At 39.8% G+C, this 144,179-nt stretch overlaps 6 protein-coding genes and 2 long non-coding RNA genes across 15 annotated transcripts; 2 read left to right on the forward strand and 6 right to left on the reverse strand.

The window, feature by feature from the left end:
- Positions 1-12,001: 12,001 nt before the first annotated feature.
- Positions 12,002-15,143, forward strand: LOC104117496 (zinc finger BED domain-containing protein DAYSLEEPER-like). Its single transcript, XM_070201026.1, has 5 exons — positions 12,002-12,353; positions 13,306-13,432; positions 13,999-14,107; positions 14,214-14,499; positions 14,635-15,143. Exons 1-5 carry the CDS (start codon positions 12,002-12,004, stop codon positions 15,141-15,143), a joined length of 1,383 nt encoding a protein of 460 aa, XP_070057127.1.
- Positions 15,144-18,228: 3,085 nt separating this feature from the next.
- Positions 18,229-18,556, reverse strand: LOC138910637 (uncharacterized). Its single transcript, XR_011415774.1, has 2 exons — positions 18,526-18,556; positions 18,229-18,410 (listed from the first exon to the last, which is right to left on the reverse strand). It is a non-coding gene; the product is annotated as an uncharacterized lncRNA (long non-coding RNA).
- Positions 18,557-21,362: 2,806 nt separating this feature from the next.
- LOC138909810 (spindle pole body component 110-like) lies at positions 21,363-44,864 on the reverse strand. Its single transcript, XM_070201027.1, has 3 exons — positions 44,712-44,864; positions 44,002-44,628; positions 21,363-21,479 (listed from the first exon to the last, which is right to left on the reverse strand). Exons 1-3 carry the CDS (start codon positions 44,862-44,864, stop codon positions 21,363-21,365), a joined length of 897 nt encoding a protein of 298 aa, XP_070057128.1.
- A 9,721-nt stretch (positions 44,865-54,585) lies between these two features.
- On the reverse strand, positions 54,586-55,020 carry LOC138909811 (uncharacterized). The gene has a single exon (XM_070201028.1). The coding sequence runs from the start codon at positions 55,018-55,020 to the stop codon at positions 54,586-54,588; it is 435 nt and encodes a 144-aa protein (XP_070057129.1).
- A 5,929-nt stretch (positions 55,021-60,949) lies between these two features.
- Positions 60,950-61,883, forward strand: LOC138909812 (probable kinetochore protein nuf2). Its single transcript, XM_070201029.1, has 2 exons — positions 60,950-61,006; positions 61,311-61,883. The coding sequence occupies exons 1-2, from the start codon at positions 60,950-60,952 to the stop codon at positions 61,881-61,883; spliced, it is 630 nt and encodes a 209-aa protein (XP_070057130.1).
- Positions 61,884-70,109: 8,226 nt separating this feature from the next.
- On the reverse strand, positions 70,110-81,422 carry LOC104117497 (mitochondrial pyruvate carrier 4-like). The gene is made up of 5 exons (XM_009628559.4): positions 81,243-81,422; positions 79,870-79,968; positions 79,676-79,728; positions 70,585-70,658; positions 70,110-70,377 (listed from the first exon to the last, which is right to left on the reverse strand). The coding sequence occupies exons 1-5, from the start codon at positions 81,295-81,297 to the stop codon at positions 70,332-70,334; spliced, it is 327 nt and encodes a 108-aa protein (XP_009626854.1). The 5' UTR covers positions 81,298-81,422; the 3' UTR covers positions 70,110-70,331.
- A 7,836-nt stretch (positions 81,423-89,258) lies between these two features.
- Positions 89,259-90,239, reverse strand: LOC138909813 (uncharacterized). Its single transcript, XM_070201030.1, has 3 exons — positions 89,997-90,239; positions 89,699-89,915; positions 89,259-89,542 (listed from the first exon to the last, which is right to left on the reverse strand). Exons 1-3 carry the CDS (start codon positions 90,237-90,239, stop codon positions 89,259-89,261), a joined length of 744 nt encoding a protein of 247 aa, XP_070057131.1.
- Positions 90,240-100,677: 10,438 nt separating this feature from the next.
- Positions 100,678-107,665, reverse strand: LOC108948740 (uncharacterized). Of its 8 annotated transcripts, none has more exons than XR_011415428.1 (4): positions 105,441-107,660; positions 103,279-103,317; positions 102,222-102,488; positions 100,678-101,030 (listed from the first exon to the last, which is right to left on the reverse strand). It is a non-coding gene; the product is annotated as an uncharacterized lncRNA (long non-coding RNA). The 8 variants fall into 8 exon arrangements; XR_001973484.3 differs by lacking the exon at positions 100,678-101,030 and having other exon boundaries at positions 101,222-102,488; positions 105,441-106,796; positions 107,371-107,665; XR_001973485.3 differs by lacking the exon at positions 100,678-101,030 and having other exon boundaries at positions 101,222-102,488; positions 105,441-106,796; positions 107,504-107,663.
- Positions 107,666-144,179: the final 36,514 nt, after the last annotated feature.

Below are 144,179 nucleotides of genomic sequence, written 5' to 3' on the forward strand. Positions count from 1 at the left end.
AACACCGAGGTACCTGGATCTGCACAAAAAGATGTGTAGAAGTGTAACATGAATACACCATAACGGTACCCAGTAAGTATCAAGCCTAACCTCGGTAGAGTAGTGACGATGCCAAGTCAAGACACCTACCAGACATATAAACCTGTACAATATGTTACATAAAGCTAACAAGGAAAGAATATAAATATAAGGCCAATAATAAAAGAATTTCCAATTCAATTCAACAATGAAAACAATGATAACACGGATGGCATCGAGCAAACAATCAAGCAATCAAGCAACAACACAGTCAGAGTACAACTATAATATAAACACGACACGGCATCACCCAACGTGCTCTTACTCTCGTCCTTACTATGAAATGATGAATAATTTGAATACAATTAAATACAATTCCAATTTGAACATAGTAAAGTGTCTAATGAGTTATTAAGCCAATTTAGGATTTAAATAAGGTAAAATAGTGGATAGGTTGTACAAATAGGATATCAATTGAACTTAGTTTAAAAATATATGATATCCAATAAAATATTATATTTATACAAATAAGACATTCAATCAAATCTTAACGAGATAAATATGGGATTTATTAAAGTAATATGAAATAAAAAATTTCATGTAAATTACTCGACAATAAGATAATGAGTGAATTAGATATCAATTTGAGTAAAAATATAACCACCATTTAAATTAGTAAATCTCCGAATAAGATATGAGTTCTATTTTCTGTTTTAAAAAAGACATACAAGTAGAACAGCGTGAAAATTCTTTTCATTTAAATCTACTAAGTTTTCAGCAACTTATCATATCACATATGATGCATGATTCACCCAAGAAGTCCATATTATTTCATTTTGAATATATTGACGGTTAATTAATTATGTTCAAAATATAATGAAGTGATTTAAGAAACCACAATAACATCCTAACATGGTATGCATCATGAGAATCATAATCGGAATTAACCTTAATAACATAATAATTTCATATTTGCATATCCATTGCGACGTGCAACCTGATCCTCCAATATATTCATATTAAATTCTACTGTGGCGTGCAACCCGATCCTCCAATATATTTATTTTTATTTAATTTCGTTGCGGCGTGTAACCCGATCCTCCAAAATATTCATTTTCATTTAATTCTGTTGCGGCGTGCAACCCGATCCTCCAATTTATTCATTTTTATTTAATTATGTTGCGGCGTGCAACCTGATCCTCCAATATATTTATTTTTATTTAATTTCGTTGCGGCCTGCAACCTGGTCCTCCAATATATTCATTTTTATTTAATTCCGTTGCGGCGTGCAACCTGCTCCTCCAACAATACAAATTAAACAACCAATTTATAACCAACTACGGTGTACCACAAAATCAAAAGGAAGAACGAGTCTACACAAAGAAGTCACAATTAATAAAAAAGCTACACGATAGCTCATGAAGTTAAATAGCAAGGTAATAACAATCCACAATCAAGGCACAGTTTATGAGCATCAATTAATAATTAAGGCATGTAACAGACAAAGCAGTAATTCAACAAGTGACTACAATCAACAATTAGCATATAAGGGTGAACTTGACAACAAGGATGGAATATGTGCTAACAATTTCAAGTAAAGTACGTACAAACAATTCTAACAACAAAAGATATAATCATGACACGATATTTACAAACAAGTGTATAAAAGGAGCCTAACGGTCCAAACCGATCAAATACGACATATAGGTCGTGTACTCACTCGTCACCTCGCGTACACGACCTTCATATAATACAAATGACACAATCATCTCAAATCCTAAGGGGTAGTTCCCCCCCTCCCCAATTTCCCCCCCACAAAGTTAGACAAGACACTTACCTTAACGGAGTTAGGCCGATATTCCAACATAGCATTCTCACGTGAATTGACCTCCGGACGGCTCTAATCTTTCTTGAGCTTTCCTTACATTACTACAATATTTCGGAAATCCTAACAACTTCAATCTATTTAGAAACATAATAAAAGTGAACCATAATTAGGAAGATATGCATGGTTTCATCTCATTTGAGCATTTTATCAAATACTAGGTGTGCAAATTTGGTTACAAGGTTTTTCTACAAAATTTCCTTGACTCCACAACCCAATCCTTACTTATTTGAGCTCAACAATCTTCTCACAAACCTTATTGGTACAAGCATATATGCATAATACTCTTACACCTAAGATCATACTCTCAATTACCCATCTTTTGCCCCAAACTCGAAATTGAAGACTAGGGGTTTGAATCTTACCTCTTAGATGAAGATCTTATGATTGGCTTCCTTGATTCTTGAAGATTGGTGCAAGATTGGATGATTAGAATGTTAGGTTACCTCATTTTCTCTCTAAAATGCTCTTATTTATCTCTAAAACCCTTGAAAAAATACCCCAAAATAAGTCCCAAAGGCTATTTATCAAAATAGGGTCGGGTTATGAAAATAGAAAAATTAACCCTCCGAACTCAGGTCTGCGGTCGCATAATAGACCGCACAATTGATATGCGGGTCGCACAATGCACCGCAAAACTGATGCCCAGAAATGGGCTTCACTGGACAGGTCTGCGACCATTTTGCGATTGCATAACCACTTCTGCGGCCCGCAGAATGATTCTGCGGTCGCAGAATTGGCCGCAAAATTTTATTTTGCGAGCCTTTAGTAATTTGGTCATAACTTCTTGTAGGAGTGTCCAAATGATGAACGATTTGAAGCGTTAGAAACTAGACTCAAAGAGACTTTAATTTTATAGGACATCCATCACATAAATCCTTATATGTATGTAGATACAATTATCTAAAGTTTGATCTTGTGCGTACCCACTTGAACCTTTAGTCTATCATGAAATTTCCAACTTGACTTAGGCTTAGGCCTCTCCTTAAACCCCACATCACTTATAATATGCCTCGTACACTTATTATCATATCCAATTGATATCCATCATATTAATAGTCCTCGTCTGCACATAGAATAATATAATTAGCACACATCAACTTTCTAATTTTGCCAAAATGCGCTGAATTATTCTACGGACTACCAACTCCAATTCCGGACGTACGCCTAAGTCCGAAATTACCATACGAAGCTATTGGAACCATCAAAGTTCCAGTCCGAGGTCGTTTGCACAAAAGTCAAACTCCGGTCAACTCATTTAAGCTTCCAAAACAAGAATATATTGTTCTTTCAATTAAATCTCGAATCATCCGAAAATCAAACTCGACCGCGCGCGCAAGTCATAATACACATTACGAAACTGCTCGAGATCTTAAGCCGCTGAACGGAATGCTAATTCTTAAAACGACAAATCGGGTCATTACATTTTAGTCGTTCAACATTTAGCCTACAATATTCGTGCTTTTATAATAAATTAGTTTCTATGTACGTGCGTTGCACATAGATTTTTAATCGATTATATATGAAAAATAATAAATTAAATTTATTAAAAATTATATATAAGAAAAAATGGACTTTTTAAAGCAGTTGATGTGAAAAAATAACTGCAACCATTGAAATATTAAAAAATTTGTTGTTACATAACATTACACTTGAATTCGAAATAATTGAATATCATTTGAAGTTGTAAAACTGATCAATTTAGTAAAGATAGATATAATTTGTGTTTATAATGCTGATGTTTGCAATGTGGTCGTATATCACGTAATACTTCTATCTTCTTTGTAAACGGCGCGTTCGGTGTTTAGTCCCCTCTATCACTTCACATATATCTCTTAATAATCATTATAAAGATATATAAGAAAAAACATATTTTCTTCCTCCAACTTTAGATTAAACATCATTTTTTTCTAACTCTAAACAATAGGCATTTTTTCATGTTATTTCTCAAAATATGTCAATTAACCAACTATTAAAAAAAAAACCTTAATGTCAATTAATTGTTGATTTTTAATTATTAAGGCAACATCACTTTACCCTTTCGACATCTATATATCATGTGCAAATTTTTGTTACTAAAAGGAGTTGATTTCATGCTGCTAATGAATATATCAAAGACGATACTCTGCTAACTAACTTTACTTCTTAGTTATTTATATGAACAAAATGGGTGAAGAAAACTTCTATGACCGTATGAAAATATTTGGTAAAATCGATCATAAGAACTTGCTTCATGTTGTGACTTTTTCTATTGCAAACTATTTTCTCTTTTTTCTTCTTCTTCTTCTTCTTTTTCATCTATATTTTTTTTCTTTTCTCCCGCTTATGATATTAAGATTTTATTTTTATTAAGTTGGTCTCTATTAATATCACGAATAATTAAATTATTTTTTAAATATTAGTTCTCACTTCTCCAGGAACAGTGACCTTGTGATGGAATTTCACAAGATATCCATTGAAGGTATCAAAAGTGACTTTCGGAATCGTTTGGCACAAGAAACGAGGCAGAACAATTCGGCAGAAACATATAATATCGAGAGTTTGTTCATTTGGTCATATTTGAGTTGGGGAGCTTAGATTTGGGCGATTTTGGAGGCGATTTTCACCACATGGATTGGGGTAAGTGTTCTACTCAGTTTTGGTTATATTTCATGAATCCATCTTCGTTTTTGGCATTTGATTGATGATTTCAAGAGAGAAATTGGAGGATTTTGTCTAAAATTTCATAAAGTGATTTTTTGAGTTTTGAACATCGATTCGGAGTCGGATTTGAATGAAACTAGCATGGTTGGACTCGTAATTGAATGAGTTATCGGATTTTGTGAATTTTGTCAGGTTTCGAGGTGCGGGCCCGGGTTTGACTTTTTGGTTGACTTTGGGCTTTTGATTAAAGATTCAACCTTTATCGATTGTGATTGTTTCCTTTGGCATTATTTGATGTATTTGAGTTGTTTTTGGTTGGTTTCGAGCCGTTCGAAGGTTGATGCGCGCGGGATGGCATTTTTGGAGCATCGTTTGGCTTGCTCGGTATTGGATTTGGCTTGTTCGAGGTAAGTAACATTTCTAAACTTGGTGCCGAAGGTATGAACCCCTGAGTATACGTGATATATGTTTGGTGTTGAGGTGACGCACATGTTGGGTGACGGGTGTGTGAGCGTGCACCGTGTAAATTATGAATCGATTGATTATGGTACTGTGTAGTGACGTAATGTTGTTTCTATTCATGAAATTTCTATGTGTGCGTTGCACGTAAATTTTCAGTCAATTATTTATGTGACAGAACAAGAAACTAAATTTATTACAAAATTATATACAAGAAGAAAGAATCCTTGTAAAACAATTGATATGGATGCAACGCAAAAATGTAAATCAGTTGTCTATTGGTTAGAGGTGTGTATTTTTATTCATGTATAATTGGTATGGCGTTGTAAATTCAGCAATAAGGACACTTGATTGGTATTATAATTTCATATAAATTAGGAAGAAGTTTTTGATTTTATAATATTATCCAACCAAATAATTTATCTTTATTGAAACATGAGATAATCGGTTCTTTTTAATTATAAAATTTAATAATTGTGAATTCGCATGTAAGATATTTATTACTTGTGCACGAGATGCCATCGTTCATACTTGAAATTGGAAAGGCTTGGAATTCTCTCATAGATGTAATCAAATCTAAAGTTACTTGATTTATATTTGATTCATACCAAAATTAGAAGCGAACGACTTTGTAGGAGTTTACGGTCGGCCGTTTGCTGCATGTTTGACTCATATTATAATTAGAACAAAAGCTATAGTTTAAATTGAAAATGAATTTTGGGTAGTATTACAATTATATTCATTGTTAACTAGCTTCATTAAGCAAATATTTAGTTGTTTAAGGGCATAAAGTCTATCAATATATTGAAAAATATTTTTGTCTATCAACATTTAACATAGAATATTCGTGCTTTTAAAATATTATAGACAGATAAATATAGATAGAGATATAGATTGTATAAATATTATAAACTCATTTCAATTGGATATGTACAAAGTTCAATAATCTGTTTCTTAAAATAAAAAATAAAAAAGTATAATATATAGTCCAAACCAACTTATTAGTAAAGTTTTGACATAATCAGAGGATAAACTTGAGCTAAATATTCTAGAATTACATAATTTGCGATTAAAGTTGTAAAATCACGTTGAAAATGTAGCAATACATAGGGTTTTTGTGATAAAAATTATTTATTTTAATTAGGCCAAAATGATTCAGGCATATAAAATTACATTTCTTTAGATTAATATTTATTATAACGGTGAAAACAAATGAAAAGTTGTCATCATCCCCCTTCCATGGACTTTTGTTTTTTGTTAAAAATTATCATGTCATTATCATAAAATTTTATATCTAAGAACTATAAATTTTTAACCACACATTTATCATTTTATACTACCTAATTTTTTTTAAGGTGGTTCAATTTTTGGGTTAAAGGATCTAGAGCTTACAATCATGTAAATTGAACTTTTAGGATCAAAGTAATGAATTGGTGTTTTTGAAATGATTTTAGTACGATGGGATACATAACAAAACTAAAAAAATAAGTGTCCTTAATTCATCTTTAGAGAGAAAACCTCTCGCAACAACACAGACAGTACTGAAGCCAATGTTACAAATACAAACACTAATGAAGTTGTATTCTCCTTCACAACTTCATCCTGATAAAAATGTTGGCTTTTCATAACCCAGAGTGTTGCATTGCTTTTCTAACCATAGGTGAACGTAGATTTGACAATAAAACGAGCAAAAGTTTTCACCAAAATTATTTCTTTAAAGAGATAATTCGACGTTAACAAAAATTATCGTAATAATAGTTTTCCTAATAATTAGGACGTTAAAGTCAAAGTTGATTTAGCAAAGACGCATCTAAACCAACTCAAATAGTCATTGATAAACTTCTAGCTTCTATGAACAACTTCAACTGTTATATTCCCAATAGCCATACTACTGATAAATTTACCCCCTCTTTCACGTAATAAACCAATTAATACACCAATACGAATATATAAGCAATCAGTTATATTAAATACAATTAAATCATCTACTCCTACTTTCTTTCCCTTAAAATTACAATTAGTCATTAACTACAACTTTGATTAAATATAATTAACTACGGTACATTTTCTCTCAAGATAAGTTCGGTAGATGGAACATATTACTTTGTATATAATTTTAGAAAATATTTTGAAAATACTTTTTCTTTTAAGGCAAACGCCGTCGTTCCGGATTATGATATGTTACGAAAGGTTCTCCACACGCGAACGTATTTCTCTGAGAACTTCGTCCCGTTGATGTCGATCTTCCATGGTGTCTCTGACAACGTGGCTACTTGCTGTTGCGACTGTGTGACAAGAAGGTGCCACCAAAACTAAAAGGTAAGTTCTACAGAGTGGTGGTCAGACCGACTATGTTGTATGGGGCTGAGTGTTGGCCTGTCAAGATCGTCCATGTCCAGAAGATGAAGGAAGAAGAGATGAGGATGTTGATATAGATGTGCGGGCACACCAGGTTAGATAGGATTACGAATGAGGTTATTCGCGACAAGGTGGGTTTGGCCCCCATTTAGGACAAGATGCAGGAAGCGAGGCTTAGGTGGATTGGACATGTGATGAGGAGGAGCACACATGCCCCGGTGAGGAGGTGTGAGAGGTTTACATTGGAGGGCCTACAGAGAGGTAGAGGTAGGCCGAAGAAGAAGTGGGGAGAGGTGATTAGGCAAGACATGGCTCAGCTTCAGCTGACCGAGGACATGACCCTTGATAGGAAGGTGTGAAGGTCGAGGATTACGGTAGTAGGGTAGGTGGTAGATTATTCATACCAGTAGTATTAGTACACACTCTCGCATTCTGTTAGTAGTAGGTTTCTATGACTACCCGTCATTTTCGTTCATTTTCATCATCTTATTATCGTGTTATTTTAATGTTGCTTTTACATGGCTTTTTGGTGTTGTCTCTCCTTGTCTATCTTTTAATTAATGTGGTACTTATATTTTTCTGAGGCGAGGGTCTATTGAAAATAGCCTCTCTAACTTCACAAGGTAGGGGTAAGGTCTGTGTAAATACTACCCTCCCCAGACCCCACGATGTGGGATAATACTGGGTATGTTGTTGTTGTATTAGTTAAGTTAAGGATTTGGAGTTTGACCACAGTCAATATCAGGCCAAGATGACCTCTTTTGGGTGTTTTGAGTGCGCGAGCAGGTACGTAGAGTATTTTATGATTGAAACGCATATATGATTTGTGTCCGGGAGGTTCCGAATGAGTTCTGGGTGCTAAAACGAAGACTTTCCGATTGCTGATTTTTCTGGTGTAAACAATTCCGAAAATGCCGATTATGTCCCTAAAATTTCAAACTTCCTTTAAGACTTCAAAACATCATATCTCACTCATTTTAAGGCCAAATTATGTGATTCAAAAAAGCTATCTTAGGTGTAATCTCGCAAGGATCATGTTGGAATTATCAAATGTGAGTTTAGAGATCATCTAAGATTTGATTCGAGGTGGGACAGCTGCTGTATTTTTACTTGTTTTGGAATTTAGTTAGTTTTCCTCACAAGGTTTTAGAGCTCGGGAAGGGGCAATTTTTGAGGCATATTTTATCTACTTCATTGGGATAAGTAAGTCTAACTCAAATTTATTATTGTAACATGAATATATCATTGATTTTAGCTCTAAATCGAGAAATATTAAAGAAAACAATAGGGTTTTGGCTTGAAGGATAAGAAAGTGCATTTTGGGGGTTTCGGCAAAAATTCTCTAAAGTGAAAAATGAAAATTTGAACCACGATTTGGAATCCTTTTTGGATGAGACTTGTATATATGGACTCATATTTGAATGGGTGTTCGAGATTTGTGGGTTTTTCAGGTTCCGAGGTGCGGGCCCGATTGACTTTTTGGTTAACTTTGAGTATTTGATTAAAGATTCGACCTTTGTCATTTGGGTTTGATTCCTATGGAATTATTTGATATTATTGAGTTATTTTTAGCTAGATTCTAGCCATTCGGAGGTCGATTCGCGTGGGAAGGCATTTTTAGAGTATTGATTTGGCTTATTTGAGGTAAGTATCTTATCTAAACTTGGTTAAGACACTAGTTGTCTGAGTTATTAGTGATAGCTACGTGCTCTAGGTGGCACACATGTGTGGAGTTGAGCCCATGTGCATGCACCAGGGTATTATCCATGCTCGGGGTAGTGCTTAGACTATGATATGCTTTGAATTGATTACTAAGATTTATGCTATTATGTTTTTTTTTGTTTGTACCCCTTTGTAAGATAATTGGATCATGTTAGAGGTTACATATAGGTTAATCCCCTGATTGAACATGATAACTGCTATTTTGTGATGAAATTGCCTAATTTGAGATATGGTAGTACACTTCGCATAGCCATACACCTTAGCATGTCATTTATATCAGTCCATGAGTATGTAATTTGATATTCATTTTTTATGTATATGTATTCTTGTATATATGCTTTCTAGGTGATATGGACTGGACTGATAGCACGTGAGTGGTCCGTGTTGGTTCGAGTTACTATTGGCACGTGAGTTGTCCATGAAGTTATTACTATTGGCACGTGAGTTATCTGTGCGGTTGTTATGGTTGGCACGTGAGTTATCCGTATAGTATGTGGATAAAGATCCATCCCCCTAGGGTCACCCTCTCATGTTTCTCTCTTGATGATGTACACGCAGGTTGTAGAAAATCAAAGGGTTTCTGGTTGATGTGGCAATTCTTGGAACGTCGCAGTACTTATTAAAGTGTGGTATAGTAACAGTCATTTCTTGAATGACATAACAATAGTTAACTATAATTATGTTGTAATTTCATGAATATATTGATATTTTTTACCAAAAAATGAGTTAAGATACCAAAAAACTGACAAAAAAGATAAATACCATTGCTAGCATACGAGAGATGCCAAATTATCTTTTCTTGTCCCTCCTTTATATATATATATATATATTATTCTTGTTTTTAACTTGCTTTTATGTTGTAATGGTATATCAAACTTAGATCTATAGATATATGGCTTCTTTTATATATCTTTCTTAAATCTTATACTTTTTTAAGAAGATTTCTTAAGGTTGGCACTGTGATCCCTCTGGATCTACACTGTAAGCAGTTTTTCTGAGAAAAGTGGAAATGATAATTCTCAGTTGGCTTATAGATGGTTATTTATAACTTTTGGGTCATCCTAAAGAATAACTTCTTAAGAAGTTATTAGGTTTAATTATTACATATAAGAGAAGACATGTATCCATATATTTGATTTTTAGATCTAACTTTTCTACATAATATTGAGTTAAGAACTTGAATATTATCCTTATGGAACCTAATGGTCTCTTGAACTAAGAACAGGAAGCATTAAAGTTATCATCATTAATTTTGTTGTAATTACTTGCAGATCTAAGCCATATCTTTCTTCCACCCTCTCCCCTCCCCTTCAAAAAATTCCTTCTCTTCTCCAACTTCTTCATCTTCCTCCTCATCATCCTCCTCCAATCCCAAACTCAAAGAAGAAATTAGCTTTTCTGATTTGCAGCAATCAATTGATGACTGAAAGATCCCTAAACATCCACAGTCTATAATTTACAAGTCTTCATGATGGCCCTTAACCAGTGATTACTATATTTCTACAATTGAGCAAACCATTCCTCTTGAATCAGATCATGAGGAAATCATACTTTTAAACTCCAAGTCTATAGAAAAATATAGGCGAAAATATAATTATATCCATTTTGATTTAGTACAGATTGCAGCTAGACCTATGTCCAGATAAGGTCTAGACATGACTCTACTCCTCTGTATTAGAGATTCTAGATTTTTAGACTTCAATAAATCCCTCTTAGGAATGGTAGAAACCAGCCTCTGTAGTGGGCCAATTTACTTTGATTGTTTTCCTAATTTTACAATTTCTCTTAGAAATAAAAATATCTTAGATTCTTTAACTCTTAATGTTAAAATAGCTAATTATAAAACCAAAACTGGATCCTTACCGGTAGCAATTATTTATAGAATACAGTATAAAGCCATGAGTTCAGCCTTTAATACTGGAGCCATGAAAACCCTCCATAAAGGAGAAACTATTCTTTTCAAAACAGATCGACAAAAATCTCATCTGTCAATACCAAAACCCATTTCTTGGAGCCAAATTTCTCTACCACAAAACTGGTTACTTCAAGATGCTACTCAGGCTAAGAAACCAGAAAATACTATGGTCGCTCAGATCCAACAATACTCTAGCGGATCTATAGCTATCTCCTTCCAAGGGTCCCTTAGCCAAAGAGTCTTTGTCTCTTCCTCTTCGGAACAGTCTGAGATTTAGTCTAGAAGACATTCAATATCTTCCTTTCCTTCTAGGATCGAAACTATTAATTTTGACTCTAGAATCCCACAAGCCAAATATTCTGTAGAAACAACCCCTCCGACAGAAGTTAATTATGAACAACCTTAATCTCCCACTTACTCAACTTTAGGTGCTGAATTAGGTGTTTTGGAAAAAGATTTTCAAATTTATAAAGAAAAACTTCAAGCAAATTTTTATTCACAAGAAAATATTTTCAAAAGAACTTGATTTTTCCAGAATTTTCAAGGAGACGAAAGGAAAAATCTCCAAAGTATTTACTGTAAGTCTTTAAACTTCATAAAAGAGCAAATTAATTTCTTTGAATGGTTTGAAGCTTATATTGAATATCATCAATTAGATTTTCCTTTTTCTAAATCACTTAACGTTTCAAAATTTTGGAAAACCTCCTCTGGAGAGGAAGTCATCTCACAACTTCCTCCAGCACAAGGATTTTCAACAAGTTATGCAAATACTTCAGTAGTAGATAATCCTTTCAAATTAAAAAAATGAAAATGAATCTATTACAGGCAAAGATATTAAAAATATTTTTGAACAAATTAATTATACAAAAAAATATTTAGAATCTCTTGGTGAATATTTAATTAAAAAACCACCTTCAGCATCTACTAGTTCTAAGCCAGCAGAAACATCCATTTGTTCAATCCCTTTATTAAAACCTTATGAGATCCCTAGAACTTTCGCTATGGAACTTCGGATCCACCAAGCTAAAGACTATCCTCAGTTCTCTGACCTTCAGCGTAGGATCCTAGAAATTGAGAAAACCCTGATAGCTCAGGATACCCCAACTAATGATTCTTCTATACAGGTTCTCCGAGAAGTCGATTTTGACCAAGGAACCAATTCACAGACAGAACAACTCCATGACAATCCTCCCCTAGAAATTTTCCCTGTTAGAACAGGATCCTTCAACTGGCGTCAACCCCAAACACTTAACTATTCTAGAGTTACCCATCCTGATGTAGCCTTAGAAGAAAAATCCAATGTTATGCAAAACAATTATAATACCAATAATATCTATGAATGGAACATAGATGGTTGTTCTGAATACAATATTTTGGCCAAATTACAGTAAATGACTATGGTAGCCAATGCATACCAAACTTCTCATAACTGTTCTGACCAGCTTACTACCCATGTCTTAGTAGCAGGTTTCACTAGGGGTGTTCAAAACCGAACCGAAACCGAAAACCGAAAACCGAACCGCAAAAGTGGATTAATAGCTTATTGGTATTGGGTTAACGGTTTAACAGACGGGGAACGTATTGAAATTTTTTAATTAACGGCTTATCGGTTTGGAGGCGGATTATTTAATTTTCTTAACAGATAATCCGTTAACCCGTTAAATATATATATATATACGTTAACCCGTTAAGAATATATATATATATATATATATATAAAATTTATTTTTATCCATATTACTACTATATTTATTTTTTATCTTTTTAGTTTGAGTGGGACACCTAGCTTTCCCTTAAGCTTTATTTCCTCCCGTTCTCCTAATCCCTTCCCCACTGGATTAACATTTAACATTTACAATAGTCCCCTTTAGAAACCCTAGCTTCTAATCCCAGCGGCCAGCCCTCTGGCCCCTTTCGCCTCTCCCTCTAGCAAGAAATTCTCAAACAACAACCATGCACAGTCACACACACGCATAGCCAGCAGATCAAGGAAGAAGTAAAGAGGAAGTCAAAAAATGTATGGCCATGCTTTGCAAGTTAAAGATTCATAATCAATTCTAATCATTCTTTTCTTCACTTCAATTGAAAATCAGGTTGATATTCAGTTAAAGAATGTTATAACACAAGCCTGAATAATATTTGAGTTGATAAATATTTGGTTGATATTCAGTTAAAGAATGAAGTTTTTCTATATGAGTTGATAAATAGGGATAGCTTTTCCATTACTTATTAGCAGTATCTTTAACTGAATTTCCTCAAACTAACTATTGTTTCTGTCTTAATTTGATCCTGTGTCTTTCTGCAGATAGTTCCTTAATTTGTAGCATGGCTGAAAATATACAAAGTCATAAGGTGATGGGTGAAAGTGGGGCTTCTAATTCAAAAGCAATAAGTCAAGCTGAAACAACGGAGTCAAATATAACCAAAAAAAGGTCTGTTGTGTGGGATCATTTTACAGAAATTATTACTTCCGAAGGGAGTACAAAAGCAAAATGTGACTATTGCATTATTGGGTATTGTTTTAAGACCAAAGATGGTACGTCGACACTTCTTTCTCATATGTTTAAGTGTCCTATACGCCCTGCTATTGTTGATAAAAAATAATCAAATTTAGGTTTTAAATCTGTTCCGGGGGTGACGTAGTTATTGTTACTTGAAAATTTGATTAAGAAGAGTGTAGGAAGGTGTTATGTCGTATAGTAATAGTTGATGAACTTATCTTTGTTGAGAAAGAAGGTTTTAGAGACTTTATGAAAGTAGCGCAACCTTATTTTCGGATCCCTTCCCGTAGTACTGTAACTAGGGATTGTTTTGATCTTTTTAATGAAGAAAAGCAAAAGTTGAAGAGGTCTTTTATAGAAACGAAATAAAGAGTATGTATTACCACTGATACTTGGACTTCTATACAAAGAATCAATTATATGTGTATCACTTTCCATTGGATTGATAGTGAATGGAATATGCATAAGAGAATAATTAATTTTTATCCTATTGTTAGTCATAAAGACGAAGCTATGGCAAATGGTATTGGTAGGTGCTTACGTGAGTGGGGGATAAATAAGATCTTCATTGTCACAGTTAATAATGCAAGCTCAAATTATGTGCCAGTAAAAAAAATTGTCTAAGAAATTAACAAAAATGGGAACTAATTTGATGAACGGTAATCACCTTCACGTGAGATGTATGGCTTACATCATGAATCTTGTGGTCCAGGATGATTTAAAAGAATCTCCAGTGTCTATTGAACGTGTTAGGCATGCAGTGAGATATGTTAGACAATCTCTTGCGAGGTTGAAGAGGTTTCAAGAATATTTTAAGGATGAACAACTAAATTGTAAAAAACCTTTATGCTTGGATGTTCCAACTAGGTGGAATTCCACCTACTTGATATTGTGTAGGACAGTTGAATTTGAAAGTGCATTTTCACATTATGCTTCTAGTGAAATTGGCCTGAGACATTATCTTTATCATTCTTATATTGAAGTTGGAATTCCTACAGGTGAACTTTTGAGTAGTGATTAGGAGAATGTAAAATGAATTACAAAATTTCTTGAAATCTTTTATCTTCTTACTTTGAAAATATCTGGATCACGTTATGTTATATCGAATATTCATTTTCTGGAAATTTGTGCAGTTGTTGTTTATTTGAAGCAATTGATAGCAAATGAAGATACAGTTTTAAGTGAAATGGCAAAGAAGATGAAAGAAAAGTTTGATAAGTATTGGGGTGATCCAGGGAAAATGAACAAGATAATTTTTCTCTCATGTATTTTGGATCCACGTTACAAGCTCGAATCAGTTGGCTATGCACTTGTAAAAATGTTTAGTCAAGATCCGAGGGCAACTATACAAGCAGAAGTGAAGAAGTACATGACTTCATTATTTAGTGAGTATGTAAAGTCCGGCTCAAAAGATGTCGTGCTTGCTTCATCTTCAGATTGTTCTTCATTGGACACTTCTACTTCCGGGCTTTCTGGCAGTCAAGTAAGCACCCAAAATACAGGACTTTTAGAATCACTCATACAAGATATAAAAAAATATAAAAATGGGAGTGGAGGTGTGGATACTAGAACAGAGTTAGATAAATATTTTGGTGAAGAAACTGAGGATGACACTAAAGAATTTGATGTTCTTCTCTGGTAAAAATTGAACTCAGTTAGATTTCTTGTTCTTGCGAAGATGGCTCGTGATATATTAGATGTTACGGTTTCAAGTGTGGCATTTGAATGTGTGTTTAGTATGGGAGGACGTCTTCTTGATTTATTTAGGAGTTCATTAACTCCTAAATTGGTGCAAGCTCTAGTGTGTCTTCAAGATTGGCTTCGAAATAAAAAATTAAAACAACCTGTTAGTGTTGAGAAAGATCTTGATAAAATCGAGCAGCTTGAACAAGGTAATAATATTGTTACTATATTTTTTGTATATAATAGTTGTGGATATGCTTATATTTATCACACGACTCATTATTTTAATTTTTTTCTTCAGATTTAGCTAGCGATGGAAAAGACCCTTCCGTAATTGATGTGTAATGTTAATATATCTGGTAAGAATTCGAATTATGGATGTGCATCAGTCATATTCCTTCCCTATGATTTATAGCTCTGTGAAACATATGTAATGGCTAATATCATGATAAGTGCGGGTTTATAGCTTTGTGAAGCATATGTAATAGCCATGTCTATCATGATAAGTGCAGGTTTATAGTATCACCAGACACTCATGTTAACACTCATGTTATCTGATTCTAAAGTATTCTAAACTATCCTATCTATGAGTTTGCTGAGAATATATTCTAAAGTTCATACAATATACTACAGATATCTGATTTGCTTGTTATTTACAATTTGTTTCTTGGTCAGTTTTTTATGGCACTGGGGTAGAACTCATTATGATGTAAATACTTACAATTGAACTAGTTCTGTTTGGTTTAAGTCATTGAAGTATTATATTGGTAGTTGATGCCAGTGTATAACAGTTCAATTTTGGTCCTTGGATATGTTTGTGCGGGTGGTGTGACAATGTGGTCAGCTGTCTTTTCTTTTCTTTCAGTATTGTGAGTAATACTTGTTTTTAGGGTCTAAAACATCAACTTTCTTTGTTAATTGTAGGCCTGGATTATGCAGATCCAAAGAAGAAGAGCAATTTTGTTGGTAAAATTCTTATGGTTGATGTGCTAACAGCACTATGCATTCTTATGCTCAAGCAGTCCCCATCTTATAATACCCCAAGCAGTTCTCATTCTTATGTATCAGACGATAACCATCCACTTAAATGTAGTTGATATATATGTATGAGAAATGTTGCATGTATAAGAAATGTTGACTGTGTTGAAGTATGTTAAGTTTCAATCAACCGAAACTAAACCGATAACCATCCGATAATAGCTAAACCGATACCAATCCGCCCGATATCTTATCGGGTGGCTAGCAGATTAATACATTTAAAAGCCGATAACCGATAAGCTAAACCATTAAGAGTAAATAACCGCCTGATCCGCCCGATAAGCAGCCCTAGGTTTCATAGGTCAACTTAAGGGATGGTGGGATACCCATCTTAGCGAAGAAGATAAGAACCAAATTCTCCTAAGTGTCCGAGTTGAGTCAACGGGAGAACCAATTCTTAAGGATGGCCTTACCATTCCTGATTCAACCAACACCCTGATTTATACCATTATCAGAACATTCATAGGTAGTCCAGGTATCTTTAGGGAAAGATCTTCTGATATACTTAACAACCTTAAGTGTAAAACCCTTTCTGATTTCAGATGGTATAAAGATTCCTTTCTTACCCGAATCTACAAAAAATCATATGGAAATCTCCCATATTGGAAATAAAAATTCCTAAATTGCCTACCTAAGTCTCTTAGGGATTTAGTTAAAGAGAAACTCCAAAAGCAGCATTCTGGTGATGTTATTCCTTACAAGCAAATCACCTATGGCCAACTTACCAGTCTTATTCAACATGTCAGTCTCAAAATTTGTCGACATAATAAGATATTGAGATAATTAGCCAAAGATAGAACACAGACCCACCGAGATCTAGATAGTTTATGTGAACAATTTGGTTTACCACCTTGTAGTAAAATGCCTCATAAGAGACGAACAACCAAGGTTATGGAGATTACGAAATGTAGGTCTTCTGCACCCAAGTTTAGGAAGACCAAATTATTTCCTTCTAAATTCAAAACCTTTCCCAGTAAATATAAACCAACAAACTTCCAAACTCCCAATTCTGACAAATGTTTCAAATGCAACAAACCAGGTCATATAGCAAAATACTACAAGTTGTCTAACAAAGTTTGAAATCTTGATTTAGATGAGTCTGTTCTTAACCAGATCGAACAACTTTTATTAGAGGATAGTGACACTTCTGATGTTGTTGATGATGAACTTGAACAGCAATTTAACCAAGTCGAAGATGATGACACAAAATCATCTTCATCCCAGTCTAGTCAAGAGGAACCTACGATTAATATTCTCTCCAAAGAACAAGATCTTCTTCTTGAAATAATAAGCAATCTCCAAGACTCTGAGCAAAAGAAGTATTATATCGAGCAATTCAAACGAACAATAGATAAGCCTTCTACATCTTCCTCTAGTATCTTTTCCAATCATCCTCAAGTTGCTAATACCTACAATATTACTGATATCCTAAGTGGATTCCCTTCCCAAAAATCTAAGGTAGTAAATACCCAAGATCTCCAAAATGAAATAGCATTCCTTAAGGAAGAAATTCGAGAAATTAAGGCTAGACAAGAATTAGACCGTCTTGTTTTCCAACGGCTCTCTACCAAACCTGAAGTGCCCAAACTAACTGAAACTAAACCAGTTGAACAAGAAGTTTTTATCAACCACCTCTCCAGAATTTTTATAAGAAAATGGCATATGAGAGTCATCCTAATTGTCAATAAGTCCTTTACCTTGGATATCATTACCTTATTTGATACAGGTGTAGATTTCAACTGCATACAAGAAGGCCTCATTCCAACCAAATTCTTTGAAAAACCCAAAGAAGGTCATAGAACTGTAACTGCAGAAAACTAGGAATTAGCTTCAAACTCTCCAATGTTGAAGTTAGAACCTCTCTAGAAAAACCTTACTAATCATATTAGTAAAAACCTTACTAATCCAGTTATATTAGGTACTCCCTTCATCGAGGAGCTCATACATTTTATGGTAAAAAAATAAGGAATTCTAATCGAACGTATAGGAAGTAGAACCCTTCTTCCTTTTGATAGATCTCTGATGGCAAAGTTCTTGTCTACCATAAAAACTAAAGAAGCACAGATCAATTTTCTCAAAGAAGAAGTAGCGTTCCAAAGGTTACAACAGCAACTTCGAGATTCTTCTCTCCAATCCAAGATAAATACTTTAGAAACCAAAATCCAAAGAGAACTTTGTGTTGATTTACCTACAACCTTTTGGAATCGCAAGAAACACATTGTTAGGCTCCCTTACGAACATGACTTTGATGAAAAATCCATCCCCACAAAAGCTCATCCTATCCAGATGAATCACGAGCTAACCATTCATTGTCAAAAAGAAATCGATGATCTTGAAAAACGCATAATCTCTCCAAGCAAATCCCCTTGGATTTGTGCTGCCTTTCATGTTAATAAAAACTCTGAAATTGAACGAGGTGTACCTCGATTAGTCATCAATTATAAACCTTTGAACAAAGCACTTCGCTGGATTAGATACCCTATGCCAAACAAAAAGGATTTACTTCAACGGCTTTATGCTGCAACTATGTTTTCAAAATTTAATTTAAAATCAGAATTTTGGCAAATTCAAATAGATCCCAAGAAAAGATATAAAACTGCTTTTATGGTACCATTTGGACAATACGAATGGAATGTAATGCAATTTGGTTTAAAATGCTTCTTTCGAATTTCAAAGGATAATGAATGATATTTTTAATCCTTTTTTAAAATTTATTATTATTTATATTGATGATGTTTTAGTATTTTCTATTAGCATAGATCAACATTTTAAACATCTAAAGGTTTTTTTTTAATGTTATCAAAGAAAATAGATTAATTTTATCAAAGACTAAATATAGTCTTTTTCAAATCAACATTTGATTTCTTGGGCACAATATCCAGCAGGGAACCATTGTCCCTATTCAAAGATCCATACAATTTGCTAACAAATTTCCTGACCAAATTTTAGATAAAACCCAGCTTTAAAGATTTTTAGGATGTGTTAATTATGTATCATATTTCATTTCAAGCCTTAGCAATTTGCTAAAATCTCTCCACGATAGGTTGAAAAAACCTCCACCTCCGTGGACTTTAGTCCGCACCAACGTTATCAAATTGAAAGTCAAAGACCTTCCTTTCTTATCTCTCCCTGATCCTTCTGCATTCAAAATAGTTGAGACTGATATATCAAACATTGGTTATAGTGGCATTTTAAAGCTGAAAAAAGATGACGAGCAAATTATTGTATTTGCATCAAAACATTGGAATAATTCCCAACAAAATTATCTTACAATTAAAAAAAATTAGCAATTGTTTTGTGTATTTCTAAATTTCAAGATGATTAATTAAATCAAAAAATTTTGTTAAGAATTGATTGTAAAGCTGCGAAATCCGTTTTATAAAAGGATGTACAAAATCTTGCTTCTAAACATATATTTGCTAGATGGCAAACTATTTTATCTATTTTTGATTTTGGTATAGAATATATCAAAGGGAGCTCAAACTGTATTCCAAATTTTCTTACCCGAGAATTCTTGTAGGGGAGATAAAATACCAAGAAAAAAGAAAGCAGAAATTTCAGATCCTCCAATACCTGCTCTTCCTCCGCCGGAGGAAAATATTACTGAAACAGTACCCAAACAGTCTGCTACAGATGTTGTTTCCAAACAACATACCATTTTAGTTGCCTCCAAGAAACTCTCAAAAGGCACAGCTGGACCAAGCCATCCCAAATACAAAAAGCCATCAGACTACGCCATGAGCGGAGTCCCCAAAATTCATATGATAGAAAATTCAGAACCCATTCCAATTTTCAGTCCAAAAAGATGGGCAAACCTAGTTCAGGAAGAAGAATCTTAACAAGCTCAAACTCAACTAGCACAGACCATGACTACTCCTTGGACAGAAGAAGAATTCATGCAATGGCGCCAACTCATGGGAATTAAAGATCAAATGACCATGCCTGGCCTATTTAAAAAATAACTGAGAGATCAGTACCAATTATATAAAAATTATCGTTCCAATATGGCGGTATAAAGCCACGCATCTTCTTCCAACTCCGTGGCGGCCCAAAATCACATGGCCTCTTCACTTCCTGTGGTTGCTAAAAGCACCACATAAAAAATATTGGAGGCTATAAGCCCCATTGCAGGTACAGGATGTCTATCCAACATCCCAAAAACCACAACCAATCAGGCACTTTCTTCACCAGTGCCACAACTTATTTCTTCAAACAAAGGCTCCTCCTCCGAGGAACCTGCTTATATTAAGAATGAAAGTGTCTACCCACTCATTCAGGTTGAACCAGAATTCTGGCATTCTAACCCCCAAGAGGTATCTAAGAAAATACTTAGCCCTTCAGCCAATTTCATTCAAAACACCCACAAAAATACCCAAAAATACTATGAGTTCATTCTTACATATACCAGATCCTGCTTGTTTAAGTCCCACAAAAAAAAATAGAACCAATCAAATGTCACACATACTACGGTGCGGATTAACAAAATAATCTCACCAAAAAAATTGGGAACCCATCCAGCCAAATACAAAAGACTTTCTCAACCTTTTAATCCATAATTTTACAATTATTACGACTACCAGGCAGCATGGATGAATGCTTTCACCTTCCAAAACCAACTTGGAAAGCATTCATGGTTCATCCTCTAGAGTAAACAATTAACCTCTGAATTCCCTCAGTGATTTATACATCAATGGTGGCCTGCATATGGTCATAGAGCTGAAATCCTCCCAGCACCAGTAAAAGAAGGATATAATTATTTCTGCCACAGGTTTTTTAGTGAGCAGCAAAGACCCATACTCCTCTAATTTTCCCACAGATTTCATATCCCATGGATATGCTCCCATAAATTTTCTTTCCACAAGCCAGAAGGACATAAAGGACTACTATGGTTAGCCCTCCAAGGCCACTGCAAATGGTACAAAATGTGGGATTCATCCGAAGCCTATGTGCCAGCAGTAGACAAGTGGATTCTATCTCATCCGTTGTATCTAGCTATAATAGATGCTGCCGAAATATTATTTTTACAACAAAAGTCCATTGCAAATGCACAACTAGCCGGTTCCAGCAGCAGGCTTGATTTTATTCAACAAATGAAAAAAATTCTTAATTCCCTCAAGACACAAATTCTAGGTCAACAAAATCAAGCATCTTCGTTTGAAAAATCATCATCATCATCATCATCATCATCATCATCATCAGAAGAAGAAGAAGAAGAAGAAGAAGAAGAAGAAGAAGAAGAAGACTCTAATTTAATGTTCTAAGAAATTAATCAGAAATTACATCAGCGTGACAGCACAATGACATCACAATTGACATCATCCACGACATCAGCTAGCACTTACTCCTAATGACATCATGGATGATATTAGAAAACACTATATAATTTTTAGTTTTTGGCTATAAATAACCCCCCTATATCACTTGTAAAACACACACCTTACACTACCAATTGCGAAAGAATTCTCACCCTCTCTCTAGAATTTGTTAGAGCTCTCTCTCTCTAAGTATATTATTATAAGTTTTTAACTTGTATTATCATTTTTTTAGTTTCAATAACAATCAAGTTTATATTTACTTTACTCTTGCTCAAGTTTATATTTATATTACTCTGTATTATGGTTGATTAAACCACCTAATTTACTTTATCGCATTTTATTTAAATGGTCGGCTCTGCCCCATAAATTTATTTGTCTGCACTCTAATTTACTTTATTTTGCATGTTTAATTATATTATTGTTGCTTGCACTACTAGAAATTCGGCAAAAATCGACTACGGTCAACCGATCAATTTTGGTCGGTCAAAAGACCGGCCAAAAAGAGATCAAAGTTGGTTTTTTAAAATATTTTATTTTTTAATTTATTTTTACGAAACCGACGAACTTTGGTTGGTTTTCTTTGGCGCAAAAATGCGGGAAACTATTTTTGAGTCCCGTAAAATTTATTTTTCAAGAAACCGATCAATTTTGGTCGGTTTTTCATTTAAAATAAATTAAAATTAATATTAAAAAAACCAACTGAAATAGGTCGGTTAATTCAGCAGGTCATTTTAAAAAACCGACAGAATTCGGTCGGTAATTTTATTTTTTAATAAAATCGACCAACTTTGATCAGTCATTTTCGTGCGAAAATACAATTAAAGAGTATAAATGAAATAAATGACAGTCTTAAAATAAAATGCACAAATTGTCTAGTGGTAGAATAGTATCCTGCCATAGTACAGACCCCGGTTCGATTCCCAAATGGTGTATTTTTTAATTACATAATTAAAATAACGACAACCTTTGGTCGGTTTTTTAGCAATTTTTTTTTTTTAAAAATTTAATTGACCGACCAAAGTTGGTCGGTAATTTCCGATCAACTTTGGTCGGTATGTCCTTCCGACCTTTAAAATACCGCCCACACATTAATGGTCGAGTTTTGGACGATTATTGGCTGTTACCGACCAACTTTGATCGGTTTTTTTGGACGGTTTTTCTCGAATTTCTAGTAGTGAATTGCTTCCTGTCTTTACATTTATTTATTTTTTCCCTAATCTTTTAGGGCCTCGCTTCCGGTCCCCTTGTATATATATATATATATATATATATATATATATATATATATTGATTGATTAATTGATTGAGGGAAGCTGAAAGTAAACTGGAAGTATATGAAAATGGATAGAAGCATTGTGCAACATTGATTGGTTGTAAAAAAGATAGAGATGGAACTGATCTCTAGATTGGACGCTGTGCTTGAGAAATAGAAGGAGAAGGTGAAAAAATTGAGGAGCAAATTGGTTAGGTCCAATGCTAGAGAAAATGTGCTTTGGTGTATTATCTTATGTAGTTTTATTATAGGTGTAACATCTAGCATGCAACTTGACTGTTTGAATCAAGGTGTACGGCAGTTGTCATAGGTGTTTAATGTGTTATCGTAGAACCTTTTGTTTATGTAATTGTAGAACCTTCTACTTGGATAACCTTTGGTTTATTTAATTGTAGTACATGTTGACGTATAATGTAAATTTTGTTATGAAATTATGCATAGTTTGATTAATATTTAAAATTTGGTTGTGTTGTTTGCTAAGTTTGGCTGTGGTTGGCATTTACGTGCAACCATTAAATGAAGTGTGGTGCTTCATGAAATTCTGGGTTTTTCTTTTGTCAAAAATATAGTGCTGATTGGCAGCTTATACATCTTCTTCTTCTTCACATTTATTCAACTTTGTTCTTCCGGACGTTAGATATGAACAAGACTTAAATACTATTTTCATGAATTTGAAATTTCTGCCTTAGCTTTAGGATGCATATGTGAGTCCTTCAAATGCGAGCAAGAAGCAACGGATGCTTTTGCAAAATAGACAAACACGGGTTAATATTAAGCTTAATATTTCACTAATTGAGATAAACGTACTTAAACATAGCTACAAGTCCCGAACATAATCAAAACCTAAAAGCACTTAAAACATAACTAACATAGATTGAAGGGATGTAGCTCTTTCTTCATGTAATTTTATCGGACAAGTTTAGGTGACAAACTGTAACGACCCGGCCAGTCGTTTTGAGAGTAATAGCCCCGATCCCCTATTTATTATTTTCCTCGTACCTTTTTCTGCTTATGTGACTTGCCGGAAGGTTTTGTTTTTGGTTTCGGAGTGTTTTGGGATACTTAGTCCCTAAAACGGGAGTTTAAGTCTTAGGATTTTTTACCGTAATCGGAACTCTGTGAAGATGACTCCGAAATGGAGTTTTGTCGGTTCCGTTAGCTCCGTTGGGTGATTTTGGACTTAGGAGCGTGTCCGGATTGTGTTTTGGAGGTTCGTAGCCCATTTAGGCTTGAAATGGCGAAAGTCGAATTTTTGGAGATTTGGGCCGGTAGTGAAAATTTTGATATCGGGGTCGGATTCCAATTCCGAAAGTTGAAGTAGGTCCGTAATGTTGAGTATGACTTGTGTGCAAAATTCGGGATCAATCGGATGTGGTTTGGTTGGTTTCGGCATCGATCGTCGAATTTGGAAGTTTCAAGTTCTTCAAGTTTGAATCGGAGGATGATTTATGATTTTAGCGTTGTTTGATATGGTTTGAGGGCTCGACTAAATTTGTATGGTATTTTAGGATTGGTTGGTATGTTTGGTCGAGGTCCCGGGGGACTCGGGTGAGTTTCGGGTGCTTAACGGATTGAGTTTGGGACTTATGCAATTGCTGGAACTGTTGCACCTGGTGTAATCCCACCTGCGCACTTTGGGCCGCAGGTGCGGTGCCGCAGAAGCGTCCATGGAGCCGCAGAAGCTATTTTGACCGTGTCCAGCTGGGACTGCAGGTGCGGCCATAGATCCACATAAGCGGAAAAGGAGCGCAGATGCGGGCTTGCAGAAGCGGCCTTTGTTCGCAGATGCGGACTCAGCCCCACTTAAGTGATTTTCGCACCTGCGATGGGATTTCTGCAGGTACGGTTGAAGGCTCGTAGAAGCGAGATTTCTAGGCAGAAAAGAGGAAAAATTGAGGGTTTGATTCATTTCTTCATTTTTGGATTTGGGAGCTCGGGAATTGGCGATTTTTCGAGGGATTTTCAGAGAGAGCTTTGGGGTAATGATTCCTAACTCATTTTTGGTTGTATTTCATTAATCTATAGTTGTTTCCTCCATTTAGTTTCGAATTTTGATTGAAAAGTTGGGAAAATGGGGGAAAATTTTCCTAACCGAATTTCCAAGTTTTGATTGGGATTTAAACATCGGATTTGGTTAATTTTGGTACGAGTGAACTCGTGAGTGAATGGTTGTTCGTATTTTGTGACCTTTACCCGATTCCGAGACGTGGGCCCGGATAGACTCTTTAGAACAAATTTCAGAATTTTTGTTAAAATATGGATTTCATTAATTAGATGAGTCTATCGTGGTTGTATTCATGATATGCAAATGTGTTTGGCTAGATTTGGGCCATTCGGAGTCGGATAATCGAGGAAAGGGCATTCTAACAGATTGATTGAGCTTGACTCGAGATAAGTGGCTTGCCTAACTTTGTGGGGGGAAATCCCCTTAGGATTTGGAACTATTGTGATATATGAGCGTCGTGTACATGAGGTGACGAGTACGTACACGGGCTAGTTGTTGTAAAACCCGATTTATTTTACTGAGCAGCAACCTGTTCTCCTTTTATTTTGAGTTATACCATTTTAATGAGTATTAATCTGTTTTCATTCTTAATTGAGTTATTCCAATATGTGTAGCTATCCTGTTTAGTCTAATATCACATGTCTACGTACTTTAACTGCTTACTTGAACTCTGTGAAGCATGCCTAGTTGATTTCCTACTTTTTCCTTGTTCTTTATCAGTATAGTCGAAGAAATCTTACTGTTAACTGTTGTATTTATCGTTTGATCTGTGTATTTACTTTGGGACTATGGAACGGTATACCGGGAGATTCCCGTATCTTGCATATTTACTTTGGGACTACAGAACGGTATTCGGAGATCCCCATGTCTTGCATATTTACTTTGGGACTACGGCACCGTATTCCGGGAGATCCCCCTGTCTTGCATATTTACTTTGGGACTACGGAACTGTATTCCGGGAGATCCCCCTGCACATTTACGTTTGGGACTACGAGACGGTATCTCGGGAGATCCCCTGTTGTTATCTCTGTGTATTGAGCTGTTACCTTCTATGAATTCTTTCTTGTTAAATTTCAGTCTTTATTCTACTATGATATTTCATTCCTGCCTTGCTTTATTATTATATATACCAGTAAGGTCCTGAATTAACCTCGTCACTACTCGACCGAGGTTAGGCTTCGCACTTACTGGGTACCGATATTGGTGTACTCATGCTACTCTCTGCACATGTTTTTCGTATTCAGATCCAGGTGCTCCTTATCAGCTGCACTGTCACTGAGCCGAGATAGCTTTGGAGACTTCACGGTATATCTGCCGCAGACCTCAGAGTCCCCTTCTACTCTTCCTCATGTCCATTATCTTCTGTATCTTCTTTTGATAGACTCTGATGTATAGAGACACTAGATTTTCCTTCTATAGTTTGTGATTCACGATGTTCCGGGTTTTGGGAATGCTGTGTAGTATATTGAGGAGTTGGTTATTGTACATGCCAAGCGGCATGATATTCAGTTATGGTATTATTGCTACAGTTAGTTGTTAAATTTATATTTTTATTTTATTTTTCCGCAAATATTAGGCTTACCTAGTCATAGAGACTAGGTGCCGTCACGATGTCATACGGAGGGAAAATTGGGTCGTGACAAGTTGGTCTCAAAGCTCTAGGTTCATACGTGTCATGAGTCACAAGCCGGTTTATTAGAGTCTCGCGGATCGGTACGGAGACGTCTGTACTTATCATCGGGAGGCTATGGAACTATTAGAAAATTTTCACTACTTTGATTCCTTGTCGTGCAAAAATTGTTGACTTCAAAAATTCTAAACTTTTATATTTTATTCTCTCGCAGATGGTGAGGACACGTACAAGCGGATCTGATGACCTGGCACCCGCGCCCCCTGATAGAGCCGCGAGAGGCCGGGGCCGAGGACGTCCACGTGGTGTAGCCAGAGCACCCGCACGAGCTGCTACAGAGGAACCCCCTGTAGCTCCAGCTGGAGGGCAGACACCTGAGGTACCTGTTTCTGCACCAGCTCTCTAGGAGACTCTAGCCTAGTTTCTGAGCATATTCAGCACCTTAGCTCAGGCTGGATTGATTCCACTTGCCCCTACCACATCTTAGGCTGGGGGAGGAGCACAGATTCCCATCGCCAGTTCTCTAGAGCAGCGAGTTCAGGTCGACCAGGTTCCAGAGATTGCACCAATGCATTCGGTAGCTCCAGCTCAGCCCGAGGTTAGGGCAGCAGCTTCTGAGGTGGAGCAGCTCAGACTTGAGAGGTACAAGAAGTACCACCCACCTACCTTCAGCATATTAGCTACAGATGACTCTCAGGGTTTTCTGGAGGAGTGTCATCATATTCTCTGTACTATGGGCGTAGCGGAGACGAGCGGGGTTTCTTTTACCACATTCTAGCTTAGAGGAGCAGCCTATCAGTGGTGGCGTGCTTATGAGTTGAGTAGGCCGGCTGAGACAACTTCACTTACATGGAATCAATTCTTGCACATGTTTTTGAGAGAGTATGTCCCTCAGAGCCTCAGGGACTCATGGCGTGCAGAGTTTGAGCAGCTGCGCCAAGGTGCTATGACTGTGTCAGAGTATGCAGTTCGCTTCAGTGATTTGGCCCGACATGCTCCGGCCTTGGTTGCCACAGTTCGAGGAAGGGTTCAACGGTTTATTTAGGGACTCCACCCCAGCATCCGGATTAGTATGGCCAGGGAGTTGGAGATATATATTTTTTATCAGCAGGTGGTGAGTATTGCCAGGAGACTGGAGGGCATGCTTGCCCGGGATAGAGAGGAGAGGGAGGCCAAGAGGTCTCGAGAGATTGGTTATAATTCTGGAGCTCGTGTCCCAGCAGCTCGCCATGGTAGGGGTTATGTGAGCTGCCCCGTTCATTCAGCTCTTCCAGCCACCAGTGGTGTTCCAGCCCTTTCTAGGCCCCAGGAGCCTTATTATGCACCGCCAGTATCTAGTGTGCCTCCTGCACGGGGTGTTTCTAGCGGCCAGTCTAGCAGACCTGACCCGAGCCAGTCACAACAGCCACGCCCTCCCAGAGCTTGTTTTGAGTGTGGCGACACTCGCCATATGGTGAGGGGTTGCCCCAGATTTAGGAAGGGTGCACCTCCACAGACTTCTCAGCCACAACGTGCTCTATCGGGTCCTCAGGCTATGATTACAGCACCAGCTACCACCCCACCTGCTTAGCCAGCCCGAGGTGGAGGTCGGGGAGGTAGAGCTCGCCCTAGAGGGGGAAGTCAGGCCAGATATTATGCCCTTCCTGCTCGTACAGAGGCAGTCGCTTCTGATTCTGTCATTACAGGTATTGTCACGGTCTGTCATAGAGATGTGTCGGTATTATTTTACCCAGGCTCTACATATTCCTATGTGTCCTCTTATTTTGCCCCGCATTTGGGCATATCGGGGACTCTTTGAGTTCCCCCATTTATGTGTCTACTTCATTGGGAGATTCTCTTGTTGTGGACCGCGTGTATCGGTCGTGTTTGATTGCTCTTAGTGGTTTTGAGACCAGAGCCGATTTATTATTGCTCATCATGGTGGACTTTGATATTATTTTGGGCATGTACTGGTTGTGCCAGGTTTACCGCGATTAGAGTGGAGAGGTACCTTAGAGTATACTCCCAGCAAAGTTATTTCATTTCTTAAATCTCAACGAATAGTTGAGAAGGGGTGTGACGCGTATCTAGCTTATATGAGAGATGTCAGTATTGATACCTCTACAGTTGAGTCAGTTCCAGTAGTGAGGGATTTTCCAGATGTGTTCCTAGCTGACCTTCCGGGCATGCCGCCAGACAGAGATATTGATTTTGGCATTGATTTATTGCCGGGCACTCAGCCCATCTCTATTCCTCTGTACCGCATGGCTCCTCCTGAGTTGAAGGAGTTGAAGAAGCGGTTGCAGGAGTTGCTTGATAAGGGTTTCATTCGGCCCAGTATGTCACTTTGGGGTGCTCCTGTCTTATTTGTGAAGAAGAAGAATGGTTCTATGCGGATGTGTATTGATTATATCCAGTTGAACAAAGTCACAGTGAAGAACAGGTATCCATTCCCTCGTATTGATGACCTATTTGATCAGTTACAGGGTGCCAGAGTATTTTCCAAGATTGACTTGCATTCAGGTTATCATCAGTTGAAGATTCGGGAGCCAGATATCTCGAAGACTGCTTTCAGGACCAAATATGGTCACTATGAGTTTCTTGTTATGTCTTTTGGGCTGACCAATGCCCCAGTAGCTTTTATGCACTTGATGCACAGCGTGTTCCGGCCTTATCTTGACTCATTCGTCATTGTGTTTATTGACGACATTTTGGTGTAATCTCCGACTCGAGAGGATCATGAGCAGCACCTGAGGACTGCGCTTCAAACCTTGAGAGAAAAGAAGTTATATGCAAAACTTTCAAAGTGTGAGTTTTGGCTAGACTCAGTGGCATTCTTGGGTCATATAGTGTCAAGTGAGAGGATCCAAGTGGATCCAAAGAAGATTGAAGCAGCGTAGAGTCGGCCCAGACCGTCCTCAGCTATAGAGATCCGGAGTTTTCTTGATTTGGCGGGGTATTACCGTCGATTTGTAGAAGATTTCTGATCTATTGCAGCACTTATGACCACGCTGACTCAGAAGGGTGCTCCGTTCAGGTGGACAGAGGAATGTGAGGAGAGCTTTCAGAAGCTCAAGACAGCTTTGACTACAGCCCCAGTATTGGTATTGTCTACAGGTTCGGGGTCTTATACTATATATTGTGATGCATCGTGGATTAGTCTCGGCACGGTGTTGATGCAGGATGGTAGGGTGATTGCCTACTCATCCAGACAGCTGAAGGTGCATGAAAAGAACTATCATGTCCACGACCTTGAGTTAGCAGCTATTGTTCATGCCTTGAAGATTTGGCGGCATTATTTGTACGGTGTTCCTTGTGAGATTTACATCGATCACCGGAGTTTGCAGCATCTGTTCAAGCAGAAGGATCTTAATTTGCGTCAGAGGAGGTGGTTGAAGCTGCGTACGGATTATGATATCACCATTTTGTACCACTCTGGAAGGATAATGTGGTGGTCGATGCTTTGAGTCACCGAGCAGAGAGTTTGGGGAGCTTAGCATATCTACCAGCAGCAGAGAGGCCCATGGCGTTGGATGTTCGGGCCTTAGCCAGCCAGTTTGTGAGATTGGATATTTCTGAGCCGAGTCGAGTATTGGCTTGTGTGGTATCTTGGTCTTCTCTTTATGATCGTATCAGGGAGCGTCAGTATGATGACCCCCATCTGCTTGTATTTAAGGACACGGTCCAGCACGGTGATGCTAAGGAGGTCACTATTGGAGATGATGGTGCATTGAGGATGTAGGGCAGGCTATGTGTGCCTAATATAGATGGTTTGCATGAGTTGATTCTCCAGGAGGCTCACAGTTCGTGGAACTCTATTCATCCGGGTGCCGCAAAGATGTATCAGGACTTGAGGCAGCATTACTGGTGGAGGAGGATGAAGAAGGACATAGTAGAGTATGTGGCCCGATGTCTAAATTTCCAGCAGGTGAAGTATGAGCATCAGTGGCTAGGTGGGTTGCTTCAGAAGTTGGAGATTCCGGAATAAAAATGGGAGCGAATCACTATGGATTTCGTTGTTGGGCTCCCATGGACTCCGCGGAGGTTTGATGCAGTTTGGGTGATTGTGGATAAGCTGACCAAGTCGGCTCATTTCATTCCTATGATGACTACCTATTCTTCTGAGCAGCTAGCTCGAATCTACATTCGTGAGATCGTCAGGTTTCATGGTGTACCAGTATCTATTATCTCTGACCGGGGTATGCAGTTTACATCACGATTCTGTAGAGCCGTACAGCAGGAGTTGGGTACTAGAGTGGAGCTGAGCGCAGCATTTCACCCTCAGATGGACGGACAGTACGAGCGCACTATTCAGATACTGGAGGATATGCTCCGCGCTTGTGTGATAGATTTTAGGGGTGCTTGGGACTAGTTCTTGCCACTTGAGGAGTTTGCTTACAACAACAGTTATCAGTCCAACATTCAGATGACACCGTATGAGGCTCTGTATGGTAGGCGGTGTCGGTCCCCAGTGGGTTGGTTAAAGCCGGGCGAGGCCAGATTATTGGGTACGGATTTGGTTCAGGATGCCTTGCAAAAGGTTAAGGTGATTCAAGATAGACTTCGCACAGCCCAGTCCAGACAGAAGAGTTACGCGGACCGAAAGGTTTGCGATGTTGCATTCATGGTTAGAGAGCAGGTCTTGCTCCGGGTTTCGCCTATGAAGGGCGTTATGAGATTCGGAAAGAAGGGCAAGTTGAGCCAAGGTTCATTGGTCCTTTTGAGATGTTGCGGCATGTTGAGAGGTTGCTTATGAGCTTGCCTTACCTCCCAGCCTAGCAGGAGTTCATCCGGTATTTCATGTTTCAATGCTCCAAAAGTATCACGGTGATCCGGCTCATGTATTGGATTTCAGCTCAGTCCAGTTGGACAAGGATCTATCTTATGTTGAGGAGCCAATGGCTATTTTAGACAGGCAGGTCAGAAAGCTAAGGTCAAAGAACATTGCTTCTGTGAAGGTTCAGTGGAGGGGACAGCCAGTCGAGGAGGCGACTTGGGAGATCGAGCAGGATATGCGCAGCCGTTATCCTCATCTTTTCACCACTTTAGGTATGTCTCTATACTCGTTCGAGGATGAATGATTGTTTTCAGAAAGGGAGGATGTAACGACCCGGCCGGTCGTTTTGAGAGTAATAGCCCCGATCCCCTATTTAGTGTTTCTCCCGTACCTTTTTCTACTTATGTGACTTGCCGGGAGGTTCTGTTTTTGGTTTCAGAGTGTTTTGGGATACTTAGTCCCTAAAACGGGAGCTTTAGTCTTAGGATTTTTTACCATAGTCGGAACTGTGTGAAGACGACTCCGGAATGGAGTTTTGTCGGTTCTGTTAGCTCCGTTGGGTGATTTTGGACTTAGGAGCGTGTCCGGATTGTGTTTTGGAGGTCCGTAGCCCATTTAAGCTTGAAATAGCGAAAGTCGAATTTTTGGAGATTTGGGCCGATAGTGGAAATTTTGATATCGGGGTCGGATTCCGATTTCGGAAGTTGGAGTAGGTCCGTAATGTTGAATACGACTTGTGTACAAAATTCGGGATCAATCGGACGTGGTTTGGTTAGTTTCGGTATCGAACATCGAATTTGGAAGTTGCAAGTTCTTCAAGTTTGAATCGGAGGATGATTTGTGATTTTAGCGTTGTTTGATGTGTTTTGAGGGCTCGACTAAGTTCGTATGGTATTTTAGGATAGATTTGTATGTTTGGTCGAGGTCCCGGCCTCGGGTGAGTTTCGAGTGCGTAACGGATTGAGTTTGGGATTTATGCAATTGCTGGAGCTGATGCACCTGGTGTAATCGCACCTGCGCACTTTGGGCCGCAGGTGCGGTGCCACAGAAGCGTCCATGGAGCCGCAGAAGCGGTTTTGATCCTGTCCAGTTGGGACCGCAGGTGCGGCCATAGATCCGCAGAAGCGGAGGAAGAGCGCAGATGCGGGCTCGCAGAAGCGGCCTTTGTTCGTAGATGCGGACTCAGCCCCCCTTAAGTGATTTTTGCACCTGCGATGGGATTTCTTCAGGTGCGGTTGAAGGCTCGCAGAAGCGAGATTTCTGGGCAGAAAAGAGGGAAAATCGAGGGTTTGATTCATTTCTTCATTTTTGGATTTGGGAGCTCGGGAATTGGTGATTTTTCGAGGGATTTTCAGAGAGAGCTTTGGGGTAATGATTCCTAACTCATTTTTGGTTGTATTTAATTAATCTATAGTTATTTCGTCCATTTAATTTCAGATTTTGATTGAAAAGTTGGGAAAATGGGGGAAAATTTCCCTAACCGAATTTCTGAGTTTTGATTGGGATTTAGACGTCGGATTTGGTTAATTTTGGTACGAGTGAACTCGTGAGTGAATGGGTGTTCGTATTTTATGACTTTTACCCGATTCTGAGGCGTGGGCCCGGGTAGACTTTTTAGGGCGAATTTCGGAATGTTTTGTTAAAATATTGATTTCATTAATTATATGAGTCTATTAAGGTTGTATTCATGATAAACAATTGTGTTTGGCTAGATTTGGGCCATTCGGATTCGGATAATCGAGGAAAGGGCATTCTTACGGATTGATTGAGCTTGACTCGAGGTAAGTGGCTTGCCTAACTTTGTGTGGAAAAAATCCCCTTAGGATTTGGAACTATTGTGATATGTGAGCGTCGTGTACGTGAGATGACGAGTACGTACACGGGCTAGTTGTTGTAAAACCCAATTTTATTTACTGAGCAGCAACCTGTTCTCCTTTTATTTTGAGTTATACTATTTTAATGAGTATTAATCTGTTTTCATTCTTAATTGAGTTATTCCAATATGTGTAGCTATCCTGTTTAGTCTAATATCGCATGTCTACGTGATTTAACTGTTGAACTCTGTGAAGCATGGTTAATTGATTTTCCTGCTTTTTCCTTGTTCTTTATCAGTATAGTCATAGAAATCTTACTGTTAACTGTTGTATTTGTTGTTTGACCTGTGTATTTACTTTGGGACTACGGAACGGTATTCCGGGAGATCCCTTTATCTTGCATATTTACTTTGGGACTACGGAACGGTATTCCGGGAGATCCCCCAGTCTTGCATATTTACTTTGGGACTGCAGAACGGTATTCTGGGAGATCCCTCTGTCTTGCATATTTACTTAGGGACTACGGAATGAAATTCCGGGAGATCCCCCTGCACATTTACGTTTGGGATTACGAGACGGTATCTGAGGAGATCCCATGTTGTTATCTATGTGTATTGAGTTGTTACCTTCTATGAATTCTTTCTTGTTAAATTTCAGTCTTTATTCTACTGCGATATTTCATTCATGCCTTGCTTTATTATTATATATACCAGTAGGGTCCTGACCTGACCTCGTCACTACTCGAACGAGGTTAGGCTTCGCACTTACTGGTTACCAATTGTGGTGTACTCATGCTACTCTCTGCACATATTTTTTGTGTGCAGATCCAGGTGCTCCTTATCAGCCGCACTGTCAGTGCCGAGACAGCTTTGGAGACTTCACAGTATATCTGCCGCATCCGCAAACCTCAGAGTCCCCTTCTACTCTTCCCCATATCCATTATCTTCTGTATCTTCTTTTGATAGACTCTGATGGATAGAGACACTAGATTTTCCTTCTGTAGTTTGTGATTCACGATGTTCCGGGTTTTGGAAATGTTGTGTAGTATATTGAGGAGTTGGTTATTGTACATGCCAAGCGGCATGGTATTCAGTTATGGTGTTATTGCTACAGTTAGTTGTTAAATTTATGTTTTCATTTTATTTTTTCGTAAATGTTAGGCTTACCTAGTCATAGAGACTAGGTGCCGTTACGACGTCATACGGAGGGAAAATTGGGTCTTGACACAAACATATGTATTTTTCCTAGTATTTTGTTAGTTGAAGAGCGAACATATTGCTTCAGCCAAAGGTTTGTCTGTGTGCTGGCTCTGGGACTTGACTCATGAGTACAGCTGCTCAAACGGACATGTAGTTCGATCAAGTGTGATAACATGATTAATCCATTTTTGCAGCTCACAACAATATTCTTTTTAAAACTCACAGTCCAAAGTATTGAAACCAGATAAAGATTCATCAATTATTTGAACATATTTCACGTGAAGCACAGACAAATATACTAATTTAATCTCATTTAAAGCGTTCTTGTTGGAAAACTAATTCAAAGTTGTAGTAGGATACCTAAATTATTTAATATTTGATATATGCAAAGTTATTTAATTCATGTCTAAATAGGATTTGTAATCATAATTAATATAGGAGTAGGCTTTCTTGTTTCTAGTTGAAATAGGTTTCGTACTATTATAAATAGGAGTATTAGTAGCTTATTTTATTATGTGGAGGAAATAATGAATTGTAAAGAGCTTTCAGAGATTTATAATAAAATATTTTTCCTTCAAATTGGTATCAGAGCTTCTACGATCTTGGGAGAGAATCAAGTAGCTTCCGCTGCCGGCGGGCGGCACTAGCTAATGTGTGCCGCCCGTCTAGCCAAAAAATATGTTGGCAAAATTATCGATAGTTGTCAACAAAATTAGATTATTCGATGAAAAGTTTCAAGATAGATTCAAGAGAAAAAGGCAAATTTAAAGAGGTGCAAACAAATATGGTACAAGATGAAGAAACTCTTCTCTAAAAGTTGGAGAGAGGTTTAAAAAAGTTGGAAGTTGATTATGTGTTTCAACAAAAATTAGGTGTTGATGACAAATGTATCAACGGGAGTTGAAACATGTGCTTCAACAAAAATCGGTTGTTGGTGACAAAGTGCATCAACGAGAGCTGAAGATAGGTGCTTCAACAAAATTGAGTGTTGGTGACAAAGTGCATCAACGTGAGTTGGAGACAGGTGCTTCAACAAAATTGATTGTTGGTGGCAAAATACATCAATGAGGGTTGGACACATGTACTTCAACAAAGTAGAAGTTGGAGAGAAGTACTCCAACACACAACGAAAAGTCAGACGTATACAACTTTGAATTACCAGAGAATGTTGGAAAACTAATTCAAAATTATAGTAGGATACCTAAATTATTTAGGATTTGGTATTTGCAAAGTTATTTAATTCATGTCTAAATAGGATTTATAGTCATAATTAATATAGGAGCAGTCTTTCATATTTCTAGTTGAAATAGGTTTCATACTATTATAAATAGGAATATTAATAGCTTATTTTATTATGTTAATGAAATAAAGAATCGTAGACAACTTTCAGAGATTTATAATAAAATATTTTTCCTTCGGTTCTGTATTTAGTTAATCCAAAAAATACCAGGTAGACGTATCTTTAACATATGGTGCATCATCGTCACGTAGAAAGCAAACAGTGCATGCATGTAACCTTACCCTTTGAGATAAAATCCATTCTCTGTGAAGTAGATTCCACCCCCAAAAAATCATATCTTAGTTGCTTTGCGTTAATTAAGTTAGTGAAATTATTTATGGACCTCGGTAATAAAAAAAAAAGTCAAAGGGGCTCATTTCGCAGTAATAAGATGACAGTGGTGACAAGACATGATCATCAATTTTTAAACTAAAACAGGGATTTTAGAAAGTAGAAGGGTATGTAACTAAGTTTATATAAGCAGCAGCGAGTGAAACTAGGAAACATTCAGCAGAACAGTAACTTTAATATGTACTAGAGTGATATCACCAAAGTAAATGAAAAACATGATGTTACTTTGTGCCTTTGTTCCATTCCTGTTTGAACATGCCCTCTCGGTTAACCTACTTGAAATAGAAGGGGGCTTTTCCTTAGATGTTGTATACGGGTAAAATCGGGGATAAAGTTATCCCCGATTTTCAGGTAATGAAACGAAAGGAAAGCATGATCTCACATGGCCTCGAGAAAAGCCGAGGGATTCCATGGATCAGAGCACGGGGAAGACGAATGGTGCACCCGAAACCGGACACGGCCGAGCATTGGGCTCGAGCAGAATGAAGAGCCGAGACTAAGAGAAAAGACGGTTAGACAGGATAAGCGAGGAGCCGAAATATCCGCCATCAACTGGATATTACGGCGTAAATCTTGCCCGATATCAACTGTGTATCAATGTTTACTGGAAAGAAAAGATTTTTTACCTTATTTAGACTTGTACTAGGATTGAAACTCCCCTACTATATAAAAGGCGAACCTTTTATTTTGAGGATCACTGTTGGCACCTATATCAAAGCAAAAAAAAAGTTAATTTTTGTTCTCTAGTTATTGTTAAAAGTGTTCTTCAGCTGCTTGTTTATTGAGTTGCAATCGAGCCCGTTCCAAGGGCTGGATCGGAAACGATTCCCAAACACCCACTGCAAAGCTAGATTTAATCATCCGCTGCATTTGGTATGATCGGTTTGTTTTTCTTTAATTCAATTATTTGTTGTTCTTAGTTCATTCGTGTTAAATTAAATCACATATCCTTTAAACCGTGCATAAATTTAATTGTTACACATTTTAAGGGTAAACAGTTTGGCGCCCACCATGGGAAAAAGGATAATGTGGTGATTTAATATGAATCTCTATAGAACACCCTATTTTACACTTGCTCTTTGAAGTTTGATTTTAGGTTTATTTAAAATGTCCAATTCTCAGTCTGCTCACTTGAATGTTGACGCCGAGTCAGGACACCACAGTGAAAATAATAACGTGGTACCAGGCAATGACATACCCCCTGTTGATCCTAATGATGTTCCAATCGCTGACCTGGTCGACGCTAACTCACAAGTTGCCATCAACATCAACCTGCCAACTAATCCCGAAAAATAGCATTTGCGGGGCAGCCCAGCCATCGGCTCGAGAAGCGCCCGAAGGGGAAGGTGATGAAGTTAGCTTACGATTGATTTTTGAAATGCTACAAGCTCAACAAGTGGCAATAGCATAGCTACAGACTCAAAATCACACCTAGAACCAGACCGAACCCGAGCGGGTTAGAGAAGACGCTCGAAGAGATGAATAGGTTATCGTAGAACCGGATGAGTTTGGGTCCGGACAAACTTTCGAGGTAATGAAAATGCTCGAAGCGCTAACAAAGCGGGTGAAGTCTAGTGAAAAGAAGCTAGAGGCAAATGACAAGAAGGTGGAAACTTACAATTCGAGGGTCGATCAGATCCCGGGAGCGCCTCCAATATTGGAGGGCCAGATTCCAAAAATTTCATTCAGAAACCTTTCCACCAAGTGTGGCACTGAAGCCAATTCCGAAGAGATTCCAGATTCCCGATATTCCCAAATATAACGAAACCACAGATCCAAACGAACATGTAACCTCCTACACGTGTGCAATCAAACGCAACAACCTAGAAGACGATGAGATCAAGTCGGTGTTGTTGAAGACATTTGGGGAAACCTAATCCAAAGGGACAATGATATGGTACCATAACTTTCCTTTGAATTCTATTGATTCATTTGCTATGCTTGCAGATGCCTTTGTTAAATCCCATGCCGGTGTTATGAAGGTCGAGACGAGGAAATCATACCTCTTCAAAGTCAAGCAAAGAGACAGCGAGATTCTTAGGGAGTTCGTGTCGAGGTTCCAGATGGAACGAATGGACCTGCCCCCGATCGCAAATGATTGGGCCGTTCAGGCGTTCACTCAAGAGCTCAACCCCCGAAGTTTTGTTGCTTCTCAACAATTAAAGCAAAACTTGGGGGAGTACCTGGCACTTACTTGGGCCGATGTTTATAATAGGTATCAGTCAAAGATCAGAGTCGATGACGACCAGTTGGGGGGCCCTTAGGGTCGGTTTACCCTAATAGAGCAAACGATAGACCTAAAAGAACTATGGACCATGAGCCAAGGCCGGTACGAGATCGGTATCAGCCATACAGCTCAGATAGAAGGGGAAATGGACCCGGTCGCCACCCACCCAGGAATAATAAGAGAAGTGACCAAGGACCTAGCAACCAGGGTCTGATGAGTAAGCATGGTTTCGACAGATCACTCAGGGGCAGGGAAGCCCCGAGACTATCGGCTTATAACTTCAACGTGGATATTGCGAGTATAGTGTCGGCCATTGGTCGCATCAAGAAGACCAAATAGCCTAGACCACTCTAGTCCGATCCCACATAGAGGGATCATAACTTGGTATGTACATACCACGGTACTCACGGTCACAGGATCGAAGACTGTCGACAACTAAGGAAAGAAGTGGCTCGTCTATTCAACAATGGGCATCTTTGGGAATTCCTAAGTGAGTGGGCAAAAACTCATTTCAAAAATAGGTACTCCAACTAAAATATTGAGCAAGAGGAGCCTCAGCACGTGATCAACATGATCATTGGGGGAGTAGATGTCCCGCAGGGGCCAAAGATAAAGCGCACCAAAGTTTCTATCACAAGGGAAAAACGCACTCGGGACTACGTCCCGGAGGGGTCCATCTCGTTCAGTGACAAGGACGCCGAGGGCATCATTCACCTCACAACGATGCGCTGGTAATATCCGTACTTATTAATAAATCTTGAGTTAAACGTGTGCTAATTGATCCAGGTAGCCCGGCCAATATCATCTGATGGAGGGTCATAAAACAACTGGATTATTGGACCAAATCATACCGGTAGTACGAGTATTAAACAGTTTCAATATGGCGTGCGAGATGACGAAAGGTGAAATAACCCTACTAGTAAATATTGTCGGGACCACCCAGGAAACAAAACCTTATATGATCGACGGGGATATAAGATACAATGCCTTGTTCGGGAGGCCATGTCCACAGCATGAGAGCAGTGCCTTCGACCCTACATCAGGCGTTGACGTTTCCTACCCCAGGCAGAGTCAGAACGGTCTACGGGGAACAACCAGCCACAAAGGTGATGTTTGTTATCGAGGAGGTGATCTCGGTGCCCGAGGTCACAATATCAAAAGGTAGGGACTGGCCGAAGAGAAAGAAACCAAATAGCAATCAGCGGCCACGACCCTAACCGGGTCGGGGAAACAAAGGAAACACACAGTAAGTGAGGAGGATGATTTCGGTGTCCCGAGATCCTTTATAGCACCCGAAGATACCGACACCACCAAATTGACAATCGAGGAATTGGAGCAGGTCATATTGATCGAGTACCTACCAGACGAAAAGGTATACCTGGGCACGGGGTTAACTCCTGAGATCAGGAAAAAACCTATTAATTTCCTTAAAGCTAATGTCGATTGCTTTGCCTGGTCCCATTTAAACATGTTAAGAATCCCATCGGAGGTGACAACTCACAAATTAAGCTTGGATCCAAAATTCTGCCTGGTCAAATAGAAGAGGAGGCCGTAGTCCGTGATCAAACACGCATCCATCAAAGACGAGGTATCTAAACTTTTGAAAATAGGTTCCATTCGGGAAGTTAAATACCCGGATTGGCTAGCTAACATAGTGGTCATGCCTAAAAGAGGAAATAAACTTAGAATGTGTGTAGATTATAAGGACCTAAACAAGGCATGTCCGAAGGATTCATTTCCTTTACCTAACATCGATCGAATGATCGATGGGACGGCCGGGCACGAGACGCTGAGTTTTCTCGATGCCTATTCTGGGTACAACCAAATACGGATGGACCACGGTGACCAAGAAAAGACCTCTTTTATAACTAAGTTTGGCACGTATTGTTACAACGTAATGCCGTTTGGTCTGAAAAATATCGGTGCCACGTATTATCGCCTAGTTAACCGGATGTTCGAAGAACAAATAGGCAAATCAATGGAGGTTTATATTGATGATATGTTAGTTAAGTCCCTGCTAGCGGAGGACCATTTGAAGCATTTGTAGGAGACCTTTGACATATTAAGGAAATACAACATGAAGTTGAATCCGGAGAAGTGTACCTTCGGGGTCGGCTCGAGCAAGTTCCTCGATTATATGGTGTCCAACCGGGGAATAGAGATCAACCCAGACAAGATAAAAGTCATAGAGGATATCACCGTAGTTGACAACGTCAAGGCAGTACAAAGATTGACCGGGCAGATAGCCGCATTGGGCAGGTTTACCTCGAGATCATCCGACAAAACCCATCGATTTTTCTCATTGCTTTAGAAGAAGAACGACTTCTCTTGGACCCTGGAATGTCAGCAAGCTTTAGAAGAACTCAAACGATACCTATAAAACCTTCCTTTGCTACACACCCCGAAGGCAAACGAAAAGTTATACCTCTACTTGGCAGTTTCCGAGGTAGCGTTAAGTGGCGTCCTGGTCTGGAAAGAAGAAGGCACGCATTTTCCTATTTATTATGTTAGTAGAATCCTAAGCGATGCCAAAACAAGGTATCCACACTTAGAAAAATTAGCACTTGCCCTACTGAGCACATCTAGGAAATTAAAACTGTATTTTCAATGTCACCCCATATGTGTCGTGACCTCGTATCCGCTAAGGAATGTTATGCATAAACTCGAGCCCTCAGGCGGACTGGCCAAATGGGCCATAGACGTTAGCGGGTATGATACTGAGTACAAACCCCAAATTGCTATAAAATCTCAGATTTTGGCAGACTTCATGGCCGACTTTACGCCGGCCTTGATCCCCGATGTTGAGAAAGAATTATTGCTCGCCTCGGGGACTAGCTCAGGGGTTTGGACCCTATTCACATACGGTGCTTCTAACGTGAAAGGGGCGAGGCGAGGCTAGGAATCATATTAAAACCGCCTATGGGTAACGAATAAGGCGATCTATTAGAACGGTGAAATTGACTAACAACGAAGTCGGATATGAGGTTATGATTGCAGGTCTAGAACTGGCTAAGGGCCTGGGAGCTGAGGTGATTGCAGCCAACTACAACTCCCTCATTGTCGTTAACCAAGTTAACGGGACATTTGAAGTAAAAGAGGACCGGATGCGGAGATAGTTGGATAAGTTGCAAGTGACATTACACCAATTCAAGGAATGGACACTACAGCATGTACCCCGAGATCAAAATAACGAGGCTGATGCGTTGGCTAATCTAGGTTTGTCAGTCGATTCAGATGAATTCAATTCTGGAGCAATGGTGCAATTGATTAACTAAGTGATAGAGAAAGGCCATGCCGAGGTAAACTTAACAAGCTCAAGTTAGGATTGGAGAAAAAAATACATAGACTACCTTTAAAAAGGTAAACTACCATTGGATCCCAAAGAATCCAGGGCCCTACGTACTAAGGCTGCCAGGTTTAGCTTGGTTGGTGGAAAATTATACCGAAGATCATTTTTTGGACCGTTATCAAGGTGCTTAGGTCCGGGGGAAACCAACTACGTAACGAGAGAAGTGCACGAGGGTACATGTAGGAACCATTCGGGAGCAGAGTCCTTGGTTCAAAAATTGATCAGAGCTGGTTATTACTGGACCTAGATGGAAAAACACGTGAAAGACTTCGTTTAAAAGTGTAACAAATGTCAAAGGCACGCCCCGATGATCTATCAACTAGGGGGAAATGCTTCACCCGGTCCTTTCCCCTTGGCCATTCATGAAATTGGGAATGGACATTGTTGGTCCCTTGTCGTGGGCACCCGGCAAAGCACAGTACATCTTACTTATGATCGGTTATTTCTCCAAGTGGGTCGAAGTACAGGCTTTCGAGAAAGTTAGGGAAAAGGAGGTCATTGACTTCATATGGGATCATATAATATGCCGGTTTGGGATACCGTCCTAGATCGCATGTGACAATGGGAGGCATTTCATCTGTGGCAAGATTAATAAGTTTTTGAGGATCACAAGATCAAAAAACATTTATCAATGCCCTACCACCCAAGAGGGAATGATAAAGCGGAGTCAACAAACAAAACTATACTCCAGAACCTGAAGAAGAGATTGATCGACTCAAAGGGGAAATGGAAAGAAATTTTTCCCGAGGTCTTATGGGCATATCGAACGACTTCGAAGTCCAGCACCGGTGAAACACCGTTCTCTCTAGTCTACGGCGCGAAAGCCATGATTCCGGTAGAGGTAAGAGAACTGAGCCTAAGGTTCCAATATGCTACGGAGACGTCAAATGATGAGTCCATGGACACGAGCTTAAATTTAGCAGACGAAAGGCGAAAAGTCACCCTAGTCCGGTTAGTGGCCCAAATGCAATGATAGGGGAGATACTACAATCGAAGGGCAAACTTTCGACACTTCCAAGTCTGGGACTTGGTATTGAGAAAAGTTACACTGCATACCAAGAACCCGAATGACGGGAAACTAGGCCCGAACTAGTAAGGACCATATAGAGTCACTGGTATAACCGGGAAAGGCTCATACCAGCTCGAGTTCGGTAATGGTGTACAACTACCCAACAACTGGAATGTGGCACTTAAAGCGGTACTATTGCTATGGTATGAACACAATTTTCTTTATAGTTTATTATGCTTTGAACTAACCCGTGCAGGTACTCAGTCGAAGTCAAATCTGAGGATTAGGTCTGAAAGCATGTGTTGCACTCTTTTTCCCTTAGACCGGTTTTTTTTTCGAAGTGGGTTTTACGGAAAGGTTTATAACGAGGCAATAGCAAGCGTGCTACTCTAGTTTTGAAGACCAGTCTAAGACTGGGTAATGCGAATTGTCCGTATCAGATCAATAGTATTCGAGCCCTCAAAATTCAGTCTTGAATACTAGGGGCATAACGCCCTAAGTCAAGGTCCTGAGTTCAGAAATTTAGAAGGCATTTTTTATTTGATATTGATAGCCAAGGCTTGAATATCAGGATTAATTGTAAGGGTCAGACGGTCAAACGAATTGCGCCTGTGTAGCTCATTCTCGCCATGGCAGATAGCTTTTGTATCTTCGATTATTTACACTACGTTCAAAGTAATAAAAGAAGTTTGCCTTTTATGTTTCATCGGTTCACATTGGCACCAGCAATATTATCGTTGAGTTACTTAGAGTGAACATTGGTTTCAAAACCCTTAAAGGCCTCCCTGATCCAGGGACTGCAACCCGATAATAAGATCAAGAAATTCAGGCTACCAAATCTCGGAGGCACCGAGCCTACTAGGCAAGGCCGAAACACGAAAGGCTACAGCCAACTTAAACAGCTCGGAAATGTCCAAGTTCGTACATAAAAAGTAAGGTCCCTACACGTTTTTTAATCTATGAAAGATTACCTCAGACCCGACTATGAGAAGAGCCACCTTCGGTAAAGAATAATCGTGTCCGATTAAAACGTTCAAATATCTTAACAAAGACTTTGTTTTTTATCGGGACCTCCGTAGTAAAAGCAACTCAGAATTGTTACTTAACCTAGGCCTCATCCAGCTTTGGGGGAACGAATAGTCTAAAGTATGTCAAATTCTATGCTAAGGCATCGATTGCATATTTTAAAGACTAAAACACAAGTTATAAGTCTTGAACATAAGCAAATACTGAAAAGTAAAGGACACAATGTATAGCCGAAGAGAAAAATTCTATATACATGTACCAAAAGATATTTACAAAGGCGCCATGAAACGGCCCCAAAATACAGAATATGTAGCTACAAAGAAAAACAAAAATAAACTAAGTCATTTACTACCTAGTCCTCATCGAAGTCTGACTCGCTGCCTTAATCATTGGGCTGGTATCTCGCTCTAGCCTCTGCTTCGAGCCTCTTCGCCTCCTCTATATTGGCCGCCAGGCAACTCCCCGAGCTTGGATCTCCTCGAGCGTCTCTCTCCGATATAGACATTTCACATATTCGGCCTTCGTTATTACACGGGCCTCGGTAACCTCCACATCGTTCTTATACTGGGCCTGCATGTCCTGGACTTCGGAGTCCTCGTTCAAAGCCGCCTCCAACTTGGACTTCAGCGCAGTGTATTCTTGGCCGAGAGTGTATCGTTCAGTAACGGCCGAGTTATGTTGCGCCCGGAGCTCCTCATTTAGCCGAGACCATTTGTCGACTTTTTCCCTCATCACCCGGAGCTGATCTTTGGTCGATGCCAAATCCTCCTTGGTGGCATCCTGCTTCGAGGCCAGGAGATCCATTTTGCTCCTCAACTCCTCGACTGAGGCTTTGACCTTGTTCATTTCGGCCCTAAGCTGGTCGATCAGGTATATCTTCTCTTGGACATGCAAGGATGTGGCGTTAGCGGTTGCGCTTAGCCTCTTATTATTAATATCAGACACTCTTACCTTTTCAACCAGAAGGGCGTGTTCCCGTTTCACCTTCGAGGCCTCCTTTTGAGATTTTTCCAACTCGGCTTGGAGGACGGAGTGGTCCCTGATAACCTCATCTTTTTGCTCTGAAAGAGCTTTATACATTTCCTTTTGCGAGACCTTCTCCTTGAGCTCGAACTTAAGGTGTCTCACCTCCATCCGAGACCGGTGGAAGCTCTCACGATGAAGCACTGAAGCCTGAGGCATAAAACATGTCAAAATCATTAAAATACACTAAGCCAAAACGGACTCTCTAAAGATGTAAAGGGAAGAAAACATACCCAGTTATGCGCCTGTTGTGCCTCATTGAAGAGGCTCGGTGCATCCACCTCATTCATCTCTGCTTGGTCCTCATCAGTCACCAAGGAACAAAGGTAGTTGTCCCTACCAACCGGCCCGGACAGCATCCTGGTATCCGCCGGTACCGTAAACATGACCGTTTTCTTGCGGATAGGGTCCGTGCTTGGGGGGGAATTGCTTCACACGCTTTGGGCTTGAACTCGGCCTGCCTGACACCGGCAGCACGTCCTTCCTCGGGATCTCTAGGTGGCCAAAATCAGAGTAGTCCTCCAGCGCACCAACATCCAAACCTTCAAAGAATAGGTTAAGGGCTTCATCTGCGGCACGTGATGACTGGGTCGGCTTTTATGTAACGGCTTGGGCTCATTGAAAAGAGTCTCAGTTTGGGATGGCAACTCTGAGACATCAATGAGGTCAGCAGCTTCTCTCAGAACCAGAGTAGCTTCTCGAGAGGCAGTAGCCACAGGCTTTTCCTCGAGCTCCCGAACTGAAGAAGGTTCGGCCTTAATCGCCTCCCTCTGGTGCTGCCCGCTCTTCTGCAACGACGGCCGGCTCATGGGTGAAAAACTCTATATATTCATCTTCGGGGTAGTCCCTGAGACCGTAAAGAGAATCAGGGTCCGGTACCCTGGCCCGAGTACTCTTCTTGGTACTCTTTCAGACCCTGACTGCAATTCTTTTTTCTTTGCCTCGGTGGGAGCATCCGAGGGGTCGGGGGACCTTTTTTTCTTCCTCATTTTCTCCTCCTCCTTCATAGCAGCCTTGATGGCAGGTTGTACAGAGTTGGAGGGTGTTGTAGGTGGGGACGAGGCCCCGTCCTCGTCCACTGCCCAAAGCTCGGTAGTCTTTGGGCAAACTTGTGGAAGGAAGAAAGGGACTTAGTCAAAATAATAGTGGAATGAAAAGGAAATTCAATCAGGAGAAGAAGGATACTCACCATGGGAACGAGCCTCCCATTTTCCTTTTGAAAGTTTGCGCCACTCGTATTCGGAGTATGTCAATTGTTTATAGATCCCCTGGACCTACTCCTTAAAATGAGGGACTGCATTGGAGATTCGGGCGACCGTTGCCCAACGGGAAAGTCGGGTGATGAGAAAGAAGTATAAAATCAAAGAATTATTTTGGCAACTTAAGTGGAGATGAATTTATGCGTTGAGTTCCACTTCTCAGGGAACAGAAGGAAATCGAAGGGAATGAGATCTTCGGTCTTTACCTGAACAAATATCCCCTGCCAGTCTCGGTCCCTGTATTCAGGCAAGCTTGATTAGCCCTCTTCAAAAGATTCGGAGGTAGTAGATGTGGAGCAGATGGTCGATAGTGAACCGGGGCTCCTTCGTGTTATTGATAAAGTGACGAAGGAGAATCACGATCCTCTAAAAGTATGGGTGAATCTGCCCGAGACAGACCTCGTATCTTTTGCAAACGTCAAGGACTATCGTATCCATCGGGCCAAGCACCCCTCTACGTTCGTGGTGATGTCCTCATCAGGGGTAGGGATGACTACTTTCTTGCCTTTCCACTTGCAATCCTCCCGAACCGTTGGGAGCATGTCTTCGGTGATGGAGCAAATATATCTCCACCTCCTCACCTCGGTCTCCTTATTTGGAGGCTTTTTCGACCGGTCTATAGATCAGCCTCCGGGGATAAAATCCTTAAGAGGAGGTTCCGGGGCTGCTATTGGGAGGGTCACTTTGACATCTGTGGCTGGGGTAGAAGTCGAAGGAGCAGTGTGTTGAGGCACAGATTTTGAAGTTTTTTCCATCATTAGCTGGGAATATGAAGGTTTGAAGACTGGGTAAGAAGTTTTAAAGATGGGTATGAAGATTTGAAGGTTTGGCTTGAAGATTTAAAGGCGAAATATGAAGATTTGAAGATTGAGGATGAAGAAATGAAGATATGAAGAACAATTTATGAAGATTTGAGGGAATGATGAATAAGTAAAAATTTCGAGGGTAACTCAAGAAGATTCGAAATCGAAAAGTAAAAAAGTGAAAAAAAGGAAACCGAAGCTTTTATAGGAGGGAAATATTTAATGCGTGACGTTTCACATTCGATGCCCACCGAAGATGGTCAACCGGTGGCTGACACGTGTCCGAAGTCGAAACGACACGATTGATGGGATGTTTCGCTGACTCATCAACCTGTTTGTAGCGTAAGGAGAAAGGAACCGAGGCCAGTTAGTCACTTCTCGTCATTTCGATAAATCTGCTCTCCGAAAAGTGAGGGGACTATCTATGTAGGGGTAAAATCAGGGATAAAATTACCCTCGATTTTCGGGTAAAAAAATAAAAGTAAAGCATGATCTGACATGGCCTCGAGTAAAGCCGAGGGATTCCACGGATAGGAGCCCGGGGAGGATGAATGGTGCACCCGGGACCAAACACGGACGAGCATTGGGATCGAGTAGAGTGAAGAGCCGAGACTAAGAGAAAAGGCTGTTAGACAGGATAAGCGAGGAGCCAAAATATCCGCCCTCAACCGGATATTACAGCATAAATCTTGCCCGATATCAACTGCGTATCAATGTTTACTGTAAAGAAAAGATTTTTTTACCTTATTTAGACTTGTATTAGGATTGAAACTCTCATACTATATAAAGGAGGGAAACTTTTATTTTGAGGACCATTGTTAGCACCCATACCAAAGCAAAAAAAGTTAATTTTTGTTCTCTAGCTTTTGTTAAAAGTGTTCTTCAGCTGCTTGTTTATTGAGTTGCAATCGAACCCGTTCCGAGGGCTGGATCAGAACCAATTCCCAAACACCCACTGCAAAGCTAGATTTAATCATTCATCGAATTTGGTTTGATCCCTTTGTGATCCTTTAATTTAATTATTAGTTGTTCTTAGTTCATTCGTATTAAATTAAATCACATACCCTTTAAACCGCACAATAAATTTAATCGTTACTCATTTTTAGGGTAAACAGATGTATTACTTTTTTTTAATGCTGATGTACATGTCAACTTGTGGGCGTCTCAATCATTCCACTAGGTACCTGCTAGTCCACCATCAGTACAGGTATGGGTTGATTCCATCGAGTCCGGAACAAAAATGACGTCAAAATATTGGCAAAGAACCATACTACCGTGCAAGAAAAAACAAGAACTAAACTACATATAACGCATGCACCTAATGCGCTATATGTCTCAAAATTGACAATGCAACTTAACGTCCGTGAAGGCGAAGTTACTAGCTGAGGACTTTCCATTTTCTCCTCTACATTAGATTCATTAGTTATGCTTTGTACATTTGCTATATCAACTGTATTTTTTACGATCAACTCAGTATCATACAGAAGCTAAAATAAATAGACACGTTGTCATAGAGAAAACAATAAAAAATAAGTTATTAGACTCTACCAAATTGTTTATCCAACAAAAAGTTTTACAATTAGGTTTATAAGATTTTTTAAAGGAATACGTTAAAAGTAAGATCAATTTTAATTTACAATAATAGAAAGAGATCAATTTTAATTTACAGAAATGAGCTTTCTATTGTTCAAAATGACATTTAGTACTAATACCTTAGAGAAAAAACGTCTAGAATTTTAAGGATGGGAAGAGGTTCAGGTTTAAGAAGAAAAGTTTTGAGAGCACATGTGAATGGTCATTCAATTGTGCGAAATCACATAGTTGTTGTCACGAACCAATCTCGGGGAGCGCGACCGGCGCTCAACCGAGTGAACTCGGTCGAGCAAGCCTATTAAACCTTTCCTACCTGACTCATTCATAATCCAAAAAGGAATTGCATCACCATTTGTAAAACAGGAGAGAGATCAGTTATATGAATATATAAACGTTGGTAGTTCATTTTTCCTTATATATATTATGCCATAGTTGAGTTTTCAAAATACAACTCGATCCAATGACCACCCCAACATACATACATGACCCACATAAACGTCTACGGAGCCTCTAAGGGTACAAAAGAGCAACATGACAATGCCGGCAACAAGGCCCCGGTTATACCTCAAAATATGAAAACTTATACAAAAGAAAGACTACATGACCCCCGGGAGAAATGGGGCTCACCAAGACTGCTGTGAGGAGAGAAAGAGAGTACCACTATCTGCGATCGGCACTATCTGTGATGAAACCACCTACGTCGATTCAAAGATGTAGCGCCCCCGGCAAAAGGGACGTTAGTACTGTCGAATAGTACTAGTATGTAAGGCAAACACCAATCTTAGTAGAATGAACAGTGAAACAAAGAGAAGATAGTCATAATAATCAATAAGTACTTCATAGAAATACAAAGAAACACCAAGTAAGGATCACATAGTTTTCAATTCAATCTTTCCATCTTTTTAGATTAATAATCTTTAGTGCCAAAGCCACAACTCACAATGCCACCGTAGTTTTATACGGAGTTCGGTCTCGGCCCGACCGGCTAAGCCATCTCAGGTGAGACATATCCATATCCACAATGTAAATCAATAATTCCAACACGAATGCCACCATGTGTACAGCATGGCGTCCGATCTCGGCCCGATCGGCTAAGCCATCTCACTTGAGACATAACCTCTTTCAATTGTTCACTCAATTCACATTTCTTTCCCATCTTTCGTTACATGGCACAAACAACCTCATTTATTAAGTAGTTCTTGGCACTTGGGAATATTTTGCAATTCAAGTCTTTCCCTTTTTATTCGTTCAAATAACATCATAATTCATATCGATAAGTATCATTACATAAGGCATTGCGCACATAAGGGAAGGAGCTTGGAAAATCATAATTACGTTCTCAAATAGCATGATGACATGGTAACCATCTAAAACAATTAGGGAACATAAATCGTTCAATCCAACACACTAAGGCAAACAATTCTAGTATGATCAAGTTGGAACTTACACCAATTATTCGGACACCAGGAGTTCGATTCTAAGAAGAAGAGAGTTAGCCATACATACCTCAATTGCGCTTCTTTAGATTCTACAATTATCCGGAACCCTTAGCAATCTCAATCTATTTTAGCAATATACAAATTGAACCCAGAATTAGAAAAATGTTCATGGTTCTAGCTCACTTTTTCCCCACACTCTTTATCACACATGCATGCAAGATAAACCACCCTCATACCCATGAAGTATCACCATAGTACCCCATTATAGCTATGTTTGAAATTAAGAGTTGGGGTGATGAAACATTACCTTTTAGGATAAAGAATTTGGTACTCTACTTGAATATTTCCAAAGCTTTGAGTGATGGTTGAAGATCAATTTGATGAAAAATTAGGCCTTCCCTCTAGAACCCTCTCTCTCACTCTAGAAATATCAAAAATGAGCTTCAAAATAGACTAAAGGGGTGTTTTAACGGAATGGGGGTCGGGTTTTAAATTAAGAAAAAGGGTGCCCCGACATAGGTCTGCGGTCACATATGCGACTGCATAATGGTTATGCGGTCCACAAAGTGACCTCAGAAATGGCCCTCGAGGGACTAAACGTTCGGCCCAGATATGAGACCAGTATGCGGTCCGCATACTTATTCTGCGGTCACATAATGCACCGCAGAACTCCCTCCGCAGAAACCCAAGAGGAATTATGCGACCAATATGCGGTCCGCATAGTGATTATGCGGTCGCATAATCGACCACAAAACTAACCTCAGATAGGCCAAACTTTTTGCTTCACTCTGCGGCCATTATGCGGTCCGCAGAGTGATTATGCGGCCGCATAATGAGCCGCAGAAACACTTTCATCTGCTAAACATTTTCCTCTAAGTCCGTAGGATACTTTTCAATCCAAAAGGTCCGAACCGCAGCTCGCAAGCTCATCGCGAAGAATTTTTACTATAATAACACAGGAATCTATCTTGGCACCACGAAACCCTGAGTTTTTGGTTAAAATTTTTACGTGTCCTTACATCCTCCCCCACTTAAGATCATTCGTCCTCGAATGAGAATCAAGGTTCACTTAACACAGTTTCAGTTATGCCACATACCATCGGCCCCAAATTTGCCTAACTTCCTGAAAATTTCACCAGAGTTTCCTTTGTATTTTGGCCTATCCACCTGTCAGAGAGCCCCCGAAGCACACCTTAACAACATATATAGAATTAAATGACACAACAGAATGCAAAATAACACCAACTGAAGACTCATGGGGGACATATAGCTAGAAAGGAATGTCTTTATATTAGCCGAACAAGTGATACAAACTTTTGGGGGGGGCAACGTTATAGAGCGATTACATGGCTATTCAAATAAATGAGGGTACTTCTCTTTCATTTCATTCTCGGCTTCCCAAGTTACTTCTTCGACTTGCTGGTTTTGCCATAATAACTTTACGGATGCAATTTGTTTGTTCCTCAACTTTCAGACCTTTCTGTTAGGGATAGCAACTGGAATATCTTCATATGACAATTCTTCACTAACCTCGACGGTCTCAACCGGCACAATAGCAGACGGATCTCCAACTACCTTCTTCAACATGGACACATGGAATATCGGGTGCACTAATGACATCTCAGGTGGTAGCTCAAGCTTGTACGCCACCTGACCTATCCTTCGAATGATTCTGTACTGCCTGACATACCTCGGACTTAATTTCCTTTTCTTTCCAAACCGCCCGATCCCCTTCATGGGAGATACCTTTAAGAACACCCAATCGTCTTCCTTGAACTCTAAGTCTCTGCGACGAACATCCGAATAGGATTTTTGATGACTCTGAGCAGTTTTCAATCGCTCCTTTATGATATTAACCTTTTCCATAGCCTGATGCACAAGGTATGGTCCTATTAGTTCAGCCTCTCCAACCTCGAACCACCCAATCGGCGATCTACATCTTCTACCATACAAGGCCTCAAACGGCGCCATCTGAATACTGGCATGGAAGCTGTTGTTATAAGCAAATTCTATGAGCGGCAAATGATCATCCCAGCTACCCTTCAAGTCAAGCACACAAGCACGCAACATGTCCTCAAGCGTCTGAATAGTCCGCTCTGCTTGCCCGTCAGTCTGTGGATGGAAAGCCGTGCTAAGATTTACCTACGTACCCAAACCTTGCTGAAATTTCTTTCAGAAATTAGCTGTGAACTGGGCCCCTCGATCGAAAATGATGAAAACTGGAGTGCCATGAAGCCTGACTATCTTCTTGATATATAATTGAGCATACTGCTCCGCAGTGTCGGTGGATTTAACCGGCAAAAAGTGAGCTGATTTCGTGAGTCGATCCACGATCACCCAAATTGAGTCAAACTTCTGCGGAGTGCGAGATAACCCTACCACAAAATCCATATTGATCATTTCCCATTTCCATATTGGAATTTCTATACTCTGTGCTAACCCACCGGGCCTTTGATGCTCGGCCTTCACCTGTTGACAGTTTGAACATTTTGCCACAAAGTCCGCCACACCCCTCTTCATGTTATTCCACCAGTAAACTTTCTTGAGGTGATGATATATTTTCGTACAACCTGGGTGCACGGAATATCTAGAAGTATGAGCTTCTGCCATGATTCTTTCCCGAAGACCATCTACGTTTGGAACACATAACCGCCCTTGGTACCATAATGTACCGTCATCCATGCCAAGAGAAAAAGTCACAGTCTTATGCTTATGAATCCCTTCCTTCAGCTGCATCAACACTGGATCATTGTATTGCTTCTCCTTGACCTTCGTCACAAGCGATGATTCTGTCCTATTCCGCACAATCACTACCCCTTCATTAGAGTCCGCAAGACAAACTCCCAAACTGGCCAACTGGTGAACCTCTCAGGCCAAGGGCCTTTGACATGCCTCCAAGTGAGCCAAACTACCCATAGATTTTTCACTAAGAGCATCCGCCACCACATTAGCTTTCCCCGGATGATACAAAATGTCGATGTCATAATCTTTGAGCAATTCAAGCCACCTTCTCTGCCTTAAGTTCAATTCCTTCTACTTGAAAATGTATTGAAGACTCTTGTGGTCCGTGAATACATCTACATGGACTCCATACAAATAATGATGCCAAATTTTTAATGCAAAAACCACCGCCGCAAGTTCTAAGTCACGAGTTGGATAATTCTTTTCATGATTCTTAAGTTGCCTTGAAGCATATGCTATAACCCTACCATGTTGCATTAATACACACCCAAGACCGATCCTTGAAGCATCGCAATACACCACAAACCCCTCGGTACCCTCTGGCAGGGTCAATACCAGAGCTGAAGTCAATCTTGATTTTAATTCCTGGAAGCTCCTTTCACAAGCATCGGACCACTGGAACTTAACCGCCTTCTGCATCAATTTAGTTAATGGAGAGGCAAGTGTGGAGAATCCCTCCATGAACCTCCTATAATACCCGGCCAAACCCAAAAAACTACGAATCTCTGTTGGAGTTGTTGGTCTAGGCCAATCCTTCACCGTCGTAATCTTTTGAGGATCAACCTTAATTCCTTCTCCGGAGACGACGTGACCCAGGAATGTAACAGATTCAAGCCAAAAGTCACATTTCGAGAACTTTGCATACAATTGGTGGTGATGAAGAGTCTGCAGAACTGCCCTGAGGTGGTCGGCGTGATCCTCTCGACTTCGTGAATATACAAGGATGTCGTCAATGAATACTATCACAAAGGAGTCAAGAAACGGCTTGAAGACCCGATTCATAAGATCCATGAAAGCTACCGGGGCATTTGTTAGCCCGAAAGGCATTAGCAAAAATTCAAAGTGCCCATACCGGGTTCTGAAAGCTATTTTCGGAATATCCTACTCCCTTACCTTCAATTGATGGTACCCGGACCGCAAATCAATTTTGGAGAAGAACTTAGCACCTTGCAATTGATCAAACAAATCATCTATCCTTGGCAATAGGTATTTATTTTTGATTGTGACCTTGTTGAGCTGCCGGTAGTGAATACACATTCGCAGCGATCCATCTTTCTTTCTGACAAAGAGAACCGGTGTGCCCCAAGGAGACACACTCGGTCGGTTGAAACCTTTCTCTAGCAAATCCCTTAGTTATTCCTTTAGCTTTTTTAATTCTGCTGGCGCCATTCTATAAGGTGGAATGGATATAGACTGCGTGGCTGGCATCACATCAATACCAAAATCAATCTCCCTGTCTGGAGGAATTCCAGGGAGCTCATCCGGAAAGACATCGGGGAATTCATTCACAATTGGTACAGATTCAAGGGTAGGCACCTCAGCAGTGGTGTCCGTAACTCGGACCAAATGATAAATATACCCCTTCCTGATCATCTTTGTGGCCTTAAGGTAAGAAATAAACCTACCTTTTGGCATAACATTATTCCCCTCCCACTCAACAGTTGGCTCGTTAGGAAACTCAAGCCTCATAATTCTGGTCCGGTAGTCGAGTTTGGCAAAACATAAATAGAGCCAGCCCATTCCCACTATTACATCAAAATCAATCATCCCCAGCTCAATGAGATCAGCCATGGTATCCCGACCATGCACCATGACAACACAATCTCTATAAACCCACACGGCCGTAATAGACTAGCCAACTAGGGTAGATACAGAGAACGGCTCATGAAGTTGTTCTGGTTCTATCCCGAAGCTCGTAGTAACATAAGGAGTAACATAGGACAAAGAAGATTCGGGATCAATAAGGGCACACACATCATGAGACTGAACAGTCAATATACCTGTGACGACATCTGGGGAAGCCTCCGCACTCTGTCGACCACTTATAGCTGTACCATGACCTGCGGGTGCTGAAGAGCCTCGAGCTGGAGGGTGTGTTGAAGATGTAGTAGTTGTAGGACTGGATGACTGAGTTGTGCCCCTGCCTGCACCCTGACGGGATGCACAACACTCCCTCTGAATATGGCCTCTCATTCCGCATCCGTAACATACTGGCATGTCCAGGTAGCAGACTCCCGAATATATCCTCCCACACTTAGGGTACGGAGCCCTCTATTGCTGCTGGAATATCCCTCCTGATTGGCCCTGATGGTGGGACCCCCTGCTGCCCTGACCGGGCCTAAAACGACTCCCCTTCTGCTGACCGTGCCCTGATGGCGGGGCACTAGCTGAAGACTGAGCATAAGACTGGGATGGCCCTGATGATCCTCCCCGAAAAACTGATCTCCCACCTCCGAATGAATCCCCAAGGTTGCCTGCTGATCGGGCCCTACTACTACCTTCTCGTTCCATCCTGAGCTTTAATTTTCGAGTCTCTATAGCTTGGGCAAATGCCACTATCTTTCCATAGTTCATGTTAGAATTTAGAGCAGTTGTGGCAGCCTCATTAATAACCAAAGGGCTAAGGACTTGCACAAATCGACGCACCCTAGCCTCCATTGTCGCCATCATATGAACAGCATACTTTGACAGGCGCACGAACTCCATTTGATATTCCCACACACTCTTACTACCCTGTTTAAGGGTCTCAAACTCCACAGCACGGGCTGCCTTAGTCTTGGCAGGCAAGAAATGGTCTATGAAGGCATCTGCGAACTCACTCTATCTCGCCGAAGGGGTCCCCTCCTCACGAGAATCCTTCCACATTTCAAACCAGGAATATGCCACCCCTTTCAAACGATAGGAGGCCAACTCTACTCCCTCCGTCTCAGTACCACGCATAACTCGGAGTGTCTTATGCATCTCATCAATGAAATCCTGAGGGTCTGCCCCGGGATCAGTACCTGTGAACACTGGAGGGTCTAACTAAAGGAAACTGTTTACCCTGGAACCAGAAGAATCCCCTTGCGAGCTAAATAAGGTGGGTGCAACATTTGACCTCTGGGCCTGAGAAGCTACTAACTGAGTCAGCTTCTAAATAGCTCCCCTAAGATTCCCATCAGAAATACCGGGACCTGGATCTGGGGCTGGAGGTGGAACAGGTATATCGACGGGAGGGATTGTGGCACCCTCCGCGGGTGTAGGAACTGGGGTAGTCTGTTCTGGAGTAGACGAATCAGGAAGTGTGATAGTAGGGGAATTATCCTCACCCGCATTATCAAGTAAGGGATCAACAGCCACTCCTGGGGTGGCATTGGCTTCTTGGCCAATTCTCGCTCTCTTATTAGGTGCCATTTACTGAAAGTTAGAACAATGCACGAGTTAGGGGAAAACAACCTCACGTTCCGCTCTATCGCACGATATAGAACAACAATGAAGGGTTTCATTCTTAAATGTCCAAGTAGCCCCTAATTATAGATGTGGTCGACAACACATCGATAAGAAGGGATCCACTAGACACGGCTTCGAGACATCCTTGGACACTTTAAAACCTTAGGCTCTGATACCAAGTTTGTCATGTCCCAACCTCGGGGAGCGTGACCGGCGCTCAATCGAGTGAACCCGGTCGAGCAAGCCTATTAAATCTTTCCTACCCAACTCATTCGTAATCCAAAAAGGGATCGCATCACTATTTGTAAAACAAGGGAGAGATCAGTTATATGAATATATAAATGTTGCTAGTTCATTTTTCCTTATATAAATTATGCCATAGTTTAGTTTCCAAAATACAACTCGATCTAACGACCACCCCAACATACATACATGACCCACATAAACGTCTACGGAGCCTCTAAGGGTACAAAAGAGCAACATGACAATGCCGGCAACAAGGCCCCAGTTATACCTCAAAATATGAAAACTTATACAAAGAAGGACTACATGACCCCTGGGAGAAATGGGGCTCACCAAGACTGCTGTGAGGAGAGAAAGAGAGCACCACTATCTGCGATCGGCACTATCTACGATGGAACCACCTACATCCATTCAAAGATGTAGCGCCCCCGGCAAAAGGGACGTTAGTACTGTCAAATAGTACTAGTATGTAAGGCAAACACCAATCTTAGTAGAATGAATAGTGAAACAAAGAGAAGGCAGTCATAATAATCAATAAGTACTTCATAGAAATACAAAGAAACACCAAGTAAGGATCACATAGTTTTCAATTCAATCTTTCCATCTTTTTAGATTAATAATCTTTAGTGCCAAAGCCACAACTCACAATGCCACCGTGTTTTTACACGGAGTCCGGTCTCGGCCCGACCGGCTAAGCCATCTCAGGTGAGACATTTCCATATCCACAATGTAAATCAATAATTCCAACACGAATGCCACCATGTTTACAGCATGGCGTCCGATCTCGGCCCGATCGGCTAAGCCATCTCACTTGAGACATAACCTCTTTCAATTGTTCACTAAATTCACATTTCTTTCCCATCTTTCGTTACATGGCACAAACAACCTCATTTATTAAGTAGTTCTTGGCACTTGGGAACATTTTACAATTCAAGTCTTTCCCTTTTTATTCGTTCAAATAACATCATAATTCATGTCGATAAGTACCATCACATAAGGCATTGCGCACATAAGGGAAGGAGCTTGGAAAATCATAATTATGTTCTCAAATAGCATGATGACATGGTAACCATCTAAAACAATTAGGGAACATAAATCGTTCAATCCAACACACTAAGGCAAACAAATCTAGTATGATCAAGTTAGAACTTACACCAATTATTCAGACACAGGAGTTCGATTCTAAGAAGAAGAGAATTAGCCATACAAACCTCAATTACGCTTCTTTAGACTCTACAATTATCCGGAACCCTTAGCAACCTCAATCTATTTTAGCAATATACAAATTGAACCCAGAATTAGGAAAACGTTCCTGGTTCTAGCTCACTTTTTCCCCACACTCTTTATAACACATGCATGCAAGATAAACTACTCTCATACCCATGAAGTATCACCCTAGTACGCCATTATAGCTATGTTTGAAATTAAGAGCTGGGGTGATGAAGCCTTACCTTTTAGGATGAAGAATTTGGTGCTCTACTTGAATATTTCCAAAGCTTTGAGTGATGGTTGAAGATCAATTTGATGAAAAATTAGGCCCTCCCTCTAGAACCCTCTCTCTCACTCTAGAAATATTATAAATGAGCTTCAAAATAGACTAAAGGGGTGTTTTAACGGAATTGGATCGGGTTTTAAATTAAGAAAAAGGGTGCCCCGACACAGGTCTGCGATCGCATATGCGACCGCATAATGGTTATGCGGTCCGCAAAGTGACCGCAGAAATGTCCCTCAGGGGCCTAAACTTTCGGCCCAGTTATGCGACCAGTATGCAGTTCGCATACTTGTTCTGCGATCGCATAATACACCGCAGAACTCCCTCCGTAAAAACCCAAGAGGAATTTTGCGACCAATATGCGGCCCGCATAGTGATTATGCAGTCGCATAATCGATCGCAAAACTAACCTCAGATTGGCCAAACTTTCTGCTTCACTCTACGGCCATTATGCGGTCCGCAGGCCGCAGAGTGATTATGCGGCTGCATAATAGGCCGCAGAAATGCGTTCATCTGCTAAACATTTTCCTTCAAGTCCGTAGGGTACTGTTCAATCCAAAAGGTCCAAACCGCGGCGAGCTTGCTCGCCAAGAAGAATTTCTACTATAATAACGCAGGAATCTATCTTTGCACCACAAAACCCCGAGTTTTTGGTTAAAATTTTTACGGGTCCTTACAGTTGTTTACCCGAAAAACAGATAGAGTTGAATTTATACGTAGCTCTAAGCATACGTCGTATGAATTGGTACAAATCGAGAAAGATAAATAAATGTGTGTTGAAATTAGTTATAAATAAATGAATGCAAACCAGATGAACTAATTAGCCTAAGCCTTCAAGTTTAATAACCTCCAAATCGGGTGAAGAATGATTGATGGAAGAAACAATTTGACTAAAATACCAAAAGCCACCAAAAAAATAGTATTAGCTATGTTTTCTGTATATATTAGAATGAATGTGTGTATCAATCCCCCCCTCTTACAAATGATAACCACTCTTAATATAGTGGGGGAATCTCATTTTGGGTATAATTAAAAATACATAATGGGGATCCCATGATCGACTAATTAATTAACTTTTTCTTGATTTCCGTCGAGATTCTCTCCTCAAATGCGGCTATAATGGCTCTTTTGTCCCTTGGCTCAATCTCGGTCTCGGCCGGTCTCGGTATGGGTCGGTCTCTGGGCCTCAAGCTCGATATTGGCTCGAGCTCGATATTGATCGGTTTATGGGTCTCGAGCTCGATATTGACTCGAGCTCGATATTGATTGGTCTCTAGGTCTCGAGATCGATATTGACTCGAGCTCGATATTGTTCGGTCTCTGGGTCTCGAGCTCGATATTATGATGACGACCTTGGTCCATCATGCTCCAATCTTGATGAATCACACGAAGGGCAAACTTAGTTTTGACCGTATACAGATAGTCTCCTCGTTTCTCGGAAAGAAGGTGGTGAGAAACGATATGATTTTTCAACCTCCGACTAGACGAATGCTGACGTTTGCGACGAGCCTGATTGTAACGTATGTGACAAACCTCCCATTGGTCCAGTTACCAAGGCATTAAATGCGCGTCAGTCGATGGCCGGCCACTGCCAATTTTGAACCGTCATTGTGAAATCTATAAATAGCCTCTTTCTTCACTATTTTAAACTTTTACCTTTAAACCTTCTTCATTCCAATCTTCACGGTTCATCGCCTTCTCCAAAGTTTCCTTTTTCCAGGTTTTGGAATTTCTTTGCTTGTTCTTCTCAAAACACCAAAGATTAGGTCGCTTCTTTATCACGGCCCATCGACGATGAGGATGCGGCGGAGCCTCTCCCTGAGGAATTCGTTCTGGTAGGGTATTCAATTGTCGGTGATTTTAAGGTTGAAAAACCTTCATCGGTACCGGGCCGATGTGAATCGATGTCGAGGTACCAGTGTACAATCACCGATAAAATTCTCTAGAAAGTCAAACAAGAATGCAATTGGGGCGATAAGCACGTGGTAGTCCCATCGCCTGATGAATCAATTACTACCCACGTGGAAGGTTTCCTAAGTGTTTATACTTATTCTTTCACGTTGGGTCCGTTAGACCCCATCATCATCGCCTTTTGTAAGAGGTACGACGTGACCCTCGCCAGATCCATCCTTCTTTTTGGAGAATAGTTATTCTTCTCCGATTTTTTTCGAGCAAAATAGAGTGGTGTATTTTCACCCTCAACCACCTTATGCGTCTTTAAAGTCTCCAACTTTATCGAGGAGGGTTAATCAAGCTTGCTTGCCAAGCCACTAAAGCGTCGTTCTTGAGTATAGACGAGACTCGTGATCGAGATTGGATGGGCCGATTTGTTCGAGTCAAAACCTCGGACTTGATCCTTGCCGATGACATGCCATTTCCTGAGAAATGGAATATGAACCGTGAGCACTTATTTCCCTTCGTTCGTTTCAATTTTGTAACTGCCTTTCATTTTCTTGATCCATTTATTCTTTCTTGTCACAGCTATGGCTCGGATGCCTCAGCCGATTCCGGATCTTAAACAATAGGTTGAAGGTCTGGTGCTGCAAAGACCGTACTCCGAGCGCGCTTGGGTGGAATTATCAAAGGATCGATGGGAGTCCCATAGTCATGGTAAGTCTCTTTCTTAATTTGTTTGTCATTTTACTCTTCTTTACTTGCTTAACCCCATTTTTCCCTTTGTAGGACTTGGGAAGGACGTTGCCATGAGGCCCTCATCTAGTGATGAGGAGGTTCCTGTCCCGAAGCAGGTTAAAGAAAAGAAGAGAAAAGATGTACCTAGTTCTCCGGTCTCGAAAAAGAAAAAACCGGCGAACAAATCTTGCAAGCAAAAGGGGGGGACCCGGTGTTATGCTTTCAGAATCGATCCGCCGATTAAGGGACGAGCCCGAAGAAGGAGAAGAGGAATTAGCCAGTGTATGGGCTAATGTTGTGATACAACAATCTTCCGAATCGGCGGAAGTGAACATGGGAACCCTGGCAATAATCCCGGAACAAGAAAAATCTGAGACTATTCCGTCTCGAGCTGAGATGGTTGAAGGGGAGACCGAGGGTAGGACTTCTTGGGCAGCAGAAGATATCTCAAGGAACGAGCTCGGGATAGTTGAAATTAGCGGATCCCCTCAGATTTCGGATGCTATGATCCGTGAGGCCAGCATGATGGAAGGTCGATCCTACGAGGGCATTTAGAAGCCGACCGATATCCACGATTTTCTATATGGGCTCGAGTCAGCTGCCTCAGAGGAGGTTATCGGGTTCGGTGGATTACTGATACCAAAGAAAACATCATGGTCGGGTTCTACCGGGTCTTCATCAGTTCCCAAACTGGTGGATCGATTCCCGACCCCGAGTATTGATCCTGATCATAGCCGAAAGGTGGTGCTTTCCGTCCCGGAGGATACCCAAATTTTCTCTCCCCCCGTAGGGATTTCTAGTTACCTTCGGTCCCTAGTGAACAAAGAGGATCAAGCAGTGATGAATGTGGTAGGACCCGACTGCCTTTTCAACGAGTCCCAGCATGCTCTGAATCAGGTAACTTTGATGGCATCTATGCTGTTTCTTTTATACTTGTTGTAGATAGTTCTAACATTTTTTCCCACATTTGTAGGCTTAGGTGTTGCATCACGAGGCTTTCCTCCGAATCCGAGAGGAGCACGAGGCCGAGGTTCGGCACCTCATTGAGAAGAGTGACTCCTATAAACTTCTTAGCGAGAAACTTTGAGCAGATTTGTCCGCGGATCGGGATGAGCACGAGGAGATAGCCGAGCAGGTATTCCAAATTCTTCACGATAGTGAAGATGAATTGTAGATAACCACTAACAACCCGATTTTGCAGGTTCGGCAGAGGCTTGAACAGATCAGACGGCTCAATTCACAGGTAGATGAGCTAATGGCCGAAGGGGGAAAATTCAAAGAAAATATGGATATCCTCGGCTCCAGAAAGGAGGTCGTTCAAGCGCAATTGAAGTCGGCTGAGGCCCAGCTTCGGGCTGCAAAAGAAAATGCCTCGGTGCTGATCGAGAGGGCTAAAGAGCTTCAGAGTCGGTTAGATTTGGCCACTTCCGATAAGGCAAGCTTGGCTAATGAACTCGAAGTGGTCAGATCGGAGGTAACCGAAGCTAATAAAAGAGCTAATGCTAAAGTGGCCCAGTTCAGGATCGGTGTTGAGGTTAATCAGGCCAAGGCCAAGAGCATGGTCAAACATGCTAAATGGCAGGCTCGAAGAGAAGCTCTCGAGGAGGTCAGTGCTCAGGGCTTCGATGTTGAGGCCGAAATTGAAAATGCCAAGGCGGAGGAAAACAGGGCTCGAAGGCTAGCCTTTACTGAGGAGGACTCCGATAGATCTAGCGAATCTGAAGATGAGGAAGATCCCGAGGACACAGTCTCCAATGAAGACCAAGCCATTTAGGATCTTAAGTAGTTTTTGTTATTTCTATCGAGGCTGCTTCGGCCTTTATAAAGAACTTCATTCGGGTTGTGTTGCCTTTGCAAAAGATTTTGATGTATATATATAACTTTTTTCCTTTCATGGCTTCTGAATCTGTTGTCTTTTGTTGATTTATACAAAAGGTCAAAGCGCCTTAGCATAAAACTATGAAGTTGTATTCGAAGGTCCAAGGTTGAGATGTTAAGGATTGATAGTAAGTACTGCCCTCGACCGCTTTTGATCGGTAAGCCTTGAGTGAATATTTGAGCTCGAATTAAGGTAGCCCTTAGGCTTAATACCTAGTCCCAGCTTCAGGGTAATAATTCAATCTTGAATCGAGGTGGCCTTTGGGCTTGATAGATAATCTTTGAGAATGGTTTCTCGAACTCGAGTTAGGGTAGCCCTTAGGCTTTATGGTCGAGTAAGGATTTGCTCGAACTCGAAATAAGGTAGCCCTTGGGCTTTAGCAGTCGAGTGAGGATTTGCTCGAACTCGAAGTATTGCAGCCCTTGGGCTTTGTAGTTGAGTGAGAATGGTTGCTCGAACTTGAAGTAATGGTATCCCTTGGGCTCGATAGATAGTCCCCGAGTAAGAATGATTGCTCGAACTCGAGTTAGGGTAGCCCTTAGGCTTTATAGTAGAGTGAGAATTTGCTCGAACTCGAAATAAGAGTAGCCCTTAGGCTTAGTGGTCGAGTGAGGACTTGCTCGAACTCGAAATAAGGTAGCCCTTGGGCTTTAAGGTCGAGTGAGGATGGTTGCTCGAACTCGAACTAATGGTAGCCATTGGGCTCGATAGATAGTCCCCGAGTGAGAATGATTGCTCGAACTCGAGTTAAGGTAGCCCTTAGGCTTTATAGTAGAGTGAGGATTTGCTCGAACTCGAAATAAGAGTAGCCCTTAGGCTTAGTGGTCGAGTGAGGACTTGCTCGAACTCGAAATAAGGTAGCCCTTGGACTTTAAGGTCGAGTGAGGACTTGCTCAAACTCGAGATAATGGTAGCCCTTGGGCTTTGTAGTCGAGTGAGAATGATGTCTCGAACTCGAATTAAGGTAGCCCTTGGGTTTTGTATCATTCGATCTCATTGCTTTTTCGGATGGCAATCCCCTATTTATGGCAATCCCATCGACTGACGGTTCAAAATTGGCAGTGGCCGACCATCGACTGACGCGCATTTAATGCCTTGGTAACTGGACCGATGGGACGTTTGTCACATACGTCACAATCGGGCTCGTTGCAAACGTCAGCATTCGTTTATTCGGAGATTGAAAAATTATATCATTTCTCGCCACCTTCTTTTCGAGAAACGAGGGAACTATCTGTATACGGTCAAAACCGAGTTTGTCCTTCGTGTGATTAATCAAGATTGGAGCATGATAGACCGAGGTTCATTATCATAATATCGAGCTCGAGACCTAGAGACCGATCAATATCGAGCTCGAGTCAATATCGAGCTCGAGACCCACAGACCGATCAATATCGAGCTCGAGTCAATATCGAGCTCGAGACCCAGAAACTGATCAATATCGAGCTCGAGTCAATATCGAGCTCGAGGCCTAGAGACCGACCCATACCGAGACCGGCCGAGACCGATATCGAGCCAAGGGACAAAAGAACCGTTATAGCCGCATTTGGAGAGAGAATCTCGGCGAAAATCAAGGAAAAGTTAATTAATTAGTCCATCATAGGATCCCCACTATGCATTTTTAATTATACCCAGAATGAGATTCCCCCACTATATTAAGAGTGGTTATCATTTGTAAGAGGGCGGGATTGATACACACATTCATTCTAATATATACAGAAAAATATAGCTAATACTATTTTTTGGTGGCTTTTGGTATTTTAGTTAAATTGTTTCTTCTATCAATCGTTCTTCACCCGATTTGGAGGTGATTAAACTTGAAGGCTTAGGCTAATTAGTTCATCTGGTTTGCATTTATTTTTTTATAACTAATTTCAACACACATTTATTTATCTTTCTCGATTTGTACCAATTCATACCATGTATCCTTAGAACTACGTATAAATTTAACTCTTTTCATTTTTCGGGTAAACAATAGTACATACGTGTTTCTTTTGATTGTAATACAAATATCACTTAACTATGTTTATACACTCAGAAGGTTACTCAACCATATTCTCAGACTTTTCGGTTGTCGAATACCTATTTTACCCTCTAAATTATTGACATTTATTCTTTTCTTTTTAAATATTATGATATTTTTTCTCTTTTTAATCTATATTATGGAACCTCGTAGAACAAAATAAATCATATATTTAAAAAATAAAAAATAAAAATATTTTCAAGCATATATAGTTATTTTTGTATTACATTAATGGAATATAATGTTTTAAAAGCTTTTATTCTCTTTCGTTTTCAATTTTGTAAATAAATTTTTGGGTATTTATTGATATGAGCAAATTATCCTAATTAATTTTGTGCTTAATCATTTTATTTTTCCAACATTATATATGCTTGAAGTTTTTCATTTTTATTTTATAATAAAATTTATTTGTTCTATATGTAGGTTTTTTTTTGGTTTGGCAATATAGGTAGGTTCATAATATAGATTAAAAAGAAAAAAATTATCATATCTTTAAAAAATTAAAAAAAATAAAGGCTAATAATTTGGAAGCTAAATAGGTATTTACTCATTAGAAAGTTTGAAAAATCTGGTTGAGTGACTTTTCGAGTGCTATATGCATAGTTAAGTGATTTTTGTGTTACAAACAAATGAAAATGACTTTTACTGGGTAATTTCGGACAGTTAAATGGCCATTTTAATAATGAACTCCCCAAAATTACGACTAAACCCTCTTTCAAAAAGAAAGGAATTTTTGAATTATTTATTGGCTTACTGTTAACTGAAGCTTACTGATCCAAGCATAAAGGTTGTTGATTATTTGTATTAACTATTTCATATGCGTAGTTTCATGTGTTATCAAAATTAATTTCTTTTTTTAGTCGTTAATTTGTTAGTATTAGGATTTTGAACTTTTAACAAGAAAATGAGTGCATATAATCAGAGGCGGAGCCAAAATTTGAACCTTATGGGTTCGAAATTGCAATCCCTTTAAGTTATTGGTTTCTAAATTAATAAGTTGTACATATTCAATGGATTTCTTAATATAAATACATGATTTGAATAAAATCTATTGAACTCGGCTGAACCCGCATCCCGCACTCTACCTCCATCCCTGAACATAACCCTTTACAATTTGAATAGAAGACAATTTGGCGGGAGGTATAGCGCACATATAGAAGGCGCTATATTATAGCGCACATATAGAAGGTATTATATTATAGCGCCTTCTATACGTGCGTTATACCTATATAAAAAAACGTGTCATCTCCTTCCCCCACCAGAACGCGAACCAGTAGACCCCATTTAATCTCCCCTCCCCCCCCCCCCCCCTTTTAAGGCAAAAAACTCCATTGGAGCCCACCCGTCCCGCAAAAAGTGTATTTTCTCTGTATTGTAGCAAGTTAACACCGGATTCAAGTCGTTGTTGTGTAGTGGATCCCGTCGATTGCTCGTTTCGGCCCCTAAATCATCAAATTTTAAGATTTCAAAAAACTTTAAATCGAGGTATTCCGACTTACTTTTTGATAATACTCATGTATATAAAATGCTTATTAGTTGTTATTTACTGTGGGCTATGTTTTTTTGTTATCGTTTTGTGATTTAATTAATTTATTATTTTTTTATCCGGATTAGATTATTTATGTACTAAAAAATGAGTAAAAAAGATATATTGTTATTTTATGAATAATTATTGCTATATGTGATTTTATTGTTGTACGTATATTAATATGTGACTTTATTGTTATTTAGTGTCATTTAATGTTATATTATGCCCTTAATTGTTATGTAGTGCCATTTATCGTAGTAAAACTGATAATAAATTTTAGCTAATGGTAGTTGACTTTGTTCATGGCCATTTAGAGTAGTGTTATTGTAGTGCTTTTTAAGATTCTGTTGTGTAGAATAAAAACTAGGTGCTCTCCTTAACAAACTCGGATAGAGCACTCAATTATGGATTTAATGTATCAGTAGATAATTATCAAATATTAGATAGGAATCATAAAATAATCATTTGCCGGAAAATTTGAGCAAAATATGAAAGTTAACAAACAAATCGTTACGAAAGAAATAAATTCAATAGTATTTACTATTAAGTTTGTAGTATTTTTTATATGATTAATTATTGAATAATTACTAATTTATCTTAGTAGTTATTAAAATTAATCATTTGATTATCTGTTAACCCCAAAAATATCTGAAGAAATAATGATAGTTCAAACACAAAACCTCTCGAATTTTAGTCAACAATTTTAAGAAAATAACATAAAAAATAAGAATATAGAAAATTTGTCAAACTAAGTATACCAAAAAATAGCTGAGTAAGAAACAAACATATAAAATAATAAACTAACATATTAAATAATAATATAGAAAATGTGTCAAACTTAGTAATAATATAGTAAAAATATTGATTAAATATTAATATAAAAGATATTGCAATATATTTAAAGGTGTTAAGCAATTAAAAAGAAAAATACTATAATTAATATTGTTCAGTTTACAGACATCGTCATGGAGGTTCCCCTGTGTATCCCGTACCTGCATCTCGAGAGGTACTGTTGCTACAGGGCAACCATAGGTCTTCACACATCTGGGATGGGCAGTGTCTGTCCCAGACATTCCGCCCCAGAAGTATAGATGACATGTTGGAGTTCATTAGGGACCACCTACTGCATCCTCGTATAGTTAGACGCCTTCAGAATACGAGTTTCTACAGGATCATAGAGATCGGCCGGTTGCAGTTCGACTGGGCGTTGATCACGGCTATGATAGAGTGGTGGCGACCGGAGACGCACATATTTCATCTACCCATCGGCGAGGCTACCATCACGCTTGAGGACGTGGAGGTTCTTTTCGGGCTGCCTGTCGATGGATTAACTGTAGCTTACCTGCATGCTCTTAGAGACTATAGGGGAGTGGATTACTTGTATATGATGCAGCGGCTCACCGGTTTCCAGCCAGCAGAGCCGACTGCATTGAGCGGGGCCAGTAGATTGCAGCTGACACCCGTTCGGCAGTATCTGGCGGAGATTACGGATGATTCACCGCCGGAGGATATCGACCGGCACACGAGATTGTTGCTGTTGCTGATGTTTGGTGGTGTATTGTTCCTGAACACTTCGGGAAACCTAGTCAGTTTGAGATTTCTAGAGCGGCTAGATGATTTACCTGGTTACAGCTGGGGTGCAGTTGTTCTAGGTTACCTGTATAGGCAGATGTGTCGGGCGTGCATGGGCACCCAGAGAGACGTTGCCGGATTTTTACTGCTGCTGCAGGTGAAAACATAGTCAATTCTTTGCATGATTATAATATACATAGTAAAAAAATACCTTAAATTTTACGTCCACAATCTATATTAGGTTTGGGCCTGAGAGCGGTTCCTGTAGTTCCAGCTACCTCCACCACCGATCGCACCGGATGCACCACCTCCACCGTTTCTCCCTTTAGCTTGGCGATGGATTGATAGCAGAGGCTATGCACGCAAGGTCGAGGCTCGACATCATCTCCCATATTACAGGGATTTGTTGGATTTACTTGAATGCGCGCAGGTACATATATACTTAAGTTTACTTGGCGTGGCTTTATATGTGTTGCATTTACTCACGATTCTTGTGTTTAATAAATAGTTCGTATGGAGGCCATACAGCGACGCGCTTATAGCTGGTTTGTCCGAATATTTCTCCCGCGGCCGAGCTATGTGGAGCTCTTCCGTCCCACTGATATGTCTCGACATAGTCGAGCATTATGCCACAAAGCGAGTCCTTTGTCAGTTTGGTCGCCCGCAGCTTGTACCTATTCTTCCCACTTGGCACGGGACACATTACCAGCGAGATGATCGTTGCAGGGTTGACCAGACATACATGGCATGACTAGAGGCCCAGATTGAGGTTTGGGACCAGAGATATGACCTGATTCTGCCATACCCTCCACCTGACCGTATGGATGGCGAGCATAAGTACATGGGTTGGTATCGCAGCGTTAACCGACTTCTCGTCGAGAATCCCGCTCATCGCGCAGGTGGTCGGTACATTCCATACGTCGGGAGGCATGAGGCACTGGTATGTTAATTGTTATACTTACTTATAACATTATATTATTCTTCCGTAATTAATATTTTACATGTTATGCAGGCTATTGGCTTACATCAGTTCTACCAGTTGGGACTGCAGATGCTGCAGCATACAGGCGATGGAGCGTCAGCTTTGCACGTCTTTGGCCGTCGGGTTACTGATCTTGCTGCCGACACATTGAGACGTGCCCGAGAGGATGGGCGCTTAGGATACGAGGTTGCTATGTGCCGCCCGAGGAGTACCATCATGGGCCACCAGTGGAGCCTGAACGTGGTAGACGTGGCAGGCGTGGCCAGAGAGGAAGGGCTGGCCCACGAGGTCGTGGTGGTCGGCGAAGACGGGGTCCCCCAGCAAGGGGGAGTTAAGGCACTCGTGGAGGATATTAGAGATGATCAGCCGGGTGAACACCCTGAGCCACACGATGCTCCTCATGATATGCCGTCATTCAGCCTTCAGCTGTCGCCAGGGACTTCGCAGGTGACCCCGTCTGCTCCATTGTTGATTGCGGGCACGGCCATTATGCGGCAGGAGTGGGATCAATATTTTCCTGATCCCCCAGAGCCATCGACGGTTCCTGCTGATCGGCCGATACGAGAGGTGCATAGTGGGCGACAACTGAGTTATGGCTCATCACCGAGGGATGCTGAGGATCTTTCACATACTTCATCTACTCCAGTGCACCTCGACGTTCCGACAGAGCATTGTGGCGCTACTCAGGCGCATGTTTATTTGTATTACTATTATTTCAATTTGTTTTTATGTCATTGATTAGTCAGTAATATCTAAAGTATTTTTATTTTTTTAAAGATTTTGTCATCGCCCGTCACGGACTCCGCTCAGTGCAATACTGACTTGCCAGAGACTAATGATGTTATGTAGGAGCCCGATGAGACCATGATATGACCATTAAAAAAATTTTGCTAACACGTATGTTAGTATTTTCTATTTCATATACTAAAATATCTTATTATTCTGTAGGTTACTACTGGCCCAATGGCCGCTTCTACCGAGTCTGCCAGCCTTACTGACGATTATGTTGCAGCGTATCCTCTGATAAAGAGGCGACGTGATGAGGATGATCTTGATAGCGTAGCCGGGCGGGATGGGATGCGCCTCAGGCCAGCCAATGCTTTAAAGCAGGCTGTGGGACTCATTGATATGTATTATTACTTGTATACATGACATTAAAAATATAATAGCAACATTATTTATGTTTCACATAATTTGCAGGTGTATTTTTATTTCTCGGTTTATTTATTACTTTAACACTAGAACACAAACAAAAAAAAAGCGACACTTACCATAAATTTAAATTCGTTACCAATTAAAGATAATACATGACACGTACAACATAAAAATAAAATATTACACTAAACGCATCCATGTGTTTGTTTAGTCACTATCGCCTATTATTTTATGCTTCAACCACTTAAATTTTTCTTCCAACCTATTCTATTTCGGAAGATGGGAAGGATCCTAAATGGATTTTTACCAAATTCTGAAACTCCTTAAATAAAAAACAAAACCAGTCCGGGGGCACAATTATTTCATGTATAACTCATGCATATTAGGCGCTATATATGTAGTGCACATACTGCATGCGCTATACCCATATGAATTATTCGTGGGTTAGTAAAGTGCAGCTGAATTATTGGTGGGGTAGGAAAGTTCAAGTATAGCGCGGTTATTCACCGCGCTATACCTTAATGGACAAACGTGCCGTTAAGGTATAGCGCGGTGAATAACCGCGCTATATATAAAATGGTAGTCAATTTTTTTTGCACATAAAAGAACCACACTTTGGTTCCGGATTCACAGTAGTATGGTTCTTTGCTTATATTTTGACGTCATTTTAGTTCCGGACTCTGATTTCATCCACCAAAGCTCATGTTTGGATGTTTCTCCGGTGATGACAATATCTCCAACATTTTTGCATTAAGCTTAGTTACACACCTAAGGACCAATGCCACTACCTTTATTCGCCATTTCTTGAATTGTTCGAGAAATATGCACTATCACATTGAAGACCAAGCCCACAGAAAGACGGGATAATAATAAATGTCATCACTAATCACATAGAGCAGTTTTTACAGCTGAAATACACCAAAGGCTTATTATTATTGATACCTGACCTTGTCATAAATCCATGAGGCACTTATAAAAAGCAAGGAGCAAGATAAGAAATAATTAAAACACACTTAAGGGCGTGATGAGTCAGATTTTTCAATGTTTTGGATTTGATGCAAGGCCAGAGGTTACTGATTTTCGTCATCATTCTTTTAGTGCTTCTGTTTGCTCCTCCTTTGAGTAATCATGCCTGAAAAGACAAAAATGTGGTTTAGATAACTGGAAAGGACATCACTGGAATAGAATTGTGACCAGCTTAAACATGAAAGAGTACCTATGCTTAAAATATAGGTCAACCTCCTACTTCTTCAATGTTGGAGCTTTGGCTCCAGACAAAGACGGTGCATTCTTAAGACAAATTATTCTCATATAAAATGGAAATGGAAAAGCAACTTACTGAAGTTTCCTTGAGAGTTGGTAGAGTCCTGTACAAGCCATGGCCACATTCACACTGAAAAGATTCCAGTTTTTCTGTAACCGAGAATCAATTATTCAGCCAAAAAGAAGACTAAGGATGTCCTTTTCCCAAACCAACAAGCCTACAATGCTTCTACATTTTCAAAAGATGGTGGAACCTTTGTGCATGTGAAGGGCCTGTCGATACCATGCATGCGTGAAAATGTGTGTATATGTGAAGGGTGGATGGATTATAGCTATGAAATTTACTGGAAACCCTCGTTCAATATACAAGCATGAGCTGTAGAGGATACAAGGTTCCTTGCCTTTTTGATGTCCATAAGCCTACTGTTCAAGGTTACACTTTGTGCAGAGTTGTGAAGGAGTACACAAGCAGATGGATAGCAGAAAAGACTGGACCTTAACTCGTTGAAAGAAAATGAGAGAGAGAGAGAGAGAGAGAGAGAGAGTGAGTAGATTGCGATTTTACAGAAAGTGCTTGCACCAAACACAATAAGGTAGTTAAGCAGACATGACTTTGCGTAAGTTATTGAGAAGCGCGGACTTGTTCCAGGCATAAGAATTTGCGGGGAAGAAAAGAATCTACACTTGCTGAGAGCAACAGCACTTAATCAGCTGAGATTTGTCTATTATTTTCAATTCCCTAGGCTTGGACTAGATGAAGAACATATGAGGCAACTGAATTTTTGTTTTTGAAAAAGAGACAATGGCAGTGTTTCAGATGTGACACCATTTATGTTAATTTTTTATGCTTGGCCTATCCATGATACCTAAAGATCAATAATCATCAAAGTTTACACATAGATGAAGCACATTATAGTGCATTCATACAGAAGTGTATTAATGACAGTCAAATTAATTCCTTTTTTTTTTAATAATGGTAGTGTCCGGGCCTCAACTAATTTTATCGGGCACCTGCTACCGCACCGAGTAACTCTATCCACCAAAGATTAGACAAATTAAAGGAAAAGATGTGATGAAGCTGGAAAAAAAGGACAGTATAAAGATGCAAAAATCATAGTTCAATCTGAGCAAACTGACTGGTTACCAGCTCAGACAGTTCTGATAAGACATGGGAATCAAACAGCTCTGAAGAACGTGACAGATGACATTATACAATAACTATAGCTACTACCATACAACTGATTTCTCTTTTCTTTTTCTTTTTTTTTTTTTTGGGGGGGGGGGGGGGGGGGGGGGGGGGTTGGGCAATGGAGTGTTTTCTGTTTAGTTATACTATAAAAAGCTTTTGGTTAGGGAGGAGGTTGCTTCCACATCTCTCGTTTTGGATCCCTAAGGTGCGGAGAAAGGTATGTTTCTTCACTTGGCTACCAACGAGAGGGGTGATCTTGACGACCGAAAATATGAGGAAGAGGAAGGGTCAATTGGTGTTTTATATGCCAGAGCTCGGGTGAACATGTGGACTATCTCCTTCTACATTGACGAGTAGCTTCTCGATTGTGGTGGGAAATCATGAGGTGGTTTGGACAAAAATTTTGGGTAATGCCAAACACAATGAAAGATAAGATGTTCAGCTGGATCTATGGAAGATTGAGGACAAGATGCAGGGCGTGGAATGTTGCTTCACTAGTACTATTACGCGGCGACTTCCTGAAATTCTTTGGAAGGGCGACGTGGGGCTAAGCAATCGATGTCAGTGCGATTACTGTCCGCCAACTAAGATCCCCTCCGTACGCTACACTAGATTGTCAGTGCCGTACGCAAAAACCAATGTCATGAGCAATTGAGAGAAAGCAGAAAAGAGAATTGAGAATGAAAGAAAGCTTGATTGCATTGAATGAAAGCTATTACAGAAAAACAACACGGTATCGGGGGGGAGAGACACTAGAAAGTTTGATTGCTTGGTCCCCTTAATAATGCTTAAAAAAAATAAACCAAAGTTACTTGACTTGACCTAAATAAGCCGTAAAAGCACACTGAAAGAAAATGCAGTAAAACTACTCTATATTTACAATGAAAAGGACTTAGTCTTCTACAAAGTAGAAACAAGTCCTTTGGCAACAACCTTTGTCTTTAGCATTAGGGTCTGCGCACACAGCGTCGTCTGCGCACGCGGCGCTGTTGGCATCTGCCTGTGGCTGGGCGCTGGTGATGGCTATCGGTGGGGCGACAGAGGCACATGCGCGCTTGTCACTTGAAGTTGCCGAGACCACGGGGCCGACCGTGGCGTTGGGCGTTGGGAGGCTTGCCAGGACGCCACGGGGCGCGTCCAAGGGGTCATAGGGCATGGCTGGAAAGCCGCCCATGACATTCTCCCCCACCTGAGTTGGTGACGTTCTCGGCGCCTTACTTGCAAGATAATCATCAATTAGGCTCTTGTAGGCTTTGAGGTTTGTTCCCCTCTCCCAGGTATTCTCCTCTGCATCACATCCCTGCCATTTCACCAAGAACTCCTGGTGATCTTTCCTTGAGGCGTGAATCACTCGATCATCAAGAATAGCTTCAGCACGCCTTTTCCCGGTTGAATTGGGGCCTTGAATACTTGGTATTGTGAGTTGGCTTCGTGAAGAGTCCTCCATATCTTCCCGAAAAGGTTTCAGGAGACTGACATGGAAAACGGGATGGATTTTCCACCAAGTTGGGGTATCCACCCGGTATGCAACTTTCCCAATGCGCCTTTCAATGGACAAGGGTCTAATATATTTTTGCAATAGGCGAGGGTCATGGACCCCTGCAAACAAGTACCGCTTTAGGATTTTGACCATTACTTTGTCCCCCACTTGGTATTCAACAAAGCGGCGATTCTGATCAGCATGCCTCTTCATCCGCCTTTGAGCTTTAACAAGATAGCTCCGCACTATCTCCAAATTTTGCTTCTATTCTTTTGAGAAGCTAGCAGCCCGAGGAGATTTTGACATGTTTGGTGCATTCACAGTATGTGGGAGTAGCGGTTGCTGTCCGATAACAATTTCAAAAGCGCTTTTGTTGATACTTGAGCTCTTTTGTGAATTGAAACACAGTTGAGCAGTATCCAGAAGCTTCACCCAGTTCTTCTGCGATCCGGTTACAAAGTGCCGGAGATATTCCTCCAGCATACCATTGAATCGCTCCGTCTGGCCATCAGATTGCGGATGAAAACTTGAGATGTGACTCAATTTTGACCCAAGGCACTTAAAGAGTTGGGTCCAAAAGTTGCTAGTAAAGCGTGAATCGCGATCACTAACGATGTCTTTAGGCAGGCCCCAATATTTGACGACATGAGAGAAGAAGAGTCGAGTTGTATCTTCTGCTGATATATATTGTGGGGCTGCTATAAAGGTAGCATACTTGGAAAACCGATCCACCATAACCAAGATAGTTGTGAGATCTCCGACCTTGGGCAATCCAGTGATGAAATCCAAGGAAACGCTTTCCCAAGGTCTTTTTGGGACAGCTAGTGGTTCCAAGAGTCCTGCCTGCGTCAAGCGGTCTGACTTATCCTTCTGGCATACTAGACAAGTCTTCACATACTGAGCGACGTCATCGTCCATTTGAGGCCAATAATATGCACGGCGAAGCAATGCCATGGTGCGTTCTTCACCGGGATGACCGCCCCACGAAGTATCGTGGCATTCCGCCAGAAGAGCCCTTCGCAGATCTCCTCCTTTAGGAACATAAAGTCGGTTCCCTTTCACTTTCAGGAAATCATCTTCTGTGTAGAACTAGCGAGTCTTGTCCTGTCCTACCAAATCAACCAAATACTGTGCAGTAGAATCCTTGATGAGTAGATCCAGTATCTGGTCTTTTATGGTGGTGGTTACTCCGCTCTTCCTTAGGGTGGCGAGTACGCACACCGATGCTAGATCAGCTCTCCGACTGAGCGCATCAACAACATGATTAGTCTTCCCGCTTCGATACTCTAGGTGGAAGTGAAATTCCGCTAGGAGTTCCTGCCACCTGGCCTGTCGACCATTCAGCTTTGGCTGGTTCATGAAATGGCTAACAGTTGTGTTGTCTGTCTTGACCACGAACGGGGTTCCCAGTAGATAATGCCTCCAAAGGCGTAAGCAATGAACGACAGCCAATAATTCTTTCTCGTTGGCGGCATAGCGCCGCTCTGCATCCTTCAGTTTCCGGCTCTCGTACGCTACGGGATGCCCTTCTTGTAGCAAGACTCCACCAAGTGCATAGTCGGAGGCATCCGTTTGTACCTCGAATGGCTTGGCCAAATCAGGGAGAGCCGAGACGGGGCTACTAGACATGGCCATTTTCAATGCGTTGAAGGCCTCTGCTCGCTTGAGTCCCCAATCCCAGGGTGTGACCTTCTTGAGAAGTTCTGTCAGCGGCACTGCACTGAGGGAGTAACTTTTCACAAATCGCCGATAGAAGTTGCATAGGGCAAGGAACGACCTCAAGGCGTGGATATCCTTAGGCGGCAGCCAATCTGTGATGGCCTGAATCTTCTATTGGTCCATCTTGATCTGTCCTTCCCCGATGACATGTCTGAGGAAGTCAATTTGTTTCTGAGCAAAGGAGCACTTGGATAGCTTCGCATATAATTCATGCTCCCGCAATCGGGCTAGGACCTTCCGCAAGTGCTCTAGGTGTTCTTCCATCTTCTGGCTATATACCACAATGTCATCCAAGTAGACCACGACGAATTCGTCGATGTATTCTCGGAAGACTTGGTTCATCGGGGTGCAAAATGTGGTTGGCGCGTTAGTCAAGCCAAATGGCATAACCAGGAAGTCGTACCACCCATATCTTGTCACGCAAGTCGTCTTGTGTTCATCACCCTCTGCAATCCGGACTTGCCAATAACCTGTCCTCAGGCCTATTTTGGTCAACATCGTCGTACCACCCAGTCTATCAAACAAGTCTGTCATTAGCGGAATAGGGTACTTGTTCTTCACGGTGATTTTGTTTAGAGCCCGATAATCCACGCAGAGTCTTAGACTGCCATCATGTTTCTTTTGGAATAGCACAGGGGGCCCGTATGGGGACTTGGAGGGTACGATGATCCCTGTGTCTAGTATCTCCGTCAATTGTCTCCGAAGTTCGGTGAGTTTGGGTTGTGACATTCTGTATGGTGCCCGGGCAGGTGGCTTCGTACCCGGCACCAACTCAATCTCATGGTCCGCAGTTCGCCTAGGCGGGAGACGCTTTGGCATTTCTTGTGGCATGATGTCTTCAAATTCCAGTAGCAGCTCCTTCACGGGTGCAGAAATGGGACCCGAGGAGCGTTCAATATCTTCAATGCAGAGGGTTGCCAGGAACGTAGGTTCATGTCTTTTGACTCCCTTCTTCAGCTACAAGGCCGAGATGTTCTCAACGGCCATCTTCATGGGCATGCACGGGATAATGCAGGGCTTGGCCCCATTTGCTCCAATCATCATTAGCATGTCTGCATATGGTACGGGCATGGTGTTGGTTTGCCTCAGAAATTCCAACCCCACTATCAACTCGAAGTCATCTATGATCACCACGTGCAGGTTGAATTTTCCTTCATAAGGGCCAAGCTTCACTAGTACTTCTTTGGCTATTCCACCCACTGGCTGAGGAGGTGAGTTGATAGCCTTGACACGACCTTTGCCCTTTCCTACAACTAGGCCAAGGCGCTCCACCTGAGTCGAGGCTAAGTAGTTGTGGGTAGCACCTGTGTCTATCATGGCCCGAATGGGCTTGCCATTTACCTTCATGTCGACGAACATTAAAGTCCTCTCTTGATTAGGAGGAGTCCTCTCATTCGCCTTCTTTTTCCCTTTCTTGGCGATTGGGCAGGGGTCTTTCTTCTTACGGATACCAGCACTGGTTCTCACTAAGGACTCAGAAATAGAGCCAACAATTGCATTGAATGCACCTACTGGTTCAGTCTGGTCCGCATCATCTGCGTCGTCATCCGTCCCATCATCAAAAGCTTGATGGGCATTCATCTGTGCATGTGGGCATTCATTATTCCAATGTGGTCCGCCGCAATGATGACATCCTGAGGGGGGTTTCCTTCCCCGATCGTTGTTGTTAGATGCAGTGCTAGTACTGCCTGAGGAGGGAGCCTTAGATTTGGTTGCACTTCGGTCTCCTTCACTTCGGCTAGGGCCACCAGTGTTCAGCCGGCTCCCTTTGTATCCTCTTCGGACAGGTTGCTGAGGCCTGTCCTTCTGGGCTACCACTTGATAATCCCCAAGGCACTCCGCTGCTTGGATCGCCTTAGGTAACGTGTCTACCCTTTGTCTCTGCAATTCCAGGGCATAAGGTTTCAACCCTTCCAGAATGGTGAAGAGTTTGTCTTTGTCCCCCATGTCGCGTATATTAAGCATGAGCGCAGAGAATTCCCGCACGTAGTCCCGCACTGATTTGATCTGGCGGAGCTCCCGTAGCTTTCTCCTTGCATTGTACTCAACATTTTCGGGGAAGAACTGTAGGCATATGGCTGCCTTCAGCTCTGCCCATGTCTCGAGGGCATCTTCACCGCCCTTGATGGCTTCGTATTTTACCCGCCACCAGAATTTGGCATCACCCTGAAGATACATGGCAGCAGTTGCTACCTTCTTAGCTTCTTCTAGGCCTCCCACGGCATCGAAGTATTGTTCGATGTCGAAAATGAAGTTTTCCACTTCTTTTGCATTCCGAGCTCCACTGTATGGCTTTGGCTCAGGAATTTTCAGTTTTTGTGCCATAGGGGTGAGGTTCACACCACCCCCAAATTGGTTTTCGCCTCCTCGAAGTAGGCCTTGTAAAGCAACATTGACAGCGTTGAGCTGACCTGTCAAGTTGTCTATAGTTTGTTGCATGGCAGTCAACCTGTCTGCCTCTTGTTCCCTGTTGGCTAAATCCTCGACACGCTCCTGCTGGAGGACCTCGAATTTACCAAAAATTTCGGATGCCTCTGTGGCTGCCGTTTGCCGGTCTCCTTCAGAGTTGCGACTGATGTTTTCTATGTCAACTTCGGCCTGGACCAGTCTGCGGTCCAGGTCGTCCAACCTTTGCACTAGGCTGGTCTTTAGGTCGGGCATCATTTCCACGATGGGTCGTAATGCGTCAACTGTCCCCTCAATGGTCGCAATGCGATCCCCATAATTCACCATGGTCAGAAATGGTGGTAATTGCAATGTAATCCCTCGTCCGATGTCGAGCATAGGCTCTGATACCAACTATTACGCGGCGCCTTCCTGAGATTCTTTAGAAGGGCGACGTAAGGCTAAGCAATCGATGTCGGTGCGATTACTGTCCGCCAACTGAGGTCCCCTCCGCACGCTAGACTAGATTGTCAGTGTCGTAAGGGAAAAATAATTTCATGAGCAATTGAGAGAGAGCAGAAAAGAGAATTGAGAATGAAAAAAAGCTCGATTGCATTGAATGAAAGCTATTACAGAAAAACAACACGGTGTCGGGGGGAGAGACACCAGTACAGAGAATTGTTTGCTTACTAGAAAGTTTGATTGCTTGGTCCCCCTTAATAATGCTTAAAAACAATAAACCAAAGTTATATGACTTGACCTAAATAAGCTGTAAAAGCACACTGAAAGAAAATGCAGTAAAACTACTCTATATTTATAATGAAAAGGACTTAGTCTTCTACAAAGTAGAAACAAGTCCGTTGGCAGCAACTTTGTCTTTAGCATTAGGGTCTGCGCAGACGACGTGTCTTTAGCATTAGGGTCTGCGCAGACGACGTGTCTTTAGCATTAGGGTCTGCACACACGGCGTTGTTGGCATCTGCCTGTGGCTGGGCGCTGGTGATGGCTATCGGTGGGGCGACAAAGGCACATGCACGCTTGTCACTTGGAGCTGCCGAGACCACGGGGCCGACCGTGGCGCTGGGCATTGGGAGGCTTGCCAGGACGCCACGGGGCGCGTCCAAGGTGTCATGGGGCATGGCTGGAAAGACGCCCATGACAGTACTTATGTGATTCATTTGCAGAAAGAGAAATAGGAGAGCATTTGCAGAATTCTTTTATATTGATTTTGCAAGAATAGCGTCTTATCACTTGTAACATTTTTGGTGCACCCATGAGGTTCCTTTATGTATAGAAGATTGATTTTGTTATTACAAAACCATATCTTTTTGTAGGTTTTCTTCTTTTCTGGTATAATACATGGGCAAATTTTTCCCCTTCATAAATAAAATCTTAACATTCGATCGAAAAAATGTATATTGAATGAAAAGTGAGAACAGAGTACATGGAAGAATGAAAGGATGGGCAGATTTGTCAGATACCAGATCTTACAAGATCAGGATTTACCAGGCTGATAGAAAGAAAAAAACAAGGTGTGTCTCATTTTGTTCTATGCTCTCTATATGTGGGTATTGAACCCTTTCAATCTTTCTCTTTAAACATTTTTAGTTCAGGAAAGAAAAGGTAGTTAAAATCTTTTCCCTTAGATGCATCTAGCAAAGAGAAAAAGAAATTTATAGAATGTCTCTTGCTAGGTGCATTTATTTTGTATGGAAAGAAAGGAATCTAAGGAGCTCCAGAGCAGACAAAGAGAGGGGCAAGTGATTCTAAAGTAGATTGTTCAAGAGGCGATCTATAGAGCAAGCCTGAAGCCTAATTTGGCAAGGAGAATAGAGCAGCTCAATTTCTACCCTTAACAGATGTTTATGATGAATACCAAGTAGTTACCAGATGGTTAGGTGAAGTTGATGTGTTTTCTGCTGTTTTTGTCTGATAGGAAGTTGGGACTATGTCCAACTTCAGTTTTTTTTCTTTTTTTTTGGTTTTTGAGCTGTACCTATCTCTTTGATGAATAAAATACTTTAATTACCACAAAAAGAAGAAGAAAAAGAAATATAGTGGTCAAATGTGCATGAGGCTTTGAAGGAAAAGAAACAGAAACAAAAACAAAGAAAAAGAAAAAGAAATATAGAGGTCAAATGTGCATGAGGCTTTGAAGGAAAAGAAACAGAAACAAAAACAAAGAAGAAGAAAGAGAAGCTGCAACTTCATCTAAAATCATGAATGGAAGATCATAGTGATGGAAGCAACAGATGCAAAAAAAAACTTCTCTTAAAATATTCACATTATATAACATTAAGGAGTCTACCACGACTTGGTGAAAGTGCAGTATCCAAAGAATACAAGCATTTAATAGAGAAGAAATTTTGTTTTAATAGCAATAGATTAACTTACAGGAGTAATCACAGTGCTATAGCGTGACCAGATAATTCCGGTAGCTGAAACAGCTGCATGATGGCAGTGATAAGCAACATAAAAGAAAACAGTTATATTGGTAATACCAACTGTTAGTACTTTGTACAGTTCGCATATAGAGTATAGCTAAACCAATGTGACCATGTTTTTGATACACAGATTGGACCACCTACCTATCTGCTGGGGATACGAAAGTTTCTCAGGTGGCTTGGAGAAATCAGCAATATTTGCTATGCTAATGCCCCACTTGAAGGTTGGTGCCCAGAAATGAACTGGTGAAACACAAGAGCCGGAGTGAGTTTAAATGACTAACCAAAATCAAGCAATAAAACAGTTCAAAGAATGAAAAAATGTTTCATGTCCAATGAGAGTTATGATTTAACAAGAGATGTAGCAAACTCAACGCATGAAAAGTCACATGAAACCATTTCAGAGAGGTCAACAATTTAAACCATAGATGATAAGAAGTAATGTGATGCTACCTGACACTAACCCACCCCTTTTCTACTAGATATGTGATGGTGCTTTATGCTATGATTTGGCTCAAAATATTTTGTAATTTTCAGAACAATAAGGGGTATTATTTACTGAATTTTCATTCCTGTAAGTGGTATATGAACATAGGCCTGGTGTTCAGTGTCTTTCTATGAATTGGTGGGGGTTGGGATGGGGGCGAATAGAGGCAAGATTTTTTACAGCCTTTGTTGTGCATGGTGAAAATTCCCCTCAACTATCATCTGTCCCTCAGAGGGTTCAGGGTATAGCCATCCTCGGGATCATTCCTCTTCGAATAGGCATAGAGAGTTCATTTTATCCCTTTCCTTCACTCATTCTACCCCAAGCATGGCTACTTTTCCAGATTAATAGGGTTCTCGCTCCAAATTTATTGTTTAATGGTTTTCTCTTGTAAGCCAATCCAGCAATACCAGTTTAACCAAAGTAAACAAGTGCTCAGCCTAATAAGCAGCTCTATTATCTGTGGACATCATCACTGGCACCACTTTGTTGGCACGATCAGTGCTTAAGCCGAACAATGATGCACCTCAGTTCTAATCAAAATTAATCTTGTTAGCTTAACCCATGTTTCACAGGCCACATAAGCATACAGATATATGCCTTCTTAGTTTTGACATGGATAATTTTTTTATAACCATGGTGGTGTCAGCTTGGGCACAGCTCGACTAATTCCACGAGGTACCTGCTACTCCCACCAGCATAGGTATCGGGTAACTCTGTTCACCAAAGCTTGGACATACGGGAAGAAATCACCATTGACATGGATAAAAGCAATTTAACATTTTCAGAAATAGAACACAAGCATTCTTCCCTTTTATCCATTTCAATTTCTTTTCTTCTCTGTACAGAACAAAAGAATTCCAATTAAATTAAACATGAGCCCATTTTCAGAAACAGATATTCTACATTCCACACAACTCCTAAGAAAAGGGGAAATTTGAATCTAAAAAGATGATAGTTCAATTGATCTGAAAACACAAGAAATATGAATCGAATTTATATACAATTAAAGAGATAGAAAAGAACAGACTGGTTTTAGGGCCAGCAGGGTGATTCCAAAGGGCCTGGAGCTTCGACGTCGCCATGGAAGAAAGAGCTTAATTGGTGTCTCTTACGGCTGCGTTCAAGGTATGCAGTCTTTGTGCACAATCTAAAGTAAACGAATGAATATTTTTGTAGAGTGGTTGGGGCAAAAGAATTATATTTGTAATGGTCATCTTAAGTTTTGGTGGCAAAGATCCAAATATGCCCCGGATTTATACAAAATTGAGCATATTTATCATTTATTAATACTTTAACTCAAATATACCTTTACCGTCACATAGTTGGTCCATATATGCCCTTAGAGTTATACAGTTGGGCCATATATGCCATTTTCGAAATGGAATTCACCCAACCTAATTGGTTCTTTCGTTAATTGTATTAAAATGTATTCCAAACACTATTTACTTTTTATTATTATTTTTTTTCTTTACCTTTCTCTTTTCTTTCTTCTTTTTCTTTTCTTCTTTTTTTTTTCCTTTTTCTTTCTCCCTTGTCTGTTTCCTCCATTACTAATGTCTTCTCCAGTTTCGTCACCAATTTCACTTGACAAAACTCATGAATTCCAATTATTAAGAAAATTCTCCCATAAGGTAATCAAATTCCAATTTCACTGGCCATAAACGAAATTAAATTGTTCCAAAAATTATGATTTAAACTTTAAAATAATAAAAATATCTCATCCTTTAACAATACTCAAAAGACCAAAATATTTAAATTATTTCCAGAAAGATAATTTAATGATTAAAAGCCTAAAGTTCAAGTTGTAGTGTTATAAATTTGAGTTGTTAGTCTTTTTTTATCTTTTTTCAGCTGGATATTTTTTTTTTTTATTAACTATGTAAATTAGGGGTGTACATGGAACGGGTTGGTTCGGTTTTTATCAAAACCAAACCAAACCAATTATATCGGTTTGGATTGTTCGGTTTTGTTGAATTTTTCGGATTTTTTATTACATAAATATTATTTCAATCTTACTTTGTTAAATTTTTTAGAACTAAATATATGTTCAGTAAAAATTAAAAAATTGACAAACATATGATCTATAAAAATATTCTTATGGGAGAATTTTCTTATTAATTGGAATTCATGAGTTTTGTCAAGTGAAATTGGTGACGAAAATGGAGAAAACATCAGTAATGGAGGAAATCGGATAAGGGAGAAAGAAAAAAAAAAGAGAAGAAAAGAAAAAAGAAGAAAGAAAAGAGAAAGATAAAGAAAGAAAAGTACTAATAAAAAGGAAAAAGTGTTTGTAATATATTTTAATACAATTAATGAAAGAGCTAATTAGTTTGAGTGAATTCCATTTCAAAAATGACATATATGGGCCAACTGTATAACTCTAAGGGCATATATGGACCAACTATGTGACGGTAAGGGCATATTTGAGCTAAAGTATTAACGAACGGCAAATGTGCTCAATTTCATATAGTACAAGAGCATAATTGGCAGTTGGTGTGACTACTAACTTGTCAAAGGGGTGGTCCATTACCCCAGCCAGCCTGTCTAGTCGTGGCCTATTTTATAGGCAACTATAAAAAATATTTTTTGAAAGGTAAAATTAGTAAAATTTATTGATAAAGGGAAAAAGAAATATACAAACTTTTTTTAGTTATTGATAAGCAAAATAAAAGTAAAAAGAAATTAATTCATACATGTACATCATAAATGCGTAAGAAAGTTAAACTAATATGATAATAAAAATAAAAGCTTCAATAAAAAGAAAAATAAAAGGAAAAGATCATCTTATTCTTGCTTATACCCAACTGATAGTCCCAATACAATCATCTGAATCTTCCCAATTGAAGTTTTGGAAAGCTTTACCTTGAAAGCGATGCACAATATTTTACACCATAGTAATATCTTTGTCACTTGACTTTTGTTATATGATCATTTATATCATCTTCGCGCAAACATATGCATACTTCCGAGTTTCATCCTATCTCATTGCCGGATGTAAATAATACTGGCTCTTAATAATTTACATCTTTTGACCTGCGCTTAATTTTTAAATATCCATCAGAGTGCTTAACTGCAACATCACATGTATAGAAAAGTATTACTCCACTCAAGTCCGAAGTGAAGAAATTTAAGAAAAAGAATGACAATTTAAGTTGCAATCATTTGTTTGCACATAAACACATATGAACAACAGTGAAAATATTAAATTATATGATTTTGTAGCAATATCTAAAACCATCTTTATTTCGAATTAACCAAATCAATTAACAAAGAAAAAAGTAGGGAACATGAGAATGGAGGAAGAAAAGAGATAAATTTTGAGACTGTAAAATTTCTTTTTATTCCATTAAAAGGGAATATGAAAAGTTGGCATTGTAATACATGGATTTAAGTTTTTTATCACAAGGAATGAGAAAGGTTTGAGTAGAAATAGTTCTGAATTTTTATTATTTCATTTGTTGTAGTTTTCATTCTTGTTGATGCATGAATGTTAAAAATATTTTGCAGATTCAAATGATAGTATTATCTGAAAAATATCCATGTGTTAAAGCAATACATATAGAAAGCAAAGGACACAAGTGAACTTTAGAGATTTGAGAGGCCTAAAATATTTTCTGAGAAGTGCAAGGAAACATCAAGGAAGTAGAAGCACAGAAAATTCAAAATTTTAAAATACTAACTCCTTTATGTCAGTCCCAAAGTTCTCTTTGAACAATTATGAAATTCTGAATTTTAAAATAGAAGTAATTCAAGGATGTAAAACATATAGTGTATTTACTTGTCCCAAAAGAAAAGGATAGAATTCTAATATACCTTAGCGTAGATCTTTTTTGCTTCATTAATTTTGACATAGAGATGGCTCAAACCATGGTCAGTAGAACAAATTTGTTACAAGAGAGGCCATTTCAATGCCTTGTTAAAGTGCATTCCGACTCCAGCTCCTCTTGCATATGTATATTTCTCCAAAACGTTTTGTAACTCTCCAAAAAATAATTCCTTGGACATGGGGAAATGAAATATTTTTTGCATTTACTAATATTCAATATACATTAATCATATTCATTATGGCAGAAGGGAAGAATAAATGCTTAGAATTTTTGATTTTTTTAAATAAGATAAAGGTAAATATGAGGGAAAAGGGCAAAAAAAAAAAGAAGAGAAAAAAGATAATTGAGTTTCTTGGCCAAAGAGAGGTGCCAAGTCATTTTTCATAATCCCTCCTTTTTATATATATATATATATATATATATATATATATATATATATATATATATATATATATATATATATATATATATCAATTGTTCCTTTTTTTAAATCATTTTATATCCAAAGCCACTTGGCTGATAATTAATTATGCTTTGTGTTAGGTGTGTGTATAAATAGGGGTATTATCATTTTTAGTCAGCGTCAGAAACTATTTACATCTGGTAGCCGAAAAAGTGTATAAAATTTGTATAATTTTTGTATATATATATATATATATATATATATATATATATACACAAAAATTATAAATTTTATATATTTTATCGGTTATTATTTTTACAGCTGCTATACAGTGTCATTTTTCTGCATAAATATATGAAAAGAAGAATTCCCCTCCAAAACAAAAGCAATAAGTCAAATTGTACCTGACGCAATAAAGGAGTTTTCATATTTGAATTTGTTTACCCACATGTGAAATAGAATTCAATAAAGCATAACCTAGAAAACAAAGCCTTGGTCAATTGTGAATATGTAAAGAAACATATTAAGATTCAAATTAATTCCCCCCAGATATCAAGGTTTAAAATTACAAGAATAATTATTACATCCACTTCATGTTAATATTATTAAAAAGAGATTTTTGAGTTTTAATTTGAAAATAATGATATAACCTAAAGAACTTTAGCCTAAAAACTACATATATGATATGATATGTAAGATTAAGGAAAAAGAACAACTGCAATGCATAATTACCTGTTAGCCAAAACTCATAAACTAATATCTGCAAAAAAAAAAAAAAAAAAAAAAAAATATATATATATATATATATATATATATATATATATATATATATATATATATATATATATAGAAAAAATCAAAATCCGAGAGTGTGGAGCAGGGGCGTAAGCCTGAACCTTTAGTCTTTTAGTATTTTATAAATAAGATATAAAAAAATAAAAAAACTGAAAAATATGTTGAGGATTTAAACTTTTTTTTTGATAAATTAAGAAAATAGTATAGGAAATATATATACACACTAATATATACACATACTAATATGAGTGTAAATATATTAACATATTAGCACATATACTCTTCTAGTATATTTAGAATAGAGTTATAATATAAACACAGTCAAGAAACTATAAAAGAAAATATAAGACTTACTCTCGGAGAATTATTTAAAAATGAAAGAGAGAACTGATTAAGAACTGATAAAGTTAAACAATAAAAACATAACTTAATAAAATAGAAAGATAGAAAGATAGAAAGATGAAGAATAAGAATTAACAAAAACATACACATGGTATCGTGAGTGAGCACCATCGTCCGGTGATATAGGGCAGTGAAATATGGTCTTCTTGCTTTTCCAATGAGCCCCTTTTGAGAAGAAAAAAAAACTTTCTCACTTCATATAAGAGGGATTTCATCTTCTTCCCCAAAAAATTGTTCGCTTATTATGAAGTCAGAATTCATATCAAGCAAATGAAGAGCCTTGTGAAACTGCAGATGACTCTTACTACGCAAGGCGAGATAATTCTTCTCTGTTGAGTATGTTCTTTGTGCTGCACTTGACGAAGAGAAAAGTAGGGTACTGAAAAAATGGGATAAATAGAAAGATTATTGCAACTTTTAATTACTATCATTATTTTCATGTATATTTTTTACAATTGCAATGATTGTATCCTTTCCTTTTAATGCTAAACCGTTACATTCTTCAGTCATAATTCTTAATTAAGAGGTGTGAGTTATGGGGTGTGAATTTTTTTAAAATAAGATAAGATATATAAAGAAAAAAAAGAAAGAAAAAGTCAAAAGATGAGAATAAAGATAAATAGAATTTCTACAAGTATGCCACATAACCTTTTTCATTCCCAACTTTATATATATGTTGATTGATTGATTGATTGATGTATTCCTAAATATATTTATTTTCAATTTAGGGATTGTTTGATTCACATAATAGTGACATAGCGATTATAATGTAGCAATTGCTTATACTGTGATCTATAATTCTATATGAAGGATTGTTATACGGCTAACAAAATATTGTATCCTCTTACTTCCAGATTTTATATTGGGATTAACTATTTCAATACTATCAACCATACTACCCGTTCGAACCCTTTTTCTACGTAAAAAATGATTACCGTAGCTACTTTTAATCCATGCTATTAGAGTTTAGCCGGTATTTAAAAAACTATTGTCAGTTTGAACAAAAATATCCCTAGCTATCTAAAATATGGAACATCTCCGGCAATCATTGCTGGATTTCAAACCTTTAATTAGTAAAACTCCAACAAACTCTACTGGAATACAGAAATACTCTATAGCTAAAGTTCAGAAACCCGTAAAGATAAAATTCCAGTATCATATGACTCCTCCTTTCTTTAATTCACAGACATAGGAGGTCAAATTCCGATTGCTGAAACTCAACCTTGATGCATGGTGTGGTCGATGTGTACATGATGCAAAATGTAGGAGAAAGTATTTTTGTTCATATATTCTTGTAAACAAGCCTCTCATCATTACTACCAACAGTTGGTAAATTTGACTGTTATGACTCCCTACGAACAAAATAAATAAAGGAAGGCTATGATTAGAATTTATAATCTAAACTTTATTGTGAATCCAACCACCAGCAATACGAAACTCTGTTCCCAAATTAAAACGTTGAACGACTTGATTTATTAAATTCATATATATTTGTAGCAATGGACATAATCATGTTGATGAAGGCATGCATCAACCACATGAATCTTTACTAAGTTTTGAACTTATTAAGATTCGAACTCAATGAATAGTTATTGGGGGTTTGAAACTCCAATAAGTATTTGAACTCCAGGAATCATTGGTAGAGTTTTACTGATATAGCTTTAAACTCCATGAATAGTTGCTGGGCTTTTACTTTTACAGGTTCCAAACTTGCATATTGTTTACCCTTAAAAAATAGATAACAATTGAATTTATATGCGATTTTAAGGATATGTGGACTAATTCAATATAAGTGATTAATGACGTTAGATAAGCAGATAAAAGTTAGATTAAACAGCCAAACCAGTGATGCTATTGAATCTGGACTCGATTAAAAGCTTAACAAGTAGCCTGCCTTTAGTTCGGAGCCAACACTTATGAAGAACTTATGAACAAAGATATGGATCATAAATAACTTTAGAAACAGAGAAAACATATGTGAATTGCCTTGGTATGGGTGTTACAACGTGTCTATTGAATAATAATCTTCCCCTTTATATAGTAGGGGAATTTTACCCTAAGTACAATTCTAAAAAAGGTAAAAAAATTCCTTTTCGATAATCACTGATCAACTGCTGATACGGGTCGAGATTCACGCCATGATATTCGGTCGGACGCGGATATCACAGCCCTTTGTTAATCGTGTGCGGACATTTGGCAATGCTCTCTGGGGTCTCGCTATTCCGATCGGGAGGGGGCGTGGTCTCGATGGCTTCGAGGGTAGGTGCTTTGTTCGGGCCTTGATACGGGAGGTTCCCTTCTTTGATTTTGATTTCTTGTAGTTGCGTCCTCGCTTCGTTTCCCCCACCGGGAGATCAGAGTGCTCCTTAGCCTCGGTTTTATCCGTCTATATATAGTCCCCTCGTTTCTCAGAGAGTAGGTTCGCCGAAGCGATGAGAAACAATAGATGTTCTTAGGTTCCTTCCTCTGTATGTTACGGTCAAAATGAAAAAGCCAAAACGTACCATCAGTCGCGTCGTTCTGACTTCGGGCACGTGTCAACCATCGGTTGGTTACCTCTGAATGCGAAGCGATGCGATCCTCCCCTATAAAAGCTTCTATCATATGTTCCTTTCCTACTTTCCGAACAAGCTTCTACCTCTGAATTCCTTAGCTATTATCAACCTTCTTCAAACCTTCATATCTTCATCCTTGATCTTCAGTTTCTCATAGTTATTCTTAAGTTTTTATCCAGATTTCCTTCAAATCTTCATACTCTGTTCTTCATCCTTCAAACTCGTTCTTTCAAATCTTTGTATTATTTCTTTAAATTTTCAAACTTCTCTAGGTAACAATGGATAAAACATCTAAATATGTTCCTCAACAAGTTATCTCTGCATCTTCCCAACCGACCGCCGATACTGAGGCGGTTGCTCCTGAAATAGTTGCCCTCGAAACGGCAGCTCCTGAAGTGGTTGCCACCGAGTCGGCTGCCATCGAACTGGCCCTCGAGCCTCCCTTGAAAATATTCATTCTGTAAGGCCCCATAAAATTTTTCCTAAAAACTCGGATTCCGTGATGCCAAAGTAGGCGTAGAGGTTAATAATAGTAGAAATGCGGTTCGAACTTTTTGGATTGAATATTGCGCTGGGAGTTGAAGGAAAATATTGGGCAGAAGTACGCATTTCTGTGGCCTATTCTGAGGCCGCAGAACCACTTTGTGGACCGCAGACTGGTCACAGAGTGGGGCAGTTTTATGGGGCATTTTTGATGTCAATTTCGCGGCCATTATGCGAACGCCTAACCGTTTGGCGGGCCGCACATTGGTTGCATAATCATCCTTAAAACAAACTCTCCAACTGGTGACCATTCTTTTAGGAATAAACTCATTCTTCTCATTGGTAAAAACCGCCATGCCCCCCTTCTTTAGGACACATTGAACCGAAGAGGTCCATGAACTATTAGAAATGGGGTAGACAACCCCGGTATCCGACCACTTGATAATCTCCTTTTTGATCATTTCTTGCATAGCTTCATTGAGTCTTCTTTGATGTTAAATGGATGGTTTAGCACCATCCTCTAACTTGATCTTATGCATGCAAAATGTGGGGCTTATATCTCGAATATCTGCCAAAGTCTACCCAATAGCTTTCTTCCTCTTTTGCAACACTGCCAATGTGGAATCAACATGCATGTTAGACAAACAAGAGGAAAGAATAACCGGTAAAGTAGAACAAGGTCCAAGAAATTCATACCGAAGGTGTGGTGGTAATGGTTTCAACTCCAAAGTAGGTGGCTCTTCTATAGAAGGCTTTGTAGGAGGAGTCTTCCTATTTTCAAGATCCAAAGATAATTTCGGGGTGCATAGTTGTATGACCCCATTCCTTATAAAAAGTTCACACATTCCATGAAACCATCTATCTTATCATCATTGAAGTTGAGCAAAATGGCTTCCAACATATCACTAACATTGATTGTAGTACTTGTGTCATCAATAATAATATCGATCACCAAATCCACAAAATATCACACTTCATTGCTATTTGGTTGCCGCATAGATTTGCAAACATGAAATACCACTTTTTTCATCACCAACCCAGAAAGTGAGTTCTCTGACTTCCACATCACAAAGAGCCTTACTCGTAGCAAGGAAAGATCTTCCAAGAATAATAGGCACTTCATAATCAACCTTATAATCTAGAATAACAAAGTCCGCCGGAAGAATGAACTTATCAACTCGGACCAAAACATCCTCGATCACTCCCAACGGCCTCTTCATGGTACGATCGTCCATCTGCAACATCATAGATATGGGTCTTGGTTTCCCAATTCCCAAAGTTTTAAATACCTAATAGGGTATCAAACTGATACTTGCCCGAAGATCACAAAGGATTTTAGCAAAATCGGCACTCCCAATAGTACAAGGAATCGTAAAAGTGCCGGGATCCTCCAACTTAAGAGCCATGGAATGAACAATTGCACTCACTTGATGAGTGACTTTGATTGTTTTAAAATTCATCAACCTATTTTTGGTCATAAAATCTTTCATAAATTTGGCATAACCGGGCATTTGTTCCAAAGCTTCTACCAATGGCACGTTAATAGAGAGACCTCTCATCATTTGAATAAACTTCTTGAATTGATTCTCACCATTTCTCTTGGCAAACCTTTGAGGATAAGGAGGTAGAGGCTTAGGCAAGGGTGCCTTAGCCTTTTGCACTATCGGCTCTCGTATGTCAATAATGTGCTTCCTAGATGGGTTCACCTCTTCTTAGGTCTCCTCCACACTATCATCAATGTCAATCTGAACCTCATCACTTTCTTGAACATCATTGTTTGGGAATTCCTCATCTTGGATCACTTGGTCATCAACCACAAGTCGCCTTTGATTTGAGGTTGGTGCATTCCCGCCTCTTTCACTTCTTGTGATAACTGTCATGGCATGCCCCATGTTTGTTTCACCCTTTGGGTTTACCACCATGTCACTTAGTAGTGCACCCTTAGGACGAGTATTAAGAGCTTGGGAGATTTGCCCTATTTGAACTTCAAGATTACGGAGGTGGTATGTGAGGCAAGTTGGGCATCCGAATCTACATTCTTCTCCATCATTTTTCTTAAACATGTTCTCAATACGGCCCATTTCATTGTTTGAAGAACTTAAACTATGGGAAGGATAAGGAGTTAGGTTGCTCGGTTGTTGGTACATTGGGGGCCTTTGAAATCTCGATCCTCGATTTCCATGATTGTTATTATTTCCCCAATTTCCTTGGTTGTTGTTGTTGTTGTGCCAATTCCCTTGATTGTTAGGACCCCAATTGCCTTGGTTATTTTGAGAACGCCATTGTTGTTGATTGGAGCCTTGGAAATTTCTCGGTTGCCCTTGGTAATTGTTCACAAATTGTACCTCTTCGTCTTTCTCATGATAGGAATCATCTTGATCAAAACTACCATCATCTTGTGCATAATTTTTCACTCGGGATTGAAATTGTGGACCCTTGGTCCTCTTCTTATTGACCAACACATTCACCCCTTCCATAGCATTAACTTTCTTAGGAGCTTGTACTTGATTAAGTTGGGCCTTAGCGAGTTGGGTCATAGTTGTTGTCACTTTGGCAATGGCTTTCCCATGGTCTTGCAACTCTTTATGAAGATGAATCATGTTGGGATCACCTTGGGGAACATTAGCTCGGGATTGCCAAGCTGAAGAAGTTTCCACCATCTCATCAAGAATCTCACATGCCTCCACATATTATGTTGTCATAAAGTTACCTCCGGCCAATTGATTGATCACACATTGGTTCGTAGTATTAATACCACAGTAGAAAGTTTGTTGGATCATGTTGTCGATCATATTATTATTCGAGCACTCCTTCACCATTGTCCGATACCGCTCCCAAATTTCATGTAAAGGTTCATTGAATTCTTGCTTGAAAGCCAATATTTCATCCCGAAGAGTAGCCATGTGTCCGGGAGAGAAAAACTTTGCAATAAACTTCGCCGCCAATTCATCCCAAGTATGGATAGAATGATTAGGCAAGCGTTCCAACCAATCCAAAGCCTTACCCTTAGTGAGAAAGGGAAAAGCCTTAGCCTCAAAGTATCTTCTGAAACATTTGTTTATTTACTCCCCCAACACGTATCCATAAAATCCTTCAAATGTTTATAAGCATTTTGACTCAGCGCCACGGTGAAATAGCCTCGTTGCTCAAGAAAAGTGAGCATCATATTAGTAATTTGAAAATTTTCCGCCCTAATGCGAGGGAGACTATGGCACTTACATAACCTTCATTGGGCAAAATTCGATGTTGCGGTGCTTGTGGTTGTGGTGGTGGAGGTGGAGGCACATTGTCTTTTTGAACACAGCTTCGACGATTTTGTTGTGAAGCTTGAGGCATTTTATCAAGTTGCTCCTCTTCGCCATCCACCTCTCCCAATGGCAAATTTTCAAGTTTGTTGTTCGCCATTTGGTACCTACGATCACTACAACAAATTAGAATCACGAAAGTAAAAGAAAATATTTCAAGAAACAAACTCAATTATATAGCTAACACCGTAAAAAGTCCTCGGTAACGACGCCAAATATTAATCATGTCCAATCCACACTCAATAATAAGTGGGAAACGGTCATTGCAATAATACCCAATTTGAGTCAGGGTCAAATTCCTCAGGGAGTTGACAATCGGTACTAAGGTAAATACTTGAAGAGAGAACGTGAAATAGATAAATTATACTTCCAAACAAGAGGGATGATTGTTATCTAATTTTAACACTAAGAATTTAGACTATATAAAAGCGACTAGAGAATAATTTTTTTGGGGGTTTCTATCAATTGGGGAAAAGCCTAGGGATGTAACCTCCACCTAGTTATAAACCTAATGGGTATGCTAAGTTTATGCTTATTTGGTAGATCGGGGTGTATTATGTGTCACGACCCCAATTTATCACCTTAGGATGTCGTGATGGCACCTAGTCTCTAAGACTAGGTAAGCCTAACATGCATAGAGAAATAGCGGAAATAATAATAAAACTTCAAATTTAAACCATCTAACTATCATGATAGAACTAAATAGTACAACTAACAATAACTCCCAAAATTGGTGAAGCTAAGTCATATGCTCTACACGAATATACTGTAAAATTCCTAGTACAACACTGTCTAGATAAAGAGTAAACAGTAGTAAAATAAGGATAGAAGGTGACACCGAGGCTTGCGGACGCTGGGCAGGTATTCCTTGAAGTCTTCGAATTGTATGATCCACTCACTAATGCCTAGCCTGAGTTGAGGTACCTGGATCTGTACAAAAATATGCAGAAGCGTAGTATGAGTACACCACAACGGTACCCAATAAGTATCAAGCCTAAACTCGGGCTGAACCGGAACAACAATCTGGGCTGGCATAACCTCTAGGACCTGATCAACATGGACCCAGTGCTCTGGAGTATGGGCCGCGGGAGTTTGAGCTCCTCCCCCAGCCTGAGATATAGCTGGAACAAGTGGAATCAACCCCGCCTGCGCTAGAGTATCGAACATGCTCAAGGACTATGCTAGGGTCTCCTGAAGTGCAGGGGTGACAACAGGCGCCTCGGGTGCCTGTCCCTCAATTTGAGCTACTGGTGGCTCTTCAGTCGCTACTTGGGCAGGTTCTCTTGCTGCACCACGTGCCCCTCCTCGACCTCTGCCCCAGCCCCGGCCTCTCGCGGCTCTAGCAGGGGATGCGGGTGTCTGATCGTCGTATCTAGAAATATGTGTCCTCACTATCTATGAGATAATAGAAAGACAAGGATTCATATTTTGAAGTCAACAAATTCGCACGATAAGGAACTAAAGAAGTGGAATTTTCCTAACAGTTCTGTAGCCTCTCAAAGATAAGTATAGACGTCTCTGTACCGATACGTAAGACTCTACTAAACATGCTCATGACTCGTAACACCTATGAATCTAGAGCTCTGATACCAACTTGCCAAAAGAATCAACAATACCAATGTTTCCACAACAAATAGCTCATGACTTGTCCACAATGTATACAATAATCTCAACAATAACGAAATAAAGGTGAATAGCTCAACAAGAAAGATATCTCAATAATTTAACAACTTCGCCTCAATGTGATAACAACTTTTACAACTTCAACACCAATAACTCAACAAGAAGATATTTCATGAAATAACAACTTCAAGTAAGGTAATTCAACAATTAAAGAATTAACAAGACAATAAGGAAGGTACTAACTTCAACTAAAGCATGTAAGAGAAAAATAACAAGTAAGAGATAGAGCAAGTGTTAACAATGTCAAATAACGCATGTAAGGATGAATTAGCACATGTAAGGGTAGATTAACAATGAAAGATATAACATGTTATAATAATTCAATTAAAGGCATGAAAAGAGTCTAAATAGCCTAATCTGGTCAAATATCACATATAGCCCGTGTACCCACTCGTCACATCGCGTACACGACTTTCACATAATACAAACAGCACAATCAATCCAAATCCTAAGGGGTAGTTCCTCCACACAAAGTTAGGCAAGATACTTACCTCAAACAAGCTAAATCAACCCACTAGTAAGCCTTTCCCACGAAAATCTAACTCCGAACAGCTCGAATCTCGCCAAAATACCTTAATACCATAAATACAAACCTATTCTGGATAATAAAGTTGCGATCAAAGAAAATCAAAAAGTCAACTCCGGGCTCGCATCTCGAAACCCGACCAAACTTACAAAATCCAAACATCCATTCAATAACGAGTCCAACCATACTAAAATTATCCAATTTCGACCTCAAATCGACCTTCAAATCCTCAATTTATAGTTTAAGAAGTTTTCACAAATTTTTCCAATTTTTTCAACTCAAAACACTGATTAAATGATAAAAATAATGATGAATTCATGAATAATAATCAAATCCGAGTCAAAAATACTTACCCCGATCAAATACTTAAAAATCCCTTCCAAAATCACCTAAAACCGAGCTCTCTAACACAAAAGATGAAAACTAACCCTCGATTTAGCCCCTTTTCTGCCCAGCTATTCCGCACCTGCGGACCAACAGCTGCTTTTGCGGCTTCGCACCTGCGGAAAATTCATCGCAGGTGCGGCTTTTCACTAAGCCCAGGAATTTCTGTTTCTGCGGTCCACAAGGCGCACCTGCGCTCCCGCTTCTGCGGGCAATAGGGTGTGTCTGCGCTCCCGCTTCTGCGGAAGCTGACCGCACCTGCTGTCACTCACAACCCATTCAAAGTCCGCTTCTGCGGACGGATAGTTGCTTCTGTGGGTGTGCACCTACGACCTTCCCCCTGGCCAGCTCCCTTCACTTCTGCGATAACCAAGCCCACCGCAAGTGCGATGACACAAGAACTTCAGCAATCAACCTAAGTCCAAATGAGTCTGATTTCAATCTGAATCACACCCGGGGACCCGGGGCACCGTCCGAACATACCATCAAGTTGCAAAATATATAATGAACCTACTCAAAACCTAAAATCACATCAAGCAATATTAAATCTACGAATCACACCCCATTTCAAACCTATTGAATCCATGTACATTCAAATTCCAAAACTAATGTCGATTCATACCAAACCAACTTCGATTGACCTCAAATTTTGCACACAAGTCATAAATGACACAACGGACCTATTCCAACTCTCGAAACCAAAATCCGGACCCAATATCAATAAAGTCAACTCTTGGTCAAACTTCTCAACCCTTCAACTTTCCAATTTTCGGCAATTCAAGCCAAAACGACCTACGGACCTCCAAATCAATATCCAGACACACTCCTAAATCCAAAATTATCATACGGAGCTATAATAATCATCAAAACTCCTTTCCGAAGTCGTCTACATAAAAGTCAAACTCCGGTCAACTCTTTTAATTTAATCTTTCAACCTTCTGAAACTCACCCGAAAACAAACAAACCACCCCGGCAAGTTACATAGGCATAATTTAAGATAGAGGAGGCAATAAATAGGGTAACGGGGCTTAAATACTCAAAATGACTGACCGGGTCGTTACATTATGACTCTCAATTCTCAAGTACTCACTCAATACCTCTCGGTCATGGAGTGGTTATGCCCAAACTGGCTTTCTCAAGACCAAATAAGTAGAAATCTAAGCAATTGATATGAATCCAAGTCGGGTTTTTCCTATATCTAGTTCAAATCCTTTAATCAAACTAGCCAAAACCTTAACTAGCTCAAATTCTTGTTAGCCAAGTTTTTCTAGACTATGTTCCCCTTTCTCAAGTAAGAACTAAGTCAAATAGGCATGAATCAATGTTTGCAACCATTAATTCTAGATATAAAGCATAAACAAGGCTAAATAACAAACACTCAATCATAAACAAGCATTAGTATTAATAACCCATAAGTTTTACACATTAGGGTTGGGTCACAACCCTAGATAAAATCTAGCTACTCATGCTTGAAGACATACAAAACAAAATAGAATAAGTAATTAAAGACATAAACTACAATTAAAAGATAAAAGTAGTGGGTCTTCTCCAATTTTGATCACAACTTTCCCCAAAAAGGTAAAATATAATCGCTACAACTGCTAGAAATACAAAAATTGCCCTTAAAAAGTATTTCCCATCTATTTATAGTGTCCAGAATTTCGCTGACAAAAATGCCCTCCGGGAGATTCTACGGCCGCACAATTCCATGTGTGGACTGTACTTTTCTTCTACTCTTACATTAAGAGGAAATCTGCATCCACAATATTGTCTCTGCGGCTGCACTTTAGCTTCTGTGACTGCACAATTTAGTGTGCGGACAACAATTTCAAGAGGCTTCACACTTGGTCTTCTGCACCTTCTCTGAACTTATCAACTTTGTCAGTGCGACTATCTTTTGCAGCCGCACAATTTGGTATGCGGACCGCACTTCTGCTAAACTCATCTGAGGCTCCAAGGGATCTTCTACGACTGCACCTCTATTTTTGTGAACCGCATAATCATCTGCGGACCACACTTCTGCTTGCATTTCTCCTTTTTGCCTTGTTAAGCTGGATACTCCTTTTTGAGTTAGATTTCTTCGTTAAGCTCCAATCCTCCAACATGCCTGTAATTCACACAATTTTATTAGTTTTGGAAATAAAAATCACTACTTTCGGACTAAAACTAAAGTAAGAAGGTACTAGTAAGTGGTTAAAATTCACACTTATCACATACCAATCGCGGAGTGAAACAAGAGAAGCTCAATTTTGAGGGCTATTTCGTGGTACATTATGCAACCGTATAACCATTTCGTGGGCCGCACTTCCATCGCAGAACCAACATGAGAATTTTCTTGAGGGAGATTTCGCAATCCACTTAGCGATCGCAGAAGTGATTTGCGGACTGTAGATCTGTCACAGACTTGAACAGGTCAGCCCAATTTTTGGACGATGATTTTGCGGTCCTTTTTGTGGACCACAGACCTGTTTTGCAGTGCTTTTTGCGATCGCAGATTGAGTTTGGAGGGTCCATTTTGTGCATTTTATAACCCAACCTAATTCTAATAAAAGACATAGGAGGGTCGTTTAGGAGCAAAAATTTGATGTTTTAAGAGAGGGGAGGAACTAGAGAGAGAAGGAGGAGCTCCAATATCTTCCACTTCAATTTCTTACTCAAGCCTTGGAAATTCAATAAGGAAAGCTTGCAAAATCTTCTACTAAAGAGGTAAGGTTCTAGCCCTAGATCTAGCCCTCAATTTCGAAATTGGGCTGAATATAGGTAGTGGGATATGGTTCTTGAGAATAAGAGTTGGTCAATTGTGCATGCATGTGCCAATAAAGGTGGTAGGGAGGTAGTTGAAAAATATGGGTGATACTATTGATGTGGGGATTGGTTGTGGGGTGAAGAATCACCACCATAGGACCTTATAGTCGAATTTGCAACCCTAGTGTTTGATAAATTGCTTAAATGAGCTGGACCTATAAGCACCTTTCTAACTATGGCTCAATTTTGTTGTGCCTCTATAGATTGAAATCGCTAGGAGTCTTGAAACGTTGTAGTAATTCTAAGAGAAGCTTTCTCGAGGTATGTTGGCTAAACTCTTACCATAGAATCAAATTTTCATGAGTTCCTTATGAATTCCAAGTGCAGTTTGACCAAGCTCTCGTCCTTATTATGCTAAATCATCACAAATATTTGACTTATTGAATGTCTAATTACCCAAATCATGTCTCAATTTCTCTATATGTATATCATGCTCTTCCTTGGAAAATAGTCCAAGTATGATCAAATCATCAAATGATTATGAACTCAATCCATAGTTCCGTTGAAATCACTATGCTCTTATTTGGTAAATATTTTCAATGTGTTCTAAGACCTTATGTATTCTTGAATTGAAGCTATGATTTCCGGATGATTTATAAGAGCCTTTAAATGATTTATAGTCCATGTCAAATAAAAGAATGAAAGTATGAATTATGAAATGTGGCCATAATGCCAAGAATAATGATTTACATTTATGGCCAAGAGTGCCAATAAAGTGAAAGCAAGTATAAAAATCAATGAAACAAATGTGATTCTTTTATATGATAAATATTTTTGGGAGTATCGTTAGGTCACCGAGGAAGGCTGGGTTACAAATGCCCAAGCCTGAAACTACACGTACCGGTATAGGGATTGATTGAGGGACAAGTTCCTGTTATGATGTATTGAGATTATTCCTCTTGATTGGGATGAGTTGATAGCTAGCAAAGACCATGTCGAACTACACGGCATTGTGTTAAGACGGCTTAGCTGATCGGACGGAGATCGGACGCCATGTTGCGCACATGGTAATGTTGTGTTTCTATGTCAATTCTCATACTTTGGGAGTGAGACGGCTTAGCTGATCGGGCGAGATTGGACTCCATGCCATATGCATGGTGGTGTATCGGTAATAAAGATCTCCCAACTTAAAATATTGATATTTTCTTGAAGATTTACCTTACCCTTAACCTGGCATTCTTAATATTATTTAAGATTCTCATTGATTTCATGTTTCTCTCCTTTTATGCTGTTACTCTACTCCATGAGAGGGCATTTAGCTTTACATACTAGTACTATTCCACATGTACTAATATTTCTTTTGCCGGGGACGCTGCATCTTTGATAGACACAGTTCCACAGTAGGCGGCATCGATCATTGATAGAAGTACACTCTCTTCTCAGCTGACTTGGTGAGCCTCACTTCCTTTCGGGGTCTTGTGTCTTTTGCTCCTTGCATATTACATTTTGAGGTATCGCCGGGGCCTTGTCACCGGCACTTTTATACTACTCTTCTGTTTCATTTAGAGGATTCGTAGAGATAGTGTGGGTGGTGTTTTGATTTGGGAAAATAGACTATAAATGTTGTAGTTATTTAGTATTCCACTTTGTAATCTTTTGGTAATCATCAATGCAGTTGTTGTAAGTAATGAAACATGATATTTAACTTTTTTATCCCCTCTCTATCTATCTCTTATAATTTATTTTAAGTTTCTCATGAGTAAGATTGGGTAGAAGGTATCATGTAGGCTTGCTTGACCGGGATGTCTAGGTCGAGTGTCGGTCGCACTCCCGAGGTCGGGGCGTGACAAAATATGAGGCAAAACACCGTTCAAATGATATAATTTTAGTTGAATGTCAGTCATACTTATCGAGTGTAATGCACTTTTGAATTTTTTTGATGAAACTACATAAACACCTGGTAGGGTGCTTCAAAAAAAATAAAATATAAAATTAACATTATTTGAGGTATGAAAAAGTCAAAAAAATTGAGGTATTTTTTTGGATTGTTTAGACTATCGAAGGTTGTAAGACACAAATTATTGATTTTAGGTGTGAAACATAATATTTGTATTTTCCTGTGTTATACTTCTAATACAAAAGTGAAAACTCTCATAAAGAGTTTTTGTATTAATTTTGTATTTCAAACTTGACAACTTGCGTATTGTATTTTTAATGTTGCGGAAGACTGTGAGTTAACTAGCACACAATCACACACAACGCAAATAAAGAAGAAAAAAAATAAAGAATTTAATAAGGTTCGGCTAAGCCTAATCCTGGGTAGAAGCAGAGACAGTTTTTCACTACGAATGAGAAGAAAAATACTGTACAAAAAATTTCCACCTGCAATCCCTATACATAGATCCCAAGTAATCCCAAACCTATAAGAGAAAAGTTTTCTCAATCCTAAAATGGCAAGGGCAGTAGTTTTTTTTTCCCAAATCTATTAGAATAATGAGTTTACCAAACCTATAGGGATTATGAATTTCCTAAAAATATTAGAAAATCTAATATAACTAGGATCCATAAAATTCAAGACACAATTAACATCTAAAAATGTCCTAAAAAGGAAGAAGAATGTTTTGGAGAACTTTTACCCCATATTCTGAAATGTTTTTTGTCATGCCAATTCTAAAATAAAAATTCAGCAGATGTATGAATTAAGAGCGAAAATACTTAGCTTGACTTTTCTTTTTCTCGAATCCAATTTTCTTCTAATTGACTCAAGGAATAGAAAATTAATTTGCTCAAAATAGCTATTCTTACTAAATTAACCGCTGCTTCTGTTTCTAACTAAGTCATGCAAGCTAATGTAATCCTCGCTAAGGCTAGGACCACTATTTACGAAATCCAAAGAAATAATTTCCTTTGGGGATTAATGGGTAGAAACTTGTTCACACTGTTTACACTAAGTCATTTAATGAATATACCTTGCATAAACCCTATTTAACAATTAGCCATGATTAAACAATATGCATTTTGAGTTTCATTTGTTAATTGTTATATTTCATCCGGCAAATTGGAATGCTTTCACTTATCACAAAACCTGTGGTAGGTTGGGTTTCCATAAAACTCATACAACTCGAAAATAAGGATTCTCTCTTGTAGTACAAGTAACTAGCTAATGCATGCACGGGCCCAACAGTTAACGTTGCTGTTATACATCATTGGACATACAATGTAAAATGTTGTTATACATCATTGTTGTTATACTCTTTTTCAATTCGCTTAGTCCATATACAAAAGCAATGAAAGTATGAGATATGGAAAAGTTAAAAAGGTTAAATGGGAAGTTAGTTTTCAATATATCCAATCTACCACCAAATATTTAAATTAGTTTATCAACTCTAGGTATAACAACAATCGTTCTGTAAAATAGTACTACATTGGTTCAAACACAGAAGAATATAATTTACACAAGAACAAAATCCGTAGTTGATAGCTCAGAAGTGTCAATAAGTATATACACTGATAAAATAATCAAAATGCTTAAGTTTGAAAGGAATGTGGTCATGAATTGGTGAACGACAACTTTCTCTCTCTGAGATAAGTAGGCCAAGACCATGTTCTACAGAAAAAACACCCAAGAAGATGCGAATGCATCATACAATTCACAAGATGTGTCACTAATCTTCTCTCTCCACAGTCATGAAGAATTGCTCAATGCTCTGCCACAGTGCAAAACATAAGTCATTACACGAGGAAAGATTAGGTCAAAGATAAAAAAGCCTTGGTGGATGAAAACATGCATCATGGGTTTAAGGCACATAAGAGAAATGAACTTTTAAGTCCCTCACCGTAACTCTTACTAACTGTTAGAGCACAAAGGATGGAAACATGATCAATAAACATATGCCAGTGTAAAAAATCTTAGAATTGTATCATTCATAAATTCAAATAAGTCAACATGATTACTGATCAAAAAAATACATATATATATGGTTGAGTAATGACAAAACAACCTAACACAAAAGGAAGTAAATGAACTATGGCAGTTTCTGTCAGTTTCGAGATAAAAAATAAAAGGCACCCTCTATGAATAATACACACAGATCATCTAAAAGACTACACGATCATATGAGGTGTCATGTCAAATGAAAGTAGACAGGAAGGACTGATACTGCGTCCACCAAGAAAGGCGACATAATTTGGACATGCTTGTTACTCCAAGGACTACACCATTAGTTCCCTGATTGCATCCCTGTACACAGCTGTTAACTAACACAAATAAATTGGCTAACAATGTTAGTGAAGTGAAACTGATGCTCCTCATAAAAAAACTTATAAACTTCCCCTTAGTTACATCTCATAAATTAAATTTCTTATTGTGAAGAACTCTACCAAAGTCTTTCATTCATGTTCTTTTTAGCAACTGTAACACAACAGGAAAGCAGTAAGATGGATAATCCATTTTGAGCAATGAAAAGTTTATTTAATGAGACCACAAGTTACCAATGAACTTGGGCTCAGTATACAGTCAGCACCATCAATGATCTGTCATCATGTGCATGCACAAATATATGAAACCTTTAAAGAAGATTCAAAGCTAGAGAAATCCTATGTGATTACCACTTTTGTGAATAGCAAGTTCATAAGATTATGGGTTATTAGCCTATGAAAATAGAACCATTTTATCATTTATAGACAAAATCATCATTAAGTCACAACAACCATTTGAAAGCTATACTAACATGTCCAAAAGATAATGAGCGAGAAGCCTCAATAGGAATGGTAACACAATAACAAAATTATTTGCATGCCCTATATAATACAAGTACCATAATTGTTTCAGGAATGTTCATCCTAGATTATTTCAAAGACTATGCAGTTCAATAGAAGAGTATATTTATGCTCCTCACCTTTTGTTGACACTCCTATTTCCTCTTCCTCTTTTTAATCTTGATTTTGTTACAATCAGTGAACAAAGGATCATGAATTGTCTGTGGTTTCTTTTTTGGAGCTTCCTCTTGGTCATCCTATCAAACTTTTTCAGTGGCAATTTTTGGCACCAGCTAAGAAGTAGCTAGCCCTTGCCGTATTGCCTTTCACGTATGCTTCCAAGGACTTGATAAGTTGCAAGTCTCACAATACTCGCAAAGATATTTCTAGCGCACAACATGACCTTCCTGAAAGTTTGACATAAATAACTGTAATGGCGAAGCACGGAGAATCAACTAAAAGAACCAAAAAATCAACGCCAGAAGGGGTGAAGAGAGCAAATGCAAGAGGAAGGTGAAGAGAGGACGGGAATGCAACAGAAATAAAAGATCATCTTGGACTGATGAGCAGTCTCCATTTGTAAAGGCGCAAAGCTCTCCAATTTCAATGGAGAGAATACACAGGACAATAGAGAGAAAGATATTATGTCAAATGCTAAAGGCATAAACTGATTGAACATCACTTTTCAGTTTGCAGTTTCTAGGATTCTGGTCATTTTTGTTCTGAGCACTCTATAATTTGGTTAAATCGATATCTATTACTTGGTATAATTTTGAAAAGCTATAATTTATATACTATATAATTTTTCTTGTTAAACGAAAAGTCTGACAAAATAGTAACAATAGTGCAATAGAAATACACATGCAATCAAATACTCCCTCCGTCCCAATTTATGCAAAGGCATTTGGATTTCGAGAGTCAAACGAATTATTCTTTGACCGCAATTTTGTCATATGCCTTTTAAATATTTTAAATTATTTATTATTGTGACTTATAGTACTTTTTATATAGTTTCCAAATATGTAAATTTTATTTCAAAAAATTTAAAGATTCTATGTCCAAATATACGGTCAAAATTTAAAAGTTTGAATCTCGAAAAGCAAAAAGTGTCACATAAATCGGGACTTAGGGAGTAGATTACTTCAATAATAAATGTCGACGCACACCTATATTGTCCATTAGAAGTTAATAATGTACCTTCTGGATTCCAGATGCGAAGTGAGTATGCTGTAGGACCTGTAAAAGGAGTAAAGAGTCACAAAAAATACTCAGTTGTTTCAAGCATATCATCAGACACCTTATGTATCAGTACTGTGCAAAATGATATACTATTGATAGCCGTTAAAATGAAGTATCATATTACCCAAGTAACTCGCAAGCAAGAAAATAGAAAAGCCAAAAGAGAAGAATTTACTTTCCAAGACCATATGTTTAAGTACGAAAGGAAAAATTTAAGAAAAGCACATGAGATAAGGCATACTTTTATTCAAAATGAACTATCAAACTCAAAACTTCACTCTCACAACCAGATTCGGACACTCAGTTAAATGAACATCACTTGCCGATCAACAAAGAAAAAGAACTAATATCCCTTTCAATATACAATCTGTTGCAACTTTCATACGAAGAGGAAAAGAACTAATTAAATTTGATTACCCAAAAAATAATAGATTTTCATTTATCAAATATCCAAAAGCGTGCACCTAGGTATCTATTTTCAAACATGAATGTGCAAATCAGAGATGCCACTAAAGTTCCATCACAAAGAGTTGGGCAAATTTAAGGGAAAAAAAAGTGGAGAAAACTCACCAAAATTGAGAAACATAACCGAAATAGATCCAAATGGAGAAACTTTGAAAAGATGCAGACAGCGAAGAGAGATTACCGAGCTTTTTTTTCACAGAGGTGAGATTCACAAGCGCAGAGCAAAATGAATGCAGCAATTGCGAAGAAAGTTTAGTAACAGAGAAGATATGGTAAGTGACAGAAAGAAGGGAAGGGAAAAGTACTCCAGTAGAATGAGAAGAAAGTGGGGATTAGATGGTGACCAAAAGGAAGAGAATTAAAAGGGCAACACGTGCTTACACGAAATCGGTACACGCATTAAACTAAGGGTAAATTACTAATTTATTCCTAAAGTATCCACTATATCAAGAAAATATAACTTCCACTGCTTTTTGTACCATCAACCGTAGCAGTGTTCGTCCCACCCAACTGCCACTTCTAAAATATAAAAATAACTAGCAAGAATATGTCCGTGCAGAGCACGGGCCCAACACTAAAATAGTTCAACACATTGAATCGAAAACTAATACTATATAATTGGTCCAAGTTACTCCAACAAGTTTAATAGTTCACTTATTAGCATAGCTACATTCAATTAAAAAAAGATATAGCTACATTGCCATGATAGTTTATATACAAAAAAGTGTAAAGTTGAAAGATAACAGAATGTTTTTAGTTCATCACTCATACAAAGGGATAAACTATCCAGAGCAGCAGTTGTCCAGAGTTACTATTTTCCTTCCACTACAAAGGTTTAAGTTTGAATAATATTTGCCTCCTTTCCACTACAGAGTAATTGTGCAGTCAAAGCCTCAATAGGAAGCAGGGTATTGCATTGACCTTTTCCCTTCTCCATCCCAATAAAGGGATACTGCTCACAGCTCACTATTGTGATGTGAAAGTAATTTCTCAAAGAAGATAACGTCACATTTTCAAGCAAAAAAAACTGGAAGTATCATAAAATTAAACTTATCTCTTAAGCTAATCCAATAGAATAAATAATAAAAAAAATAATGGATGGAATATTTGAGCACATCAGCAAGATCATAACAAATATGAAGTAAAAAAAGGCAACTGACAAACACATTCAAATGCCAAAAAATATACTTCTCATCAATGTTTTCAAACATCATATTGAAAGTAACTTCACTTGGTTTTGCCTTAGGAACAATTCATTTGATGAAAACGAGTAAATTCACCTTTTCCACTCTACGAAAGGATATAGTCAAGCCATTGAACGATTAAGTCATTCTGTTTTGCAATGTCTCAAAAATTTCTTAGTGTCTTTTGTATTCGGTCTCAAGATATATATAGACATAACTACTTCAGTGTATATCAAAAAGGACGGAAATAAAACTTAAATTGTGTTAGCATATATACTTAAAAAATTACATTAGCTCGAAAATTTGAACCCAAGAAGGCTAAGATTTGACAATGTTCACAGTCTAAAGTTAGAGGTCTTGAAGGAAAGTCTTAAAAGTGAACAATAGGCTATAAGCTACCCCAAGAAAAATTATACTCCAATATATTATGAGCTTAATATATAGATTTTCTTTTAAAAGAAGTATCAATACCTTAGATGAGCGCTTGAATTACCATTTTCACACTCCTTTGACTATTTCTACTGGCTATGGATTGAGAAATGAGTTCCAGTTGATACATGCTGCATTGCCATGAGAATGGTCTCTACCAAGGAAATATCATTGTTGCGATAAGGAAAAAGATAATTTCTGTTTACAGCATGTTTTGTGTTAAAAGAACAAAACAAAAAAAGTACTAAAGGAAACATCTTCCATTTTCTTTCAAAAGAACTATTTTCTAAATTAATTTTGAGAGTTCAGAAACATTTGCTTACGTTTTGGCAGTGTAATAGAATTCCATAAACATATTGAAGCACCTGCTAATCCATGATTGTCATGAATCCTCTATACAAATTAGTTGTCATGCATGGGAAATGTAAGCAACATGAAAGCTCAATCTTTTAAACTTAAAAGGTATTGTATACGGTCAAAACCGTTTCGACCTTCGTACGATCGGTGAAGACGGATCGAAGAGCGTCTTCATAATATCGAGGTGAGATTTGAAGAAGGCACGAACGAGCTTCGAGTTTCGGGGTCAGATTAAATACCGAGTTCGACATCATTATCGAGCTCGAGTCCAAATCGAGCTATGATGAGAAGCGATGGTATCAAGCTTCAGAGCCAGAGACCAACCGACACCGAGCCCGAATCAATGCCGGGCCCCGAGTCGGCATCGAGCTCAAACCCGCATCGAGCTGTAAACCTGGAAACCGACCAATACCGAGTCCAATCAAGATCGAGCCAAGAGACAAGAGCCGTTAAAGCCGCACTAAGAGAGAGAATCTCGGCGGAAATTAGGGAAAAGCTGATTTATCATGGGTTTCCCACTATGTATTTTTTATGATATCTAAAGTAGGATCCCTCCACTATAAGAGGGATGACTATTATTTCTGTAAGGGGATCACATTATCAATACACTGTAACTCGAATACTATTGATACATAATCATATTGGGAGATTATCCTTTTTAGCTTCACACATAATTCCATTTTGCTTGTTCACAAATCATGTTCCTTTCAACTGGGTTTGTATCTTTTCTTATAGTCAATATTCGATATTTCTACTTACTCTTTACGATTTGTGTCAAGTTATACCACATAACCTTAGAACTACGTACAAATTCAACTCTATCTATTTTTCGGGTAAACAGGTATACAACAGATGGATAACCTTACTGGAAGAGGAAGAGTAAAATCCACGAAAAAGGTAAACAAAAATATCGATGCAATGATCCTGAAAAAAACAAATCGATAGGAAATAAAAACAAACCTGGTTGCGGAACTGCTTTTCTTCAATATTTTCTCTAAAACACTCCGAAAGTATTTCGCTTCAATCTTGCTAAATGGAGAACTGCAATGAGCACAAGTACTACATAAAAAATATAGAAGAAGAATAATCATGCCAAGAGAGCAAATGGTAAAGTCCAATAACACTGCTCCAAGAACGGAACTTGGGCTCCAGTTCAAAGTACCATCTTTCTCAACTAAAATTAGAAACAATTATGTATCTCAAGCATGCACCTACATATCTATTTCCAAACATACATGTGGAAATAGAAATAATAGTGGCATGCATGTATAAAATCCAGCAAGAGCCTATCCAAGAGAATAGAAAAAGTAACAAATATCCATCAAATTCTCATTACCAAGAAACAAATGCAAAAATCAAAGAAAGAATCGAGAAACACTAAACCTATCAGAAATAAAGTACACCCATACCTTGTTCCCAAACTAACAAATCGCACAAGTCTCTTTTCAATCGAATGCCCTCCACCCCCTTTCCCCTCCCCCCGCCGAAAGGACCCAAATTGCACATATTTTCATTAACATTTAAGGAGGAATTTAGGGCTCAAAATAGAGACTCCTGAAGTTTCTAAAATCTAGCAACAGACAAAGAAAAGAAATGAAAATGTAATAATTCTTACCAGAAACCATAGATTCAGTAGAGGCCATATACAAACAGTAATCACTATGGAGCAATTCAAATAAAAACTAAGAAGTGAGGCATGGAAGAAGTAGGGGTGATTAAGAAAAGAAAAAAAAAAGTAAAAAACTCACACAAATTGAGAAACAGAGAAATGAGAACTTGGAACCAAATTGAAAAGTGTGTAAGAAAACGAATTCAAGGTCTCACAAATAGCGATGATCAGTGATCATAGTAGGGGTTTCTTGATTGTACTATTGGAGTGTCGCAATAGAAAAATAGGCACTGAAAAGTGGAATACACGTGTTCAATGATAAATAGGATAAAGAAACTCAATTACCAATTTTACCCTAAATATAAAAGTAATTAATGCTATTGGTCAAGGGTATAATAGACAAATAACCATGTATTCATTTAATGAAATGGACCAAGTACATGGTACTATTCACATTGAATTTAGTACAATGACATATATGTTCGTCCTACCCCAACTCACAATGACATATAGCAGTGTTCGTCCTACCCCAACTTCCATTTCTATATAGTAGAAAAATATATATAGTAATACTTTACGTATTCCTATATTTGGAAAAGACTTCTAGAGAACTTGATTTATGCAAATATGGTATCGACTGGACCCGTGGGAAAAGTGGCAAAATAATTAACGTAACGAGGACAAAAATATCTCCTTGGTTTGCTTGTTTTAACAAATGACCCACACTTTGACCTTTCACTCGATAAAAAAGTAGTTAATAATTGTATTTTGTCATACATGCAATCTTGATCATATCCTTTTTTTTTTTTAGTTGCAACTTGTCTTCGGGTACTTTATGCGTGTACCCTATATTAATAAGTATATAATTTAAAAAATTACGTAAAATTATTAAATTATGTGAGTTATTGAACAAAAGTTAAAGAAGAAAATATAGGTCCTTAAACATAATGTATATTGATCCCATTTAGCTAGTTAGCTCGATAAATAAATGATAATATAAAATCTTATAATATAACTAATATTAGAGATAATACTTTATTAAAAATAACGTTGTATACGGGTGAATTCGGGGGTAACACACACCCCGTTTTCCCGGTGAATCAAATAAAGTAATAGCGTGAATATATGAGATCGAAATCGAAATCGAAGCTGGGAACTCTTTGTATCGAGGCCCGTGAAAAGTGAACGGAATGCTCGCCATCGGACCTGATAAAACGACGCACCCCGGACTCGAGACGATTTCTGAGACTTCAAAAAAAGAATGAACGGTTATGGGCGACTGATAGAAGGCCATGATATCCGCAACCGACCGGATATCACGGCACGGATCTCGCTCGATGACGGTTACAGATCAGTAATTAACGAGAGAGGAAGTGTCACGCCCATCCTCGGGAAGCGCGACCGGCGCTCAACCGAGTGAACCCGGCCGAGCAAGCATGTTAGATACTTTCTACCCGATTAACCCATGATCAAGAAAAGACGTGATTTCCTTAATTAGACAGAAGGAAGTTCATACATACTACATTAAACCGTTTCATTTTGCTACTTCCCTGTTAAGTTTCAAAATACATACATTTGAGATTTAGTGGAAACAAAATCCAAAATATGACATAATCCGTTTGACCTTTCTAGCACCCATGCACAACCCACATAGTGTCTACGGAGCCTCTAAAGATACAAAAGAGAGTAAAGATGGTGTCGGCAATAAGGCCCCGGCTATACCTCAACTCAGGAACTTCCTCGAGAATCTGGACCTTCTTCACGGACGGCGCCTCAAACGCAAAAGGGTCTGAACTTGGCATCGTACTAAAGCCACCAACAAGTAATATAATTAGACAATCTATTAAGACTGTGAAATTTACTAACAACGAGGCCAATATGAGACCATGATTGCATGCCTTGAACTAGCCAAGAGCTTCGGGGCAGAGGTAATCAAAGCCAAGTGTGACTCCCTCCTTGTGATAAACCAAGTCAATGGAACATTTGAGGTCAGAGAGGAATGAATGAAAAGATACTTGGACAAATTACAGCTAACATTACGTCGGTTCAAAGAATGGACTTTGCAACACTTACCTCGGGATCAAAACAGCGAGGCCGATGCCCTCGCTAACTTGGGGTCGTCGGTCGAAGACGACAAGTTCAACTCGGGAGAAGTCGTACAACTTATGAGATCGGTGGTAGAAGAATGCCACGCCGAGATCAACTCGACGAGCCTAACTTGGGATTGGAGGAATAAGTGGAATATCTCACATTCGGTAAACTGCCCTCGGATCCAAAATAGTCGAGGGTCATACGTACAAAGGCGATTCGATTTAGCCTGTCCGAAGATGGAACCTTGTTCAGAAAAAGATTTGATGGCCCACTTGCAATATGTCTAGGGTCGGGTGATACTGAGTATGTTTTGAGGAAAATCCATGAAGGTACCTGTGGAAATCATTCGGGCGCCGAATCGCTAGTTCGAAAAATAATCAGAGTCGGTTATTACTGGATTGACATGGAAAAAAATGCAAAGGAGTTCGTTCGAAAATGTGATGAATGCCAAAGACACGCTATGATGATCCATCGACCTGGGGAGCTGCTGCACTCAGTCTGCCCACTTGAACGTTGATGCTGAGTCTGGCCATCATGGCGAAGAAAACAATCTGGTGCCTAGCAACGAGGTACCTCCTGCTGATCCCAATGGAGTCCTAGTTGACGATTCGGTCGATGCTAACTCATAGGTGGCCATCGATGTCAACCTGCCAACTGATCCCGAAAACAACATTTGCAGGGGACCCCGACCAATGGCTCGAGAAGCACCCAAAGGTGAAGGCGATGAGGCTAGCCTACGGTTAATCTTCGAAATGTTGCAAGCTCAGCAGGCAGCGATAGCGCAGCTGCAGAATCAAAGCCACGCCCCCAGCAGAGTTGAGCCCGAACCATCTCGGGAGAACATCCGAAGGAATGAGCAGATCACCGAGAGACCGGTAAAGTTAAGTCCGGGGTCAATCCCAAAATAATGAAAATGCTTGAAGCATTAACGAAACGGGTGGAATCAGGTGAAAAGAAAATTGAGGCCAATGACAAAAAGGTGGAAACATACAATTCCAGGGTCAATCAAATTCTGGGAGCACCCCCGATATTGAAGTGGCCAGATTCCAAAAAGTTTATCCAGAAGCCTTTTCCTCCGAGCGCGGCACCGAAGCCGATCCCTAAAAGGTTTTGTATGCCCGACATCCCAAAATATAATGGAACCACGGATCTGAATGAGTATGTAACCTCTTATACATGCACAATCAAAGGGAATGACTTAGAAGATGATGAAATCGAGTTGGTGTTACTGAAGAAGTTTGGGGAGAATTTGTCCAAAGGAGCAATGATATGGTATCACAACTTATCCCTAAATTCTATTAACTCGTTTTCTATGCTTGCAAATGCTTTCGTGAAGGCCCATGCAGAGGCCATCAAGGTCGAGACCAGAAAGTCAGACCTTTTCAAGGTTAAACAAAAAGACAACGAGATGCTCAGGGAGTTCATGTCGAGGTTCCAGATGGAAAAGATGGACCTACCTCTGGTCACAGATAATTGGGCCGTTCAGGAATTTACTCAAGGACTTAACCCCCAAAGCTCCTTGGCTTCACAACAGCTAAAATAAAATTTGGTAGAGTACCAGACAGTAACTTGGGCCGATATCCACAACAGGTACCAGTCATAGATCAGAGTTGAGGACGACCAACTCAGAGCCCCTTCTGGGTTTGTTTATCCCATCAGGGCCGATGATAGGTCCAAGAGAGCTGTCGATTATGAGCCAAGGCCGGTCCGGGATCGGTACCAACCATACAGCACGGATCGAAGGGGAAATGGATCCGGGTGTTAGCCTACGAGGAACAAAAAGAGAGACGATCGAGGGCCCATTAGCCGAGGTCTGATAAGCAAAAATGGTATCGACAGGCCGCTAGGGTGTAGGGAAGCACCAAGATTATGAGAGTATAATTTGAACGTTGATGCTGCCAGCATCGTGTTAGCCATCGGGCGCATTAAGGAGACCAAGTGGCCCCGACCATTGCAATCTGACCCTACCCAAAGAGATCCTAACTTGATGTTCAAGTACCACGACACTCATGGCCACACGACCGAGGATTGTCGATAATTGAGAGAAGAAGTTGCCCGGTTATTCAATAACAGGCACCTTCGAGAATTTCTGAGTGATCGGGCCAAAACCCACTTCAGGAATAGGGACGCCAACAAACAGGCCGAACAAGAGGAGCCTCAGCATGTCATCAACATGATCATTGGAGGGGTCGATATCCCTCAAGGACCAATGATAAAGCGCACTAAAGTATCTATCACAATGGAAAAATGCACCCGAGATTATGTCCCGAAGGAAACCATTTCGTTCAGTGACGAGGATGCCGAGGGCATCGTGCAACCACATAATGATGCACTGGTAATATCCGTGCTTATCAATAAATCTCGAGTTAACCGTGTGTTGATTGATCCAGGTAGCTCGGCCAACATCATCAGATCGAGGGTCGTAGAGCAGTTGGGGTTACAGGACTAAGTAGTGCCGGCGGTCCGGGCATTGAACGGATTTAACATGGCATGCGAAACCACTAAAGGGGAGATAACCCTGCCAGTGAACACCACCGAGACGATCCAAGAGACAAAGTTCTACGTGATTGAAGGAGACATGAGGTACAATGCCCTATTCGGAAGGCCGTGGGTTCACAACATGAAGGCAATACCCTCAACCTTACATCAGGTGCTGAAGTTCCCTACATCGGGAGGAGTCAAGACGGTCTACGGAGAGCAGCCAGCCGCAAAGTAAATTTTCGCAGTCGATGAGGTAATCCCGATGCCCACAGTTTTGACTTCAAGGAACATGGAGCCTATCAGAAAGGAAGAAATTAAATAGCAATCACCGATACCAGTCTCGACCGAACTGTAAGAGCGAGGAGTAGATAAGGAGGATGATTACGGAGTTCCGAGATCGTTCATAGCTACTGATGATACCGACACCACCAAATCGATGTTCGAGGAGTTAGAGCAAGTCATATTGATCGAACACCTACCGGATCGAAAGGTATACCTGGGCACGAGGTTAACTCCCGAGCTTAGGAAAAAACTCATTAATTTTCTTAAAGCTAACATAGACTGTTTCGCTTGGTCCCATCTTGACATGACATAGATCCCACTGGACATAACCACTCATAAGGTGAGTTTGGACCCAAAGTTCCATCCGGTTAAGCAGAAGAAGAGACCACAGTCCGAGATCAAGCATGCATTCATCAAGGACGAGGTATCCAAACTCCTTAAAATAGGGTCCATTCGGGAAGTAAAAATCCCTAGATTGGTTAGCTAACGTAGTGGTAGTGCCTGAAAAAGGGAATAAGCTAAGAATGTGTGTATATTATAAAGCTCTAAACAAGGTATGCCATAAGGATTCTTTTCCTTTCCTAACATCGATCAGATGATCGACGCGATGGCCGGGCATGAGATACTCAACTTTCTCGATGCCTATTCCGGGTATAACCAAATTCGGATGGACACGGACGATCAAGAAAAGACTTCTTTTATCACTAAATTCGGCACCTACTATTATAATGTAATGCCATTTAGATTAAAGAACGTTCGTGCCACCTATCAATGCCTAGTAAACTGGATCTTCGAAGAACAGATAGGAAAATCAATGGAAGTTTATATTGACGATATGTTAGTCAAGTCTCTGCGAGCAGAAGACCATTTAAAATATTTGCAAGAAACCTTCGACATACTGAAGAAATACAATATGAAGCTGAACCCATAGAAATGCACATTCGGGGTCGGATCGGGAAAATTCCTCGGGTTCATGGTATCGAATCGAGGGATAGAGATAAATCCCGACAAAATCAAAGCCTTAGAGGACATCACCGTGGTGGACAACATCAAGGCCGTTCAAAGGCTGACCAGGCATATAGCCGCCCTGGGCCAGTTCATATCGAGGTCCTGGGACAAAAGCCATCGGGTCTTTTCACTATTAAAGAAGAAGAATAACTTTTCCTAGACCCCGGAATGCCAGCAAGCTTTGGAAGAACTCAAACGGTACCTATCGAGTCTGCCCCTACTCCACACTCCAAAGGCGGACGCATAATTGTACATTTACTTTGCAGTTTACGAGGTGGCGATAAATGAAGTTTTAGCTCGGGAGGAAGAAGGTACGCAATTTCCTATTTACTATGTCAGTAGAACTCTAGGCGAGGCCAAAACAAGGTATCCTCACCTGGAAAAATTGGCGCTCACTTTGCTAAGCGCCTCCAGAAAGCTAAAGCCATACTTTCAATGCCACCCCATATGTGTCGTAACTTCTTACCCGCTGCGGAACATCATGCACAAACCCGAGCTCTCGGTCCAGTTAGCCATATGGGCAGTCAAAATTAGCGAGTACGATATCGAGTATCGACCCCAAACCGCCATAAATTCTCAGATTTTGGCAGACGTCGTGGCCGACTTTATGCCGGCCTTAATACCCGAAGTCGATAGGGAATTACTGTTGACCTCAAGGATTACCTCGGGAATCTGGACCTTTTTTATGGATGGTGTCTCAAACGCGAAAGGGTCCAGGCTCAGCATCGAATTAAAATCGCCTACGGGAAATGTAATTAGGCAATCTATTAGAACTATTAAATTGACTAACAATGAGGCCGAGTATGAGGCCATGATTGCAGGTCTGGAATTGGCTAAAATCCTTGAGGACGAGGTAATTGAACCCAAGTGCGACTCCCTCCTCATGGTAAACCAAGTTAAAGGGACGTTCGAAGTAAAAGAAGAACGGATGTGAAGGTACTTGGACAAATTACAGGTAACACTGCATCAATTCAGGGAATGAACCCTGCAACATGTTCCTCGAGATCAGAACAACGAACAGTTCGGGAACAGTAGTGCAGATCATGAAGTCGGTGATAAAAGAAGGCCACACCGAAGTAAACTCAACAAGTCTAACTTGGGACTGGAGGAACAAGTATATAGACTACTTGAAGACCGAAAAATTGCCTTCGGATCCCAAAGAATCGCGAGCCCTACTGTAACACCCCGAAATTTTTTGAAGAACTTAAGTGTAAAGCCAAGTAAAATTTGCAAAGAAAATAATATTTCATGGTGCCGGACTAGGATTACGTATTTGAGGATTGTAGAAATTCTTCGCGGCGAGCTTGCGAGTTGCGGCTCGGACCTTTTGGGCTAAACAATGTACGGGAAAGTAAAGAAAAATATTTGACGGAAAAGTGCATTTCTGCGGTCCCTTATGCGATCGCAGAATCACTCTGCGGACCGCATAATGGCCGCAGAGTGAGGTAGTTAATTGGGTCAGTTGGAAGCACTTATGCGGTCGACTATGCGACCGCATAGTGACCGCATACATAGATAGTTCTTTGGGCTATTTTATAACCAATTATGCGACCGATATGCGGTATGCATATCGGTTATGCGATCGCATACATTGTTCCGGAGCTCCATTTTTGGGTTTTTAAAACTCGACCCTACTTCGTTAAATACACGCAAAGGGTCATTTTTGAGCAAATATTCTGATGTTTTAGAGAGAAGGGAGAGTGTTTTATAGAGAGAGAAAACCCTAGGCTAATTATTCATCAAGTCTTGCTCAAATCTTGGAAGATTAACAAGGAAAACCCACAAGTTCTTCATCTAAGAGGTAAGGTTCCATACCCTAGTTTTCAATTTCGAATTTGGGTAGAAGATGGTTGATTAAGAGTATAATTCTTGGGTATGAGAATATTATCTATACATGCATGTACCAAAAAGATTTGAGGAAAGGTTGTTGAGCTTAAATAAGTAAGGATTGGGTTGTGTAGTGAAGGAAATCTTGTAGAAGAACCTTGTGGTTAAATTTGCACACCTAGTGTTTGATAAAATGCTCAAAAGAGCTGAGACCATGAATATCTTCCTAATTGTTGTTAAATTTTGTTATGTCTCAAAATAGATTGGGATTGCTAGAATTTCCTGAACGTTGTAGTAATTTAAGGAAAGCTCAATTGAGGTATGTTGGCTAAACTTTCTCTCTTGGAATTGAATTCCATAATGTTTCTGTGAGTTTCAAAGTATGGGTTGCGTATTAAAATGTGGTGGCTTGAATCGTATTTCAAATGAAACCTAGTATGCCAAATTGTGTGAGAAAATCTCAATATTCTTAAGACTCTTAATTGCTCATATGTGTACCTAAAGTCTTGATTGGGAATGTCTTATTGTTGATAACCTATAAAGATGGTTGGAAGTGAAATCAGTAAATTGGGAATATAAAGTGTGGCCAACGTGCCAATAGTTAAAGTTATACTTGTGACCAATGGTGCCAACGAAATGAAATAATGTGAGAAAGATTATGAAATGAGCTTTGACGCAACTATTCCAAAATTGACTTCGACAATATAATCGGCTAAAAGTTTATGAACTCAAGTGATGCCCATATGTGGCTATTTTAGCTAATGCTATGCTTTGTAAGTAATTTTCAATGTGTTTTGCGTTCTTATATATTCATGAGTGGAAATTGTGTATGATTTTAACTTGTACTTCGATTGCCAATCATTTTACTCCATTTATTGGAAAGAAATCGATTGTGTTTAAAGCTTTCATTACTAATGAATTTAAAGTTGTGATTTCTGAAATATTCTACTTGTTGATAATTATGATGATGATCTATGAAAGGGAAGAAATGAAATTGTGGAATATGAAATACGACCATTGCGCCATTAATAAAGAATCATATGTATGGCCAAGAGAGCCAATGAAATAATAATGTTGTAAGTGGTTGAAAGTACGGATTAGGTGATATGTGGTGTAAAAGGTTATGCGATGTACGTATTTGTACTTTTGTTTCCAATGTGTCATGAAACCCTATGGACGGTCTATGAAACGCATAGGTATATTGTGTTATGAACCCCTATGGACGGTCTATGAAACGCTTAGGTATATTGTGTTATGAAATCCTGTGGACGGTCTATGAAATGCATAGGTACATTGTGTTATGAAATCCTGTGGACGGTCTATGAAACGCATAGGTATATTGTGTTATGAAATCCTGTGGACGGTCTATGAAACGCATAGGTACATTGTGTTATGAAATCCTGTGGATGGTCTATGAACGCATAGGTATATTGTGTTATGAAATCCTGTGGACGGTCTATGAAACACATAGGTACATTGTGTTATGAAATCCTGTGGACGGTCTATGAACGCATAGGTACATTGTGATATGAAATCCTGTGGACGGTCTATGAACGCATAGGTACATTGTGTTATGAAATCCATTGTGATATGAAATTATGTGGACGGTCTATGAAATGCATAGGTGCATTCTGTATAAGAGGTATAGATGTACGGTATGAATAAACACTATGGACGGTCTATGAAACGCATAAGTATATAATATGATATGTGAACACTAAGGACGGTCTAATGAGACACATTATTAATGCAGACAATAGATGCCCCTTTTGTTGTCCTTGTTTGTACAGGTTGTTTCAATTACATTATATTATGTGTTCCACATATAGATCATATGGGCATTCTATTTTGAAAGAGGATTTCTAGCTATACATACTAGTGCTATTCGACAGTACTAACGTCCCTTTTGCCGCGCTGCATCTTTAATGGATGCAGGTGGTTCTACAGCAAGTGGCATTGATCAGTGATAGCAGTACACTCCTTTCAGCTGATTTGGTGAGCCCCACTTCATTTCGGGGTCATGTATCTTTTGTTTCTCATGTACTTTGTGGTTGAGGTATAGCCGGGGCCTTATTGCCGGCATTTTCATATTACTCTTCAGTTGTACTTAGAGGCTCCGTAGACAGTTGTGGGTGGTATTTGATGTTGGGAATTGGATTAGAACTGTTGGTATTTGGCAACATATTTTTTATTAAATCTATAAAATCGTACTATTTTGGAAATATTAAATGATGCTGTTAATGGGAATGAAATGGAAGCGGTTAATGAAATCTCTTCAGTATTTGATTAACGGAGTACATCTCCACGAATGAATTTGGGTAGAATGAAATCTAACAGGCTTGCTCAGTCGGGTTCACTCGGTTGAGAGCTGCTCGTGCTCCTCGATTTTGGGCTGTGACACCTATGTACCAAGGCTGCCATATTTAGCTTGGTCGAAGGGGCACTGTTCAGGTGAACCTTCGACGACCCGCTAGCCAGATGCTTGGGACCGGGAGAGACCGAATACACCTTGAGAGAAGTTCACGAAGGCACTTGCGTGAACTATTCAGGGGCAGAATCTTTGGTTCGGAGACTGATTAGGGCCGGCTATTACTGGACCGAGATGGAGAAAGATGCGACGGACTTCGTATGAAAATGCGACGACTGCCAGAGACATGCCCCGATGATCCACTAACCGGGAGAAATGCTCCACTTGATTTTGTCCTCGTGGTCGTTTATGAAGTGGGGAATGAATATCGTTGGTCCCCTACCATGGGCTTACGGTAAAGCTCAATTCATATTATTCATGACCGATTATTTTTCCAAATGGGTCGAGGCTCAGGCATTCAAAAAGGTCCGGGAGAAAGAAGTTATTGACTTCATATGGGATCACATAATATGTCGATTTGGGATACCGGTCGAGGTCATTGTTGATAATGGTAAACAATTCACCGGGGCCACCCCGTTTTCATTAGTCTATGGAGCCGAAGCCTTAATACCAGTTGAGGTAGGAGAACCAAGCCTCGGGTTCCAATATGTGACAGAAGAGCAAAATGGCGAGGCCATGATCACGAGCCTGGAACTATTGGATGAAAGGCGGAAAGCTGCCCGGTCTGGTTGGCCGCCCAGAAACAACGAATAGAAAGGTATTACAACTAAAGATCCAACCTCCGACACTTTCAAGTCGGGGACTTGGTGTTGAGGAAAGTAACATTACACAATAGGAACCCGAACGAGGGGAAGCTGGGGCCGAACTAGGAAGGACCATATCGAGTTATCGGAATAACCGGCAAAGGATCGTACAAACTCAAAGCAGGAAACGGCATACAACTACCGAACAACTGGAACGTGGCACACTTAAAGTGGTACTACTGCTACGGTACGAACTCAATTACTCTTTAATCATGTTATAAATCAGAATAACATTTGCAGGTAAACGACCAAGGATGGGTGTGACTATTAGGTCTGAAAGCACGCGTTACACTCTTTTTTCCTTAAACCGGTTTTGTCCCAAAATGGGTTTTTCGGCAAGATTTTTAACGAGGCAACAGTAAAATGTACTAAATTATATTCGAAGACTAGTTTTAAATCGGAGTCAACAATCGTTTGCTTCAGGTCAACAGTATCCGAGCCCTCACGAGTTTGACCTCGAATACTGGGGGCCATTACCCTCGGATTAAGGTCTTTAGCAAGAAAAGGAAGAAATTTTGTATACTAAAAGCTAAGGCTTGGTGGTTAGGATTCGTTGTAAGGGCCAAACGGTCGTATGAACAGTGCCCACATAGTCCACTCTAGCTATGGCATAAGTTTTTATGAGCTTTCGATCGTGTACCTTTCATACTAAGAAATGAAGGAAATTTATGCTTTGCAATTACATGTTTTTTCTTCTTCGATCCCGGATCCTAGAGCCCACGGGCCACCGTTACTCGGGGACTATCGAGCCTATGGGCTACCCCTACTCGGGGACTATCGAGCCCATGGGCTACCCCTACTGGGGACTATCGAACCCATGGGATACCCCTACTAGGGGACTGTCGCCCGAAGAAAATTTGGACGACCCGGGCTATTAAATCCCGGAGGTACCAAACCTATTAGGTAGTGCCCAAAAATAAAATGCTACGGCCACCCTAAAAATGGCTCAGAAACGTCCGAAATTTGTAATCAGAAAATAATGCCCTTACAAAAACTTGAAACCTACTAAAAGGTTACCCTCGACAAAAACAACGTCTAAAAACACTTAAGCATCTTTGAAACCTCCGGTCGCACCGAGGTTTTGAAGCCACGAGCAAACAAAGATGCATTGAATTTGGGCTTCGTTCAAACCTCCGAAAAATGAATGCCCTAGAACTACATCCGATTCTATGCTAAGGCATCAAAAATAATACACGAATAGAAATTGCAAGAAGATGCTGGAAAAGTAAAGACACATATATTCCCAGAAAGGGAAAAGTTTTATATATATTCCAAAAATATATTTATAAAGGCCCGACAGAACGGCCTCAGAATAAAAAAATACGTAAGGAAAAAAAAATTGAAAAAAGTACTAAGGCATCTACGCACGACTCGTCGCCAGAACCGTCGGAGCCCTCAGATCCCTCAGAGACCTCGAAGCCTTCGGCATCCTCGGGCTTGTAGAGTTTCTTTGCCTCGGTCTCGATCCTCCTAGCTTCTTCGATGTCAGCCAATAGGTCAAAACCTCGGGCGTGGATCTCTTCGAGGGCCTCTCTTCGGGACAGCCGCTTAATGTATTCAGTCTTTGTCTTTAGGCGAGTCTCGGCTGCCTCCACATCGGCCTTGTACTGGGCCATCATTTCCTCAGCATCAGCATAGGTTGTGTCTAATGTGGACCTCAATGCTGCATATTCTCTTCCGAGGGCATCCCGTTCTGCGACGGTCGAGCTTAGTTGTGCTCGAAGATCATCATTTAGCTGAGACCACTTATCGGTTTTGTCCTTTGCCACCCGGAGTTGGTTCTCGACCAATGCCAGCTCTCCCTTCGCAGTTTCCTTCTCCGAAGCCGGCAGGTCCATCCTGCCCTTCCACCCTTCGGCCATGGCCTTGACCTTGTCCATCTCGGCCCGGAGCTGGTCGATTAGGTCAATCTTCTGTTGGACCTGCAAAGTTGTGTTGTTAGTCACCACGACTAGCTCCTTTTTTTTTTAGCTTCAAAGACCTTTTGCCTTTTCAACCAAGTCGGCATGTTCCCGCTTCGGGATCGAGGCCTCCTTCTGAGCTTTTTCCAGCTCGGCCTGGAGAATCGGGAAGTCTTTAAGGGCCTCGACCTGTTGCTCACTAAGAAGCATGTACATGTCCTTCTTTCAGACCTGCTCTTTGAGCTCGAACTCAAGCTGGCTAATTTCTAAGCGGTACCGGAGGAAGCTTTCATGTTGAAGCACTGAGGCCTGTAAAACAACAAAAGTAGTAAGAGGCATCAAAACTTAAAGTAGAATTCATAAAGGGGTATAAAAGTGTTGGCGCCTTACCCGGTTCAGCGCCTGATGTGCCTCATTGAAAAGACTTGACGTGCCCACCTCGTTCATCTTTGCCTGGTCCTCCTCGGTCGCCAGGCATCGGAGGTAGCTGGCTACGCCCACCAAAGAAGATAGGACCCGAGCATCCTACGGGACTGTAAGAACAACCGTTCTCTTGCGCCCGGGGTCCACGCTCGGTGCGAGAAATAGCTTCACCAGTTTTGGGCTCGAACTCGGCCTGCCAGCTCCCGAGGGCACGTCCTTCTTCGGGATCTCCAGGTGACCCACCCCGAAAAAATCCTCCAATGTGGACATGTCCATACCGTCAAAAAAGGATTTGAGGGGATCATTTGAACCCTGCACTCCCTCACTTAAATTTTCTTTGCCCGCTTGGGCCTTTTCGAGCATGGACTCGGTATATGAGGGCGTGTCTATGATGTCAATGACACCGGTCGCCTCCTTCAAAACGGGAGCAGCTTCCTGGGAGGTCACAACCTCCATCTCCCCCTCAGGTTCCCAAGCCTAAAGGGGATCGACCTCGTGGTCTCTTTTCTCGGTCGTCGCCTGCTCCCCAGTGAGGGTCGATCCATGGGTCTTCGGGCTCATCCCTGAGCCGGTAGAGATAGCCAGGGTCCGGTGCCCTGGACTTGGTATTTTCTTGGGCTTCTGGGCCCGGGTGGCCACCCTCTTCTTCCTCTTCCCCTCGGGGTTTGGGGAACCCGAGGACTTTCTCTTTTTCTTTTTCTCCTCCTTCGTGGTAGCCTCGGGCTATCCGAAGACGGAGGGCTCGGTAGGCAAAGATGGATCCTCGTCCTCATCAAGCGACCTAAGTTCGATGGTCTTAGGCAGACCTGTAAGAAAAAAGAAAAAGTTAGCACTATATAATTTAAGAGCATGATGATAGCTATTTCTGGGAAGAACCTCACCATGAGAACGGGCCTCTCATTTTCCCTTCAAAAGTTTGTGCCATGCGTGCTCGGAGTAAGGCATCTGCTTACAAATCCCCTCGATCCACTCCTTGAATCGAGGGATTGCATCTGGAACTTGGGCAACAAATGCACGACCACAATCACAAGCGATGAGAAAAAGAAATAAAAAGGATGACCCAAGAAAGACAATACTTATGGGATGCATTCCACTCCTCGGGGAACGACAAAAACTCGAGGGGAATCAGGTCTTCGGTTTTCACCCGAACAAACCTCCCTTGCCAACCTCGGTCCCGGTCCTCATCAATGCTCAAGAAAGGAGCCTTGCTCGCTCGGTGGATGAGCTTGATTAGTCCCCCTCAAAAGATTCGGGACTGTACAGGCAGAAAAGGTTATCGAGGGTGAACCGGGGACACTCGGTGTTGTAACATACGAAGGAAGGAACCGGGGTTCATTTATCATTTCACATCGTTTTGGCAAACCTACTCGCTGAAAAAGGAGGGAACTATCTATATATAGGTGAATTCAGGGGTAACGCACACCCCGTTTTCCTGGTGAATCAAACGAAGTACGAGTGTGAATATATGAGATCAAAATCAAAGTTAGGAAATCTTTGTATCGAGGCCTGTGAAAAGTGAATAGAGTGCTCGCCATCGGACCTGATAAAATGACACACCCCGTACTCGGGATGAGTTCTGAGACTTCGGAAAATACAATGAACAGTTATAGGCAACAGATAGGGGGCCGTGATATCCGCAACCGACCGAATATCACGATGCGGATCTCGATCGATGACGGTTACGGATCAGTAATTAACGAGGGAGAAAGATTTTTACCTTTTTTAGATTTGTACTAGGTATGAAACTCTCCTACTCCCTTCATTCCAATTTATGTGAACCTGTTTGACTGGGCACGGAGTTTAAGAAAAAATAAAGATTTTTGAAATTTGTGGTCCTAAACAAATCAAAAAGCGCCCCAGAGTATTTGTGTGGTTATAAAAGCTTCTCATTAAGGGTAGAATTGTAAGTTTAAGCTAAATTATTTCCAAATTTAGAAAGGGGTCATTCTTTTTGGAACGGACCAAAAAGGAAATAGGTTCACATAAACTGGAACGGAGGGAGTACTATATAAAGGGGAAGTTTTCTCTTTGATAACATATATTGTAACACGCGAACCAAGGCAATACAAATTCAATTTTCTGCTTTCTAGCTAGTGCAAAGTTCTTACTTTATTGTTGTTCTTCATTCCTAATTGGCTTCGAACCAAGGGTCTGATCGACGACAAAACTACTGTTTAGCCTAAGTTCGAGCCAAACCGTGACATTACACTTGGTTTGATTATTCATTTTATTTTTAACTCGTTTATCTAATATTCTTGATTATTTGTGTTGAATCTATCCACATTGTAGATAATAAATTTGCGTCAGGAAAATAATCGAGACTGAAAAATATTGCAACAGTCGAAGTATTTGATTTCAAATAATTTGAGCGTACAATCTCTATGAATCCTCTGATTCTTCTTTCCAATAGTAAATAAATTCAAGGGCCCTTGAGCTTGATCTTGAATATGTAATTGTTGCCACGAATGATGATCTTGAATTCAACTAGCACGAACTTTGATTTGAACTCGTACTCCTTGAATCTTGATTTGTTCTTCATTCTTGAGCTTGAGCTTGATCGCTTGAACTTGAACTTGATTTGTTCTTCGTTCTTGAGCTTGAACTTGATTTCTTGAACTTGAACTTGATTGCTTGAAGCTTGAAACTTATAGAGAAATTTGCGGCGTTTGATCCACGAGCTCTCTCTTGCTTTTTATTATAACTTCTGGTGTCTTTTCTGGGTTATGAAGACCCCTATTTATAGTTGTAGGAGGGAAGAGTTATGATAAGAACAAACTCTTTCTGACCAATCAAATCAAAGTGTGACAAGGCCGCATTTGATTGGCTAGAACATGTCACTTGCACACGTGGCGCGATTTCATTAGCCTTTTAATGTGACTTGGCATGCCTTGTTATTTTGACACATGGCATGATCCCATTGGCTCTTCTGTTTGACTTGGCATGCCACATCATTTGACACGTGGCACTGGGCCTCTAGAAAGTTGTCCTCTTGGGCCTAATAAAGTGGACTCATCATTTGTAGCCCAATTAAATGGGGTAGCCCAATGGATTAAGACTTATTTATTTAATCCATCTATATTGGACTTATACAATTAATTCAATTATATTAGCCCATAATATTTATTTGGACCAATATATCTTGAATTTAAAATATAGTCCAAATTATTTTATGGATTTAATTTTAATATAATTTATATGCCTACAAATATCCCTACTTCAAGACTTGTATAAATGTGTCGATCTCAAAAGAGTAGGCTTAAAGTATTAGTTGAGCAATCAATTTGGAGTCGATCAAATAAAAATTGTCCTGCAATTTATTCCTTGTCAATTCAAATTTGTATAGAAATAATACTAAGCTACACATGCATAGCATTCTTGGAACTTAAATCCAACATTATCAAGGATTTCATTAGAAAAGAATCATATGTATTCCGTCATTGGATTCTTGGAACTTGAATTTAACATTGCCAAGGATTTCATCTTTCCTTAATTAGAAAAAGGATCCAACAGTAATGATTAGGCTAGGATAAGTTGCATTCGCATGATTTCATTCCTGTATCCACGTCATTCAGTTTGGCAATTTATTTTACATCACTTCAGACTCAAACGTAGCTATATTGGAACTTTTTCCCATGATTTACTATGGATTCTCACGCTTTGAAAACTCTTTCTGCCAGCTAAACTCCTAGCTTAGATCAGATTACTACGACCGCCTCAACAAGTCAAATCCTTGTAGGAAACCAATTGTAGCAATGTACTACATCGAAAATTATTTCTCACTAGTTGCGTTTAACCATCTATATAAGGCTACATACTCTTTTCTCGTAAACACCAATTTCTGCGTTTGCAAACCATTTTGAGTATATTTTTGACAATTTGGAAGCATTAACGCGAAGGTAATTTCTTCTCCTTTTCTTGTGCTTTTCTTCTTTTGTCGTTTTTTGTAGGTCAAACAAGAAGGATGTGTTCTTGTTTAACGAGATGATCCATGGGTGTGAGGGGATGGGTACTCATCCTTGCCCGAATATAGGAGAGATTACTCTCAATGTGACTCGACTATCGGAGAGATTATTCTCAAAATGACCCGACTATCGGAGAGATTACTCTCAATGTGGCTCGATTATCAGAGAGATTACTCTCAAAATTATCCGACTATCAGAGAGATTACTCTCAATGTGGCTCGACTATCGGAGAGATTACTCTTAAAATGACCCGACTATCAGAGAGTTTACTCTCAAAATGACCCGACTATCAGAGAGATTACTCTCAATGTGGATCGATTATCGGAGAGATTACTCTCAATGTGACCCGACTATCAGAGAGATTACTCTTAATATGCCTTGACTATCGGAGAGATTACTCTCAATATGGCTCTACTATCGGAGAGATTACTCTCAAAATGACCTGACTATCGGAGAGATTATTCTCAATGTGCCCGACTATCGGAGAGATTACTCTCAATGTGCCCCGACTATCGGAGAGATTACTCTCAAGAGACTTATATGTCCACCTTAAGATTGGAAAATTATAGTTTTTTTAAGGACAAACCCACGAAGAGGCCAACTTAAGGTGCAAAGGGATTCATATGTACACCTTAAGATTGGAAAATTATAAAGCTTCAACTCGACGACTTCGTGGACTTGACGACATTGACTTGAATATTTGGAAACTTTGAAGATTTGACGGACTTTGCAGACTTCAACTTGAAGAGTGGCGAACGTGAAGACTTTAACTTGAAGACCGACGGACTTGAAGATTTCAACTTGGAGACTTCAACTTGAAGACCGACGGACTTGAAGACTTCAACTTGGAGACTTGGAGGGTTTAACCATTTCAACTTGAAGAGCAGCAAACTTGAAGACCTGAAGACTTAAATATTTGGTGAACATGAAGACATAATAAATCCCTGAACTTCAGTGCAAATACTTGGTAGCCTCCTAAAAGACTATAATCGCCCTATTGAAGACACTGGTTTATCATGAAGGCTTGCCCCCTCTAAGTCATATGAGATCCAAAGTTCAAAAGAAGAATAAAATTTCAGCCTGATTTTCAAGTGTTGTTTGAATGAATTACTTCCATCATACTTCATTTGGACAACGACTAGGGCAATATGTATCTTTTGAACTTATGCGACTGAACTCAGAATGAAACTCTAAGTTGCCTACATACCTCGGTGAAGAGGATCAAGTCATACCATAGTTCAGAATGTGTGGATATTCTTTTTTTTATGTCCTGATTTTTTGCTTAGGCCACCCCTTTCGAGGGTTTCAACCTAGCAGACTTTTTTTTATTTTATTTTTATTTTATTTTTTTATGTCCTAACTTTTGCCTAGGCCGCCCCTTTCGAAGTTTTCAACCTTTTTTTGTGTGGGCCGTACACAGTTTAAACTCATGCAGGCCAGGAGTGTAGGAACATGCAGTTTAGGCTCATGCGTCAAGGAGCGTTGCATCTTCAAGTATAATACTTCTTCAAAAACTTGCCATTGATAGGGCTGATTCTCATGCCATCTGCATCAACTAGCTTGTAAGCCCCACTTGAATAAACTTCTTGTACGACATATGGCCCATTCCATTTTGAAGTGAACTTCCCTACAAGTTTATGGGAAGTAATTATGGGTTTTCGTACGGCAAGGACTTGATATCCTACTTGAAAGGATCTCAGGCGAACTCTTTTATTGAAGGCGCGAGACAATCAAGCTTGATAACATTCAAGACTCTGTTGAGCTTCCAACCTCTTCTCATCAAGAGCCTCCAACTCTGCTAATTGAAGTCGAGCATTTTCTTCAGCAATGATCCCTTCTTGAATAGCCAGTCGTAATGAAGGTATTTGACGCTCGAGTGGCAAGACAACTTCGACTCCATAAGCGAGTGAATAAGGAGTCGCTTGTGTTGGCGTGCGGTGAGTCGTCCTATATGCCCATAGAGCTTCTTCCATACGGTCATTCCAATCTCGTTTGGATTTGGAGACAATTTTCTTTAACAAGTTTCATAGAGTTTTGTTGAATGCCTCAGCTAGACCATTGGCGGCAACATTGTACATCGAAGAGTTACGTTGCTTGAAGCCAAAAGATCACAAATCTTTTTCATCAACCTATTATTGAATGGCTTTCCATTATCCGTTATTATATAACGAGGAATGCCAAAGTGATAGATTATGTTTACTCGGATGCAACTTGCAACATTTTCCTTCTTTACTTCCTTAAGAGCAATAGCTTCGGCCCATTTTGAGAAGTAGTCAGTTGCAGCCAAGATGTATAGGTGCCCACCAGAGGACTTTGACAGTGGTCTAACAATATCCAATTCCCAAGCGTCAAACAGGAAGGATGCCACAATCGGGTGCAACACTTCAGGAGGTTGATGAATAACATTCGCATGGAATTGACAAGCCTTACATCTTCGAGCATAGTCCAAGCAATCTTTTACCATCGTTGGCCAATTATATCCCATCCTTTTTATATGGAAGTGGAGCTTTGGTACAGACTGATGTGAACCACATACCCCAGAATGTGCCTCTTGCAAAGCTTGGAGTGCTTCTTCTTCCCCTAAGCATTGTAAGAGTACTCTCTCGAATGATCTTTTGTATAGAGTATCTTTGTAGTAAAGGAAGCGAGGTGTACGACGACGGATTTCAGTCCTTCTCCTCAAATTTTTTGGAAGTATCCCATAGCTTAAGTAGTCGATAATGGGTTGTTGCCATTCTTCTTTCTCAGCTTCATAAATAGCGACAAGATGCTTGAGTTCATTTCCTTCACCTTCAACCTAATTTGGCAGCGGTACTACCCATTTTTGGCAGACAGTAACTTGCGCTTGATCATGCAGGGTTAACGATGAAGCTAGGGCAGCTAAAGCATCAACCTTTTTGTTTTCTATCCTTGGCACATGTTGAATAGTCACGTCACCGACCCATCCCATTAATTGTAACTACCTAAAAGCTGGTTGATCACCAACTGAGAGTCACCAAAGGTTTAAAATTGCAACCGCTTCATTTCGACAACCATTTCAAGCCCAAGTATTAGTGCTTGATACTCAGCAACGTTGTTAGAACAGAGTTGCGTCAACGTAAAAGAGTAGGGCAGAACTTCACCTTAAGAAGTGATTGTCATGATCCAAAATCTCACCAGTCGTGATGGCGCCTATCTCAATACTAAGCAAGCCCAAAATCTTAATAAACCACCATATCTTTTAAATTTGAAAACAAAATAATTAAATTCAGCGGAAGAAATCTCGTAATTACAAATATAACACTCCCAAAATCCGGTGTCACTGAGTACATGAGCATCTAATATGAATACAATGTCTGACTGATAAAATCCTTTGTCTGAAAGTATAGAACAGTACAATAACTGAAGGAAAGAGAGACGAGGTCAGCAGACGCCAGACAGCTACCCTGATAGTCTCCAACTGGTAACACACTGAGGTCTAACAGCCGCCGTGTCCGGAAGCACCTGGATCTGCACATAAGGTACAGAGTGTAGTATGAGTACAACCAACTCAATAAGTAACAAGACTAACCTTTGGGCTGAAAGTAGTGACGAGTTCCGCAGGTACAGTCCAGTATAAATAATTGTACAAAATGTAGGCATGCTTTCAAGTTCAACAGTTAAACTCAGTACAAGTGAAATAGATCAATACTGCATGATATGAGGAATATGACATCCCAGTAGAAAGACCTCATGTAAATACTGGTCATAAATTATTCGGTCACTCGGTACAGTTTATGGCCAATCCAGCCCAGGGGTATTCCAATGCGTATATATATACACATCGACTGACAGTCAGTCACTCAGTACCGTATAAGGCCAATCCAGCCCTGGGGTAATTTATCCCCAAATGTAAATGATACGAACAAGATCCATGTCCAGGTAAATTCATTATAATACAATAAGTAAGGCAAGTCCATGCCCTGGGAAAATCCATCCCGAATATATATAATCATCGTAAGTAAGGCAAGTCCATGCCCTGAGAAGTCCATCCCAAATATATATATTCATCTACGCTCACTGGGGGTGTGTACAGACTCCGGAGGGGTTCCTTCAGCCCAAGCATGATATAAAGCCTTTATGGCCTACTGCAGGCGGGCAGTCCAGATCCGTATAATAATAAAGCCTATAAGGCCTGCTGCAGGCTTGTAACCCCGATCCATAAAATAGTTAAGCCAATAAGGCCTGCTGCAGGAGGGCAGCCCCGATCCAGAACAATAATAATGTATAAAGCTATTCTGGCCTGCTGTAGGCGGGTAGCCTCGATCCATTTAATAATGACATATATAAAGCCAATATGGCCTGCTGCGGCGCACAGCTCGATCCCATAAATATCCTCACAATGGACGTATATGACTGAGTGAGAAATGTACATTTTTAAAATAATTAATTCAACAGCAACACGACCCCATGGGTCCCAAAATATCAGCACGTTGATCTTTAATAAAAGCCTCAGCTCAATTTCTCTAACATGTTCAGATAATAACATGATTCTTTAATCTTTACAACTTCCCAGGATTTATTCAAGTCACAATTTCTATGGTGCACGTCCACACGCTCGTCATCTATTGTGTGCGTCACCTCCAAACAGTTTGTATAACACAAATTCCGGATTCATACCCTCAGAACCAAGTTTAGAAGTGTTACTTACCTAAAACCGTGTAATTCTTTACTCCGCTATGTCTTTGCCTTGTGAATTGGCTTCCAAACGCCTCGAATTTAGCCACAATTAATTCGATTCAGTCAATAAAATTTATTGGAATTAATTTCATAAGAAAATACTAATTTTCCATAAAAATCCGAAAGTTAGCTCAAAAATCGCCCATGGGGCCCACATCTCGAAACCCGACAAAAGTTACAAAATCCGAACACCCATTTCGATACGAGTTCAACCATACCAATTTTATCAAATTCCGATAAAACTCGACCTCTAAATCTTAAATTTTCGTTTTACGAAGATTTTGCAAAAATCTTGATTTTCTTCCATTTAAATCCGAAATAAATAATGAATATAACCATATAATCATGAAGTATAATTACTTTCGGATATAGAACACTTACCCCAATCCATATGGTGAAAATCGCCTCAAATATCGCTTCAATTCGAGCTCCATAGATCCAAATATGTTGAAATGGCCGAAACCTCAAAATATATCTTCTGTCCAGGCATTTACTCTTCGCGATCGCGAAGCACAAAATTTTTCAGCCCCAAAATTGCTGTTTGCTCTTTACGAATGCGACCAAATATTCGTGATCGCGATGCACACCTCTGTAGGCAGAAACCAACAATTAAAAATGGCCTAGAAATGGTCCGAAACCACCCTGAAACTCACCCGAGGCCCTCGGGACCTCAACCAAATATACCAACAATCCCTAAAACATCATACGAACTTAGTCGAAGCCTCGAATCGCACCTCAATTCAAGCCTAATGAACTTTGAACTTTCAAATTCTATATCTTGTGCCAAAATACATCAAATCAATCCGGAATGACTTTAAATTTTTCACACAAGTCATAAATGACATAACGAAGCTATTCCAATTTCCAGAATCGGATTCCGACCTCGATATCAAAAAGTCAACCCCCGGTCAAACTTTTCAAAAATTTAACTTTCGGCATTTCAAGCCTAATTCCACTATGAATCTCCAATTAATTTTCCGGACATGCTCCCAAGTCCAAAATTACCATACAGAGCTATTGGAATTATAAGAATTAAATTCCGAGGTCGTTTATACATAAGTCAATATCCGGTCAACTTTTCTAACTTAAGTTTTCAATTATGAGACTAAGTGTCTCATTTCACTCCGAAATCCTTTAGGACCCGAACCAACTAACCCGATAAGTCATAAATCAATTGTAAGGCATAAATTGAGCAGTAAATTAGGGAACAAGGTTATAATACTCAAAACAACTGGCCGGGTCATTACATTCTCCCCCACTTAAACATACGTTCGTCCTCGAACGTGCCAAGAGTTGTTTCTAAGCCACCAAATCACTATTCCATCTTATCACGCACGTACCCGGGGTAATCCCACGCCACCCTATTCTATGTAAATTGTATAGGTCTGACAACACAACATAACTAAAAATCATTAATTTAACCTTAGCCCAAAAACCTTGGAGCTAAATTTCTAACATCAAGAATTCTCTTCAAGACCTGAATCTCACATCTACCCACTGTATAAGCCTGAACAAGCTGTACCCAGCCATAACCATAATCCCAGATACAATCGCATAACATACTACACAACTCGCATACTCGTAACACCATTTATGATCACAGTAACTACTCAAAACCAACCAAGTACTAGTATAAAACCCTGCATTCAACAGAACCTCATTCCAAAACCTTCGTACACAGCCAATGATGAAAGAACAATCAAAAACTCATAACCACTCATCAGATCAACTAGCCATGGAGCTCTCTCGCCCCAACTAGAACCACAATCCTCTCCTAAGCCGACTTTCAATATTATCCTCCCAATATACCGGAATCAAACTTGATAGTGTCCATTCTAGGTCCAATGGCCTTATATTATTAAACGTAACTATCCTATTGACATGCCACACCAATACAACTCAATCCACAACTGCGCAACCTTGTACCCAAAATGGAAGATGTCTCAAAGTAGAGACTCGTATTGTAAGTTCAATAAGCACCACCACAACTGTAATGTTATAAGCTCATTATATATAGTAGAACCAATACACACAAATTTAATAATAGTAACCAGCTCTTCTAGAGCTCACATTAACATCACTCGCACGGACAACTCACGTGCTATAGTATCAATATCTGGACCCACACGGACAACTCACATGCCAATAATATCAGTATATGGATCCGCACATACAACTCACGTGCCAATAATATCAGTATATGGATCCGCACATACAACTCACGTGCCAATAACATAATCCGCCTGGCATGGTCACATGCCTCTAATCCAAGCATATCATAAAGGAGCAATCAAATAAGTACACATAAACCATCATAAATGATCACAACTCCAGCATTCGAATGAATATCACATCCTTCATGCACGATCATCCCACTGGGAATATTTTCATAATTCTTCTGTGCCACATATCAATAATTTGAATATCAACAGTCTATCAACCAGGAGAGTACCGCAATACCAATGAACATCCGTAAATCAAAACACAATGCCCCTTTCAACCGCGCACCCTTCTCGGGGATAACCGAGCAACTATAACATTCATCTAAATATATAACACTGACCATTCTGTCCAGAATTCATGATCTTCCTTTCAAGAATGAACTTCCACCTTGTACATATAAATATAAATCCCGCACAACACACCACATTTGTCATGCCATCATGTGACAAGCACAAAAATCTTATTATAAACTCTGGGTCACCAACAAATTACATACCCGATTGTCCTATTTTCTCCGTTTTTTCTTCTGAATTACCCTCCAGTTGTCACTTCTCCTTGTCAGAACACTACGATCCTTACCCAAAGCTCACTACAAGACATCCTAACATAAAACCATACCGCCCTAAGGCCCATAAGCCACTGTATTCTTCTTAAGCACCACAAAAGTGCCACAACTGAGACCCCCTACTAAAAAGACCTTATGTGGACTTAAAATTATTCCTTTTTACCTTTATTGCACTGAAATATAGAATCCATAGTCATGCAGAATTACCGCAAGTCCCGATACCTTCAAATGCAAATCTCAGATTTTATCTATACACAAGTCCGGAAGCATTCTCAATTGCTATATATAATTCTCAAACCCATTAGAATTTTCTTGGGAGTCACCCATTTTGCTTAAATCTAAATTGCACCGCCCAAATGGGCCGAAAGGCACAAGCCCCATTAGCACAACAACCCCCAAAGAAGTAACCATGCCTTAACACCACCAATCAAATTCATACTTCGTGCACACTACGTTCTTCAAAATAATAATTTAATCATTCCATGATTTTTGTATTTCTATAAAATGCCATATAACCCGTATTCAGGAATTTCCTTACTCGAGTCATCCTCGATCTCCATCAATGCAAGTCATAACTGATCCACAAGTATGTTTTCGACCAAAACTAAAATTTAACACATAACCATAAAATTAAATTGTCAATAGCAGGCTCCCCCACTTAGCTTTAAGCTGTAATTATATAAATTTAGAACCCGCAAGGATTTCTCCTTCTCAATTACCATGATCTCGCACCGTTAACCCGCCAAACTTTTCGAAGTCTTTTGTTAAGATTTTCATGACCATTCTGAATCACCAACCACAGTCACACACTCGACCTCTTACCGGGTAGCAAGTAATATTCCTCGCAGAAGCTTCATCAACATCATAATTACCACATAAATACCATAACCGTAACACTCACTCCAAATAAAGTTCGTAGGCCAAACCACATTCTATCACGATTCCAAACCATTCTACAGTTTCTCAAGGTGCGCGACTACCCTGCCACAGAATCCATATGCTAATCTGCCACTCTTACTTCGGTTAAACCATCTCTTTTAAGCAACTTCTCAATCTCTACTTCTCCTACTTGACCTTCTAGTACTTCAACCATCGCGAAACATTTCCCGTCATGTCTTCCCTTATACATTGTTGCCCAGCTGTTAAATCGAATCAAAATGCATCTCTGTCGTACCTGAACCAATAAAATGTTACCGACACTAAGCCTCCTCGAAGATCATCTTTCTCGAGCCATCAATATTAGAAATGCCCATTCGCAACCACAATTACTACACAATCACTTACTCTTCTTGAGTCCAAACTCGTTGACAAGACATGAGAATTCAATTTGTCCCACAATTTAACAACGTGAAACATCCTTCAATACACTCACAACTCGAAACTATACATCAAATCAAGTCAGAAATCAAGTACCCAATAGAAAATTCTTGAGTCATAAGAAAACTTTATTCGTCACATTCAACCCATCTAACACATGCCACATTCACATCATACTCATCATATAGTCACTTCCACCGCTCATCGAGCCACAAATTCTACTCGTAGGGAGATTATCGGACATATAAGTCAAAATTTACACATTACAACTGAAGCTACCGAGCTTAAGCTACGGTCTAACCCTGGCCTCAAGTCCTCCAGACTGGCCCATCACTAAAACAAAAAATACACATCTCGAACCTCGTTCATGGAATCACAAGCCAGCGATGCACAACTGATACTGAGCGCTCACATGCGCACACGAATGCGTGGAAGGAATTCAAAGAGTTATGTTTCAAGATGAATCAATTCCGCACGATAGAATGCAAGAAAGTGAAATTTTCCTAAGGTTTCGGCAGCCTCTCGAAGATAAGTTCAGATGTCTCCGTACTGATCCGCAAGACTCTACTAAACATGCTCATGACTCGTGAGACCTATGTTACCTATAGCTCTGATACCAACTTGTCATGACCCAAAATCTCACCAGTCGTGATGGCGCCTATCTCAATACTAGGCAAGCCCAAAATCTTAATAAACCACCATATCTTTTAAATTTGAAAACAAAATAATTAAATTCAGCGGAAGAAATGTCACAATTACAAATATAACACTCCCAAAACTCGGTGTCACTGAGTACATGAGCATCTATTATGAATACAATGTCTGACTGATAAAAACCATTGTCTGAAAGTATAGAACAGTACAATAACGGAAGGAAAGAGAGACGAGGTCAGCGGACGCCAGGCAGCTACCCTGGTAACACACTGAGGTCTAACAACTGTCGTGTCCAGAAGCACCTGGATCTGCACACAAGGTGCAGAGTGTAGTATGAGTACAACCAACTCAATAAGTAACAAGACTAACCTCTGGGCTGAAAGTAGTGACAAGCTCCGCAGGTACAGTCCAGTATAAATAATGGTACAAAATGTAGGCATGCTTTCAAGTTCAACAATTAAACTCAGTACAAGTGAAATAGATCAATACTACATGATATGAGGAATATGACATCCTAGTAGAAAGACCTCATGTAAATACTGGTCACAAATTATTCGGTCACTCGGTACAGTTTATGGCCAATCTAGTCCAGGGGTGTTCCAACCCGTATATATATACACATCGACTGACAGTCACTCACTCAGTACCGTATAAGGCCAATCCATCCCTGGGGTAATTTATCCCCAAATGTAAATGATACGGATAAGATCCATGTCCAAGTAAATTCATTACAATACAAATAAGTAAGGCACGTCCATGCCCTGGGAAAATCCATCCAGAATATGTATAATCATCGTAAGTAAGGCAAGTCCATGCCCTGGGAAGTCCATCCCGAATATACATAATCATCTACGCTCACTGGGGGTGTGTACAGACTCCGGAGGGGCTCCTTCAGCCCAAGCATGATATAAAGCCTTTATGGCCTACTGCAAGCGGGCAGTCCCGATCCGTATAATAATAAACCCTATAAGGCCTGCTGCAGGCAGTCAACCCCGATCCATAAAATAGTAAAGTCTATAATGCCTGCTGCAGGCGGGCAGCCCCGATCCAGAACAATAATAATGTATAAAGCCATTCTGGCCTGCTGCAGGCGAGCAACCCCGATCCATTTAATAATGACATATATAAAGCCAATATGGCCTGCTGCGGCGTGCAACTCGATCCCATAAATATCCTCACAATGGACGTATATGACTGAGTGAGAAATGTACAGTTTTAAAACAATTAATTCAACAGCAACACAATCCCACGGGTCCCAAAATATCGGCACGCAACCTACATATGATCTTTCATAAAAGCCTTAGCTCAATTTCTCTAACATGTTCAGATAATAACATGATTCTTTAATCTTTACAACTTCACATGATTTATTCAAGTCATAATTTCTATGGTGCACATCCACACGCTCGTCATCTATCATATGCGTCACCTCCAAACAATTTGTATAAAACAAATTCAGGGATTCATACCCTCAGAACCAAGTTTAGAAGTGTTACTTACCTCAAACTGTGTAATGCTTTACTCTGCTATGCCTTTGCCTTGTTTATTGGCCTCCAAACACCTCGAATCTAGCCACAATTAATTCGATTCAGTCAATAAAATTTATTGGAATTAATTCCATAAGAAAATACTAATTTTCCATAAAAAAACCGAAATTTAACTCAAAAATTGCCCGTGGGGAAAAGTTACAAAATCCAAACACCCATTATAATACGAGTTCAACCATACCAATTTTATTAAATTCCGATAAAAACACGACCTCCAAATCTTAAATTTTCGTTTTACGAAGATTTTGCAAAAATCTTGATTTTCTTCCATTTAAGTCCGAAATAAATGATGAATATAATCATATAATCATGAAGTATAATCACTTTCGGATATAGAAAACTTACCCCAATCCATATGGTAAAAATTACCTCAAAAATCGCTTCAATCCGAGCTCCATAGCTCCAAATGTGTTAAAATGGTCGAAACCTCAATATATATCTTCTGTCCACGCATTTACTCTTCGCGATCGTGAAGCACAAAATTTTTCAGCCCCAAAACTGCTGTTTGCTCTTCGCGAACGCGACCAAATGTTCGCGATCGCGATGCACACCTCTATAGGCAAAAACCAGCAATTAAAAATGGCCTAGAAATGGTCCGAAACCACCCTGAAACTCACCGGAGCCCCTCGGGGCCTCAACCAAATATATCAACAAGTCCTAAAATATCATATGAACTTAGTCGAAGCCTCAAATCATATAAAACAACGCTAAAATCATGAATCGCGCTTCAATTCAAGCCTAATGAACTTTGAACTTTCAAATTTTATATCTTGTGCCGAAATACATCAAATCAATCCGGAATGAGTTCAAATTTTGCACACAAGTCATAAATGACATAACGAAGATATTCCAATTTCCAGAATCGAATTCCGACCTCGATATCAAAAAGTCAACCCCCGGTCAAACTTCTCAAAAATTCAACTTTCGGTATTTCAAGCTTAATTCCACTATGGATCTCCAAATAATTTTTCGGACACGCTCCTAAGTCCAAAATTACCATACGGAGCTATTGAAATCATCAGAATTAAATTCCGAGGTCATTTACATATAAGTCAATATCCGATCAATTTTTTCAACTTAAGTTTTCAATTATGAGACTAAGTGTCTCATTTCACTTCGAAATCCTTCCGGTCCCGAACCAACTAACCCGATAAGTCATAAATCAATTGTAAGGCATAAATTGAGCAGTAAATTGAGGAATGGGGTTATAATACTAAAAATGACCGACCGGGTCGTTACAGTGATAAATACTACACCAACACCAACTCCTCCGCGATGTGCATCACCATCAAAGTACATCTTCCATGGAGGTCGAACTTCAATGACCATTGCGTCCTCATTAGGCAATTCATTTGTTAGCTCCCAATCATCAGGTATAAGGTGATCTGCCAAAAAGTCTGCCAATGCTTGTCCTTTTACAACTTTTTGAGGGATGTATACGATTTCAAATTGTTAAAACTGGAGATACCACCTTGCTAGTCGATCACTAAGGACAGGTTTTGACATCACGAACTTGATGAAATTTGCTCTAGAAACCAAATGAACGACATGAGCTTGAAAGTAGTGCTTCAACTTTTGGATTGAGAATATTAGTGCCAAACATAACTTTTCAATTAGTGAATAATTCAGCTCATTTGGTGTCATCATCCTGCTCAAGTAGTAAAGGGAGTTTTCTTTCCCTTCACTATTTTCTTGGGCCAACAACGCTCCAACAGACCTTTCTTGTGCTGAAATGTATAGTGTCAACGGCTTTCTAAGTATAGGGGCTGCCAAAACTGGAGGCTTCATCAAGTAGGATTTAATGCTCTCAAAGGCATTGCTACACGCTTGGTCCCATTTGAAAGGGACACCTTTCTTCATAAGGCGCCTTAATGGTTGGCACCTCCCAGCTAGTTTGCGATGAATCTCCTAAGGTACGCTAACTTTCCTTGTAGACTTTTCAATTCGTGAATATCCCGAGGTTCAGGCATTTTCAAGATTGCATCTACTTTGGCTCGATCAATTTCTATCCCTCAATGTCGGATAATGAAACCAAGGAACTTTCCGAAAGTAACTCCAAAGGCGTATTTTAATGGATTCATCCTAAGTTGGTACCTCCGGAGCAACTCAAACACCATTCTCAAGTCTTTCAAGTGGTCGCCCCTCTTTCTTGATTTTACCACCAAGTTGTCCACATAGCATTCGACATTTTTGTGGAGAAGGTCATCAAAAATATTCTGCATAGCCCTTTGATAAGTAACACCAGCGTTCTTTAAGCCAAAATGCATTACTCTGTAGAAATAAATACCCTTGGGGGTGCGGAATGTAGTAAGCTCTTCATCTTTTGCGAATTTGGTTATAGCCTGACGAACCATCCATAAACGACATTGCCTCATACCCTGTAGTAGCATCGATCATCAGCTCTGGAATAGGAAGCAGGAATTCATCTTTGGGACACGCATTGTTGAGATCCCTAAAGTCGATGCACACTCGAATCTGGCCATTCTTCTTCCTTACAGGGACAATACTTGAAACCCACGTTGGGTATTTAACTTCCCGAATAAATCCAGCTTCAATGAGTTTGTTAACTTCGATTTCAATGAGGGGAACCAAGTCCAGCCTAAAGCGCCTTTGAGCTTGCTTAATAGGACGAGCGCCATTCTTGACCGCAAGGTGATGGACTACTATTTTAGGGTCCAAGCCAGGCATTTCTTTGTAACTCCAAGAAAATACATCCCTAAACTCCTTGAGTAACTCAATATAAGTGCTTTCTTCATCAACTTCTAGTAAAGCACTCAGGTAGGTGGGTCTTGGTTCTTCATCAGTGCCAAGGTTAACTTCTTTTAAGGCATCAATCGTTGCCTTCGCCCCTTCTTCAAGTTTCGATGGAGCATCTTTCACATCTTCATCTTCTTGAGGGTCCCCATCATTAAAGGATATGTGATAACACGGTGAAACATCGTTCAATTTCTCGTCATCCTCCATTAGAGATAAAACACCATGCTCTCCTTGTGCAGTAACATGATACGAAGAACCCACACTTTCTTCATCTTCATCACGTTCTTTAGTGTAGACCACAGTGTATGGCTTAACCTTCAGTACCTCATCACACGAAACCATGACTTTTGTTTGTCGCTTCATTCTAGAAGGAACCAAACTTTGGAAATCTTTAGAGATCTTCTGAATTTTGGGCAAAGCGGCTGTTTTTGTATTTCGATAATTTCTATGGAAGTTATTCCCCTTCTTTAATGGACCCAATCTCTCAAATACAGAAGTTCTCATAATTGATTTTCTAAGTCGATCAAAGAATGAAGGCCTGTTAGAAGCGGCAGATTCGTCTTCTATAGTGATATAATTACTGCTCGCCCTTCTTATAGAGATGCGCACTGGTGACGGTTGCTTGTATCCCAAACCTTCACATGGTTGCCTCGTCGCATCTTCTGATGGGAGCTTTCCTAACTTTGACGGCTCATAAGGATTGTATCCAGCTTTTGCAAATAGCCTGTAAGCATTAGGATCAAAACCTTCATCTGTTCTCTTTGTAGGGAGTGCCATATTCTGCAAACGATTTTGGGCTACAAACCATGCAAGTGGCTTTGAGGACAACTTTACTGCCTCAATTTGTTTTACCGAAAGAGTTAACTCCTTTAGCATGTTAGTTTGGAGATTAGATGATTCGCCTTCATCTTTCTTTCTTTTAGGGACATATTGGAGTGCAGGACTTACGTTCCTGCCATAAGATGCAATATCCCCTCTATGAGATTTATTCGCGTTGGGTTGTACCTCCTCAGTAACAGCTTTGGCTCTACCAGCAATCACCTCAGCTCTTTTAGTTGTGGGCTCGTCATTTTTGCTTTTCATGCCATCATCAGCTTTTAGCTCCTTCACAATGCGGTTCTTCAAGTAGAACTTTGCATCGGCGAAGTGTGACTCAGCCTCGGTGAATGGCTCATCATCAGCAACTATCTTCTTCTCGACTTCACCCTCGTAGTACTTCAAACATTGATGGTAGGTAGATGGAACCACTTTATTCTCATGTATCCAAGGCCTTCCGAGCAAGACGTTATATGAAGTCTTTGCATCGATCACATGCAGCCATGCACTTGATTGCATATCTTTAATGGTGATTCCCAACCTGATCGCACCTATGGCTCTTTGCCTCCCTTGGTTGAATCCTTGGATCATCACACGACTTTTAGAGAGTTCGTTCATGGGAATATCGAGTTCTTTCACAGTGCGAATTGGCAAGATGTTCACTGAGGATCCTCCATCAACCAAAATTCGATTTACCCTTTCATCATGCATATAGCCAACCAGGTACAACGGGCGGTTATGAAGAGTGTCACCTAGTAGAAGGTCGTCATTTGTGAACGTAATGTTTTCCTCGCACGTGTTAACTTCTTGATGGATAGACTCGATGAGCTTTTCTGGAGATGGTGCCAATGGTAGGCCATCACTCTTTTCTTCCCCTTTATCAGCATTGCAACAAGAGGCCTCAATACTATCATGGGAAATCTTCATGCGAAACCAACATGGCAAGAAATCCTCCAAGGTCACTGGATGCCATGGCTTTGAGGATGGTGCACCTCCACTTTTGCTTTCTTCAAATGCTTAACTGGATTCCATCTCCTGGGTCTTTTCACCATTATTTTCCTTTTTGGTTGTTCTATTGATTCTTTTTGTGGGCTCCTTTTGTGGTGCCTACAACGAGTCACCAACGTCCAACCTTCATCATCATCAGATTGATTGACTTCAGCTTTGTCGTTCTCCAGTAATTCTTCATCTTTACTTTCTTTAAAACCACATAATTCATCCAGACTGAATGAGCCAAAGGTGATAGAGACTTGGTTTGCGCTTGCTTTCTCATCTTCAAGCACGATCTTCTTTTTCGCGAGCCAAGTTCATAACTTTGTCCTTGAAGACAAAGCACTTCTCCAGAGGGTGGCTCATAAGTTGATGGTATTTGCAGTAATTCGGGTCATTTGTTTTTCTAGCTTCATTTGGTCGCTTTATCTCCGGAAGCTCAATGAGATTTAACTCAAGGAGTTCTTCAAAAATAGCTGGCATATCAGAATCCAGAAATGGGTACTCTTTCTCTTGAATTTCTTTTAGAGTCAACTTTCCACTTGGCTTATCTTGAAAAGAAGTGGATTTCATACTCTGTTTCTTGCTCACTTTCGTCGTGAACTTTACAGGTGATGTGTTGACATTCATAGCTTCTTTGCTTTCAGACTTGGTTAAGAACTTGCCCCACTTCCTGACTTCTTGCTTGTCTTTCCCTTTGCGAGGTTCTAGATGGGTAGCCTTTCATTTCCAGCAGAGGCCATGCTCAATTCCATGTCATGGGCACGAGTTGCAAGTTCTTCAAATGTGCTAGGCTTGATACCTTGAAAGATGTAGTGCAATCCCCAATGCATGCCTTGGATGCACATCTCTATGCCAGAAGCTTCACTAAGCCTGTCTTTACAGTTAAGGCTTGAATTTCTCCAACGATTGATAAAGTCAATGACTGGTTCACCCTTCCGTTGGCGAGTATTTGTGAGTTCCACCATGCTCACAGTGCTCCTTGTGCTATAAAAGCGATTGAGGAACTCTTGCTCTAGTTGATCCCAGCTATCGATAGATCTCGCCTCGAGGTTTGTATACCAATCAAAAGCATTTTCTTTTAGCGAGCGGACAAACTGTTTGACAAGGTAATCTCCATAAGTCCCAGCATTGTTACATGTCTCAACGACGTGTGCCACATGTTGCTTTGGATTGCCTTTACCATCAAACTGTTCAAACTTTGGAGGTTGATAGCCAGCAGGCATCTTCAACATATCGATCCTTGCAGTGTACGGCTTTGCGTGTGTAAGGGAGGACTTGGCGGCAACATCATACTTGTTCTTAATGGTTCAGATAACGACAAGGTCGGGAATCCAAACTAGAGTAAGAATTTGAAAAGTAAATGCAGAAGCAATAACAATAAGGAATTGAACAACTAGAACTAAAGGGCAGAAAATAAAGGATAGGAAAAAATTCAAAGAAAGAATTCCAAGAACGCAAGTTCTATAGCCTTGACAAGATCAAAGCAACAACGTCTTGATTTATTGAAGAAATCAAACGCCTTTACTTAAAAGCAAATCAAAACAATAGATTCGGATCTTGACCGCTTTACGAGTAACTTGAGACAACAATTAATAACTAGTATTAATCGCCTTCTAAGAATACCACAAAGGAATCAAAGATATCACAATAGAGAAGTAATCTTACTACCTTGAACTATGAACTAGTAAAGGTTGAAAGATAAATCTCAAAGCACAAGTAACAAAGGTTCAAAAGAACTCTCAAAGTATGATATACTTAATCAATAATTAAGTCTCTCAATGAATGAGAAGAACTCCTTATTTATAGGAGTACTAAGGCACAAAAAGTCCTTAAAATTAGGTAGGGTGGTTGCTAAGGCATAAAAAATCATTACAATTAGGTAGGGTGATTGCTAAGGAGTAAGAAAAGTCATTACAATTAGGTGGGGGGGAGACAAATCCCTTTGGGGCAGATTTGGACCTTAAAACTACTAGTTTGGGCCATTGATTTGGACTCCAATTGGGCTCCCTTTGAAACACCCCTTTTTGGACCTCTTTTAAGCTCATTTTGAGCCCCTTTGGTGGACTTCAAGGGATGATTTGGTGGCCCAATCTTCCTCCTCTTGGACTTCAATTTGGATTACCAAATAATTGTAAAATTTGAATAATTCATCTACTTTGGGCTTGAGCTCTTCCTCTACAATTAAAAACTTCTTTATTTGCCATTGAAGTCCAGCAACCTTAGAGTGCAACTCTTTAGCTTGAGATCTTGTAAATGGCCTTGGAGCTTCCAAAACTCTATCCTTGTCCTTGATGCTATCATTCCCCTCTTCTTGAAAAGAATTCGTCCCTGAATTCGATCCTACATCAAACAAAGACAAGTCAGCAACATTGAATGTAGTACTTACTTGGAACTCACCAGGTAGGTCCAGCTTGTAAGCATTGTCTCCAATCCTTTCAAGGACTTAAAATGGGCCATCTCCTCTAGGGTGCAACTTTGAATTCCTTTTGGAGGGAAATCTCTCCTTTCTAAAGTGAACCCAAACTAAATCTCCAGATTTAAAAATTACTTGTTTTCGACCCTTATTCTTTCTCAAGGCAGTTTGCTCATTTTTCTTCTCAATTGCAAGCCTTGTTTGTTCATGAATTTTTTTTTATCATCTCAACCTTTGTCCTACCATCAAGATTAACAATATCATTAGTAGGTAATGGTAATAAATCAAGGGGAGTGAAAGGATTAAAACCATAAACAACCTCAAAAGGAGACATACCTGTAGAAGAATGGATTGTTCTATTGTAAGAAAATTCAATCATAGGTAAGTGAGCCTCCCAAGAAGTTAATTTACCTTTCAAAACAACCCTCAACATGTTTCCTAAGGTTCTATTAACTACTTCAGTTTGTCCATCAGTTTGTGGGTGACAAGAAGTAGAAAACAACAATTAATGCCTAACTTCCCCCAAAATACACGCCAAAAGTGGCTCAAAAACTTAGCATCCCTATCACTAACAATAGTTCTTGGTATACCATGCAATTTTACAACTTCTTTTACAAAAAGATCAGCAACATGTGAAGCATCATTAGTCTTTAAACAAGGAATAAAACGAGCCATTTTGGAGAACCTATCTACCACAACATATATACTATCCTTACCATACCTTATTCTAGGCAAACCTAACACAAAATCCATAGAAATATCAATCCAAGGTGAAATAGGAACAGGTAGTGGAGTATAAAGACCATGTGGTAACACTTTAGATTTAGTTTGTTTACATTCCAAACACTATGCACATATTTTTTCAACATCTTTTCTCATTTCAGGCCAAAAGAAATTTTCAGCAAGTATGTCTAGCATCTTTGGGACTCCAAAGTGACCCATAAGCCCTCCACAATATGCTTCCCTTACAAATACTTCACGTAAAGAGCAATTAGGGATACACAACTTATTTTCCTTAAAGAGAAACCCATCTTGGAGGTTAAACCTCTCAAAAGGACCCAACTTACAATCTGCAAAAATCTTGCCAAAATCAACATCATTAGCATAAAGTCCCTTGATTTGATCAAAACCCATCAATTTAGAAGTCAGGGTAAAAACTAAGACATACCTTCTTGAAAGTGCATCCGCAACAACATTCTCTTTCCCTTGTTTGTAAGAAATTACATAAGAAAAAGTTTCAATGAATTCAACCCACTTAGCATGCCTTCTACTAAGCTTACCGTGACTCTTCAAGTATTTCAAGGATTCATGGTCAGTTTTAATGACAAACTCTCTTGGCCACAATTAATGTTGCCATGTGGCTAAAGCCCTTACCAAAGCATATAGCTCTTTGTCATAAGTGGAATAGTTCAATGTGGCTCCACTCAACTTCTCACTAAAGTAGGTAATAGGTTTAGAATCTTGCATCAAAACACCACCTATTCCTTTGCTAGAAGCATCACATTCAATTTCAAAAGATTTAGAAAAATCAGGCAATTGTAACAATGGAGCAGAACATAACTTTTCTTTCAACAAGTTAAAAGCATCATCTTGTTCTTTTCCCCATGTAAAAATCTTATCCTTTTTAATAACTTCAGTTAAAGGAGAAGCAATGGTGCTAAAGTCTCTCACAAACCTCCTATAAAA

Source organism: Nicotiana tomentosiformis, chromosome 4 (assembly GCF_000390325.3).
Source record: "Nicotiana tomentosiformis chromosome 4, ASM39032v3, whole genome shotgun sequence".
Classification (NCBI taxonomy): Eukaryota; Viridiplantae; Streptophyta; class Magnoliopsida; order Solanales; family Solanaceae; genus Nicotiana; species Nicotiana tomentosiformis.

Excerpts from the sequence above, each read along its gene's own strand:
- LOC104117496 (XM_070201026.1), top strand. The coding sequence starts at position 12,002 with ATGGAACTTCGGATCCACCAAGCTAAAGACTATCCTCAGTTCTCTGAC. Across the intron at positions 13,433-13,998 it reads TCAAATATAACCAAAAAAAG|TCATAAAGACGAAGCTATGG; the intron begins GTCTGTTGTGTG and ends TCCTATTGTTAG. Across the intron at positions 14,500-14,634 it reads TGAAGTTGGAATTCCTACAG|TTGTTGTTTATTTGAAGCAA; the intron begins GTGAACTTTTGA and ends AAATTTGTGCAG.
- LOC138909810 (XM_070201027.1), bottom strand. The coding sequence starts at position 44,864 with ATGTTTACGGTACCGGCGGATACCAGGATGCTGTCCGGGCCGGTTGGT. Across the intron at positions 44,629-44,711 it reads CACAACAGGCGCATAACTGG|GCTTCAGTGCTTCATCGTGA; the intron begins GTATGTTTTCTT and ends TTTATGCCTCAG. Across the intron at positions 21,480-44,001 it reads AGTATAAGAACGATGTGGAG|AACATTAAATTAGAGTCTTC; the intron begins GTTACCGAGGCC and ends TTAATTTCTTAG.
- LOC138909811 (XM_070201028.1), bottom strand. The coding sequence starts at position 55,020 with ATGGAGTTCGTGCGCCTGTCAAAGTATGCTGTTCATATGATGGCGACA.
- LOC138909812 (XM_070201029.1), top strand. The coding sequence starts at position 60,950 with ATGAATGTGGTAGGACCCGACTGCCTTTTCAACGAGTCCCAGCATGCT. Across the intron at positions 61,007-61,310 it reads CCCAGCATGCTCTGAATCAG|GTTCGGCAGAGGCTTGAACA; the intron begins GTAACTTTGATG and ends CCGATTTTGCAG.
- LOC104117497 (XM_009628559.4), bottom strand. The coding sequence starts at position 81,297 with ATGGCGACGTCGAAGCTCCAGGCCCTTTGGAATCACCCTGCTGGCCCT. Across the intron at positions 79,729-79,869 it reads TTCGTATCCCCAGCAGATAG|CTGTTTCAGCTACCGGAATT; the intron begins GTAGGTGGTCCA and ends GCCATCATGCAG. Across the intron at positions 70,659-79,675 it reads ATAGCACTGTGATTACTCCT|AAAAACTGGAATCTTTTCAG; the intron begins GTAAGTTAATCT and ends TCTCGGTTACAG.
- LOC138909813 (XM_070201030.1), bottom strand. The coding sequence starts at position 90,239 with ATGAGAGGTCTCTCTATTAACGTGCCATTGGTAGAAGCTTTGGAACAA. Across the intron at positions 89,916-89,996 it reads AAATCCTTTGTGATCTTCGG|ATGGACGATCGTACCATGAA; the intron begins GCAAGTATCAGT and ends ATGATGTTGCAG. Across the intron at positions 89,543-89,698 it reads GGTTGGTGATGAAAAAAGTG|ATAGATGGTTTCATGGAATG; the intron begins GTATTTCATGTT and ends AATGATGATAAG.